Here is a 120,061-nt window from a genome sequence, read left to right on the forward strand (position 1 = left end):
AAATACTCTGTAGTTAGAGCACTAAACTGTGGCTTGATAGTGGTATTTCAGTTTTGCACTTTCACAGTCCTACTCAATTATCCAACAACACGATACAGTCTGTGTGTTTTAGTGCTGTGTATGCGTGTGGAAGGCAATGGCATCTGTCCTGCAGAAGCAGTCCAGGTGAGACAATGTAAGACAGTGTTTCTTGAAATACAGGGGACACTTCAAACCTCATGTTCTTCTCTCTTGATACCTTGCAGAATGAAAGTAGCACCAAGTATGAGGTCATGATAATACAACAAATGAAACTAACAGGCCACTGGCCTCTCTAGAATAGTCTCAGTGTGGAGCAGACTGGATGTAACAGGAGGGTAAAAAAATCCCCGCAAACAACTGAATAGCTCCCTGAGGTACAGGTGATAGGTCAGGATTCTCTGTGTGACAAAGTTCTTCTGAAAAGAGCTCAATTTATAGAAACAGTAGAGAAGTTGTTCAAAAACAAATGGAGTGACTCCCTGGAGATTGGTGGCAGCTAAATGTCCTTATCTATATAGAGATGTATATAGGAACATCCATTCCAGCCTACGAGGCAAATGCTCTTTTGCGATGAACCATAGACGTGCTTATGCGCTACTGCAAGGCAGCTAGTGCTGTGCAGAAATGTGCCTTTCTCACTCTGTATCCACTAACAAAGGATGCCCTAGGTTCATGAGGAATTGTTGATACCAAACTATCAGTATAAAGACAGCCCTGCAAGGCAGGTGTCTTAACAGTCATTTTCAACCTCTGTGACTCAAATTGGGCTGATGAATGCTCAGCAATTAAGATGGGTGTAGAACAGCAAGATGTTGCAGATACTTCATGTTTTAAGCCACCTGAACACTGGAAACACCTTAACCTCTCTTGAGCTAATGGGAATGCTTTACCAATAGAAAATGTTGGATATCTACCACAACTTTACTATACTGTTTGGAAGTTCTAAGTGTCACCCTTAGGTGAAAATGATACTGGGTCAAAACACTGCTATAAACACAGCCACAATTAAATGAGTCTTTAAAAGCTTATGATGGAAGTTTTAGCAACTGGGTGCAGACAGATGTCCCTAACAGCCACAAATCTAGAATGGTGTTGTCCTAACTATTGCATAAACTTGTTACAACTGTTTAGGATTCTGCCTCTGCCCTGCTCAAGCTGCTCTAACAGATTTCCATTTCTTAACTGCCCTCAAAGTAGAGAACTTAAAAAGAATAAGAGTCTAACTGAAAAAAAAGCTGTGTGGAAAGTTCGTAGTACATACCCGTGACCTACAGGACTTGGTAGCAATGCCAATTAAGGCCTGTTTACAGAAGAATAAAACCACAAATAAGTTCTTGTTCCCCAAGATGTGTCCATTACAAGCTGGAAACAGAAGCAGACAGTTGCACTTGTGCATTCTGACACAAGCAGTTAACTCTTACTGATTGTGTAAGAAATAGTGCCAGGTTCCCTGTTACGGCACTTCAGGGAACCTGACAGGTGGTCTGGTGCTGATAAAACAACAGAACTAAATCTTGGCAATTGGCTCTTTCCCCAGGAGAGTGCTGGAAAAAGTCTTTGATGAAGTCATATTGGTAAATGTCTTGGATAGTGGGGATTCAGCACACTTGGCGTTAATGAAAAGACCCGAGCTGGGTGTCACACTAACAAAGCTTCACTGCTGGGAACTGACACAGTTTTCAAAATGTGTTTTCATGGATGCAGACACAATGGTAAGTGGTTGTGTCTCACGGTTCCTCGACCCAATATGGGGGTTGTTGAGTATTTTTTTTTATGGGTTGTTTTTGGTTTGGGGAGGAGGATGGGTTGTTGGCTTTTCTGGTTTTGTTTCTTAAGGGGGGGTAATAGAGGCCTTTTTGCTAATTGGACTAATAACTAAAAACATATGTGTCTTTTTATCTAAGTTATTTGTAATATAGTCTGTGGAGACTATATAAATCCATAAAGTATTGTCTTCTATTAGACAAGAGCATTAATGAGTGAACTTTCTTTCATGTGTTAAGGCGGATGTCAAAAATACATTAAAATGTGAAACCCCAGTTCCTAACCTAAAAAACAGAACAGAACTTTTTACCCCCTTTACAACTAGGTTTTGTCAAATATTGATGAGCTTTTTGAGAGAGAAGAGCTGTCTGCAGCACCAGATCCAGGCTGGCCTGACTGTTTTAATTCTGGAGTTTTTGTTTACCGACCTTCTATTGAAACATACAATCAGCTGTTACAGTTTGCCACAGAGAAAGGCAGCTTTGATGGTACGTATTAATTTGTATTTCAATATAAGTTAGGCCAAAATGGTAGTAGTGGTTGTGATGGCTCAGTAACTACATGTCTTGGGGACTCTGTATGATAGAATTCTGAACTTGGTGTAACTACACACAAATTATATCCTTCTTGCAATAGAGGCTATCATTACAGTATATAGTAAAACTTAGGATTTTTCATCCTTCATTAAGTAGAAAAGCTACAGTGGCCCCCACAAACTAGCAGCTGTAAGCATTAGCAATGTAGAATCACATAACAAGAAGTCTTAAGATGTTGCAAGCACAGTGCATGCATTAGCAAATGAAACTGCAGTACCGTGCTTTGTGCATTCCTAACGCTCAGGTCTTGAATGCTAACTCAGGCAGCTATGGAAAAATAGCACTGATCAACTGAATGCAGCTTCAGAGAAACAAATGTTTGAAGGTGCAGCTGTCTCTTATTTACCATGTGATAGCTACCTGTTGTTATAGGGTGGTCACTGTCTCTTTGTCTGTATCAAGTGCATGTAGCCTTGGCTGTTTCCCACTGTAGGTCACTTGGGATCAGCCACTGTGCCAGATTTAAGCTTGAGAAGCCAAGTTCTGCTGTCCTGTAAGTCTCCTAAATCTACTCCCATTACAGTAAAGGCACACTGGGAAAGACACGGCTATCACTGCCTCCTGTCACTAAATTCTGTTACACAACTACTGTGGTTAAAAAAAAAAAACCCCAAACCAAACACCAAAAAGCTACAGAAAGCTACATAAATAAGACTATAAAATGAAACTCCTTACAGACAGTGATTAGCCAGCCTGTTGGCTTACCCTTCAGTACTACGTGAAAGAGACATCATTCCTCCTGTGCAGAGTGTGATCCTCTGTGGAACAACAGTGCAGTTGGAAACTCAGTGCTACTGTATGAATCAACTAGGGAAAAGGAGCATTGCAGTGTAATAAAGGTCTGTCTGTACCTTGCTACTGACAAGAGAGCTGTTTGTAGCTCTGGGAGTGCTCTCTGGATTTAAGTTTATCACCAGCCACCACTGAAGCTGTGGCATGGTACTGAATTGCTGCATCAAAAAAAAGGGAGAAAACACAGGGGAAACAAAACAAACCACACACCTCCAAAAAACCCCACAAATGCACATACTGTGTAAACTGACTACTGAGTAGCTCCAGGAACATCGGAAAATTGATGATTGTTTCCCCTGAGCTCTGTGCTCAACTCCCGCCAGTCCCCATCGTCTAGGTCTAAGACCCCTGTCCTTTAAAGAATAGAACCGCTTCCTTCCTGACTTGTAGATGAAGCCACACAATGGTGAAACTTCCTCCACGTCCTAAATGTGAAGCAATTGTGGCAGCTCTTAACAGCAAAAATGGTGGGCTAATAGTTTTAGGTACAACATTTTTAAACAGCAATTTGTTACTGCAGCTTTAAAACTTACTCAGCTTTTATGAAATGGTAGCACTGATCAGAGTAGTGAGACCATGAAGACTTAGGCTACCTGCACAAGCTGCTCCTGAGGTTTATGCACTTCCTGGGGAGAAAGGGGATTTCAGCTTTATTGTTTAGGCAGTAAAAAAGTTCCTAGGAAATGTTTTATAAGAAAAACACTTGTGAAGGGTCAATGAACTTAATAGGACACAGGGATGCAAGCTCAACAGGGTAACAAGATATGCATAACTAAGTTAAACTTTAAATACCCCATCTGCAGTAGCAGTAAGTAGGGAATGAAGAGTATTTCATGTTGGTAGCAGCAGACAGATGTCTTCTATATAATGCTGCTGTTCAGAAATGGTAGTGATGGCTACTTATGTGGACAACTACTTTGTCATTTGAACTTCACCTTTTTCAGTAATGAGGAATGTCATGCAATACTTTTAGATACCATATGAAAGTAGAATGTGGGGGAAGCTTGGTTCTAAAAGGAATCTGCAGTACTGATACCTCAAGAATGTTGCTGTTGCTTCATCAATCCTCCGCCTGTTTAGCCTGGGATTTAAAATGGTTGCTTTTACATACAAAGATACCATGCAGTACGACTGCATTTGTAGATACACAGTTAACGTAACTACTGCCTAATTCTTTCACCTTAGATCTGAGGCTGTTTTTATGACACTACTATTGAAGTCTGAACTAGGGCAGCTAAATGCTGCCTTCACTAGCGCTTTGGCACAGATGCATGCCATCTGAAAAAAAGCTGAGTATGTAAAACAATCTGAGAGAGAAAGTCCTGTAGAGAAAGCTAAAGACATTGTTGCTGCCCGTTGAGTTATGGGCTGTCTGTTCTGAGAGGGCATGCCAGACTTTCTTCTTTAAGATGATCTTACTGTTGAGATAATGCATTCTAAACACAGCATTAAGTTAGAGGTTAAACATAGCTGAGTAAAGACCAGGGGACTTGTCTGGTTTCTTTCACTCTCATCTCTTGTAATGGGCACTTAAAAATGCTATCTTTCCTGTATGAGTTGAGAGGGGAAAAGTCAGAGGTTTGAAATTACTGGACTGAGCCTCTAGGCAATTTCTCACTGCACTCTGTGCGTACACTGACAGCTGTAACAGGATACTTAGAATTTATATTTGTCAGTGTACTGTCTGGACATTTCATGTCCAGTGTCTAGATACTTCAGTTACAAAAAGCAAGTTCTACTCAAACATCAGTGAGTGTAAACTTTAGTACTGCCCTGAATCTGATCATAGGACAATAAAAAGCAGTTTCCTGAGTCAGCAGAGACTGGATGCTTTAGAAAACGACAGATTAAAAATAAAACAGTGTCTCAGGCTATTCATCTTTAGCAATGCTACTAGTGAATGCACTGACAGGAGAAAGGAAGGCAGCAGATGGAAGCTGAGAAATTCCCTTCAGTTTCCTTCACAAGAAGAGCTATTTAGCACTGAAAGACTAAGTATACTCACTGCAATGAAGAACTGATACAAGATTTTACTTCTCAGCTGCTTACAGCCTAGTCTGCTTTGGGACAGGCTACCTTTTTTTAGCTGCTCTACTACTGACATATCAAACAACTTAAGCTCAACTTTATTACAACCTCTACTTGCAAATGAGGTGACCCCTCCTAGTACAGTAGGTCTGGTGATAACTGAGTTATCCTCACTTAGAGGTTGTCATCAGCTTTTTAGTACAGAACCAGGAACATCTACTGCCTGTTAAAGGATATGGCAAGGTTTTACAAGAGTGGTCACCAAGACGAAATGTCTTTCCTGTGTCAGATCACAGTGTAGGTAGATGCATCCTGGGCTGCAGGTCTAAAACATCACCACTACTCTAACACTGGCAGTGAGATATTAGTCATGCATCTGTAAGTAAGTAATAAAGCTAACTGTTGGTGCTTCTATCTTCAGAGCTTTAGCTTTCCTGAATCTCAACAGTACCCAATTGTCCAGTCCTGTTTCTTGCTGCCTTATACAGCTTGAACTTCAACTATAAAAGAAACTGAATGGCAGGGCTTGAGAGCCAATGGTTAACTATTAGCAAAAGTAACCCCACACATATTGTCTCTTTCATTCTCTGTGGTTTTTTTTTTAAATCTTTCACAAGCTGCAAGGCTTACATTGTTCAGAAACAGAACTTCAGTGCTCTGTGTCAAACTCCTACACTGCAAACTCTTCATCACTGAAGTGACTGAAAAAGATCCTAAAACAGCTACCTGATGCTTATAGCCTATTAATGGTTTCTCTTTCAGGTGCAGATCAGGGGTTACTAAACACCTTCTTCAGTAGCTGGGCCACAACAGACATGAGCAAGCATCTACCTTTTATTTATAACTTGAGCAGTACTTCTGTATATTCCTACCTTCCAGCATTTAAAGCGTAAGTTTGAAATGCTAAGACTTTCAGAGATTATGTAAACTAATTTATTGTAACAGACACAGTGTGACTTCTCAGGTTTTTTCCAAGGAAGACCATTATTGTTGCTAAAAGGAGATCTAATAGTTTTGTCTAATTAAAAAAAATGTTTAATACTAGTTAAATGATTTGTCTCATGATAAATGTGGAGGGAAAGCTGTACCTGTAGCTTAAACCACCAAAGTTGATTTAGAGTAAGCACATTTGGCAGGCTACCTGGAAAAGGAGGAACCACTACTCCAGTTTGGTATACTGTCTATTACAACTCTAACCAAAGGTAGTAGCTCTTGAATCAACCTGAGCTGAACTTCAGCATGCTGCTGGTGGTATCATTCCCACCTAGATGCTTGCCCTTTCCTCACCTAAAGTTACTTAACAGCCGGTATTTACAGTTCATCTAACGAGCCTAAACCATTCAAATGTTGTGACTAAAGACTTGTACAAATCTAAAATTGTTCAACAGTCTTTCTAGATCTCAGTTCCTTAAGTAATAGCAAGATGGAGCAAAGACTACAGCTAACTACCATACCCTTGCATGTTTTCTGTGTAAGGAAAACTATTATCTTCTCAACTAAGCTAGCAGCATTGGATCTGCTGTGTGAGGGTCACTGTGTTAGAATAAATATAAGGGGAAGATGGGATGGCAAAACATTACACAGAAACTCTTAAGAGCCACAAAAATTGCAGGGGAGGGGGAGGGGATGTGACACATGGACTACCAATTGCATAAAACCAATCTGATCTCTGAATGACATCAGGTTACTAGTGTCTAAAGCAGCAGCTAGCATAAGCAGGACTGCTGCTGGCATAAGATCAAACTATGTCTTGTGATCAGAATACCATTTGAAATTCTGTCATGCTAAAAGGGGAACACTTATTTAAAGAAATATATGCAAGCCCAAGAATGACTAAGTAGTTGGATAGCATTTGATAAGGTAACATCTATTGTGAAGTATGTCCTCTTTCCATGACTGGCTGGTTGTTACTCACAGAACCTTAAATTCACAAATGACCTTACTGCCACAAAAGACTAATTGGATTTGTGGGCTCCTAACAAAAATTCCACGTAACTGACTGAATCAGTTGCCTAACTGAATTGAGCAAGCCTTCTAAAGTGGAATGCTGGAGAAGCGCGGCCCTTTAAGTAAAGTGCCTTGCTTAATAGGTGGAACAGTTTCCCTTGGTTAGATCAGCAGCTGCACTTCTGACAATCAGCAGTTGGAATAAAGTGAAATTTAAACCTACTGACAGCAATAGCTAAGTTTTTTGCAGCTTTGTACAGCGAGACTAGATTTCACAGCAGTCTCAGTAATCCTTTTTCCAAAGGAAAACGCCAATTCATGACAAATGCTCTCTAACTTTCCTGGGAGATGCGGAAAGACAGATTAGTTGCTGAGGCCAGTGTGGACATAAAGCTTCCTAACAGTTGAGCATAAACGTCAAAAGAATGTGTGCCAGGTCTAGAAAACATACTTAAAACATTGTAGAAACTTGGCATCTGTCAACTGTTGTACAGGTCTTGAGTGGCCAGAATATTAAGAATTTATTTCTCTATTTGCAGCAAGTGTGTCCTAACACAGCTTAGGCTTCCTCTAGCTTAAAAAGCCTTGTTTGAGTGGTTTGGGTTTTTTTTCAAAGAAAATATCAAGTTTCCTCAGAACAGCAGCAGCCTAAGATGAAGGAAAGCTTCAGTGCCATGACAGCTAATAAAGTGCAGGTAGTTCTCGTATGCTAAGTACTGAGATACAGAGTTTAACATTAAAGCCCAGGAACTGACCTCTTGAAGATAGATTTTTTTCTTGCAATTAGTGTAAATATTTGACCTTGTTTCATACAAGTATAGGCTTTCACTCTGCAAAAAGATCATTTGTGTTCAAAACATGGAACGTGAATATTGAAATAAAGTCCAGGATCTTACACTACTGTAACACCAGTCCACCCCCAACATGTACTGCCTTGTTTTGAATATTATAAAGTTTCTGAAACACATGAGCAGTCTCTGTATCTGAAACTCCTTTAAACATAGTGAGTCCTGGTCAAAATGACCAGGGTGTGCTGGTTAGACCGAGTAGTTATTATTTGTTAGTAACAAACTAGTTACAGCATTATTGTCCATTGTATTATGTTAAGAGAGCCTAATGTGATGCAGACTGAACTAGGGTGAGACAGCTGCTGTTACTACAGAGAGTGGTACTGCCTGTTCACAAAAATGATTTGAGTTGAACTCCAGTTCTGGAACCACAGAAGAATGGAATGAATACTGTCTCTATGTGCTTTACTTCAAAAGGGGTGCTCTCACCTGCACCATGCAAAAGAATATACAAGCAACACTTGGGACAGAGCTAGAAGCTCCATACGAACAAGGATCTTAAACAGTTTTCAAAAGAAATACAGTCCCTTGCCCCAACAACACTTACCTGTGGCTAAACTAGGGTTATTTAGAAAATAAGCTGGTTGTCAATGCCTAGATTGTACAAAGCTAGTATTTTGCAGGGACAGGCTTCGTGCAGCACAGCCTTCCAATGATGTTTTTCTATAGGGCTGTAAACTGAAAGGGTAACTCTAATGCTTCTCCACCCAATGTTTGTATTGCCTATCTGGATTGCTGACTTTGGAGTAGAATCTCTTTCATTTTTAAAACCAGTTCTGCTTGCAATGGCTCCTTGACACTGCTCTCTCCTGAGCTATGGACATCATTCTACCCAAAGACTTTTACTGGCTGTAAGTACTTAAATAGCCCAGATCATTAGGTTTTGGCTGCGTTCTGACTAGTGTGACGTAGAACTCCATGTGCGTTTTCTGTTATATAGTGAAGCTTTCAGTCCCAGTAGGCATTGGCAGTTTAATCATTTAGTGTTTAGCATCCTAAATATACTCGTATTTGTGTCCTGGATACCTGTGGAAATTGCAGGTAAAAAAAAAGCCTGCCAAAACAGTGGATTCTGACTTTTCTGTCTGACAGGTTTGGTGCAGATACTAAAGTGGTGCATTTCCTGGGAAGCATAAAGCCATGGAACTATACGTATGACTCCAGAACAAAAAGCATAAAAGGCAACATGGATGACCCCAAAATTGTTCACCCAGAATTCCTCAACATGTGGTGGGACAGCTATACAGCTAATGTTTTACCATTACTAGAACAGCATGGAATTGTTAAAGAAACTACTACAGGTGTAAACATGGTATGTGCTTTCATGTTCTTTTAGAAAATACTTAAGTATGGATGACAGGTTCTTTACCCCAATTTCTCTTCCCTTTGTCCAACTCAAAGCATGGGTGTGGTTTAGTTTGTAGGACGTGGGGGTTATGGCTTTGTTCTTTTGATCTTGGAATAAACCGAATATGTAAGAGGAGCATGCTATAGAACGTAGCTCTCTGCTTGCCTAAAAGTGTAACTACTTGTGCACATAAATTATGCTTTAGTAACTTCAGGCTATATGGAGAAGGGCCCTAACTCTTGACTGTGTTGCAGCTAGTAAGGTTCTCAAGCAGAACAACACCAGTTCAGCATGCAATATGTACATACAGATCTTGCATGGTGAAACCAATCTAGGTAAGCCTAGGGCACCTAGAGAATGAATGTTATAGATGGGCAGTGATGAATCCCAATACTTACCAAGCCAAATTAATGCTTCTAACTCTAGTTCTTATTCACAGAATTCAGGAGCCTCTATCCGACTGCAGACTCTATAGCCCTAGCTTAGTAAAAGGGCCAGTTTAAGTTCTCAACCTTTCTAAGACCAAAGTTACTGACCTCTTCAGATGTGCTTTCTCTTGTTTATCTTACATCTTTATAATGAACTATTTGCAGCTATCGGGCTTGATCTATACTCTGGCTTTCTCTTGTGGCTTCTGCAGAGAGGTACGAAGACCTTAAACTTTTCTCTCTCTCTTTTTTTTTTTTTAAAATCCCTGTTAACTTCTGTAACTCTGCTTTGTTGTTTTGCTAGGAAAGCTACATAATCCCTGCCCAATGGCAATGCTTGCTGCTGTGCATGAGAACATCTACTTCATTGTCCCATTTTATGGCCTGTTGCTCACTAGCTATGCAAAGTATTTCTGTATTTTTACTTTGCCTTTCCTTTCAGGCAGAGGTTACAGAGGCAGTGTCCCACATATCAATATCAGCGCCATCACCAGTATTACCAACTGTATCTTCAGAAGAACGCAAGGAACGGTGGGAACAGGGCCAAGCTGACTATATGGGAGTAGATTCCTTTGACAACATCAAGAAGAAACTCGATACCTATCTTCAATAGAAATGCCTGTTTCAAACAGTGGTGATGCAAGGACTTGTTCCAGAACTAACAGCTAGAAAGGTATAGATGGTGGTCAGTTACACTTGCTAGTAGCTTGATGAAAAACTTCTTGGCTGAAGGCCTCTGCAGTGCTACAGATGAAGACTGAGCAAAAGCTAGGAAGCAGAATTCCTTGGGCCACCTATAACTGCCCAATTTCCAAGTCCCCCTACTAGATAAAACCAGGTATTTTTGTGATCAATTGGCTCAACATATTCCTTGAATCTGGGTTTGTTACTTCACCTCATTAAGGTGATTAGCATTGATTCCTTTGCTTGCTGTTTTAGATGTAAAAATCTAATTCATGGGATTGCTCGTACGCTAGAGTGGTAGCCATTCTGCTTTACCTTAAGTGTATTAACGCCACTGGGATACATACAGATGTAACAGTAATAGCACTGCTTTGCTCTTCCAGTCACAATTGCACTGAAGTTTTGACCAGACTCTTACGCACAGTGCCTACAGCATGGCAGAATGCATCTTTCAGTTCTGTATACTACGGGACTAGCAAACTGAGTTTTATCTGTTACCTGCAATGTTGCACTTGATACAAAAATAAAATCTTGTCATGCATTTCTGGCTTCCCTAAACTCTTGAGCAATGAAAAGAAGGGACCTCTAAAGCAGTCATAACTGTAATACTCCACAGGTATCACCTTAAGCTTTGCTAATGCTACTCTAGCTATCACTAGAAGGTGTACAGGTTTTAGCTCTAATTATTTACAGAGTATATATTCACTTGCCTGGGAGCTGTTTAGGGCCACTACCCTTACTAGCTTGCCCTAAGTGTAGGGCAGGGCAATGGAGGAAGTACCTGATGAAGCTACTTACATAAGAAGTGTGGAGCTTGGGACTCTTTCTTTTGGTGACTGAAGAAAGAACATCCCTAACGCAGTGAACTTGTGTTTAAACACAATTATGATGTTGCTTTGGCATGGAAAGACTAAATAGCTGCTTAAGTAGCTGCACACTCTGAGTAGGAAGACTTCTTTACACACGTGCAGAGAATTTAAAAAGCACATTTTTTGCCATGCAGGCCACTGATTCTATCTTAAGATACATAGAAAAGCAGTGTGGTATTTTACTAACAGAAGTATGCAGAAGACAGAGAGCAATGGGCCTTTATCTATACTAAGTTTCACACCCATCCTTTAGCTAAAAGTAAACCCAACCATTGCTTTGTATTTTTGTCTGTGATGCTATACTCTCTACTATTCCAGAAACACTGAGAAAATAGCATTTCATTATTTCCTAGTTAAAGAAGGATTTTGGCAGGAAGCTATTGCTAAGCTTTTAGCCTGGGAGATAAACAATCAACAAGCTCTCACCCTTTGCAGGTAAAGCAGAAGATTAAACTGAGTATGAGAGTTTAACCTGTTTTCACTACTTAATCTACATAATTGTTTTAAGATTCCTTGGTCACCATTTAGCAAAAATAATGGCGCCCGGATCAAAGTAGCTTATAGCTACTGAAAGTACAAAGCATTTGAACTCCCAGTTATAACTAGCCCTTTCCTGTGTGGGTTTTTCTCTTGCTGTGTTCCTGTTGTGTTGGTTTTTTTTTTAAACAGATAAACATGAAGTTGTGTGAAAGCAGGAGGGATTACTAGTTACAATCTGTAGTGACAGAAGTATACTTTATCCAACAAGTATAAACATTGGCATTCTGCATGCTCACAAAATACTCTGAAAATAGTAAGAGGTTTTTAAAAAAAGCTAAAGTCTTAATTTTGCTCCCCTTGTCTCTAATCTTACTAGAGAATAGGCATGTCGTTACTTTCTAAGCTTAGTTGGGAAGAACTGACAGTGTAAAAGTGTGAGACCATACCAAACTGAAATTTTTTTTTAGCATGTCAGTTTTGTAACATTAATTACAAGGTAAGGAGCTGGATAACACAAAGACCTGCATGTCTGGGGTTTAAGAAATATAGTTAGTAAAGAAAGAAAACATAAAAACGTTCTGTGTCCTAGCCTCTGAGACTTGTACTGTGGTCAAGTGTTTACCCACAGCTTCAGGAAAGCAAAAGGCATGATATTTATACCTAACTATGCGGCTTATTTTCAATAAAATGACATAAGAGTCACCTGCCACTGTTTCCTTCGTAATCACTGCAGGCAGCATTTGCAGAAAAACGAGATGACCCTTTATCCCTTGTAATAGTATCATTTGATACATCAAACCATGTTCTGCTCTAAACTGCAGGTACTCAAAACAGTAGCTGAAATAAAGCACTGTACACAAAGCATCACTATCCAAAGGAATTAACCCTGCTTAGATCACAGTTTAAGTACTGGAACTCTAAAAATCGTATTGTCTAAAGTACTCCTTAGATGGTGGCAATTCAGAGCAATGCTTAAAAGTTTAGAAGCTTTTTTTTCCCCCCTTCATTTACATCTTTATGTAGGGAGTAAAAAAAACCCCAGCAAACCTAGAACAACTACTAAGTCTTTGGAATTAAAAATCAACTTCCTAATTCCTAAAATTAATATCTACACTGTGCCATGGCACATACCATTAGAACTCCAAAGAAGAGAATACCAAAAGCCAAAGCCTACTTAAATTGTGGAAAGCAAAAACGAACCCCAAACAACCACAACACTGTGGTTTTTAACCACCCAAGTAACTGAATAGTTCCATCAAATTAGACAGGACTTTTCCCACTATCAGCTTTCACCTTCAACTATCCTCTGGAACACATGAATGGCTTTCTTAGTACTAATCTGTCTGGCTAGTTAAGGTCTCTCCTAACTAACTCAAGCACATTTTTCTTTGGCTTTGGAACATGGAAGACATCATCTAATAGATGAAAAGTTGTATGAGTAATTGTTTTCATAGTTATAACTCAGCCACCCTACAAAATCTCAGCATATTTTAACCCAAGTAATGCTGTGGTTGACTAGCCATTGAAACAGGTCTTTTCCTCATGGAATTCTAACATGGAAAATGGAAAGACACAAAGCCAAACCTGTCATTCATAATAATGAATTACTTCTCCAGATTCTCTCTGAACAGCAGCATCTGAGTCACAACAACCCAAAAACCTTGATTTAAAAAAAATAAAAATACTGGTATAGCTCCGTTTTCTCGTTCCTTTGTCACAGTGACAACCAGCTGCTGCAGTTCACACTGCCTTCTGTCATTCATGTCTTAAGGAAAAAAAAAAAAAAGTCAGCAGACTTAAGCCATACTTTTTTCCATAGCTGAGATGCAGGCTCCACAAACACTGCATGAGCTTGTTACGTTACATATTTTTAATTACTCTCACTCCCTCCCTGGCCTCCCTGTTTTTCCAAATATTAGACATATTCCCTTTATTTCTCAGTCTTTTAAAATTTCTTCTGTTTGCAATTCGTCTTTTAATCAGCCGGCTAGTATTCTAAGACCTTAGGAAAGGTGAAAGTTACATTAGAAGCAAGTCAGATTCCATCTCTTTGCTGCCAAGCATACTTCCTGAATCTAAACATAGAATCTAGACAGGACCTAAACATAGCAATCCCTGTCGCCAATTCTGAGTGTTACAGGGAAGGCAGCACAGTGTTAAGACAACATGTAAGACCAGAATCATGGAAAGAGATACAAGGAACAGACAACTAATATTAGACAACTAATATTCATCTGAGATTCTTCAGTGCTGTTTATTACTTTGCTAAATTCTTCCACTATTAATTCAGATCAGCATTCCATTAAGACGTATGTGTGGGATTGGAAAAGCACTTAGCAGTGCAGGAAAACTGTTAGAGAGCTGGCAGCTATTAAAGTCATTTGCTTTGTTTAGTTGGTTTTGCAAGGGCCAACTGATTCACCGACAAGCAAACAGGTCATATTCCACCTTACACACAGCAGAGTCTTACTGCTCAGTGTGCACAGAGATGATTAGAAAGCACGTTACCCATCCGAGCCTGTGACTGTACCATTTTATCCAAGTCACAAAACCTTTTACAAAAAAAACAGTTACTGTTTAAGGGAAGTAAAATATTGAAATAAAGTGTATTACAAATTTAAGTACCTCATTTTTTCTAGCTTCAGGGAAGTAATCAACACAGGAACTCCCTGATGCACCTGTGTATTATTCAGAAATAGTAAAAAGAACATAATCTGCAAAAGTAAGAATTCCTTATTAAGTGATTGCTGACCACCCATTCTGAGACAATCCAGATGTTCTGTTTGGTTATTGGGAAATAATGAGATTGAAACATGAAGCTAATTCATTTCTTAAGGGTTTTGGCTGAAAGACAAAGCACATTAATTACCTTTTGTTACCTTTTCACTGCTGAAGAGATTTAATTCTTACAAGTTAGAAAACATGAATATGCATTTCGCTTTTGAGAGGTTTTTATGTATTCTTAAGTGTTGTACATAATAGGCAACATCTCAAAGAATGAACACTGGAGAGATTTCTGGGGTCCAAAACAGTTTATCCATTTCTAAATTAAAATTTAAGGGGCAAACTAATTTTTGCAACTTATTTGAAGCATTTATATTTTGACCACAGACAGCAAAACTAAAAGTTTGCATGAGACATGTAAGAGCAGTATTAAGTAGAATATTCAAATATATTACTCAAAATACTACAGTTTCAAGCTATAAATCGATCAGAGCCTTAATTTCATTAATTTTGGTTTGTTTTACTTCACTTGCTGAAGGCTTCTTGGTTGCAAAGGCTCCTGCTGCAAGTTCCCTCTTCTTATTCTGAATTTTCAGCATGTTTTCTTCCACTGAATCCTTCACAATGAACTGAAATTAAAAAAAAAAGCAGCCCACTGCAATGACATGATTAGGAAAAAAAAAGAGAGGCATTAAAAAGCTGAGTCCCCCCGAGGAAAGTTACAATATTTCATTACTACTCTGTGAACACACAAGAGGGAAGGGTTATAAAGCAGTTGAAGGGAAAGGTTGGGCATTTTAAATTTTTGCCTTTTTATTTTTTAAATGCGTAATAGAAGAATATTTATCTCTTGCTACTCTTGTAAAGGAGAGAACCTGTCTTCAGGTTTTCACATCATATTTTTGTGACTGGGTACTTCAGTAAGACAGACCAGCCACTTTTCTGCAACTGAACAAGCTGCTGTGACAAATGTAAAAGCATTCTACATACCTTGAGGACAGTAAACAACCATGCTTGGCAAGAGCAATCCTGTCCCATCTTAGTCACTCCAAATACCTCAACAGGGACAGCTGATTTCCAACATTATTATTTCACAGGGAATAGGTTACATTTAATGAAATCTTACAGTGGGAAGCCCACACTTCAAAAATCACACTGCAATTTAAGTTTACTGGTGAGAGACACGTTGTCACAGTGCTTTTAATAATACACTAAAGCTTTCTGGAAATTTTTTTTTCACTCATTAGCAGAAAACGATGCAACAGATCATCTCTCAACTCACCTTAGTAATCACAACATCATGCTTCTGACCCAGCCTGTGACACCTGTCGAAACACTGGTCTTCTGCAGCAGGATTCCAAGCCTACCAGCAGCAGCAAGGAACAAGTTAAATAACTTGTGTGCAGTTCTGGGCTCCCCACCATAAAAAGGACATTTAGGTCCTTGAGCAAGTGCAGAGAAGGGCAACCAGGCTGGTGAAGGGGCTGGGGGGCAAATCATATGAGGAACGGCTGAGGGAGCTGGGGATGTTTAGCCTGGAGAAGAGGAGGCTGAGGGGAGACCTTATCACCACCTACAACTACCTGAAAGGAGGTTGTAGAGAGGTGGGCGATGGTCTCTTCAGCCAGGTGACAGAAGATAGAACAAGGGGCAATGGCATGAAGCTGTGCCAGGGCAGGTTTAGATTGGATATTAGAAAAAAATTTTTTACTGAAAAGAGTTGTCAGTGCTGGAACAGGCTGCCCAGGGAGGGGCTGAGTCACCTTCCCTGTACGTGTTCAAAACAAGGGTAGATGAGGTACTTAGGGATATGGTTTAGCTTAGGATGGGAATGGTTGCACTCGATGATCTTCAAAGGTTTCTTCCAACCTTGTGATTCTGTAACCTCCCTTCAAAATACATAGTAAGATCCACATGGAATCATAAAGACCTTATTGTACCCTCAGCTCTCTTTCTGCAGATTAATTAACTCCCAACATAATGTCTCACTCTTAAGTACCCTGCTATAAAGCAAGCCTTGTGAACCTCTTGTTACCCACTCATAACAAGCTGGAACTTAAGGTAAATGCTTTAAAAACAAAGTTTGTCAGGTGTTTAGGACATACCAAACCAATCTTGTTATTTTAATTTTGAAATAAACATTGTATTTATTAACTGCCGAGTACCCTTTTTCCTGATAGCAAAATCTAAACCAGCTGAACACAGAAGGTTATTTATCAGCAGACCAACTCCCCTGACAGTGAAGTAAGCCCATACTTCCATTACTATATGCACTAATCACTGAGTTCGGTATATAATGAACTTGCTGAACACAATCATAGCATAGCTGTTCCTACTTCTGCTTACAATGTCACACTAAACAAGGATTTGGAAAATGCCAAGTCTGTGCTCTGCATTTGTCCAGCATGTTTTTACAATCTAAAGGTATAGTACTGCTGGTTCTCACAGGATGGATAGTTAAATGTAATACTGTTGTCTTGTGCAATAGGCTTGCACTGCCATGTCACCCACATACCCAAAGTTACTCAGGTACTCTTCTTAATGATGACTCCTTTCTATAGAACCTGGGAAAAAAACATCACTAGGCTATCACAAAAAGTTCATTTTAGATCCTAAAAATGTCTGATGCCTGAACACACTTAAGATACCAAGTTGCAAGTCTTCTTTCTCCCATCTAAGGTAGCAAACAGCAGGGCAGCAAATTATGTATCTGTGGCTGCAAGATAAATGTTCCTGTACGCTACATACTGCCAACCTTTCTAATTCTAATCTGACTGTATAGACAAGATGATGTCCTGAGGAAAGCCTTAGCCCAAACATGCACAAGCATGTTCCGCTCTGGTTTTGCTCTAGTCAAGCAGGACCAAAGCATACTACTCCCACTCTTTCATCAGTCCAAAGGGAAACTTAACTGAAGTACCTCTGTGCCTTTCTGCAGTATCTCATACAGAGGGAACTGTATCTTACATGGGAAAACATGAAGAAACTTGAGTCTCAGATAAACATCTTTGCACTTGTGATACTCTCACATTAAAGGGTCTCATTTCTTCCTAAAGTTGACCAGTGAGCAGATATGACTGCATATATAAACTAACAAAAAAAATGGGGAGAAAGTAGGTTGTGGTTGGATAAGAGTTCCTTCCTTGCACTGTGGTTTGAGACCTCTCAGAGAAAGAACGTAGGCCTCTAAGCTACAACAAAGCCACATAACTTGAGTAGAAAAACCAGTTACTGCACTAACTCCAGAGGCATTGCTGCTTAAATCCTATTATTGCTGCTAAATCACTTCCAGGAATGCTAATGCATGATCGCATCTCATTTGGCACTGAGCATTCAAAAGTGGTGTCTACTGTAAAGGACCATGTGTTCCCACTGCCTCTTCATCACATACAAGCAGTCAACGACTGCCACCTGGGATGGCTGCCACCACAGGACAGCTACCAGCAGGACTATGGTTGGTGTATAAAGGCTGCAATGATGTTTGTCTCTGGTTTGTGAGGTGTAACTATATACTGTAGATGACTCAGCGTTGGCAATGGTTAGCTTTCTTGGAACTGCTTGCTGCAGGACAGCATGTGCATTACAGCTTATCAACCATCTTCACAAAACGAAAATTCTTTTGGACTTTCCAAAAGTTTTCTTACTCAGAGAACTGGTTTAAAAAAAGAGACATTGGATCAGATGGTGGTGTAGGTCCCTTCCAACTGAACTATTCAATGCCACTTGTGAAGATGTATTACAATTAATGAAAAAGCTTTATCCAAGGAGGCCTCTCCATACTCTCACTCATATATAATTCCTTTAGTTTATTAAGTAAATAGCTTTTGTCTTCATTCTTATCACTAAACTTATGTCCAAGCTAGTACTTTTTCTTTACTATTGGCATTACCAGATGCCCAAGTACTAAGCTATACTATTTAGCTTGCAAGTGGACCAGCTACAGAATTTGTTTCCAACTGTCAAAAACCAGAGCAGAGGAGTAAATAGTAGGGAAGAGAGGAAGAACAAGTGAATTTTGTACAGTGACACAAGACATGAAACGATTCTGTTCAGAATACCATTTTGCTGTCAATAACTGTAATTTACATGTTTATTCCTTACAATTAATTCTGCATTCCTGAGTGCTATAAAGAACAAAAAATTCTTAATTTAAATATCACCATCTCTGTTTCCACAAAAACTACTTATGTCTATTTCTAGATTCACAAAAAAAAATAGAAGAGAGACTAGAGCAAAGATGTGCTGTATCATAACACAGAAAAACATACTGTTTCTGAAATTCCACTTTATGGCTTCTCTAGTTATTAAACAGAAAAACCAGAAAGCTACATTCAAAAGAGAAAGAAAGGAAAAACAACAGGAAAAACAGATATCAAGTGTTACCTTTCTTTCCATTCATGGTAAATAAATGGAGAGCACAAAACTATGGTGTTAAAACAAAACCATGCCAGGGAAACAAATGAACAAAAGCCTCATTTGCCCTTCAACAGACGCTCATCAGTGTCTTCATTCTTAGAGGGGCTTACATTCCTTCTACCTCTTAGGAAAACACCAAAGGAGCTTCACCTCGATGAAGCCAGATCATTATTAACATCCCGGTACTCACAGGATCCATTAAAAACACTCGGGAAGCTGCTGTCAGATTTAATCCAACTCCACCTGCTTTCAGAGACAAAAGCATTACAGTTGGGGATCCTGCCTGGCTGCTTTGGAAGCACTGAATCGCTTCTACTCTTTTCTTCTGTGCCATTGACCCATCCAAACGGGTAAAGGTGAACCCTGATTCTCTGAAGAGAAAGCACAAGTGTTCAATTTAATAATCCATTTTCTCTGACAACAGAAAATAAATACATTAGGGTCATGACTTCTACTTTGAAATGCATGTTTAAAACTCTGCATTTAATGGGTGATACATTTAAAAAATAAAAAGAATTACATTCATGGCTTTATTCCATTAAACAAAGTACTCAAGTAATTTGGTCCTCTTCTGAAGTTCTAAAAATTAAAAGGATACTATATTCTTGGAGAGAACTTTGTAAAGCACTGTAGAATTTATTGTTTATATATTTATTATTATATATTAATAAATATGTACATACATGCATATATTTATTAAAACAAAATTACATTAATACTACTTACTTCAAGGGATTTTCTATCAGTGACAGGAAGGTTGTGAACTGAGAAACAACTAGACATTTAGCAGTTGGATTATCCCTCCGTAGTTCTATCAACGCATGCATGAGAGCGTTTATCTGAAATCAAATGGAGATTTATGCAGTTTATTCTGACCTGGTTAGATTCTGCTCCTACAGGTACTCTGATAGAATCCATCTTAAATTCTGTGGGTAGGGTTTCTTCTAGTTTCCAAAGGAAAATAAGGGTTGAACACATTTAATGATCACAAACTACAGGGTGATTGATAGCGCTCTGGAAAGGGGATTCACAAACCAATTTTCCGAACATACCGACCCTGATAGTGGCCAGTAAGTGCCCTTCCTACCTCGGCACCTGGGAAAAAGGGACAGCGTACTGGAACTCTGAAAAGTAAGGCTTAGGCAGAGGACAGCCACAAGGTTAAGTCTCTACTGTAACAATACTGAAGAAGCAAGAAAAGGCTTGGCTAGGTATGACAGAGGATAAAATGGCACACTTGGGACCGGTATGAGAGCAAAAGGATCAAGGAATTGGATCTGAGACAGAAGGCGGCCATCTTTCTCATGCAAGGTTTGGAAAAGGCCAGTTCTCATGCAAGGTTTAGCTACGATGAGGTAAAGAACCACTACCTAGAGAATGCAAGTAACTGCACCAGGTCAAAAAAAGGAAAAGACCCCAAACCACCACACAAACATTTAAAAAAACAACCATCACCATAATTTATTCTAGAGCACAATGTCCTAAAGTTTAGGTCTCCACATGAAGATTTTTAGGGAATAAATTTATAACCAACTTTTGAAAGAACAGTAACTTCATTACTAATTAAAATTTAGCATTTCAGAAAAGCATTTTCCAAACAAAAAGGTAAAAGTACAAGCAGGAAGACTTAATTTCTGGCAGCATACACATGCAATGAAGGTGAGGCAAAAAAAGATATGGCAGACCTTGAAAACAGGGCTGCAAAGTAAAAGAAGAATATCCGCTATTTTCTCTGAGAAGTTTTATACAGAAGATGTGATGCCCACTTAGCTTTCCTCTCTAGGTCAGAATCTATACCCTTAGACAAGTTTTAGGACTGAAGGATCAATTTAGATTTTTAGTTTCCAAAAGTAAATTAAGAGCTGAATAGTTTCAGTGGTTATAGAACTACCCTATCTGCAGAAAGAAAGGCAAAGCAACAGCTCTTTACCAAAACTTTCATTCACCTAACACGCATCTGTGTACTGCACAATGACCAGCGTAACAATACAACTGGTGCTCCTTTTGTCATGTTTCCCTGCTGCAAAATTTGTGATCAAATTTTACTATGCATTTTCTGCTGTGCTGACAAGAGACACTGTGCAGACTTCTAAATAATAAAGTATGTTATGTACATGTAAAGTATGTTCAGCATATTCAAATAAAGAGACTGCTCTACAAACCGTAAGAAAAACCAAGTAAACCACAATGGAATGTACCTTCGAGCTGGATATCCACTCCTGATCAGACTTCTTTCCATTACTGGAGTCACTTTCCTCTTCTAGGGGGCATTCCACCAAGTGCTCTGCTTTAAGCTCATTCCTACAGAGAGGGCATTTGGCATTTGGCTACAAAAAAGCCCAGATAACATTAGAAGAAACTTCTTAGGTCAATTTATTTATAGTAAGCACTAAAGATCCCCCTTACAAAGGGCCTTTTACGAAATTATTCTATTTGTGTTCATACAAAAAATTCTTCAAGGGGTACATTCATTCCTTGCCATTTCTGACATAACAAAATATTTTGTGGCAACATTAATGTGAAATAAATGCTACAAGTTTATAAACACTCAGCCTTAAAAGCAGTCCTCTTTGTGAGCATATTTGCGCTTGAAATAAGCAGCTCAAGATACAAATACTCGTGCTATGGGAACAAGACTATCTAAAATACCAGAAAAATAAACTGTCTTTCAAAGAGCTTTCTTAGTTACAAACAAAGAGTGACCTTTTGCCCTCTTTCTCAAAGCCTGCACAGAAATAATAGCAGTCTGATGAAATAGGCTTTGTCAGGGCCAGACACAGTGTATCTTCTCTTTTTCCCCAACAGACATGAAAAATTAGACATAACACCAAAAAGCTTTTTCTCTGAACCATACTCTAGATGAGGCAAAGTTCAGTATTTATACAACAGCGCTCCACAGGACTACTCACAAATTTATCAGGAGACCGCATGCACTATACAAACACACAACTTTGTGATGCAAAAATGACAGATGTGAGAAAATTTTCCCTAACAGGGCAACCCTTTAAAATCAGCTACCTCAGTTTATATATCATTATGGCCACAGAAACAAGACACCTTCAGAAAAGCTGCAAAGCAAACCTGGCAAAGCAGATGAACATTGTGGGCTGCTAATCTGGAATAAACCTCTACCCAGTTAAAGAGGCTGGCAGTCATGGTCTGCATACACGAATTCGTTGCAGCAAAAAAGATACCATTAAGAGACAGAATCTTAACACGCACAAATCTGAAGCAAGTCTCCAAAACAGTTACATGTGAACCATTGACAACTTGGCAGCAATCAAAAAAGTCCTCCAATGATGAGACAAAATAAATTAATTGTAATAAATCTGAAACAGTATTCTGGGGAAAAAAAATCCTAACAACAGTCATAAAGACTTTTTTATTAAAAACTCACATCCTTCTGCGTCCCTTGTCCCAATTTAGTACTGTAAGTAAAAGCAACAAAAGTAGCCAAAACACAGCTGAACGATGCCAAGGCAGACACAGATGACTTGCAGTGAAAGCGCATGGACGTGACAAGTGTCTCACAATCCATAACTGGAAGAAAAGCAGTTTTAATGCTTATCTGGCAAGCTTTCTCAAGAATGCAGTTAATACACAAAGACATTAGATTACTGTAGAGATTTTATACCTTTATTAGGACTTCTGCATAGGACCCTGCACAACTCTGAAGCTAGCCTCAATCAAAGACTGTTAACTCTCAAGCTGTTAAGTACTAAAAATATTTCAAATTTCAGTAAATACAGGAAAAATGGTCTCCAACTTTCTAATTCAAAACTGCTGAATTAAAAGTTTGGCCTTTAATTGTAATGGCAACTTCATATCCCATTCCTCATTGACAGCTTAATGCTGTCAGTTGTTTTAAGATTAGAAACCACAGGCATCTTCTTGCCTGGAAGAATCCTGTTTGAACCCATGGTGTTTTGGGACAGGAGGGCATGTGTTTCTTGCTTTGTTTTTATGGTAGTAATTGCAGTACTTTGCTGAGCCATCTACTAGAAGAGAGCTGCACTGTAACCATTCAGGCACAGGAACTACCCGACTGAGATGCAGTACTAGGATAAATACCTATCACGTGGCAACAGTGAATTCCCCAGCTCTGGAATTTAGATGTCAGCCTGTGTTCTGGTTGGAAGCTGCAAAAACTTCCATGGGAACTGATTTAGATCAGGAATAGTTTTGAATACAAGAAAGGCTTGCTTAACTGCATTATAAACTTAGGTCAGTACACATCTAAAGAGCAGAGTCTACACCTACCTGTGTTCAGTCTTCACCGCTCTAAAAATAATCACCAGAACAATGTGGGATTGGACAAAGGCCCTAGTTCTGCAGATTCCAAGGGCCTTTCTAGGCAAAGCACAGTGAATAATTTGACTGTAATACAGGTTCCACCACATCATAACCTAGTTTCTCTGCACACCTAAACCTGACGGTTGAGCAGGGGCGCTGACTCTGCTACAGACACATCAAGAACCTGTGTGATGGAAAAAGGCTTCTGCAAGTGCTCTTTCCTTAGAGAATGATTTCACATCACTATTTTTCCTCAAAATTTTCAGAAACTCTGAAATGCGAAATCTGCATCAAAACCTTGCAAGTCTGGCAATGAAACAAAGAGAATCCACATGCCAGACAGACAACACTTCCTACCTCTGTCCTGTTAGGCTGACTGATTGCGCACAAGCAGGGACTCATTTGTTCCCTTCAGCCTCGTATAAAGAACATCACTTAGGTTTAGCCTGGCACTTGCAGCTCTACTGTGGCTGAGTAGGAGGCAGAACAGTTCCAGAGAGGAAACGCAGCAGCACTGGATACAGACGGTAAGACTACCAAGCTATCAGACTGCCCTAGAAAGAAAAGTGCAAACAAGAAGGGAAAGTACAGCTTAAAAGCACACAAGAAAAATAAATACCGTGCTTTTCAAAAAAGCACCCAGAAGACACTCATTCACAAGCTCACTCTGGAATCCACAGAAGGCCTGTAAAGATGGCCCTCTAGCAAGGCAGCTATTTCACTGTTGAATGTTACCAGCATGAAAGATGGGGAGTAGACGTGACTTTAGCTCAAAAGCCAACTGCCAATACACTTTGATCTTTGGCCTTTTTTAAGCACAGCTACACATACGTGCATCACACCAACAGTGAACAGGCATCCAGCCACATGGAGGTACACAGTGCTCCGCTGCTGCCAAGAATTTTACCCTAAGGATAAAGGTGGAAGGCGGAAAAGGTCTTTGAAAACACTGATGGCATCTTAACGCTGTTCCGTTTGATGGCCTGAAGTCAAACTATAGAGAGAGTAGCTGAGTTTTTATAACCCAGTTGATGATAGCCAGGTTTATATTGCTCACCATTTTTTATTTACAAGAACGGTGGATAGATGGCCTTCTGATGATACCAGTTCATTGCTTTTGAATAATTATTACAATTCATTGTAATTATAATTGTAATTATAGAATAACCAACCCGTTCACTTCTGATGACTTCAAAAATACATGGTTTACAGAACACATGCGCACAGCGTGTGATCACAGGAAGAGTCAGTGATTCCAAGCAAACTGCACATTCTTCATCCGAACCAGAGGCAAGAACCAACTTCATTTTACTCACTAGCATCTCACGCAGTTCTTCAGGAGTTTTATTATCTGCCAAGAGAGAGAGATACTTAAGAAACAGAGAATTCCATATAGGAAGCACTCAGAGCTAGCATACATCAATGCAGTTCCACTGATCAAAACACAATTAGGACATTTTATACACAACTAGCCTACAACATAGGGAAATACAAGCTGCCAAGTACTACAGAAAGTTCTGCCTTATTTCAAAACACATGAAGAGTAATCTCATTTTGAAAAACGGTAATCAGAATTCAAAGAACCTCACCTGCATGCTCAGCATTAAGTACACAACGGGAACAAAAAACTATTCATATGGCAGGTGTTCAAGCAGTAACAGTACTAGAGACACATGTAATATATGGCACTATAGTTAAGAGAAGTTTCTTTTTCAAATATGAAATTAAAATCATACTTATGAGTTCATTTCTGAAAGCTTATTAAACAATTACCCAGTAGTTTTCTCACTGTATTTTTCAGGAAGATAGATTATAATCTTCTAAAAAAAGATGCTGACTGTATATTAATAGTCTTTTGGTTTCCTAACAAAACACAAACAAAAAGTCACACCTACACCAGTGGCATCTTGAATGAGGATTTTTCAAAATATTAAATTTGACAGTTTTCAAATGTAGAGTTTCAAACAGACTGCAGTTTCTTTTGAAAGAAATGCATATCATTTTTAACACTATGCAGCTGTGCAGTTGGCTTGTCAAAACCAAAATGTCATTCTCCTCTCACTCCACTGCGTTCACCCTTCCTTACAGTCATAACAAAGTTGATAGCCTCCTATTCTGCTGAAGAGGCAACAGTTCTGCTGACAGGGCTGCCACCCTATGAGCCATTTCCTCTGCATCTTCTCTCCCGAGGCGCCCCCCAAAAAAATTTGCTGTGAAAGCACTTCTGTAAATTATTACAACAACAGACACATTGCTTTTTAACAGGCCTTCTGCATTTCGCTTTGCTGAAGTCCTCTCTGGTCATTTCTGACCAGGCATTCAAAGCCTATTAAGTCCTGTTGCTGGCCTTCCTGACTATTCATAATTCATTGCTTTTGTTCATATTTCAGTGTGTGCTCAAGTATCCACTTCTCAAACATACACAAACATACAACGACACAAAAAACCCCAAAGCTAACAAAGCTAGAAGTTCAATAATCCAAGCTGTAAAGCGGAGGGCTGAAGCTAGAAGGCCTGGAAAACAGGCCTGTTCTTGAATACAAAGTGCAGGCCCTATTTTTAGAAGCACAAGAAGCACCAAAAGTATTCACTCACCAGCTGAAAAACTGGATGATGTATTTATACAGAGATGAGGATGACAACAAAGCTGTCTCAATCTGAGCAGGACACCAAGGATGTCAGCATAGTGAGCTAGAACAGTCCCTTCACTGAAAAATCTGAACAAGAGTTTTATTAGTAGTATGAAAAACTATACCTTGAAGCAATAGCTGGTATCAAGTGATCAAGTTTAGCTGTTAAATATGATATTCTGATTTTTCACTTTCCTGATTGAATATGTTTTCTCAAATCTTCATCTAAAACAAGATAGAAAATGCCAGCACATGGTGACAGAAATTTTAAGGCCGTACTTTATCTATCTGGTATCCCTTTCTGTTTCTCACAAGACAGAGCTGTAATATGGCTCTGCAGTAGTCTCTACTTCTCTTTGGAGAACTGAACACATGCTATTCTAGTTTTCAATTATTAGTTTACATCATACAAACTGACACACTTTGCTAGCAGAGCTAATATAATTCAAACTTCTGGAACACAAGTGCGTGGCATCAAACTTCAGTCTTCAGGATTAAGAAAGGCTTCTACTTACCTGCTAATAGCAGCTTTGCCCTCCTTCTTCACAGTCTGATAGATTTGTCTCTCCTCCTCTGTAAGTGTAACATGCTGAATGAGTACTTTACGTTCTGGTAACTCCAAAATGGGTTTTCCTCTCACTTTACTTGTTTTAGTTCTTCTAATGGTAATAGTCCTAATCAGAGACTGTAAACGCCTAAAAACAGATATATAGATAATATATTTCCCAGCTGGGGTTGGCTGGTTTGTGTGGGTTTTTTCATTATATTGCATAACTACATGCTCTCTACAGAATCCAAACCCAGTAGCACAATATAATTCATTAATCTAAAATATTAAATAACTCAAATTATTTACAAAGGTTTATTAATGTGAACTAAAAAAAATATTTATGACAAATGCATTTAAATTTTAAATATGAAACATTAATTTGTCACATAACCCAAGTGCTGCCAGTCATACTCATTCACAAACCCTCTGAGAACACTTTGTACCCAAGTCCTCCTGGAGTTCCCATTGTGACTGGACGTTGAATTGTTCTGTGCCACCACTCTCGATCAGTAAAAGGTTTCAGTTTTAAGAAGGAAATGAGAGACCACAAGTCCTTTACAGAATTCTGAATTGGAGTACCTACAGAGAAAACAAACACACACAAAAAGATTGTAAAAACTCAGAGAAACAAAAAAAACTTTAAAAAACCCACAAAAACAAAAAACCAAACCAAACAAAAAAACTCCACCAAAACCAAAGGTATCTCCTCATTAGGCTAACACGTCATTAAGTATAATACATATTATTTGTAAAATTAAAGTATTACAAAAAGCTTAAACATGTGAGAGTGAGAAAACTGCAGCTCTCTGTCCTAGTAAGACTTAGATATCAATCTTTCCATTTCAGCTTCACCAGCAGTGATTACATCATGATCTTTACATTTTAGGTTCATATGCCTGCACGGTCACTGCCAGATTTTAGGATGACTATTACATTTCAAAAAGCTACGGAGTTTCAAGCAAGAAAGGGTGTGACCTTCTAACCAGATGTAGCACGCCAGTTCACAAATACGTCCATTTTCACTTGCATTTCCACCAAAACTGTTTATGAAGTTATTTCAAAGTCATTTGTGTATAGAAACAAAGTAAAAATCTAGTAAAATTCCAAACTCAAACCAAAAAACAAGCCACAAAAACAAGCCAACGAAATAAAACACGCAACGATAAGACAACACCTCTAAATCACTGCTCAAACCAAGTTTAAAGCAATTGAAATTAACCAGGCACAAACATTAACCATCTCCCAGAAAAAGCCAAAGTTGAAACATCACACAGGAAACACAAGATGGTGTTATATTAAGGTCACATGCACTGCACTTCCTCTGTCAAATACTTTTACCTGTAAGTACCCATCTTCTGTGTCCCTCCAGATTTAAGGCAGCTTTAGTTTGCTGAGCGTTTGGATTTCGGATAGTGTGCCCCTCATCCAACACAATTCTCAGCCAGTTGACTTTATGTAGAGGGCTGTCACCTCTGATCTGAAACAAAGTGGTTTTTTACTCTGACTCAAAATTCATTTTCACAATTTGGATTATGCAAGGTATTAATATAACAACTCCACAACTAATAATGGAGAGTATTTATTCGCATCTTGTTTATTTATCAGCACAAAGAGAAAAGCCACCAATGAAGCATTCCTTGTTTTGCATTTAATGATTCCTAGAAAACATTATCAGTTTTCTCATAGTTGAATATAAGGAATAACCTGTAGCAAAAACAAGCTAAACCTGAAAAGAAGAAAGGCTATGAAAGACAGACATATGGAAAATGTAATCAGAGACTAAATTAAAAGTTTATACTATATTTAAAGATTGCAGCTTCAGGCTTTTAAAACGGCTGGAATTTCTATGAACATACCACTTTATAAATGTATCTTATGCAAAGAGATACTTGGTGTGGCCATGTGCAACAGAACTATGGAATTATGTTTTTATATGCTCCACATGCTTTGAATTTGATAGGGGAAGGCAGAGAAGAAAGCCTCGTGCCACTGAGATTTGGGGAGAGTTAGATACTCACTAACATTTTCTACCCTTAAAAAGTCTCGTCCTTAAGCTGTTGTAATTGCAGCCAAATAATTTTCTCTGCTACAGCAATCAGTAAAAACCTCCCTTTGTTACCACAGCAAAACTGTAAGAAAGCATGTAAAGCAAAATTACAGCTGTAACTTTTTGACTGCCTACCAGAGTAGCATTTGAATATACTGCCATCATTAGCCCAGACACTGGGAGTCTTAAACAGCAAGGGATCAAAGAACTGGTTCTCTCATTTACTTACTCCATAATCAGTAGCTAAGATGTTGTATGTTGTCAGCACAATGTCTTGTTCTGAAAGAACTGATGGATCTTTGCTACGGTCAGAACCATAATAAACATAAATATTTACATGAAAGTCTGGGTGGATATGTTGTTCGAATTGATCCTGAAAGAAACATTGTAAATAGTCATCCAAAAGATAATGCATTAGGACAGGACTGTTAGAATAAAATTCCTGAAAGTCGCCTTAACTAAAAACACACCACCTCTATCTCTGTGACTGGCTTTTGTTACACACACTGATGTAGACTTTCTCATTTGGGTTTCATTTACCTCTTTGCCCACGTGAGAAGAGAGACAAAACGTGATCACCCCAGAGCAGCCCTGAGGAGCGCGACTTGGGAGTGCTGACTGATGTAAAGCTCAACATGAGCCGGCCACGCACACTTACAGCCCAGAAAGTGAATCCCATCCCATGCTGCATCAAAAACAGCGTGACCAACAGGTCAAAAGAAGTGATTCTCCCCCTTTTCTCTGGTGAGACCAAGGCACCACCACCCCCACTCAGAGTACTGCATCCAACTCTGGGGTTCCTAGGACAAAACGGACTCAGAATGGTTGGAGTGAGTCCAGAGGAGGCCCAGAGACGAACCAAGGGCTGGAGCATCTCTGCTGTAGAGACAGGCAGAGAGAATTGGGGTGGTTCAGCCTGAAGAAGGCTCTAGGGAGACACTATTACAGCTTTCCAGTACCTAAAAGGGGCTGATAGGAAAGCTGTAGAGGGACAGTGATAAAGGAGTAAAGGGAGCTAAACCAGAATAGAGTAGATTTAGATTAGATATAAGGAAAAAAGCAAAACAAATCTTCCCTGTGAGGGTGCGGAGGCTCTGGCACAGGGTGCCCAGAGAACCCTGGCCAGGTTCAAGGCCAGGTTGGATGGGGTTTTGGGCACCCTGGGCTAGTGGAGGGTGCAATAGACAGTGTGTCACATTCTGATAACTCTAGCTCTATTTTTTACACAGTATTAAATGACATCCTGATGGTATATGCACTTGAAATCCACTGTTCCTCTCAAACTGTAACAGAAGAGCTTTTATGCCTTTTTTCCCCACTGTCTACCTTCACCTTTTATTCTTCCAATGTTCATTTATAGCTTCTTTCCCTTACTGGGTTAACCACCTAAGTTTTAACATAAATGACTGCACAACTGCCGAAGTATTCACTTTAAAACCAGGATTTATATTCTCTACATTTGTTCTGTGAAGCACTCAGCATGCTGCAATTTTGACAGCCAATTAAAAACAAAAATCAGTAATTTGATTTCTAAAGTACCAGACTCACACATTTTTTTCATTACTTAATTCAGTTCTGAATTGACTAAGAGTACTTTTTTTTTTACACTATTTCATGTTTCCCTATTAGATTATTTCAATCTAATTATTTTAATGTTAGCCTATAGCCTAAGATTTAATTGTTTCCTTTTCTTACTAATGTTCTAACCACAGACAGCTAAGACTTCCAAACAAAACGTAACTTAAAAGTTAAAGATACCCCTTCAATATTGGTATTGAAAATGTCACAAAACAAAAATTTAACTAACAGAGACAGACCTGGAAGGTCCCTTCTGCTTGTTCACCCTATAGACCTACTGCTACAAACCACCACCGCACCGCCACATTACTGAACACCTCTAGCAAATGAAACATCCCATACTATGGTACTTTACTGGTAACGTATTTTATTCTGAGCATGAAGGAAGACACACCTGTCTCCTCTACAGGTTTAAGGAATTACATCATATTTAGAAGTGGCAAAGTCAGTCTGCCTAGTCAATACAGGGAACGGAAAGCTAGCTCGCTCTTTCTGCTAGTGGTGAACTCGCCACTCATGGAGCTGCATTCTCATTACAATACTATTCCAGCTTTTAGTTTCTGTCAAATAAACCTCCCTTGTGAAAGCAGTTCCATTTCATAAAAATAGGAAAACCACAACCTTTTAACTAGCATGTGAGACTACACTTACAATCCAGTTGCTTAGGACAGAGAGTGGACATACAACCAGTGTTGCCCTGGGGCTACCATCAGAATATTTCTTCTGAACTGACTGAGTACTTGCAGTCCCTGAGAAAAAAAATAGTCATATTTAGTGACCTTTCTAAATTTCTTTATCTGAACAGCAACAAAGCAATTTACAAAGACATAAGCTTCACTTTTTAAGTATGTATAATGCTTCAACTTCAAAAGCCTCAGAAATTAATATTACTTGTTTATTCCTTCTTTACCTTTCCTCTTTGCTTGTCTTTTTGAACAAGTAGATGAAGGCAGAACAGCAGATGCAAACTCTGTACCTTCTTGGGTAACACAAGATGCTGCTGCAAAAAGCCAAACACATTTTTCACACCATGCAGAGCTCATGCAAGCATTTATTTTCACAACACGTTCCATAGAAGGCAGACCAGTTAATCAAATCAGTTCTCCAATACAATAATGTAGAATATCTTGAGTCCATAATGTTCATCAAGTCCAACTCCCTGCTCATCACAGAACTACCTAAAACTAAGCCTAGGGCTTAGTGCAGCATCCAGATACTCCCTAAACTCTTGACAAGTGTGTGTGCAGAAATACAGTATCTTTCACATCTAATTCAGGTTATGAATCTTCAGAGGAATGCAGCTTACCAGTCATTAAAAAAAACAAGTTTAGCATAGGTTTCACTACAAGCACTTTAACTTTAAACTCATCTGCTTACCTAGAGCACCTGTAGCTCCCCACTGCCTTTTTTTTTTTCTTCCATGCAAGATATTTAGTTCAAATTATACGTGTTCTTGCCTCGCCATGAATCACATTTTAGGTATATACCACAAAAGATGGACTTAGTTTTTTTTAAGGTTTTTCCAACCCTAGGACCCTGACACTCCTTCAGCTAAGGAAACAAACTAGAACATTTATAACTAAAGCACTCTTTCTATTCAGCAGTTACTAAAATTTTCTGCATAAAGTTTTGGTTGAATAAGAAAATTCCCCAAAACCTCAAGTAGCTAATTCCTTTTCCCGTTCATTAGAAATCATTTTTCAGTTTGGCTAAAGAAAGACATCAGGTGTCACAGTAACCAATTAAAAAAAACAAACCCCAAAACCCAAAAACACCCACACAAAAACCCAGCCCCAAAAAAATCCTTCCAACTTACTTTCTGTTTGCTGGAGTAGCCATTCTTCAGACTCTCCCAAGCCACTGCTTTGTGAATACCTGGGTTTCTTGGCTTTATCTCTACCATAGCATAATTAAGGAAAAAACCTCAAATAAGCCAAAACCACACAGCTCCACTACTGCCTGAATACACATATTAAATCTCAATACAATAATCAAATGAACCTGATACTGCAAATTATATACCACTGTGATTTGAGGAGTTTCCCTTTAGAAGGGCTGGAGAAAGGGAAAGCATAGAACACAGAGCTGCAGGGTGAATGCTGCTCAAGTAACTTGCAACAGATCATCACTAAGTTTGTAAGGGGCTAGTGCCATGGGACAGTTCAAACACCTTAGTAAAGCTTCACAACATCAGCTCAAAGCTGCCTGCTAGAAGCATGCCTGCAGGTATTTCTTAAACCAATTAAAAACCCAATACTAGAAGAGAGAGAACTTCCCACTTTTTTTAGATGTCACACACTGTTTAGACCCCTTTACTACTGAAGGAGACATCCAAGCATGCAGTCAGGCAAGCAATGTAGAATGAATTAATGCTTTGAAAAATTATCATAAATACATTTATGATAAATGTAAGCAGAAGTATAACATAGAGAAAAGGTGAGAACAGGATTACATTTTAGGCTAAGGTTAATCACAATCAAGTATCGCTTTTTTACTCAAAATCTACGTAGCAAAACAACAAAAAAATCTATTATTATTACAGCTATCTACCTTTTTGGAAGACAGCTTGAGTATTTCAGCAGAGTATTTTCACACTTTTTTAGGTCAGAAACACCAGGCTCCATCACACTGCTAGAGTCTTCATAAGAAAGAAATTGGTATTTATGAAAAATATGTAGTCTTCAGCTCAGTTATCAAACCAACTTTAACATAACTTGTTCAAGAACAAGTACAAACCTCCTTTAAAACAACCTTAGTTCTGCACAGGAGAATACTACTGATACTGTGATCACAAATTAAAAGTAAAAATACTCTTGCAAATAATTAAGATTGCTTCAAAGTCATAAAAGGTGCACTGAGTTTCCAGGTGGTCAAAACTAATTGCCAAGAAAAAAAAAAAGGAAAAGCTAAATGTAAGCACTGTACTGTTAACTGTAAAGTTTTATAAATAATGCTAAATGGTGAAGGTTTTTATGGGTCAGACCTTGCTAATAAGCCATTTCTTCATTGCCTAAAACTTTTTTTAACTGTAACATCAGGTATGGATGAGGGAGGTTTGCAGGGGGTTGTTTTGTTGGGCATTTAAGGTCTCCTATCAGGTAACGAACAAAACACTGCCTCTGCACTCTCCCAGTGATAGCATACCAGAAGCAAATGCAAAAAAAACACATTAGCATGAGTTGAAATCAAAACTGAAGGCAACAGCACTTGCAGAACTCAGGTAAGTAAACTCATACTTTTTTGTATTAAACAAAAAACCCACAACCCTTAAGACAGCAAAATTTGCACAGACTCAGGAAATAGGTATCAATGTACAGCAGAATGAGAACTGGGGGTGGAGGTGCGTAAGAGTTTGGAAGACATTATCACCACTTTCTCAGGTTAAGTAATAGTAGAAACAGACTTTTCACTCACTGCTATAAAGAGTATCTCATTAAAATCCAGAGCCTGATGCTCAGCAGCAGGGAGAAGGGAGCAGAGGGCAACAAAAAGAGTCCTGGTTGCTGCTAAGCATTTCAGCTTTGGTGAAGGTTCTGATTTTCACTCGTACTGATCCCCAAAGTCTGCATTTTCTCCCTTCCAGAGAAGGGAGAAATTCTGTCTACAAGGAAGGAAAAAAGGAAAGCAAAAGGAACCCAGAATCCCTTTCCTAGATGTGATAACTGCACCCTGCTGGGAAAGTTTTCTCACAGGACACTTGATCTTCTCCTATGTAAACTGAGACATCTTTAAAGGTAAGTTTTTAACACTTCTCTGAGATACTTAGTTTGTCAACAGTTTGTGAAGACTAGCACTGGCCAGACTGTGAGTACCCAGGTAATAACACCATCATGCAAACATTACTGGACTTCTTGTCACCTTTACATAGTCTGAGTCCAACGCTGTTCATGCTCTTAGTACCAGATTCCTATTGAAGAACAGAAACACTTATTCTTTAATGCAGCAACTGGGAAAAAATGCCAACAATGTTATTACACCAATCATGGTGATTAATTACTGCTTTCAAACATGAAAGACCCGCTCAGTAGCGGGTCAGTCAGTCACTTAAGGGTTCTGAAAAAGTACACTTAAAACACACAGTAACATTTCCCATTTAATGCTTTGTCTTCGACCTCAGAATGTTATTTTGTTAAATTTATACAACTACAGTAAAACTGTGAGGGGATATTGCATAATAAACCACCTAATCCTATCATTCAGTTTATTTCATCATCTTGAAAACCGTATCAGAAGGAAAAAGCACTTGAACTATACTACCTAAGAAGAGTTTGCACACCTAGGTTAGTTCACTAACTGTAGCTTCCCCTTCTCTCTTCATTCCAAGCATTTGACAAAAATATAAACCAAGGTCCATTTACATACTTCACACCAAGGATCTCTCTTTGCTGTTTTGGTTGTTTCAGGCACTACCTCCAAACACAGAGGAGCTATGCACGTAAACCCCCAGGAAAAAACACCACTTGTATTTGTGTGGTCATAACTTGACTATAGCAGAAATGTGTAAGAAACTTAAGAATTTATAAAACTTCACATCGAAGGTGTTTGTGCCATCATAAATTCCTCCTTGTAGTATACTTAAATATATGCTTCTAAGACAACAGTTTACACCTCAAATCATGTACTCTGAAGTAATATAGTCCACCTACCTTCAACTAATCTATGGCTATTCTTCCTCTTATTCCATGTACCTGAATAACCTTTTCTACAAAACGTATACAAATGTCATCATACAGAAAGCTGTTAGGCACAGGGGGTTTTCTTTTATTAACCGTTGCTATTCTCTCTCTTATCACTATTTTTTCTTCCATCTCACCTGATGAAACTTCACACTTGTGACCTTTTCAACAGGAAGAGGCTTGCTATCTTGAAAATTTGTGAGAATCAATGCAATGACAGTAAGCGTTTTACCCTGCATAACAGAAGAGAACATTGTATTTTCCACCGAATAGAAGTGAACCAAATTACCAACCAATCAAGAAAAACACACACGTATTTTATATGTAAAAAAAAAAAAACCAAAAAACCACAAACTTGGTAAATACTATTACCAATCCCATATCATCAGCCAGTATTCCTCCATGAACATTTGTAGGTCGTTTCTTTTCCGCAAAATTTGTAAGTATATTGTAATATAAGTCACTTCTCTCCTCCCAAAACGGTGGCAAGTCATTACTGTTCTCACGTGAAACCATCCAAGCCAAAGCCTGCTTCTGATGGGGAAGCAACACTGTGCCAACAGCCTGCAAGTTACAGATATACATTACACACTCTTCACATATAAATATGACATTCCATTTTTGGAAGAATTTTTTTTTTTTAGAGGCCTTTGTATCTACTGATTATTTTTCTGATCCTGCATCCAAAGCAAATACGCATCTAAACATTGCATGTTTAAGTACTGATATTTCTACAGAAAACAATTTCTACTGAGAGGAATACCTCTGCTCCTTCCATTTCGCAAGTTTTATCATCTTCCTTCAGATCCTCAAACAATTTGTCAAATTCACTTTTAAGCTGCATAAATGAAGACGGAAATTGCAATTAAAATCATTGCAATTAGAAGTAAACTCACTAGATAAGCAATGTATTATGTTACAATTACCTGTCATATGGTAATCAGAACAGATAACTCTACCACTTGAGACCTACTTGCTGAAACATGTTTGTCAGCTGCTGCTATATACAATTCAATACAGTTTTTCCAAGACAAATACATGCCAATACAAGTAAGAGCTTGAGAAGGGATGGCTAAATGTCATAGAACGTATTGGGTTGGAAGGGACCTTACAAGGTCGTCTAGTCCAACCCTCCTGCAGTAAGCAAGGACACCTTTACTAGATCAGGTCGCTCACATCCTTTTACAGCACTAACAGAAGTAACCACTTCAGTCTAATTTGAAAGAGCAAACAAAAGGCAAAACCAGAAACAAAGCACCCCCTAATCCTTCAGGAATCACCCTGGGACAAATCTGAAGAGAAAGCCTAGAATTCTGAATTTATTTTCATTCAAGAGCTTTATATGTTTTTCTATTTTTGGTAAAGCAAAAGAAAAGGTAAAGTAAACCCACCACTGCAACAATGTTAAAAAATTACTAAAGAACCAAAACCTCCCAACCAACTTTACAGGAGACTCAAGGCTGTCACAGCTAAAAATGTCTGCTTAAGGTACAAAAAAAGGGAAGAGTTCCAAAGTTCAAGATGTCTTCAGAACAAATCTGTGGTTCAGAGAACAAACAAAAAAAAGCAACAGACTTCACATTCATCGGCATGGTTTTATTCATAACAAAGTTAAAAAGGTCCCCACTTTTAAAATTCCAACTTCCAGGGGTTAAGTATGAAGTGCAAACCTGCTCAGCTGTCAACTGCACCGCAGCGTGAACCGGGGCACTGTAACTTGGACCAGCTCTCCCAGAAATCCACTTGGACCCAACACCACATTCTGAACCTACTTGCCATTAAAAAGAGAGCAATTTGAAACACAACAGTATGGCAGCTTCCCGGTTTCGGTATTTCACTGGCTCATGAGCAACAACGCTGACCAGGCTGTGGGCTATGAAGACCGTATCCTTCACCATTAATTTGTCTTTTAGCATCAGTTTATCCTTTACTTTCAGAGGGCCACAAAGCAATGAGCTACGGGCTGGATCCTTCAAGAGGATAACCATGTTTCTTAAAAAACATGAAATTTGATTTGGTGACAGTGTAACTGGTACCTCAAAATGGTTTTTTAGTCCAAACTTGCTCTGTTAACCGTGCCCAACGGAGCCTATAAAAACTGGAAATCTTGCTTTATATGAAACATCCCTCACCAAGTGTTTATTTCTGCGCACATCCTTACTCCTGTCTACTACTACTGCTCCTCCTCACTGCTTCCACAAAGCCTATGCTCAGAAGCACGGGTGCTTTTTGTGTGAGGCTGGCCCTGCAAAGCATCAGATCTGCTAAGCTTCTACGTTCAGAGACATTTGCTCACACCTCACTAGCAGGATACATGCCCCAGCGCTGCTAAAAAGCAGCACACTGTCCCTGACACTCTCATCCCACAAAAAGGTTCTAACCTGTTTTGTAAAAAATAAAATAACCTTTTAAAAAAAAAAAATCAAGTCTGAAAAAACGCAAGCAATCATTATGGATTTTTAAGGAACTTACAGAATCAAGTTTATTTCTGAGTTTGCTCAGCTTGAACGCCTCTCCAGTTGCTGGCAGGTAACATGAAATACAGGACAAAAGAATACTTCCTAGTAATTTGAAATTAGTATCTGTGGGCTGTGCACTAATTCCCCAACTATATTTAAAAATCTATGGCAAGGATTAAGCCCATAGACTTTTCCTACCAGTGGCAAGTTCCATATGAATATTTTAAAAAGGAATAAACCCCAGAACTTCAACACTTGCCTTTCAGAGGAGGAGCCAACTTGAATCCGTGCCTTTTTAGCAGGTCTAGCACTACTTCCTTGTTCTCCTCTCTTCCCCAGAAGCTCATTTGTACAGGCATGGTAAAGGCATTTTTTGCTCCGTAAGGGACAACCCTGACAAAAAGCAGGAAAAAAATCTCAGAGCAGTGACCTTTTATATGAGGTATAACTACTCAGTCTGTGAAAACCTTTTATACAAACCACCATATGCAGTTAATTTAAAAAAGTTTCACAACAATCTTTAGGCATTTTGCTCTCACTAGTATCTCAACATTTTACGGTATGTGGGAAAGAACAAACTGTATGCAAGTATTTCAACAGAAGAGGAGTGAAGCTCTAGCCATATTACCAACAGCTGTCATTTCTGTCAAAAAAGAAAAAGTTAGAGTTTACAGGATTTCTACTGTAGCAAAAAAGAAAGTTTCCATCATTTACGTTCATGGAATCAAAAGCATGATCTCCACACTTACCCTTCAACTAATGCTAGTTTGCTGTCCATAATGCCTGCCAGTGCTGCCGCCAGTTCTTTCTTGATATGGCCTACCTGCTCTCCGTTCACATTGTTTACTCTCACTGCATTTTTATCATAAGGATTATTGGGCTCCCTCTGAAGCGCAACCATCTCATTGTTATTAACCTAGCAAAGCAAAAGAAATAAATGCACAGCAGAACACATTCATTTAGTTGGAAATCATTTGCAGAAACAGCTAACAGAAGCTTATTTATTTAAATACCATGAACCTTCATTTGGTATAGCATTCTGTTTTGTCAAATAACCTACTACTCGCTTAAAATACCAAACATTACAGAAAAGCTACCTGATAGACGTCAGCTAGTGAGCAAGAAGTACTTTCAACCAGTAACATATTTGGTAAGGGGATAAACATGCCATTCTGTCTGTGTAAAGAGTTCAAAGACCTATCCAATTCCTTGTTTTCATTCACTTCTCTTGCTTTATGTGGGTGAGCAGAGCTACCAAGTAACTAAACCACATTTGAAAACTAGCTACCTTTATTTAAAATTTTAATTTAAAATGTAATTAAGTACTTTCCATGATGAACATTGAATACAGCAAGTTAGGAGGAAAGAAAGCATCTATTAAAATTATACTCGGTCAGAAGTTCTAGAGATCTTTGAAACTAACTACAAGGTGTTTTTACTGAAACCGACACCTTTCTCTTCTGCTTTGCAATGTATCATGCACTTACAACCCCTGTGTAGTATCTCAATCCAACAACGCTTCCTCGCAAAGTTCCGTATAACAGAGCTGAGTCTGTATCTTCCTCTGTTCCAGAAGCACCTCCCACTGAGAGGGAGTCTTCCAACTGAAGACCAGAGTAAAAGTCAGAAGAGGAAAAACGGGATTCACTTCTCTCTCCTCTATGGATGTTCTGTTGAGAATATCCTCTTGCAGAATCTCTGCAGAAAGACAAAGCGTGCAATATCATCATAATAACGAAGCATCCTTGTAATCTAATTTACCCCTTTATACAGGGCTACCTAGAAATCCCAGTTTTACAACTTTATTCCTTGGAAACGTTAAAAAAAGGTTCATACTGGGAGAAGACTTTGCCTTTTTTAATGCCAAATAAAATAGTTTAAGCCCATTACAATAAATAGCTGACAACTGACTAAACTAAAAGTCTCGTGCATTAGAGCCTGCCTTCCCTCACAGGGTTATCTTGGTCAACAACTTTGAAGAATTCTCCAGATTTACTTACATCTTTAACTGTACCTGGGTGTAGCAAAATTTCCATGTATCTTCATATCATAAATCTTTTTCATCTAAGATTAAAAACTGTCAGAACCAGTTAACTCAGAACTTGACACCTGTATCCACACAAGTTGGAATGCTAAAACAACTGTTCCCTATGTAGTCATTAAGCTTACCTTCACACCTTGACATTAATAACATAATAACCTTTAGAGATAATCCAACACAACCCACGCAGTCACACTATGTACCTCCCACAGAGGCTTCATCAGGCAGGTGCCCCTTTTGGCAAAGGGACCACATACCAAGAGACAGAAACAGCTCGGGCCTTGTGTATAATGCGTGCTACAGTTAAGACAGACATGCTAACAAATGCTTTCATCAAGTAACACCTAACAGTATAATCTCAGTACAAGTGTCAGATGAAACGCGACAATCATCACCTGTGGCATGCCCTAAAACTGCCCTACCGCGTGGCTGGTGTAAGAGTGCTGCCAATTAAAATACGTAGTTTCCATAGACCAGTTATTCAGAGCCTGGCGTAACAAGCTTTGGCTGCTATTGCCCGTGACGGCTGAAGGGGCTGTATAATCGGCACTCTCTTTTCTCCGGCAGGAACAGGGAGCGGGGAAGAGACTTTGCTCCGAGCTACCTGCAGGTGAGAGGCAGCGAGGGGGTAACCACAAGCCATTTTGCCGCTGCCCCGCCGAGGGCCTCCCCGGGGGCCTGCCGTAACGCTCAAGCCACGCCAACGGCCTCGGCACCCACCATCGCCAAGGAGAGGGCTGCGGAGGCGGCTCGGTTTCTACCCCAGCCGCCTCGGTTCGCCCCGCCGCCCACCAGCGCCTCGCCGCCCGCAGCTCGCGGGATACGGCGCGAAGCGGCCGAGCGCAGACGGGCCACGCCGCGATGCGGGACGGCTCGGCAGCCCCCCCCCCTCCCCCTCCGCGCCCCCCATCTCACTTGGGCGGCCTCCGCGACATGGCGGCTGCAGGGCTCCCGCGGCCCTCCCGGCTCAGTGAGCGCTGCCCCAGCGCCGCTTCCGGGCCGCGAACCCGCGCTCCGGGCGCGACAGGGCGGCCGCCAACCCCAGCCAACGACGTCCGCCAGCGCGCGCACTACGGACGCGAAGAGGCCGGCTCTTCTCCGCCCCTTCCGGCCGCCCGCCCCCGCTCCCACCTCTGGAAGCCGCGTACGCTGCGCGGCTCGGAGGGCGCTGGGGAACGCGGGCAGCTGGCAGCGAGCTGAGAGACGGGAGCAACTCTTACCAATTGGGAGAGATGCCGAGCAGATGCGCAGGGCAGGGCCGGAGGCTATCAGAACGCGATGCTCTCGGTTCCTCCTGCAGCAGTGGGTTCAGAAAGCAGCCCCTCTAACGCAAGAGCGGACGGGCACTGCCTGAGGCAGGAGCAGCAGGTGCCGACAGTCGCTGTAGTATCGTATTTGTGAAGTTACCGGTCACTGCCACGGTCAGTGAAAACTAGAAGTATTTCTATTATCGCAGGGTAGAGACCGCTGAGAAACAACTTCACGGCACGTCAGAGAAGCCACCCTGAAGTTTCCTACAGCCTCTCCAAAAGCTGCAGCTGAGCGAGCTGTAACTCGAGTGGATTCGCGTGAGCAATGACAGATGAGGAAAACAGAGCTTTTTCTTCTTTGCTGCCCTACTGTTAGGGGGAAAAAAAGAAAAAGGATGAGTTTTAAAAGCTTCCTTTGCTAAAAGCTTAATTACTTTCAACCACCATTTTTGCCTTCCGTTAAATAATTGAAAATAAATAAATACTTTCCCAGAGTCACTCAGGTAGCCGCTGCTATCCACTGCAAGGAATGCCTTCTCAGAGAAAGGCCTTACGCCGCGGTATTCTTGGCTCATCCACCTTCCTGGACGCTAGCTGAGACAAAGTTATCTCGAGATGCAGGTCAATGTGTAAAAGAAAAAAAAAACCCAAACAAAATCAACAATATTAAACCAAATCCCAGCCTTTCAATTACTCACCCTTAGAACTTTGCCAACAAATTTTGTTTAAGGATTATCATCAGAGCAAACAGTCACACCGTTGAAACCTAATGTATCTGATCTATGAACTTGTTGCCCTGTAACGATTCCCTAGACCAACTTTGCCAGAGGTGAAGAGGGCGGCCCCTCCAGAGCCGTTCCTATTCCCGCCCTTTCAGGAGGGCGCCACGTGACAGAAGGGCGACCTCGGCTAATCAGCGGCCCCCGTTAGCCTTTGGACCGCCCAGGCAGCAGCCAACGGGGAGCCAGCACGCGCGGGTGAGGGACGAGGCGGTTAGCCGACGGCGGTTGGACAGCGACGGTTGGTGCGGTCTGTCAGGCAGTGCTGTGGCGCGGCGCAGCCGGAGCTCGTCAGCCAGCAGGGCGTCATGGTGGGGACAGGGTGCCGGCGGCGGGGAGAGGGAGGACGTCTGGGGGTGCTGTCGCAGCCTGGGGGGTTTAAGGCTGCGTGTACGGTGGAAGGGCCTGTGGGTAGTTATAGTCTCTGCGTAGAGGTGAGGCATAAGGCCTGGGCAGAAGGAGAGAAACTCGCATGAGAGTTACAGGATCGCAGAACGGTTTGGGCTGGAAGGGGCCTCAGAGCTCATCTAGTTCCAAGCACCCTGCCACGGGCAGGGACGTCTTCACTAGGCTGGGTTGCCCAAAGCCAAGAGAGGTGAGGTACGGACACGGGCCAGGGGCTGCTAAGATGAGACATGAGGAAAAGCGACAGGTGTCCATTTGTTGCGGGCGCTTCCCATGCAGAGAGCTGAGGAGCTGGCTGAAAGCTGGCCCAGGCAGCAGAGCAGAGGTGGGGAGGGGCATGACGGCCACCAGTTGCATCATTACGCTGTTTCTGGGATGCCTCAGCATGCAAAGCTGTGGCAGCCTGTGTGTAGCTAGTCAGGCGAGAGGCAGGTGAACCACAGCAAGTGGGGTGGCACTATGTGCTCTCTAGTGGGTGCTGGGGAAGCACGGGGCTGCTTGTTGTTGCCAGTGTCCCTGCTCCCTGCCCCCTGCCCGCCGTGGGAGCAGTGCCACAGTCACACTGGGGAACACAAAACAGTGAGGCAGCATGAATCTTGATGCCAACCAAATGGAAGTGGAAATAGCAATGCAGCTTATTTGTCACTTGAGCAACCAGGGAGTACAGTGGAGAAAGACCATGGAAAGACACAGCCCACAGATAGCTAATTATCCTGAGAATAAAATCTAGAAGGTAGCTCCGTATCTCATTATCATTGTTCTGTTTTTAATTTACAGCGTGAGTGCATATCCATCCACGTTGGTCAGGCTGGTGTTCAGATTGGCAATGCATGTTGGGAACTGTATTGTCTTGAACATGGGATCCAACCTGATGGTCAGATGCCTCAGGATAAAACTAGCGGAAGTGCAGATGATTCATTTAACACTTTCTTCAGTGAGACAGGAGCTGGTAAACATGTTCCCAGAGCAGTGTTTGTGGACCTAGAACCAACTGTGGTTGGTATGTACCCAATACTAAAGATCTTCAGTATGGAAGTGAAAAATCCCCTGTGGATTCTCTGTGGCCTTTTTTTGTTTGTTCAGAACACTATAGATTCTAAAAGATGTGTGTCTGGATGCTGTTCTGACATTTGAGGCTGTTATTCAAAGGAAATTAAATAACGGCCTACAGGTAACAACGTTTGGAAGAGAACAGCATTTCTTTTACAGTCTGGATAATCTTCCTAGACTGCTGTACTGCATCCAGAGTTTTTCTAAGTTGCTATCTGGAATCCTGTCTGTACCTGTAATGCAGTTTTCTGAGTAATCTCTGTGTTTGTGAATGCAAGTATTGCTTGCGAGTACCTGATGTTTTCTCCTTTTACAAAGGAGCTGAAGTGATGCCACCCTTTTAGGCGAGTCAGACAAGCTGCGTATATATAGTCTGAGATGCTGTCTACACTCTCTTTTGACATGTACTTAGCGTGTGGTCACTAGGCAGCACGCACAGAACTGGTCAACTTGATGCCTGTGGTATTTTGTTTCTTTGTAGATGAAGTGCGTACAGGCACGTACAGGCAGTTATTCCATCCTGAGCAGCTCATTACCGGCAAAGAAGATGCAGCCAATAATTATGCCAGAGGCCATTATACCATTGGAAAAGAGATTGTTGATCTAGTGCTAGACCGCACTCGCAAACTGGTAAGAATTGAAACCTCAAGTCAGTATTTAAAATAATTGATACAGCTCTATTGCTGTCTATAATGATGGTTGCTATGGCTTTTACAGACGAATTTTGTGCGTAGTTGCACATTAACATCATTGCCTATTAAAAGCAAAACAAAACTTTGGTCTCTTTGTTCCCTCCCCCCAGTTAAATAAAAATTCGGCCAGCGAAACTTAAAATTTTTAGGCTCTGAAGGACCACTTTTTGCAATTATTTTAAGGATACATGAGAAACCTATTATAAAAGCCTTGAACAAGTCTAACAGCATTGTTACAGTTTTCTGTTTGTCGTTTTCAGTTTGAATCATGTCATAATTTTTCACACAAAATACTTCTAGGACCCTGAATCTCAAGTTCTTGTTAAATACGTAGCAGTTTTAATTACTTCTCTAGGGTTTTTTTTTTAATATTGCATTTTGAGAAACTCAGGTAACAATCTAAAACAAATACAAGAAAGAAATGCTTTTGAATTAATTTTTTAGTACTGTGTTCTCCAAAATCATCAATAACATTTTTTTCCTCTCTTTTTTTTTTTTTTTACCCCATTATAGGCTGATCTGTGCTCAGGGCTGCAAGGTTTCCTTATCTTCCATAGTTTTGGAGGAGGCACTGGTTCAGGGTTTGCCTCTCTGCTCATGGAAAGGCTCTCTGTTGACTATGGCAAAAAATCTAAACTAGAGTTTGCGATTTATCCAGCACCACAAGTTTCCACTGCTGTAGTGGAACCTTACAACTCAATTCTAACTACCCACACAACATTAGAGCATTCAGATTGTGCCTTCATGGTAGATAACGAAGCCATTTATGATATATGTCGTCGTAACCTTGACATTGAACGTCCTACTTACACCAATTTAAACCGATTAATTGGGCAAATCGTTTCATCCATCACAGCTTCACTGCGTTTTGATGGGGCCCTCAATGTTGATCTGACAGAATTTCAGACTAACCTTGTTCCATACCCACGAATCCATTTTCCCCTGGTAACATACGCCCCTGTCATCTCCGCTGAAAAAGCCTATCACGAGCAGCTCTCTGTGGCTGAAATCACCAATGCTTGTTTCGAACCAGCCAACCAGATGGTAAAATGTGACCCTCGCCACGGCAAATACATGGCCTGCTGCATGTTATACAGAGGTGACGTCGTTCCTAAAGATGTCAACGCAGCCATTGCCACTATCAAGACTAAACGTACCATTCAGTTCGTGGATTGGTGCCCAACTGGATTCAAGGTACTTGGCATAGCTTTGAAAGTGGCTGATGTTTGAATTACTACGAACTGAGTTACGATTCAGAGCTAACAGTCATTCAACAGTGTTGTAATGTCCCTATTAACTATTTTGATAAATTGCAAAATAACTGTCAGCTATTGCATTTGTTCATAATCACGGTGATTTTTAGTTGTTAACAGGAATTAAGTCTTTAAGGAAGGTTTTCATTTGTTTTCTTGAAGGTGGGCATCAACTACCAGCCTCCAACTGTGGTGCCAGGTGGTGACCTTGCAAAGGTGCAGCGGGCTGTGTGTATGCTGAGCAACACGACTGCTATAGCTGAAGCATGGGCTCGCCTCGACCACAAATTTGATCTCATGTATGCTAAGCGTGCCTTTGTACATTGGTATGTTGGGGAAGGAATGGAGGAAGGAGAGTTTTCTGAAGCTCGGGAAGATCTGGCTGCCCTTGAGAAGGATTATGAAGAAGTTGGTGTAGACTCAGTAGAAGCAGAGGCTGAAGAAGGAGATGAATATTGAGAAAACTGAAGTCTGGAAAAATGTGTTTAAAAAAAAAAAAAAAAGCATTGCAAAACCCTGTTCACTTGTTGATGGTTTTGAAATAAAGTTGTCAAGGTTTTATCTTCCATTTTTTTCCTTCTTTCCTATTTATGTGCCTGCTCAGGATCATTTGAGATTGCAGTTTTTGGTAGCATGTAGTCATGTGAAAATTACAGAAGAAATTGGGAAGTTGTGTGCACTTTCCTGTGATCCAAACATGTTCTGAAACATGCTCTCCTTGATTTTTGATTTTTGGTTTCTCACCAGCAGGGAACTGCTACCACTTCAGGTTATTACAATACTAATAACACTGTTGTTACACCAAGCCAAGTCTACACAACACAAAGAAACCTAACCATTAATAAAGCTATCCTCTCAGGCAGGCTTCACAGAAGATGTGTTAAAATCTCCAAAGGTAGTTAACTGAGTGATACTGTTCTCTAGCAATTTATCTATGCCAAGTGCTATTACACTTTTGAACAGAGCCAGCACTCACTACCAGCTTAATTGCTAGTCTAACGACATAAAATTTGCTTTTTTTTTAAAGGGGGGGGGTGTAAAATCTTCCAACCAGCACTCCCACAATTGATTCAGGTAAAAAAGAGAACAAAAGACCGGATCTGTTACCTGCTTTAAAATAGCATTGTAATTTTTCACACTTTTATATTGGCCGAGTAAAAAAATAATATATAAAAAATTCTACTGTCCCTTAACGGTGTGTTCAAATGGGTACAGCTTTATAGACACTTGGAAACAGTTAAATTCTGGCATACCTGTGGAAAAGCTGCTGAGCCGCTTCCTAAGTCTTTCTAGTCCTGGATCCTGAAAAAAGGAAACCTAAGGACTTGAATTTCTCTTCACGTTCTATAGAACCAGGAGGGAGAATGAGGGCTATGTATGCTAAAGATATCCAGAACTGAATTATTTTCATAAAATAGCTTGGATTGGAAGAGACCTTAAAGCCCATTTAGTTTCAACCCCCTGCCATGGGCAGGCCCCCCCACACACACCAGCCCAGGGTGCCCCCAGCCCCATCCAACCCACCCCTGAACCCTGCCAGGGATCCCAGGGCAGCCCCAGCTTCTCTGGGCACCTTGTGCCAGGGCCTCCCCCCCTCCCTGGGAAGGATTTCTGCCTTCCGGCCCCTCTCCCTCCCCCTCCTGCAGCTGAAGGCAGTTCCTCTGGGCCTGGCCCTCCCTGCCCTGGGCACCAGCCCCTCTCCAGCTCTCCTGGAGCCCCTCAAGGGACAGGAGGGGGCTCGGAGCTCTCCCCAGCAGCAGCCTTGTGTTCTCCAGGCTGAGCCAGCCCAGCTCTGCCAGCCTGGCTCGGGAGCAGAAGGGCTCCAGCCCTCAGATCATCTTTGTGGCCTCCTTGGGACTCACTCCAAGAGCTCCATGACTTTCTTGTCCTGGGGACCCCTGAGCTGGACACGGCGCTGGAGGGGGAGGTCTCTGTCCCAGAGTGGAGCCGAGGGGCAGAATCCCCCTTTCCCAGCCCTGCTGGACCTATTTATGGGGATGTAGCCCAGGACACGGGAGGTTTCTGGGCTGCAAGCACACATTGCTGTGTCATGCTGTGCTGCTCGCCCTCCAGCCCCACCAAGTCCTTCTCCTCAGAGCAGCTCTCAACCCATTCCCCACCCAGCAGGTCTGTGCTGGGGATTGCCCTGACTCATAGGGAGGCCCTTGCCCTTGTTGAATTTCATGAGGTTCAGACAGGCCCACCTCTCCACGCCTGTCAGTGTCATTCAGCATGTCTACCACACCACACAGCTCGGTGTCACTCGTGTTTCACGTACTTGCAACTAACACCTCCAGAGCACGCTGTGAATACACCATTTATGGAGTTGTAAACTAATTCCTGTACTTAAAACATAAGATCCCTTTCTTTTCGCAACCAGGAGACTCAGAGATCCCGGATCACAGCAGCCTGCTGCTCCACTCTGTGCCGTATTCCGAGCCCAAGGAACCAGCTCGGCTTACACACGGCCGACGCACACCACTCAGCAGCAAGTTCCTTTCTTTCTAAGCCGCCATTCCCCGCGCCAGGTCACGCGTATCAGAGATCGGCCCCAGCTCCAGGCCTCTGCTCGGGAGCCCCGCGGCGCTGCCGCCCGCGGACGGTGCCAGACGCTCTGCGGTGCGGCGGGAGCGTTACAGTGCTAACACGGCAAGAAAGTCACGCTGCACAGGAACTCGTAGGGAGCAACCCGCGACAGGGCCAGTCCTGTCCCGCCGTCGGAGGCCGCAGCAGGCGCCCGAGCAGCCCCGCAGGCAGCAGACGGAATTCCGGCGGGTCAGGCCGCGGCGCGCACCGCCCAGCCGGGCCGGGGAGCGCTGGGCGCTGCGGAAGTCTGACTCGCTGCGGCGCCCGCGTCGTCAGGCGCAGCCTCTGCCGGCCTCCGGCGCGCTCTCGGCTGCCGTAGCGGAGGTTTTCGGGGACCATGGTGCAGCTTTACAACCTGCACCCGTTCGGGTCGCAGCGAGTAGTGCCCTGCAAGCAGGAGCCGGCGCACTTCTGCTGCGGCCGCGATGTGCTGTTCGTGGCCAGCACGGCGGCCAGCTGCAGGGTAGAGGTGTTCGCGGTGCGTGATCATGGCCGCTGCGAGCCGCTGGGCTCCTTCGCCACGCTGGGCCCCGTGCTGCGCATGGCGCACAGCCAGGCAGGTCGGTGTCGTTCACCGCTGCGTCCGGGAGCGCTCGGCCGGGACGTGGCCGGCTCGAGTGCGGGGAGCGGCCTGCGGGCTCCGCCGAGCGCGGGAGGGAGAAGGGGGCCTCGGGCCGGGCCGCGGGGGACGACGGCGGCTGGAGGCGCTCGGGCTCCGCCGGGCTGGGCCGAGCCGGGTATGGGGGACGGCTCGGGCTCCGCCGGGGCACGTCGCGGGTTCGCGGTGCCGTGGGAGCAGCGCCTGGTTCTCCCTGCCCGCGGCGGTTCCCCGCGCTGCTGCCTTAGCGCTGAGGTCGGGTTCAGGCGCTTCTCGTTGGAACGGGCCGGGCCGCGCAGGGCCCGACCTGTCTGATGCGCAGACCGGTCTCTGAGCGCCATGAGCGGGGCTGGAAGAGCCCGGGCGAGCAGACGGTGTGGGGCCAGCACGCTGGGGCTTCCGCCGCCTTCCTCGCCCCGGCTGGAGTCTGTTCCTGCGTTGGTTCGGGATGTTCTGTGTTTCAGAGCACGGGTCGGGCGGTCGCTCCAGCCGGTCCCACAGCTCTTTGGGCGCTGACGGGCTTTCAGAGAGCAAAATCCTTATGGATAGTCTGCGGGGCAGGGCGGGGGGCAGGCTGAGAAACGGCTGGTCTGCAGTGACAGCTCGGGAAGTGCATTCACTCAGGAGTTAGTCTGGACCTGGATCTGCAGGTACATATGGTATGTAATGTTCTGCCCAGCAAAGGAACTTCAGCTTTGGATTTCATTAGAGAAGAATTGGAGAGAACTGTCTTTGGAATGTGATGTAACAGATGAGAGTTTAAGATGTTCTTTGCGATGTCCACTACAGCAGGTAAAGAGCTAAAAATCTGTGTCATCTGTTCTTACTGATACATCAGTACTGCTGCTTTCTTTTAAGGAGACTATCTGGTGACAATTGAAGAAAAAAGCAAAGCAACTTTCTTAAGAGCCTATATGAACTGGAGATGCATGTCTGCAGGGAGTTCTCGTGTTTGTGTCCGGATGGTTGGTCACAAGGTGGAAGAGTCATACAGCGAGACCTTAAAAGAACAGATGTCAATTGTGGAAATGCCACTTTCAGATCCTCCGCTGTGCATGTCATGTTGTCCTGTGAATGGAGATCTTATTGTGGGCTGCAAAAACAAACTGGTCCTGTTCTGTTTGAAATACGTGGTGATAAACCAGAATCTGACTGTGTTAGACTTTGAGCGCTCCTTGATTTTACACATTGACAACATCATTCCTGCTGAGGTTGCGTTCTGTGCCCGACATATAGCCGTAACAACAGAGCTGGATGTTCTGATCTTGAAACTGGAACTGGTCCAGCAAAGTGCAGACAGGACAGAGCCATGTGCACATAGTGTCAGTACACTAGAAAAGTCTGTGGATGTAGGTAAGTACAGATTTCTGTGTTTTTAATTTTGTTTCCAAGAATCTGCTAAATGATTCATGTGATTCTCAAAGTAGGCTCAAAGAAGGTCATTGCCCTTCAGAAGATATTTACAGATCATCCTAGGACTGTCAGCTGAATATTCTAGTGCATGAAACGTTGTACCACCCTCAGTTGGAGGTAACACTTAACAAATGTGCCATCATTCGTCAGGCACTTTCAGGATGTCTGTGCCTCTGCAAACACAGAATCAGCTCTCTGTTTTGGAATGCCACCATGTGCCAAATCAAAGCAGTATCAGTACAATGTGCTGTGTTCAGGAGAATTATCCTACCAGCGTCACTGCCCAAATAACTGTCTCTTCTAGGGGGCAAGTGGGAGGCGAAGTGGAAGAAACATCTCATTAACCTTGAAATGGACTGTGCCCATTGGCTTACACATTTAAGAATGCCTCTGTGCACTTTTGTAACTGTCAGTAGGCTCAGAACCCACATAAACAAGCAAATTCTTGTTAGTCCTTTGTCTTATTCAGAGGCTTGTCTTAAACCCTAAAAATCACAAAAATAGATATATTCAGTAAGTTTCATTTCCAACTTTCCAGAAGGGTCAGATGCAGACAAACAAAAATTAATTTATAATTGAAGAAACCTCAACTGGAGAAGGATGGTTTTTAGAAATGAAAGCTGTACCTAGAGAAAATTCAGTGGTAAATAAGGCTTGTTAGATAGGTATTTTCTTCATTGAATGAAGATGGATCCTAACTCAGATAATGGCATCCTGTCCCTAAAAGCTAAATAAAAAAGTTTTAATTACTTTCTGAGTGGTGTTAGAATTTGCTTTCCAGAACTTAAGTGAGCTTAAGATAACTATGACAGCTGTCTTTTCCTTCTTAAGACCTCTTCAAGCAATTGACAACATTTGTTGACAGCCAGCCATTTGCAGCAGAGATTGTTTTGGACTTGCTTTATAATGAATACTTTCCCTGTTCTTTCAGGAATTCTGACTTCTAGCTATTCAGAGTGTTGAGGCTTAAATCAAGGATTGTTCTCATCTTGTAGCATAGCAGTTTGAGGAAGCCAGTGCTGGCTAAGCACCTGTAATTGGAGTATTTGATACTGTGACATAATTTTTTAGTGCTGAATGGAACGGTTTGAACTATTAATGTCCAATTTTTGTTGTTAAGGTGTAAATGATGAAGGCCCTTCAACACATGAATTAGATGAGTTCATCGTATGTCAGAAGCCAGTGGAACTGCTTGGGGAAGAAAGTAAGTTGTGTGAGATACCCATCACACTGGAATCCACAGAGTTACCTACCAAGGACACAAAGCGCTTCCAAGTGCGGTACCTGCTTTTCAGGTATTGCAAACATATTTTCCTATTTATGAGTTAATTTACTAGAAGCAACCAAAATGAGCTGTGGCTCACATCCTGTTGAAAGAAAAATGTTGGTATTTTGATTTCTGGGGGGTTTTAAAAGGTTGGTTTGTGGTTTGGGTTTGGGTGTTTTTGCGCTGAGGAAATAATGTTTCTACCAAAGAAAGCTTATTTTTCAACAGAATAGAGTATTTCAGTTGGCAGGGACCTATAATAATCCTCTAGTCCAACTGCCTGATCGCTTCAGGGCTGGCTGAACATTAAACCCTGTTATTAAGGACATTGTCCAACTGCCTCTTCAGCAGGCATGAGACATTGACCACCTCTGTAGGAAGCCTGTTCCAGTGTTTGACCAGCCTGTCTGTAAAGAAATACTTTCTAATGCCAAGTCTAAACCTTCCTGACATGGCTTTGAGCTGATGACTGGTTCCTGTGCCTTTTGAGCCCTGCAGTCCAGCCAGTTCTTCACCCAGCACAGCATGATCCTGGTCATTAAACTCTTACCCAAAACTGAGGAAGAATTGATGTTGCAGTCCAGTAGTGAATTCCAAAGGAAAGCAGGAAAAAGGATGATGTAATAGGAAAGAAAAGTAGGATTGGAAGTGTCACCATGTTACATACAGCTCAGCTGAATAAAAAGAAGCCAAAAAAAGGTCATAATTGACATTCACATCAATTGCAGTATTCCTTCCAAGGATCCCAGACTTTGGCACATGTGTCTCGTAGACGAGCAAATAAAGAGGATTGTTGTTGCAAGAACTCAGGACAGTTGTGTCTAGCTGTGCTACCTGCTTCTTGGGATAATTGCTAATTATGTTAGGAGGAGGTGTGCATGCTATGCCTGTCACAGCTTGTGTTGTTTACTAGTCCAAAATAGCTCATCATAATTTCTCATGGAGGTTCCATGGTTTTGTTTTGGACTTTTTTCTCCAGATGTTTTACATCTGACCAGTCACCTTTTGGGTTTTGTGAAGAGACAAAGTTGCACTCTGTTCAACTGCTTCCTGTGTACCAGACAGGTATGTGGATGTGCATGGATGCATTATGGCCTGTGTCACAAGAGACATGGGAAAGGAAGGAGCTTCTTTGCAAATTCTGATTCGTACACTCTTGCTGTATGATTTGCTTTTAAGGTTTTTCCTCCCTTTTCACTCATCTGAACTGAGCTTCTAGAAACTAAAAAGTTTCTCAAAGTTCAGCATAGACCTTGAACTAAAATATCAATTCACCACACCAAAAGAGAAAGACTAAATCAGCTGTTACTGGCTCTGTATGGATTGATTTTTAGATCACAAAACAGTCACTGTTTGCACTGTGTTAATAAAATTATCCACAGTGTTACAAGATACTACGCTGCCTCTCATTAGTCGACAGTGGAAGTTAATCAACAGTGGTAAATCTTATTAGTCTTTAACGTAAGGGTTACATTTCTGCCAGGCTTTAATTAAGTTTGCAAGGGGTGAATGCAGATTTTAGGGATTTGCTAATGCTCACAAACGCCAGCAGCTACCCTGTTACTGGTTAGCTTTACTGACCGCTCACCTGGTATATGGTGTTTGCTAAGCAGCAAAGCCCCATTTAAGTTGCAGCTGACTCAAGGATGAGCTACCTGCCAGTGAACTCCAGCTATCTTATGTTCTCTTGCGATTTACAGTCTTTGACAAGAGGGTCTGTAGAACCTGCACGCAGCCTTTACTGGCTCTATAAATAAATTCTGCCGTTCCCAACCTTTCTTTCCCTTTAGCTGCAGCTCGGGATGAGTACTCACCCCAGCTCACAAGTGCTTGTCCAAAATCAGGCTGATCATTCAGTCTGTGGATGGTTAGTTGCGATGAAGCTGCCAGGCCTCTCAGCTGCTGTTACCTGAATAGAATTTCTTCTCAAGGTAGCACATCCATACTTGTGTTAAAAATGCTGCCAAATGAGGTAACATGACACACACATTTTTGACCTATGTGCTGATCTGACCTGTACACTGATCTTCATAGTGTTGGGGTTTCTTTTCCCCCACTAGCTAGTAACAAAACCAGTCTGCAACCTGGGCAGGGTTTGTGGGCATCAGGCTTGCAAAGGAATTGCAAGATTGTGATTTATGAGCTATATAAAACGCCTTTCTCACTGTTACATCTAGGAAGTTCTGTGACAGCCCATGAGGAAACGGAGAACAAGAAAGAACTACTGAGTCTCTTCTGCTTTTTCTCTTTACCTCATGTTGGATATCTCTACTCTGTTGGGAAGTTAGTAGAACTGATTTCTTCTTACCAGTATTCAGAGAAGTCAGAGCAGGCAGTTCTCACTCCGCAGTTCCTGCATGTCATTACAAGGTACTACCTTTATGATTTTGCTTACAGTATTGTGATGTTTTTCTAAGCTGCTGTCATTTTTTGTTTGTTTGTTTTGGTCCTCTCTTATATGTCCTTCATAGCTTCCTGGAATATTCTGGATAGGCCTGTGTGATAGTGCAGCATGCCCTCCTGCTTAGGCTTCAAGGCGCATTTCTAGTAAAGAGAAAGACCTGACTCTCTCTAGTCATTCAAGTCTTGGTTTGTTGGGTTTTTTTCATCCATCATTGTGGTTTCTTCTTTCCCTCTAGTGAGAGCCTGCAGTGTTTCACAGTGCGATGCAGTGCCGCAGCAGCTCGTGATGAGGATCCATATATTGACACGACTGTGAAGGTGCACCTCTCGTTACCTTGCAAAGAGAATGGGGATAGTCGTATGGCAATTCATTTCCTTCTGTTTCCTTCTGAAATTCTGTTAGTTTCTGTTGGCTGATCCAATAGAAGAACATTCAGAATGGCTATTTTACTTCAGTATTTGGCATATCACATTTTAATGGCCTAGAAATGTCTCACTAGAGCAATTTGTTGCTGCAATTTAAGATTCTAAACCATAAGTAGAATGTTTGTGAAAACATCAAAAGCTATAAAATCACACTTGAAACTGAATTCCATGCTTTCCTGTATAAATCTGAATGCAGGATGCAGAGTTTTCCCTTGTCCTTGAAAAAACAGTTTTTGTAAGAGGAGTGTAGACACTTGAACAAGTTTGCCACCAGATACTCAGTGTGTATTTTTTAGGAGGAGGGCTTTTGATCCTTGGAGGTCTAGACTTTTCCCCTCCCTTAAATTGCTTATCAATAAAGATTGTAAAGGCTGGAAAATACGCTAATAAAAATACCAGGAAAGCAGGGTGGATATATGATGCTGTGTAGCCTTGCTTTACTGTGTGTGTTAATTTGTAAATATGGTATTTTTCTTTCCTTAAACCAATACGTGTAGAAGATTCCTGGGCAAATGAGGTTCCAAGTCCAGTATAGACAATATGATAAAATTTAACCAAAAAGTGCATATTGAACAAACTGGGGATGTAATAATGGGTATGTAATGTAACAGTGGGCAAGCAAATGCAATTCCTGTATCTAGAATTACTTTTTATAAACAACGGAAATCAAGACTTTTCTAACCATATCAGGCCATCTTTTATATCTCAGCCAAATTTGGGATTGCATTTTGCATGAGTGTCTTTCTCAGTTATTTTGAGACACACAGCTGAAATACTAGTTGCTTTGAAACTTTTTTGGGGAGTGAAATTATTTATTTATCTATTTATTTATTACCCGTTGTTAAGTGATTTATGTAATAGTATTTTTATTCTTGCTTAAGTAAACCACTCAAAGATAGGAAAGCTGGTAAATGTTTTTAGTGTCAGATCATTGGACAAAGGTTACTATTACTGTTATTGTTGTTGTTGTTGTTATTATTAATAATAATTACTATTATCTAATGACTCAAAGTACATACTAAAATTATAAATACATTTTCCTTTGTAGGCTTGTCCACCGGTTGCACTGGATGTCTGCACATTAAGGATGCAGCTTTTTATTGGACCACGAGCTATCTGTCATTTCAAAAACCACATAATTCTTTTGACTAAGGCAGACACAGAAGATATTACTGAGAGAAGAAAGCCTATGAGAAGGATGCTGTAAGGATTTGTGTCTTTTGGGGAAATGGTCTTTATCAGTGAGTGCTGAATTTGTGGGTGTTGAAGAGAGGTTCCACTCTGGAAAACCTCCTTGGAAATAAATGGTTTAACATGGCAGGCAACTAAACTGATCACAAAGCCTTTCTCTCACTGCCCTCCCCATGCTGGGATTGGGAAGAGAATTGGGGAAGAAAAGTAAAACTAGTGGGTTAAGATGAAAACAGTTTAATGGGACAGAAAAGGAAGAAGATGATGATGATAATAGACTATACACAACAAGCACAGAACAAGCACAGCACAACTGCTCACCATTATCTGACCAACACCCAGCTACTTCCCAAGATGTGGGGCCAGCTACTAGGAAGAAAATTAACTGTGTGCCAGCTGAAATCAGGACACCTGAAAACAAGCTTTTTTAAAAAAATTTTCTTAATTCTGTACTAACAGACATAGAAGAAATGAGGGTAGGGTCACAAATTCTTGAAAAAAAATAAGTTACGCAAACCTTAACTTCCCTAAGTAATGTCAACAATACTAAGAATGTATCTGCTACTGAGAAGAAAAAGTAATTATCTTGAGAAACAAAAATAAGTAGGAGTATCAAATCTACAGACTAACAAAACGTGTTGTAGTATGGAATGAAAAAATCTGAAATTGGCTAAGGGTTCTTTCCATGAAGATTTAAGAACATCACTACAGTAATTGTGACAAAAGAAGAATCAGACTTGGGCCCAAGATACTCCTGTAGAATGTATGTAGCCAGAGGCATTTGTGACTTTCTATTTCTATGAGAACTGCTATTCCCATTCTTTTTTTAAGGGCTTTTCATGAAACTAACCAGCTATTCTAAAACCGCTATTCAGAAATCACATTTCATAGAATCACAGAATATGCTGAATGGGAAGGGACCCCCCTAAGGCCCATCGAGTCCAGCTCCTGGCTCCACACAGCCCAGCCCAGTCAGAGCTGGCACCGAGCGTGTTGTCCAGATGCTTCTTGCAGGGGCAAAGATGCAGTAAGTCCCTGCAGGAAGTTTGTAAACAGCTGCTGTGAATTATTTAACTTGATGTGAGTATCTGATACTGTCTGGTGTTAAGTCTGGGAGAAGATGCAGTAGGTAGTTTTGATTTTGTTCCTGGTGTATGAATATGCCTATCTCTGTTTTGTTATTAGCCATTATGACTTAAACTCACAGCTTAACTCCACAGCATTTGCTAGCCTAAAAAAATAGCTATTTATGCGTTTAAATTACCAAGTGAGTGGGGTTTTTTTGTGTTTATTTAGTGATTTGTTTGGGTTTTTTTAGTGTTTATTTGGACACGTGATGATTGAACCTTTTCCCATCTCGTTCCAGAAAGACTGATAGCATCAAATCGAGGACGAGTCCTGAAACAGAGCCTGGCTGGAATTTGTATATTATAGACACCGTTTCAACCATTCAGCTTTACAGAGAAATGGTACTGCCCAACTCCTGCTTTTGTTTTTTGGTGACTAAAAAGAAGTACTGTTGATTAATCTCTGATGCCTGTCATTGGTGATGTCATGTAATGCATTCCTCATGAATAGCCCATTGTCCTGTTGCACATGGCTGCTGTCCTCATTAGAATTGTTCCTGTATATTCTTAATTTTTGCTTGCAGCCTAAGGATATCCTCTGTCTCTTCTAGGTAGAGTATAGTAAAACTTATGAAAATGTAAAAACTGAGAGTTGCATCCATCTTCTGAGTGAGGCTCACTTACTGGTCAGAGCAGCTGTAATGGACCCCAGTTTCCTTAAATTGGAGGAGAAAGAAGAACTCCTGAGAGCATTCAGAGAAAGTTGTGCCTTCTTAGGAGACTGCTACAGCAGGTATGTCTCAGGTGTCAAACTGACACAGGTGAGCTTTTATTTCCAATGACATAATCTTAAAATCCATCATAATTCTTTTCTGGTTTACCTTAGTATTGCATATGTAATATAAATCTTTTTCCACAAGAAAATCTGGTCGTCTTTGCAGTATCTCATTGTCTTTCTTGCCATTGAACACAGAATACTTTAGGTTGAATATGAGCTGTGTATTTGCAGATACAAAGTCTGCGACTTTGATGTATTATTGTAGTTCTTACAGAGATGACAAAAGTATTGTCCTTTGTTGTTTTTTTCCTTCCTCTCTGTTGCCTTCAGGTTTGACACGAAGGATTACCACCTTGCTCTGCCATACTACAGAATGTCAGGTTTATCCATGACAGAAGTTTTACAGAGGCTAGTTTCAGAAGGCGATGAAATACAGACATACGAGAGAGGATTTATCTTTTACCTAACTCACTCTCTTAATGAAGACTTAAATGAAGAATTAAGTAAGGTAGAAACAAGTTTGTTTGGTTCTTTCTCCGTAATCTTTTGATTTAGGTCTGGTTTTAAGAACAGTGTGCGACATTTTAATTAAATTCCCTTTGAAAATGTTGAACTGCCTATTTAGTTTTATAGTTGTTGGTTTTCACATTTTTTGGTTTTATTTTCCCATTTTTGTTGGCAAAATAGCAAGAGGCACCTGTGGTGCTTTGGGCTGCTTTCACGTAACATATTACGGGTTTGTCTATCATGATGCCTGTTGCTAATGATCTCGGTCCTGCTGGCACAGAGACACTTCCATTTTAGGAAAGCTCTGCCTCAGATTTCTTTCATCCCCTGTAAGAAAACAAACTGTTTCTTTGAATGTTGACAAATTGAATAGGTTGGTAAAACCAGTTCACCGTGGTAGTGGATGTTTGTTTAGCACCCCAGAATACAGGTGGAATCTAGTATGGCTGGTTAGAGATCCTCTACTTTTACCAGTAGGGAGGAAGGGAGCAGGAAAAGCACTGTTGTACTTGTCTGTCTTAAAAACAAACAAAAGCCCCAAACCCCAATACTTTCCTATGCCAGAGAAGACCGTGTATCCAGAAAGGTCTAAACTGTCAAATGGCTTTTATTTTAATAGGACTCAGCAAATAAAGTTCTCCAGATATTCTATCATGCGGACCCTGTGCAGCTGCCTCATATCCTCTGCAGCCCCTGCATGAGGAACGTGTGTCCTTTGACAGCTGTGAAGTATCTTCAGCAAGTAGAGAAGATGATGCCATCGGTGGTTCTGACGCTAACAAAGGCTTTCATGGCTCTGAAAATGCAAGACCTGGCAATGTATGAGCATGAGATGGACTCCTATAAGGAGGTAAAGTATGCTGAAAGCACGAACTACTCACACTTTGCAAAGCTCATGTCAGTAGATTTGACCTGTAGTCCTGTTGTACAGTAGAAGAAACTTCCAGTCACTCCTCTTGATAAGAGAGCACTATTCTATACATTGTAGGAAGGATTTATTTCCTTCCTCTGACCTCCTGCATTTCATCTATCTAAACTTCCCTGTCTGAGGAAGTACCAAGTTGAATCATATGTGGATTGAATTCTTTATCTGATCTGGCTATGTTTGTAGACAACACTGGCTTGTGGCTTCATTGGGCAACCGCAGCTCTTGAGACAGCTTAAGGAAGGAATCATTACTCCAACTGAGTTTGCTGTTCACCTGAAGGAGACACAGCCTGGTTTACTGGTGACTGCCACCGTGGCTTTACATGAGAACAGTAAAATTGAACTGGAAGAAGCAGATACCTTTTTCCAGGTTGGCCTGTGATAATTTTTTGCTTCTATTTTTCTAATAGTGATGTTGATACAGGTAAGCAAAGATTCTTCCATCACATGTCAGCATTTCTTCAGAAAGGAGATGGGGGTTGGATATATTCCAGTTATGATATATGACTATAGAGTCAGAAACTGGACCATCTAGAAATAAATACTGGTTAAATCAAGTAAGTGAATAAATAAAAATAGCCATTAAGTTTTTTGGTTTGACCCTGTCATTTGAATGGAGAATATGCTGGTCTCTCAGCTCTTTCAGTGGCTTCACAGTAATTGGGCTTTTTAGAGCTCCTGAAATTTAACGGAAGTTAGATGAGTCACTTCCATAAGGTCCTTCTGAAGAAATCAGTATAAAAAGTCTTGTTTGCTGACACACCAGAGTTTAAAGCGTCTCCCTTGTGGGTCCTACCATTATACCCAACTGAGATACACAGCATCTCTTATGGCCTTTAGATGCTTCTTTCAGACACCTGCTTGGCTGTTGGCATACATAAAATCCTCCAAATTAGCAGTCTGTAAGTACTTGTTGACAGTGTGCTGACATTTCTGGCAGTGGAGTAAATCTTGAAGAAATCAAATCTATTATTTACAATTACCTTAAAAATAACCCCATGAAGTGTTTACTCTGTCTAGCACTTTGTGCATAATCACACCCATTAGAAATACATCAAGACAAATAAGAACCAAAATTCTGCTTCTAGCAAAAGTGAGAAACTGAAAGTCCTTTCTCCTGTCCATTCTAACTTCTGCTACTAATAATTGTGATAGTCCGTGCTAACTTGCTGCCTTCTAATGTTTTTGTTCTTAGATGTTGTGTGGAAAGAGTGAAAACACTATTCCTCAGCTCTTGGTGGATTTCTGGGAAGCTCTTCTTGTAGTGTGCTCTCAGGAAGAAATACTTCAGGAGCTTTTACTGAGGGTTACTTCTCAGTACGTCTGGAGGATATCGAAGCAGCAGCTTCCTGACACTAAGCCATTGAAAACAGCAGAGGATCTGGTAAGTACACCACTCAGAGGAAGTTCTATGACTGCATCATCCTTCCAAAATCTATGTGAATACTATTCCTGGTATTTTAATGCTGTAGTTTATCTCTCAGAAGCACCAAGACTGAAAGCAAATAAGGTAGTGTGAAGTTACCAGATAGGTATTGCTGGCTCCCAGCTGTCTTTGGGGAGATTTGGGGACATTTGCAAATGTGCTTCCAACAGGACTTTGAGCTCTGGACAGAAATAAGGGCTAAAATGAAAGAATGAGAGATTGTCAGGTGGAGTGTGAGCAGTTCTACAAACCTGACTAATCAGAGTAATATGTGAATGATGAATTTTAAAGGATTCTGAATGAGAAATCTGAAATACAGATTTAAGTAGAAGTTCTGGTTTGTTACTAAATTGTATGAACCAGAAGAGAGAGTAGCTGCTATTCTGAACAATGCTATTTGGAAGTAGAGTTTTCGTTGCCGGTGGCAGGTTTCACATGGGACTGTGACTAACAGAAATAGTTCTTTTCTTGCAACTTCATTCTTTCTTGTATAGATAAACTCCTGTAATCATTTTGGGTTGATTTTCCCGTGGGTCACTTCCATAACGTCAGTGGCATCTCCATCTGATCAAGATTACTGTGAAGATATCTCAAAACTACAGGTATGAAACACATGGATGTTACTGTTTACAGCTTAGATTCATTCTTCATATATTTAAGCATGTATGAACAACTTTTTCTAGTGGACTCCCCTCCTCCTTTTCCCCAGGTTATCCAGGTTGAACTAAGTTCAGAATGATGGAAGAAAAACAAACTGAGATGATCTGTCAATAAAATTATTATTTACATTTGCAGTCTGCTTTAAACTTGCTTTCTTAGCTTTCAGGAACTGTTACTAAAGAAAAAAAAAAATCAGAATTCTTCTGATAAAAGTTATGGTTATGGTTAACATAGTTTTGCAGAGTTTTTCTTCAATCCAAACACTGTTTTTTCTCTTCAGTCTCTTCTATGTAGTCAGTCAATCAATATAGATGCAGCTCTGCCTGTCCTGGAGCCTCTGACAGAGGCTGGTGATGTCGGCCTCACCATCCAGGTTCTCTGCAGTACCCGTGCGGGCAGGTATGAGGAGGCCATCGACCAGCTGCTCAGGCGGCGTCCCGACGCCGCTGTGCTGTACGCTCAGCATGAGCTGAGGGATGACACTCGGGTGAGCTGCTTTTGCCAACCTGGTTCAGTGTTTGCTATTGTGTACAGCTGGACTCTGGATTGATCAAATAGCCTAGCTTTCAGACAAAATAAATGGCGTAGCTTGCTTTGAACCTCTTGCTGGCATTGAAATTCCATAACAGTCCTCACTACTTTAAACAATTGTTTTTTTCCCCAGTTTCTTCTGTGGCTATTTGTATTCATTCTAGTAAATTTGAAGTATAATAATCTTTTCAGATGGCAGACTGCCTCAGAAAAGGGCACTTTCCTGCTGGAAATAAGAAACTAGCTAGTTTCCCTGAGTTAGACAGTGTTGCATGACGTGACCTTTTAGTGGTGAGCTAACTGATAAGAGAGCACGGCCCCTCAAATAAAATCACACTTAATATATTCTTCCTGTGTTCTAGTGACATCTTCTGACCTTGCAACAGCAGAATGGTACTGGTGTACCAGTGGAAAGACGATGTTCCCCTTAGGTCATTATACAGTCTTAATTGTTGAACTGATTTTACTCTGGTGTTCCAGTACAGTTTAGTTCCATGGCCCATCACAGCTACTCAATTAATTGTTCACAGTTTCACTGGCCAGAGTCAGCCAAGCTTCTCTTTTACGAGGTGGATATATTAGAACTCTGCTTTTTATTCAGATCTGAAAATAGTTCTTTTGATTGTTTCCACGATAGTTGGTTGAATGTGAGGTTGCAGTACTGCATCTGAACACGGGAGGAAGAAAAGAGCTACCACGTTTTAAAAAGGAGGCGAGAACTCCCTTCCCTTCTCCAATCTTGTTAACAAAACTGTACCCAAAACATAATTCACTGCCACAGCTGTTGGCAGTGGACAGATCTGGTCAGGAGACAGCAGTGTTTTTCTAGTAATGCCGTTCACCACTTTGTATGGAGCTATTGGCAGGGGACCCCATCATTTTCTGACTACATCAGTCTTGCAATTATGGGACCTTTTTCTCTTACAAACCTTTACAGAGGCACGAGGGGGCACTGTAAAATTTCTGAATATGAAAAGGTCTCAATGAAAACTGAAAATACATGTGCAAAATCACTGCAGGTCAAAGCATTATATAAAGATGGTGCATTTTAGCAGGTCTTTTGTACTCTTAATTGCAGCCTTTGTCGATTGACATGTTGTGGTTTTTTGTGGATTAGGCAGTGTGGTGGAACAAGCTGCTTCCTGACCTTTGCAAGAGAGCCAGACTTAATGGAAATGACTGCCCTGTTCTTATTTCATCACTGAAAGGTAAATCAGTTGCTTTCTACTCAAATCCAGAAGTCTTTGTATGTTATCTGACATTTTCAATACTGTTCGGGGTTAGGACTTCTGGTTTGATAATTTGGAGGGGTAAAAAAAAGGGAGCTTTGTCTATAGTTAAAGCTAATACAGCTCAGCAGGCTTTCCAGGCAGTAGCACAGGATTCTGCAGCATACACTGTGTTGTCTCATACAAAAATCATGGCATTCATTTTGTATAGAAAACAGTTAAATTGTGGGAAACGTGCTGTTGCTATATAGGTCAAAAATAGACACCATTAAAAAACTTGCTAAACAAGACTAATAGATAGTTGGTTTTGTTTTCTAGGCTAAGTGATGCTTTGGTTCTAAACAAGGACAGCTAACAAGCTCCTACTGATAACCCAGTGGGCATCTAATGGATGGTTAGGCCATAGACTGAGAAAACACAATGTATTACTGTTAAAAGTAGAGGAACCAACCCTGGTAGCTGATGTAGTGCTACCCTTACGTGTTTGTAGGAAATCAGTAATGTTGCATGTAGCTGAGGGGGCCAGTGTGTTTGTTTTGACTGAATCAAGCTCATACTTCTAATGCCAGTGTAATGCCTGGGGGCAGAAACCAGCATCATGGGGCTGCACTGTGCAGCACAGGCTGCCATGCTCCTTGAGAAAGTTCTAGTGTCTAATAGTAGAGTTTGTTCCTTTCAGAAATTGCTTTTCAGTAATAACTGTGCTGTAGTCACTTAGGAACAGTGGTGTTCAACAGCTTGGTCTGAGAAGGTGCCCATTTCAGAGACACAGCAGATGTCTCAGCCTTCCTTTGCATTTGTGCAAAATGTGAAGTACTAGATCAGACTTCTGTAAGCATTAGTGCCACATACAGACCTGATGAGTCAGAGAGGTGTGTGGTTTTAATCTAAGATACAATTTCAGCTCACTTTTCAGATTTCATGTAGTTGTATTTGCCCCCCAAGGGGTGTGTGTTGAATTTCATTGTACTTGAGCTGTTTAGATAATTTGATGCCTTCAATTTGTATGGGTTGGTTTTTTTTCATTGTTCTAAAATCAAAATACCTAAGCAAGATTTTCTTCCCTGCTCTAAGCAGAAACTCTATCAGTTGTTGCAATGGAACTGGAACTAAGTGATTTCCTCAGTCTCCTACCAGAGGATGGAACCGCAGCGTTTTTCCTGCCGCATCTTCTCCACTGCAGCCAGAGGAAGGTGCTGACCTGAACCAGTGGAAGTCGACGCTGTACTCAAATACAGAGAATGTGCTGGAAGAACAGAGGAACTGAAACGAAGAGTAGAACTGCATATAAGGTATCATGGGACTCCTCCCCTACCATAAATCACCTTATTTCTCAGTCAGAACCGTATGAGTGACAGCTGATGTCTGAGGCAAAGCATCTGTTTTGAAGCTAATACTATTACACTCTGGCAGAGGTCAGCAAACCCAGATTCCTGCCAGGTAGAACTGAATGGTGGTTGGACTGGTAAAAACACAGCTGTTTGAGCTGTTAGGCTACTTCTTCATCTTCTCAGTGGGCTCAAGGCCAGAGCTGCTAGAAAATCCAGACTGCACAGTACAATTGGATGTAAGTGTTCACTGGAAGTAAAGCAGGGATTTTCTGTGTTACTTGGTTGGATCACTGATCTAGGGAGGAATTTAGGCTCAGGCATATGTCTAACTGTGTGAGGAGAAGTAAGTGCCTTACTCTTCCAAGTGGAATTGGGCCCTACTTTATTGATTTTGCTACATAAATATTCCTTAGAATTTCAGCTGGCAAAACCAGTCAGCTGCTCTGTCATCTTAATTGCACGCCCATGTGTCACAGTTTTTTCATTTAGCAATTCAAAGAGAAAAGCCCACAACTCAAAGAGAATCTGAAGTGTTTGTGAGGGGAGTGGAAGAGAGGAATTACCATGTGCTTGCTGGGTTTTATTTTCTTTTTTCTGTTGTACTCAGGTTCAGTGACAATAGATGTGACATTAAGAAGAGATCATCTGCATTGCAAATCAAACACATTTAAAAAAGAAAAACCAAAAAAACTTAACTTAGCTACATAGTGTTCCTGCTACAGCCATCAGTGATCAATGATCTAACTGACTGGTAGGGGTGATGCTGGTTTCTGGAGAATCCTTCTACCTTAAAGCAGCTTCTGGTACCTGTAAAGCCCAAATGTTTTGCTTTGCCTGCCTGCCCCATACATACTTTCCTCTTGTTTGACACAGTGGAGTTGGACTATTCAAACACAACTGAAAGGCATGACAATACCTGCTCTTGCTGCTTTCATTTTTGACGAGCATCAGTCATGCACTAATCCTGGTGCTTTTATTTGTTGGGAAGTAACAGTAAAATGATTCCATTGCAGGAGTTGTTTAGGATCCATTAGAGGTAGTCACCAGATTTTGTGCTGTCTGACTTTGATCAGGCTTATTTCAGCATAACTTTGTCTTGTAATTATTTTTGTGGTAGAGAAGCAAAACCATCTTGTGCAACCATGATCCCTCAGCCATTGTGCTTTCTAAATTACTACCTTGAACTAACTACTGGATAAAACTGTACAATTCAACAGAAACAATAAAACTATTTTGTTTGCTGTTCAATTACATGATAGTATATCTAGATAGTATATCTAGACAAAGTATATCTTTATCTATCTATGGATAAAGTGATAATCAAATTCCTATCTTCCAAACAATAGCTACTAACATAACCAACTAGTAGAACATGACAGCAGATACCTAACACCAATTTTGCTGTTACACAGGGTTATTTATAGACTTAAAAAAAGGGAAGTACATTTAATTTGGCTCTTCCATGTTCCTCAGCAGTTAAATAACATGCTTAGCTTGCAAGATGCTATATTTATTTAGAGACAAATCTGTGTTAGCCTACAGACCTTTTGTTAGCAGTGGAGATGCTAATCTTCGAAAACACATGTGGAGATGAGTGGTCCAGGAGATAGTATTCCTCAATAAATGCTTCTCTGCAGTAAAATGTTTCATCATTCTAGTGTGCCTGCTGTATCATTGCACTTGAACTGACTGAATAATCTTGTGAATAAAGGCAGCCTGTCTGTAAGGGGGAAAATAGCTTTTGTTACACACATTGAATCGAAGGAGTAGTCTCTGCATGTGGACAAGAGAGTCCAGAATGAGAGCAGTGCAACCCAGTACCTTGTAGACATGGTGAGTTAAGATTTAAAAACAGCTTTAAAATGCACTGATGGGTACATTTTAATGCACTTTATGTGGTTGGATTATGAAAACCCCAACCTAATGCTTCTGTAAGTTAAAGTCCACTTCTGCTTCTTTGTGTACTCTTAAGTCAACCTTTTTACTATCTGTGCAAGTTTGGCACAACGTATTCTGTGTATCAGAATGGGTTATGAAATAGAACTACACTGTGATTAACATTCCAGTCTGTACTGTCAGTATAGGTACATGTGTACATGATGTAGCTGTATGTCTGTGTATGCATATACATGTTTTGAAATACTCCTAGTCCTCCTGTCAATAAAGGATAATGCACACCTGTTATGCCCTGTCTTTGGAGTACAGGATAGTATTGTTTTTAAAGTTGTATTAAGATGCAGAAATAAGAACTTCAAAAATGCTTCAAGATTCAAGTTTTTTCCACAGGTAATATTGCTAAAGCAGGTGGTAGTGTCTGTAAAGCTAAAACATGCCCTGTATAAGCAAGCAGTATTTTAGGCTTTCAGTCATGTAACTGCTAGGGATGATCACTTCAGCTTTATTTACCAACTACTCTTCTTGTTTTAGATGAGAGGGTCTACTGGCATGTCTTGGGTGCAGATATACTCTGGCTCACAAAGAACTCTTTTTAATAAAAAGCTGTCATTTTAAGTTCATAAATGGAAAGCTGAAGCAATAGTCAGTTAACATCCAGTTAACATCTTTAGCTGCTTCTGTTTTCCGAGCAGCAGGGCTGAGGCAAGTACGATCAGGTGGCTTGCAGCATTCTGGCCTCCTGACATCAGTATTAAGCCAAGAAATACTGCTGTATGCCTGCGCTGGTTACAAGTACACTGGCCTGTGAGCCCCATTCCATGTCTTAAACCATAATGAACAGATCATAAACATCATAATAAGCACAACAGACTATTACTGAGATGGATGAGGTCCTACCTTCCTTGGGCAGCACGGTGTAGGTGGCTTCCATGCCGGCGTGGATGTGGTCGGTAACGTGGCAGTGCAGGAGCCAGGTCCCAGCGTTCTGCGGGATCATCTCCACAGTTTGGAACGTCCCAGGGAACAGATCGAAGACATCTGCCCGGTAAAGCCCCGTTTGCTGCAGGGCACAGAGAAGCAGAGGTTACGCAGTGCGACGTTACCAGATGGCAGTGATTTCAGCTGCCTTTTGTGCACACTCCACCAAAGTGTTTAATCACAGTTGAGTGAAAAGACATCTACTGTATGTATGTCATGTCCACAGAGGCATCACTGTGTACATCTGTTTCATGCTTATAACAGACTGGCCTGAGTGGAAATGAAGGCAATCTACAGCTGTTGTCTTACTGCAGCCACGAAGAGTCACAGTTACTTGTCAAAGCCACGAAGAGTCACAGTTACTTGTCAAAGCCACTTGTAAGGTTCCCAGTCAGGAACTTATACTGGCAGGTAACTCTCTCATATGTTGATCAAATACAGGACTGGGGCATAAAATCTTCATGGTCAAATTGTAAGGCATGCCTAATGTTGTAACATCTGACTTCTCACCAGAATTTAGTCCTTGGCATTTATCAACCTTGTTCCTAACAGAGTGAGAGACGAGTGAGAAGGATCTGTTTGTTTACCTTATAGTCAAAGCTGTGGCCGTGGAAGTGTGCTGTGTGCATGTCTACTTCGTTGCCCATGCCCATCAAATACCAGCTTACTTGATCTCCAACATGCATAGTCAGACCGTGTAAATTTCCAAACACTTTGCCATTAATGGCTAAAAAGAGGGAAAGAACAAGACAGGAAGAAAGTAAGACTTTTGTGTAGTGTTGGTCTCTATACTGTAACAGAATTCAAGTTGTGGAAGCCAATGCCAAGCAAAAGTTACAGCTTTGAATGGTACCTAAACCCAAAACATATGGACAGCCTGTTGTGAATAGGTGTGATTATATTCTATATTTAACTAGAAAGTAAGAGGTAGTTTAAAGCTTTTTGTTGTATGCTCTTTTTAGTATTGCAGTTCTTAAAGATCTGCATTCCCTGCAGCTCTGTGAAGGGGAAGCTTTACCAGGCTGTGCTTTCAGAACTTATCCAGAAGAGTTGTTCACTGGCATCAGATCAAAATTTCAAACTTCATCTTTACCCTTTCTCCCCTCACAGTTTCAATGTGGGAACATTTTTTCATAGATTAAAATTTTTTTTAAATAGTGGCATTAACAGTGGTTTCAAATAGTTTGAAGTTTTTCAGGCCTCCTGCTCTGGAACCTTCAGAGGGGAAAAAAAAGTCAAATTTATATACAGTACTTTCAGATACAAAATTTTACAGCATTTCCAGAGCTACATGAATTAAACTGGGATACATACCGTGCATTTTGTTACTTTCAATGAACTCCTCATCCTCTTTGTCAACAAGGTGCGGGTTGGTAGAATAGGTTTTAATATTTTCATCCAAGTACCATGACTCATTTTCATCAAAAACCATAAAAAGAAGAGCAAATTGAACTTTCTTTTTAGGATGAAATGATGGCAAATAGTGTTTATGACACACAGCAAGTGTGCCTATTAATCCACTGTAAGTATCCTGAAATTAAAAAAAAATAAATCATATAATTACAAGATGTGATTAAGCAGAAGCACTTGTAATGCCAGACATGAATCCTGTGTCAGGCAAAGGAAGTTATTTCTTCACTGATACATGCCACCCATGGATCAAGTTCAATGGACTATGAAGAGTAATCGCCTCTTTCTTCATCTCTTGCTAGAAATAAATATAATAAACACTTACTCCATTTTCATTTCTTGCTCATCTTTTTTTTCCAAATCATTTCTATGTTTTAATGTTCTGAGTTTGCTGTCTACTCAAAAGATACTTCTTGGCACTTTTTTATTTGTGTTTGCTAAGACAGGAAGGAGCAAATACATTAGTTACCCTTAGAAATTATTAGTCAGGTTAGGTTGATGGGTGTTTGTACAAAAAAAGGGCAGATTGACTTTCCACAGTCCCATGTTAGTTTTCCCACATGTCTTTTCTCACTGATTATATGCTGAGCAAGCTGTAGAATGAAATCTAAGCAGGGTGATCTATACCCACAGTAGAAGGAGGAGGGAGAAAGAATGGAGAGGGCTGTGACTCAAATTCTGCCCTCACTCTCTTGCATTAAGAGACATTTAAATTCAAAGGTATGGTAATGGAAGGAGCGACAGAAAAAGTGGGATTTCAAACTCGCTTTTGCTCTAAGAATGGCTGTGCTGAAGTCATGAACAACCCCCTCTAGACTGATGTTAAGAATGTACCTTAATGATGTCCACTGTCGAATGGTATGCCCACGCAATGCAAGGTGGATCTCCTCTCTCAGAACTAGATCTCTCTGGAATTTTCCATGTGTACGTCTTTGTTTCACCTGAATTAAGTATCAATGAATTTTAGAAGTTTTCTCTGTGCTGACCTATAAGAGGCCACCCCAAAACATGTTATCTCCATCTACAGCTTACATTTGCCTTGAACGTTCTCTTCCCAACTCCTGCACTGGCTAGCTCTCTGTTATTTCCCCTCTGCAGATCCCTGACTCTTCTTCCCAATGCTTTTTTTGGGTGGTTCTTTTGGTGTAACTGCACTGTTCAGATTACCTTACTTAAAAAAAAACCCCAACTGTATCTTTTGTAAAGATCACAGGGGAAACTCTGAAATAACAGCTAGCATAAGCTCTGCTCTCTCACTGTGCTTATGTGAAATTTGCAGCCATGCTGTGCCAAAACACTACTGATCTGTCAGGGACCAGGACACACAGCAATAACAGGGCACTGGAATTGCAGAAATATTTGTCAGCAGCAGCATCAACACTTTAAGAACCTGAGGTAAAAACAAACCTGAAGTCCTTCCTGCTATACTAAAGTCAAAGCTTGCTAAAACATGCTACAAGGCTCGATGATACCTGCTAGAAATAAATAAGGGTTATGTAATACCTGGGTTAGTTGCAGCAACAACAGAACTGTCTGTTTTCACTCCGTGGGCATGTATAGAATATGGTCTTGATGCTAAGTTCTTGAAAACTATTCTAATTTTATCTCCAATATTTGACATAAGCAGCGGCCCTGTTGCATTGAACAGAAACATTAACTTGGTTTTGGGAAAGATCAAAGCAGAGAGAGAAGAGGGATATTTTTTTGTGTTCAAATACAAAACATTGCCCTATAATCAGCTAAAAACTACACATGGATAATGTCATTCACTATGATATGCCAGTGGAGTGAACGAAGGTAGGCATCTAAGTAGAGGCCCAGGTTCACCAGCTCTGAGCACCCACTGTGTATCTGAAGTTTGGATGTTGCTGCTTTACGCCAACTTTGAGAATACTGACGTGTTATCAAGCAGCAAACCAGAAGGGGGTTGGGTTTTTCTCCTTGTAAAATAAGCAATGTAATCTTGCAAAGAAAGCAAGTAATAAAAGTAACAATTCCATGTAGGTTTAGGCACTTTGTGTGGGTAGGACTGTACTCAGCATTCTTCAAATAGCATTCTCCTTTTCTTCCACTGCATTTTCCCCAGTTTCAACACTGAACTTCATGATGAGTATACCTTGAATTTCCAGGTGCTGTTGTTCCTCTGCTCTGTTTTTGGGAATGCTGAATGTCTGATCAGTGTACTCACGATACACTACCTTTTTGTATTTGGAGCCAATGAATTTGTTGTCTTTATTTAAAAATGTATTGCCTGGGCTAGAGAGAGAAAAAAAAGAAAAGTCTTTACATATTTCCAAACATCTTTTGCAGGTATGTCAATTAGCCATCAAACCACAGTCCATCCCAGTGAAACAGTCATCTCATAGACCACCAGTATCTTCAACATGAAAATATTCTTGTTAAGTTGGGAGGTTCCTCTTACCCTGGACTGTTAACAAACCCCTATAGATAGGCCAAGTCTATATATTATTCCAGACCCCTTCAGATTGCAAGAAGTTATCCAGTAAGCTGCATACTGAAAAACAGTCCCCCCAATGACTTCTGTAGATCTGAAATGAAGCCTGTAACTTTTAAAGCTTAAGTGCCTTGCTGAAATTATATGTGAGGGACCAATTCTGTGCTGAGATCATGGGGGCTGAAGACAGCAGGGGAAAAACGGTCTGGTAACAGCACAGTCTGTATTACTTGTGCTTAGAACTAGGAGAGAGCCAATGTGGTGTGCAGGGCCAGGAAATGTGCTATCAAGCTGAGGAAAAAAAAGAAAATACTATTAAGTCAATTAAAAAAAAAGATTAAAAAGCAATTACTTTAACCTCAAATGAAGTTATACAGATGGAACATGTAGAAATTTGCCATTTTTTTGTTTAGCCTCTTGTGCTACATGGCATGAATTATTTGATCTGGTCAGTTCCCTCTCACAGTATTTGAAGCAACTGAGCTTCAAATACTGGGAATAAACCAGCAAGGCACCAAGCTTCATAGTGAATGGATTTGGTCATGGACTTATTTTCCCAGCAGGTCGAAGCAGGTGATCCTCCCCCTCTACTCTGCCCTGGTCAAGCCCCACCTGGAGTGTTGTGTCCAGTTCTGGGCTCCCTGGTATAAGAAAGCCAAGGATCTCTTGGAAAGAGTCCATAAGAGGCTAGAGAGGTGATGAAGGGCCTGGAGCATCTCCCCTGTGAGGAAAGGCTAAGTGAGCTGGGGCTGTTCAGCCTGAAGAAAAGAAGCCTGAGAGGGGATCTGATCAACGGGTATCAATAGCTGAAGGCTGGGACACAGGGGGACATGGGCAGCCTCTGCTCAGTGTCTGTGGGGACAGGACAAGGGGCGATGGGCTCAAGTTGGAGCACAGGGAGTTCCCCACCAATCTGGGGAAGAACTTCTTCCCAGTGAGTGTGAGGGAGCCCTGGGACAGGCTGCCCAGGGGGTGTGGAGTCTCCTTCTCTGGAGAGATTCCAGCCCTGTCTGGACACCGACCTGTGTGCCCTGTCCTAGGGACCCTGCTTGGGTAGGGGGTTGGACCCCATGGGCTCTGGAGGTCCCTTCCAACCCCTACAGCTCTGTGACTCTGTGAATCTGTGTAAGCTGATGAAACTGACAGGAACAAAGAGGAGCCTTACTCAGAGTAGGGATAAGCATCTGACAAAGACATGTTACATATGGAAGTAATCAGCTATCAGGACAAAGTAGTCACTGTATCTACAACTTAACATTTTAAGCATTCCACATCAAGGGCTGTGCCAACCTCAGTAAATAATAAATGCACATGCACTATCTGGGATTGATCCAAATCTCCAACTGCCCCAAAGCAGATTGATGCTGGGCCATTTCATGAACATCATGCTCTCTGGCCAGAGAAGGACCACAAATTCAACTGAGCCTTGAAAATGCATGTGCAAAGAAAGCGAGTCTAGAAATGCCTGAAGGAGGAAGAGGTTCAGAGAAGGGAATTGCTCCTTTGCTGGTTTGATTTTTTGCCCCTTGTGTATATTCCAAAGTACCTTTCCTCATGGTATTGATGTCGCTCAAATTCCCATGTCCTATTAGGAGAATAGTCCCATTCCACTTCCACTGCAGCAATATAATAAGTCTTTTCATGCAAATACATAGATAGATCCACGTTCCACCAATGGCACTGTTTCACTCTGTAATTCTGTTTCATGCCCCCTGTGTAGTGATCTGTTGTCAGGCAGGACACTTCAAACACTCCTACAGCCACACAAGAAACAAAGACGTGAGGACAAAAACCTGTTACAGGTGGATCTTGAGACTGTGTTGATATAGTGCTCAGAGACCGTGACACAGACTATTGCTCACATAAGATCCGATTCTTTGTGTAGTAGGGCTACTTGTAGTAATAAAATTCAGCATAGATAGAAGCTAGAAAAAACAGGGCTTTGGCATTGATAGCTTACATCCTATGATGGGCTTGCTGCCCTTCAAACACAGCTGTACAGTTTTAGCACCCAAAGGACCAAAATATCAGTAATTTACAGCATAAAATGTTCATAGATAAACAATTCCCAAGCTAGTAACAGGATTTTTAAACACGACCTTTACCTTCAGAATCGGGTCTCATAACAGCTGTAAGGAAGGTGTGTGGAAACAGATTTGCTGTGTCCCTTCTTGTGCCTTTAGTTACAAATGTGTTTCCAGAGAAGTATAGTCCATGGATATCAACTTCTGTCCCCAAGCCCATCAAGTGCCAGGAAACCACACTGCCCTTGCACATCTCAAGACCAGGCTGATTTCCGTACATGTAACCATTGATGGCTGTGGGAAGCAAAACCCACCTTGATGAGTACATGACATAATTCTGTAATAGAGATTAAATAATACACACTACAGACATGATGTGATGCCTCAGACTGGCAGAAATATCAGTAATAAAACACTTTTATCACACCAGCAAAACCAGGGAGTCAATTCAAGCAAAGTGAGTTTTAAAATGCAGTATTTAAGAACAACTTCTATCAGTTCCCCTTTTCGATGTCTAGTGCACCGGTAGCTGACTCGACCAACTGGAACCTTCACTGCTTCATACCCAGCAAGTGAGGAGGATGCATAAAGCATCCTGCTTCCTACCCTGCAAGACCCTCCAGCCGCACAGTGGAGACCATCTGAAGTGTTCTGCAGTTTGAGTTACTGATCCTTTCTGGCTGCTCTTGTGCAAAACCGTCGAAGCCTGTGCCTCACAGGCAGCCTGCAGTGCTCCGGATCAAGGCTCTGGAAATAGCACCGGTGTCCCTCAGGCCAAATGTAACAAAACATCTGCAGGACTCTGTACTGCAGACAAAAATCTCACCTGAAACTTGGAACACCTTTCTACAGGACCAAAACACGATCGCAGCGAACCTCAGCTCTGCCCTGTTAACGCAGCAAAGATTTTCATTCCAAGCTCTTCCCAGGGGTGCCCAGGGACAGGACCAGAGGCCGGGGGCACAGAGGGACAGACAGGAGGTTCCTCTGAACGCCAGGAACACTTTGTCACTGTGAGGGTGGCCGAGCACTGGCACAGGCTGCCCAGGGAGGCGGCGGAGTCTCCATCCTCGGAGACACTCAGGAGCCCCCTGGACATGGTCCTTGCTGGAGCAGGGGCTGGAGATGACGGCCTCCAGAAGCCCCTGCCCACCTCACCAGCCTGCAATTCTGCGAAAATCCTCATTTCAGCTACACCACGTATAGGGAAGAAGCCCCTTTTCTCTTGCTGCTTGGTTGCATTCATTGGGGTTGCACGTGAGCTACAGACTTAATTCCTCCTTCTTTCTGCCCAAAGTGGTACATAATGGTGCTGAATGCTCAACTGCCATGCTGGACACTGAACAGCTGGCATTATGTTTTGAACTACTACATGTGGCTGAAATTGAATTGCAGTCAAAGGTGGGTTTGTTTCCAATGGAAAGGAATGAAATGTCTCTACCACTATACAGTTTGCCAGTCTCCAACATGAAATCACAAAAGTAAACACCTTATTTTAGAAAATAATATTGGGCTAACGAATTATTTCCTTACAATGCATTTTGTTAGACTCTTGGAAGTCCTCATCATCTTTGTCAATTTTACTAGGGTTCAGTGTAAACATCAGAATATTGTCATCCAAGTACCAGCTCAGATTCTCATCAAATACTGTGGCAAGTAGAAAAAACTCCAGGTTCACATTTTTCTGTGAGAAGAAACAGCACAAATAAAAATAAGAGTGATCAGAAAATGTCAATAAAAGTCTATGTGCGTGATAATTTATGAAGTAGGATAGATGCATAGACTGGTTCTCCATTCTGATAAACTCAAAGTTCTCTAATTGCTATATCTGGTGACTAAATCTCTGCTGCCAACACTCCCTCCACCAGCAGGAACCACCTTCAGAAATTAGTATGTATTTTGACCTTTACATTATCTATGCTTTTCTAGTCATTCTCTTCCTACCTAAAACCTGAGTGCTCCCTGTGTCGGTGGTTTTACAATACAGTGTGTCTGCAGCCAGACTGGTTTGGTTTGGTTTGAAAACAACCAAACAAGCAAACCCACTTTCTTCATTCTGTGTGTTCCCCTCAGCACGTGGGTGAGGCTGGGTGTGGAGAGGAGGTGGTGCTGAGCATGCAGCAGGCCCCAAGGCACCATTCGCGGAGAGAGAGCAGAGTCAGCTACATGTTTGTAAGTGCTTCTGTTTTTCTTTGTTGACTGACCTGTTTCCCAGAAGGAAGCAGAGCTCCTTTCCTGCACACCAAGAGAGGCCCCACAAGGCCAGAACTGGGGTCTCTGACCTCATCCACAGCTGAGTAGTAAAGCCAGGTTAGGCAGTCTGGATCTTGGTCTGTGGGGCCCACTTCTTCTGGCACGTTCCACTCATATGTAAACGTGGCACCGGGACTCACACGAGAGGCTGGAGATTCAGTACCTGTTACAGAAGTCAACATTAGGGATTGTGCCTAATGAACCCTGCTCACTGTATCGCCTTTGCTACACGGACACGCAGGACAGCGCGTTCCCGGGTGCTGGCAGGAGCGGGTCTGGAGGCGCACCTCTGGAGGCGGCACCATACCATGCCCCCTCGTCGCTCTTGCGGTAACTCACACCGTGGGGCTGAATGCTAAACGGGCGGCTGGCATTGTTTCGGAAGGTCACCCTGATGCTTTCACCCACTTCAGCCTTGATAACGGGTCCTAGAAAAAAGCACATGGTCTAATTACAACGCGTTTCTATCAAGTGATGTGCAGAGCACTATAAGCTTAGAGCAGTCAAGAACTGGCTGGTTTGCCCTTTGCGTGGGGAACTGTCCCTGGGACCAGGTCCCCTGCATCTGTCCTGAATCACAGGGCAGCCCAGCAGCAACCAGACTGCTCCACTCCCAGTTCCTCCTGGAGGCCCAGTGATATGCAGAACAGATCTTCCCTTTAGAAAGGGACCTACAGACATTAGCACCAACCTCAAACTCAGCCCAGAGCCGTGCCAGAAACAGCTTATAAACAGGGCTCAAGCTGCCTAGACTGGCTTTGTAATTCAGAGCCTGACCTTTGGAGACCAGGGCACATTCCCACAGGCAAGTTGGGGAGTAGCACAGCATTGTCCTCAAGAACTTTCTTACACCCTTCAGTGTGTTTTGGAGGAAGCCACACGCACCAGCATCTCCAGGAGGCAGGGAGAGCCAAGGCCCCCTCCCTTGGAGCTGGAAGGGCACTGTTGGCTAGCCAATGGAAGCAACAGCTTACTCTCATACATCTTTGACATGAAATAATTATAAGTATCTTACCTAAGAGTCCAAGATGTGCTTCCTCTGTGAGCCTTTCTTTATGTTTGGTGAAAGAAGCATCTGTGTATTCTTTGTAAATGGCTTTTTTGTAAGAGCCACCAATTCTTGTCTCACTTTGTTCAAAAAATACATGAGATTCGCTGTGTAAAAGAAATTGCATAGATGCAAACAGTTCAATTTGTAGTGCTTAGTTTTACAAAGGCAGTCAGAACCTCAACACTGTTTTCTGAGGTATGATGCACTCAGTTTGCCCTGTGTCTCTTTTCAGTGATCTGGCCATCACATTTAAATGCAGTCCCATACAAGGATGTGCGGCATCCATTATCCTTCAGTGATAGGATAATGGACAGCAAAATTTATAAGAAGATTGCAAGGAAAACAACTGCTCTGATATATATCCTGGTATAAATATTTAAGCAGAGGGTGGGACAATGAGAAATTCTGCTTAAAAGTCAGTTCTATCACATGGCTTGACTTATTTAGCGTTTTATATCAATTCTACTTGAAAAGTAAAGTTTCTTTAATTACAGGCATTTACCTGTCAGCAGTTAATTCCTGTCCTGTAAAATGGTTTATTGAAGAGGGGCCGTAATTCCAGATGACCTCTTCAGCAGCAATGAAGTACTGTCTTATCTTCCTACTCTCATTGTGATTTATTGTGGACTTCCTACAATCTTTTACTTGAAAAAGGGCCTGCATGCCACCTGGAAAAAAAAACTAGGAGGTAGACAAAACTTGGGAGAAGGAACTACACTTTGTTTTCTCCTTCCCTGCTTCGAGGAGCTCTTCTCTTCCCTGAAGAACTCCCAGCCCACTGATGGATATGCACATCACAAATGGAAAGCAGGATAAATGATATAAGGGAATGCATGCCAGCTGAGTGAGGAGACAGGAACACACCCGTGGTGTTTACAATGGGCAGAGAGGAGTGGAAAAATGTATCCTGCTTGTAAAGCTGCAACTGACACCACAGTTAGAGGGGACATTAGGGTGGGATAGGAACAGTGCTGTCAGCACTTGAGTCAAGGCCAGGTGCTACCAGACTGACCATCTTCTCTCTCAATCTAGTCAACAGCCTCCTTGTGTAACTCCTGGGTCGCTGCATCCTAGGAGGAAGGCCTGTCAGCAGGAGATACAAGTAATGTAATAATGACAGTCCTTTGCAGCTATGGATTAGGCCAATTTGTGGGATTTCTGTCTTGCCCAAGATGTCTCAGCCACATCAGGATGCTGCTTGACATGATAGCTATTTCAAAACTTAGAACCTCTGTGTAGCTGAATCTGTAGGTTAAACACACTGTTCCTTGTATGAGCATTTTCACATCTTGGGAGAATCACAGAATGTGTTGGGTTGGAAGGGACCTTTAAAGGACATCTAGTCCCACCCTCCTGCAGTAAGCAGGGACGTCTTCACTAGACCAGGCTGCTCACGATTATGAGTCCCGTGTTCCTTCCCGCTTCCCACTTATGTGGCAAATTACCCCTCTAGCTCACTTACTGGTATATACAGATCATGGGGAAGGGTGGAAGCAGCTTCTAAGTGTTTCACATGGTTCACAAACTCTGGAAATACGGGAAGATATGGGGAGGAGAAATGCAGATCAGTTCTGCTGGTTAGCCAGTGCATTTCCCAGAACACATCCTTGTCAGCAGGAGATTATTTGCCTGAAGTTGAGGCTTGCTGAAACGTAGCTGTGCCAATTACTGCCAACTGATAATGACCCCATTACAGAGAAGAATTTCCTTGACTTCTGTGGCTAGCTACATGCTCAAGCCTTTCTAATGCCACTTCCAGACATTTCAATTACTATCAGAGCTTTGTTACCTACAGGAGAATATCTTCTGGCATATAAAGCAGGTCAGGAGTACTGCTAAAGTGACTCAGTGAAGTGTTAGCTCAAGATAAAAAGAAAAATAATCCGACAACTGGAATTTATTCTGTACCTTCGATATGGTCGTTCACTTGGCAGCTGAGCAGCCATTCTCCAGGGCTTCTTGGTATCATGACAGCATCAATAAACGTGGCTGGGAAGAGGTTGATGGTGTCAACTCGGTGATGCCTTTCTATTAAGGTCTGTCCATGAAAGTAGGCTGAATGGATATCAGCTTCATTACCCATGCCAAAAAGATGCCATTTTACCTTGTCTTCCACACACATGGTGAGGTTTGGGAGGTGTCCATACATGTACCCATTGATTGCTAGAAGAAATGTTATTTATTACAGCTACCTTCACAGCCCTCAGGATCATTCCTTCAAAAGCAGGTGCTACACAACCATTGCTCTATTCTTCAAGATAGAAAGAACATTGCAAGAACACAGAACACTTCTTCTGCACAACTGCCTGCACGACCAGCAGTTCCTACCATGATTCTGGGATCTATGTCAGAGCCAAAGGTATCTTCTCTGTTCACACTAGCAGTAAAAAATCTTTTTCTAAACATCAATGTTACAGTACAGAGTTGAAGACTAAGAAACAGAAGAAAGTAACACAACTCTATTTAAAGCATCTGGGAAATTATGCTCACAAAGATGCTTTGGCCCTGAAGAATTTTATATCACAACTCCAAAGGTATAATTGTGCAATACTTGCCATCACTTTTTAATTTAATGTGTTTATTTAAAAGGATCTTTTTTAAAAGGATCTTTTTTAAGAAAAAAACCCCACTAAAAAAAATTTAAAATATCTACAGTTCATCTTTAAAAGAGAAAACACATCAAAAAATATTACTTCACCATCTCAATGATAGGCAACATTAATAGGACATTTGCTCACCGTGCATCTTATTGCTTTCCTGGAAGTCCTCATCATCTTTGTCAACTGTGGAAGGCTCAGAACAGTATGTCCTGATATTATCCTCTAGATACCAACTGAGATTTTCATCCATCACAGAGAACATAAGGATAAATTCAGCATCAAATTGTTTATCGCTGCGCTTATTCAGTTTACCTGAAAAAGAAAGCAGTATATTCAAAGTCTTTGGCAACTGACATTACCTTTTTGTTGGTTTTAAGGGGGGGTGGTCACTGTTTACTTCCTATTTTTCCACTTTTCTTGAGTGTGAGTGTACACATAAACTTACAGACTTGAAAAACAAAAATTGGTTTTGATAGATGCTATAAAATAAATTTACTAAGAATAAATATTCCACGTGATAAGACTACAGTAAATCTGTTTCTCATATCAGTATTTACACACCCTTTTTGCATTACTATGATCCACACATCTCACTCATGGATTTGTGGACAAAGTATTCTTCAAATTAGATTTGCTGCCACACACAAAATCAAACTGCTTCCTATACTACTGAAGGGCAGCTGATTGAGAAGATGAAAGGCTGCTATTGCAAAATTAACTGTAATCCTCTTCTCTTCCAGTAATTTCACTGATTTTTATCAGCAAACATTATCAATCACCTTCCATATGTTTACTTATTTATTTATCATTTACCTTTCTTGCAAATTATTAAAGGCCCAACAAGCCCTGACGCAACATCCCTTGGAGCATCTATGTGGGAGTGGTAAACCCTGGTTATGCAGTCTGCATCGTCCTTGGCTGGACCCTGATCTGCTGTCACGTCCCATGTGTAAGTGTACTGGCCTCCAGGCTCCACAGCATCATCTCTCTTTTGCAAATCTTTGGTGTTGTCAGGATAAAAAGCACCTGAAAAAGGCCACACAGCCACCATTAACACAAGAAGGCCACACAGCCACCATTAACAGATCACATTCACAATTTGGTGTCCAGATAGCACCTGCCCTGCTTTAAACTACATGCTGCAGTAATATGGCCTGAACATCTGAATTAAGTTTTTAAAAAAACCCCACAACTTTATAATCAGGTTAGTAGATATTTTCCTTCTCTTTAGGAATCTCTTCATTTGCCTTTAAATTCCATGGGAGTACTTTGATCAATGGCAGATTAATTTAGTCCTTAATTTATTAGAAGGGCACTATGTTCTGCTAAAAAAAGATAACTAATCAAATATTTGTAAAACATTTGTTAAATATTAATCTTGGAAACGGTTCTAAAATATTGCATATGTCCTCAAGGAATATAGGTGTCATAGGGATGAGAGCAATGCAAAAAAGATTTAAAGATTGTTCCCAAAAAGTGCCTGTTCTGCTCCATAACACTGTTCTGCTCCCACAGAACGCATCTTTATTAAGACACATCCCTGCTGTAATGAAAAGCTTCACAAAATATTAGCAGTCAGGCTGATACTTGGCAAATTGTTCTGATGAAACAATTTTAATGACTGCTTTTGAGACAACATCATATTCCCAACAATTTACACGCTGTTTTTAAGGCCCACTGATAAAACTTTCAACATATTCAGCTTTTCAGCCATGTTCTGGAACAGAAAATCCTCCATTGCCCGAGTGTGACAAGAGCAGCTGTTGTAGGGGCAAGTCCCCACTAGTCCAAACAAACACCTCTACACTATACCTTAGTGTATGTCATTTCTATCTGATTAATTTATTACTAAGGAGTAGCAGTTTCTCCATTTTGAGAGTCTTGTGTATCTTATACAATACACACAAATGTGGTGCTAAGGATCTGGATTTGTAAGTTAGCCATGCTAACAGTATCTTCTTCACAATAGCATTGTTTTTCCTTTAGATATCCCCAATACATGCATCTCATATACAGTTATACCCTTATTTCAGGTGAAATATAAATACACTTATTTTAGGTGAAATATTGATCTAAAAGTCACCTATTTATGAATTCCAATTTGGCTTTGTATTTTGCCCTTGAAAAAAAAAACAAACTTCTTAGCTCATATTTTAAATCGATTGTATCTTGTTTTAAGTCTTTATTTACCTGGCCACTCTTTTATGGGAGATTATCCCTTACACTGAGAGGAATGATTAACTTTTGGTGGCTTCTGGCACAGAATGGACTCAAGCTTACCTTCATTTTCCTTTGTGTATCTTACACCATGTGGATGCAGTGTGTAGCTTCTGGAAGCAAAGTTTTTCAAGTGGATAATAATAGAATCTCCAACTTCTCCCTTAATGATAGGGCCTAAAAAACCCAGCCAGGAAGGTTTTTCAACTATCACATCATATAAATGATTGGTGTACTGAGTGTAGACAGCCTTCTTGTATGTGCTGCCTATCCTATTTGGTCCCCTTTTGAGAAAGACTCCAGCTTGCCTGTAAAGAAAATACACAAACACATCAGCAGTGTCAGAAGCTAATATTATATTTGAATGGTTTTAATTAGTAGGGTCTCAAATAAAGACCTCTCACTGTGGAGAAATAAATCTGTGTTTAGGAGCAACCATGTCTTTTACTGTAAAAAGTTAGGCACCTATACAGAGATGAAACATCACACACCAAACTGTTCTGTTTTTTTTCCCTGCCTGTTTTCTAGCCTGAAGATGAAGTTATTTGATACAATTTCAGACAAATTTGAGACCATGTGGGCAAGGCAAACAACAGTTCTTACTTCTCAAAACTTCTGTACTTGCCTGCTTGAATTGGTGTATCATTTCCAATGCCTGTTAAAAAAAAAAATCCCCATCATCATGATATTGTGTTGCCCTGCACAGTCCCTGCTCTGCTGCAACGAGGACCAGACTTTTCAGCTGTCAAATACATTTGAGATGTCTGGACAGGAACACAACTACAAGGTGCTGCTAACACTGAGCGTGTGCATGGGGGGTGAGGGGCATGCACTGTGCTGCAACTAGTAAGACCAAGTCCTCAGCATGCTCACCAGTCACAGGTGAGTGAGAGTCACAGCCTCAGAGCCTGATAGAGAGTTACCCTAATAAAGTCTCATTTTTTACAGATTCAGCCCAAGGACATGCAAACAGGTTACATGAGAGCAGGGAATTAGCGACGATCTCCTCAGTCACTAAGTGCTTTAGCTACTGGGCCATTGCTCCTCTCACTTAATGAAACACATTAAAACCAAGAGCTTGGTTGGTGAGGGAATAGCCTAACCCATGACATAGAGTGAGACTGATGGAGATGGTGTTTACTTGTGGTATCAATACCTGTGAGTCCCACAGTTACTGTGGATATGCTGCCCAAGCACCACCAGCTGCAGGCAAGGTGTCACCGTGTGTCTCTGACAGCCATCAACTGCAAGCAGCTTTGGAGCCAACCTTTGACTGTACTGAGGGTCAGGGCCCTTTCATTACTTGGTCTCTGAGAAGAGTTATCTTTGTGGGAAACATGTTTATATTCACTAAGGAGAATGGGAAGAGAAACAGCACTGGCTGTTCACACCTGCAGAGCCGCTGTTGGCTGATGCTGTTACCTAAACTGTACCCAGAGCCCTGTTAACAAGCCCTCCTGCAGATTTCCCTGTCCGTTTCAGGAGGACTGACATGGAAGTGCACCCACTCCAGGAGGAGGGAAGCCCTGAAGACAGGGAACATTACTTGAACTTCAGCAGCCTCCTGATTTCTCATCTTAGCATGATGAGAAACCAAGACAACTTGGTTCTGTACTCCCAGCAGACCATATTGAGAAGGACATTAATGCTGCCCAAAAATGCCAAGTATTTCCTACAGGGCTGAGCATTGTTTGAGCATGTAGGGAAGGGATTGTTTGTACCTTGGCAAGCACCAATCTGAAGTGTAATTAAAATGCCAATTCAGAGCTCCATGCAACTTGGAGAGCATAAACTTAATCTCAAAGGCTTAGTTACTGGAAACTTGAGTACATGAAGCTTCTGGCCATAAACTAAATGAAGCAATTATACTATGTCTCTTCTTGGGCTGTTTAAACAGCTACCATTTAAGGGCAGAGTACTCCTAGCAACTTCACCACACTCTTCCCTTCCTCTACCAATATCAATCTCTATACAAGCACAGCCTTACAGTTGAAGGGTTCAGGAGGAGAAGAATCCAAGAAGCTGAAAATGAGAAGTACAATAGAAGGGACCAGCTCCATTGCAGACATACAGCCCCAGAAGTCTGGAATTAATTTAGCATGCTGCAGGTTGTCACACAGCAGAGGAAAGCAGTGAAAAGCGCGGTAAACAGTGGTGGCTTCTTATACTACAACTCTGCTCTCCAATTTTCAGACAAGATGCCCTGCTTCCACAGTTCACCAGAATTACTAGCCTGTGGAATCACTGGCAGTGTCTTACACATTGCTCAGTTTGTGAGTGGAAAAGAAAAAAAGTTTACTGCTCCACCTGATGAAGTGGCAGATTATGGCTGAGACATTGCCAACTCTCATGAGAGAAAACAAGCTACAGGAAGTCTTCTCGTCCCTCCTTTACAGGCTGAAGAAGAACTAGTTTTCAAGATTTTTCTAATTTCTCACTTGCTTTAGTCTCAGTATAGTCCTGCTGCATTTTAAAGGTACTAGGGGTAAAAAAAGGCCTGGAAGGAATGATGCCTTTTGTATCCAGGTATCCTTTATGGATTATTTCTGTCCTCACCCTACTTCATGTGCTCGCTCTGCACAGGACTGTCCCTGCCTTGTAACCAGCAAACCAGCTCCTGCACTGTGGGTGAAGGACCCAGCTGTGCTGCTGCACCTCCAACACATGAATGTTACCACTGCCAATGATGAGGATCTCAAGAGGAAAGCTGTGCCCAAGAGGAAAGGTCTAAATTTGTCAAACTTCTGCATTTAAAAATGCAACAGCCAAAACCTCCTCTTCAGCATCGGCACATCAGTCTCCATCAGACATGCAGGGTCTTTTTCTAGCCTCTATGTAGTAAACATTCATTCAGAAAAATACACAAACCCCCCTGCTTCCTCCAACGTGTTTAGTTAGCAGAGCACCCCAGCTTGATCCTCAAGCCAGCGAGGAAAAAAATCAACATTCCCTTCTGTGTCTGACAGACAATCCGATGGTTCATTTCTCTGCCTTCACCAGGCGTCCAGCCAGTCCCAGTGCCTGCAGCAGGCACCTCACCCTGTGTGAACTGTGTTACTTACTCTTCCTCTGCAAACAGCTGTCCCGACACCAGGTTGGAGGGGCCAGGCGCGTAGTTCCAGGCTGTCTCTAGGATGCCGATGTAGTACTCCCTGGTCACTGCCCCGGCGCCGCCACAGCAAGAGAGGAGCAGGCAGCTCAGGCAGAGCAGCTGCATGGTGCCTTCGCCAGCCTTGTGGGAAGAGTGGAACAGGAGCAGAGGACGGGCACAGGCAGTTTCCCTTTATATGCTCCGGTCTCTGCAGGCTCCCGACCTCTCCCCACTCCCGTTTGCTTTGGTGCACACAATGAAACGTTGCACAATGTCGCTGTGTGACAAGAGTAAACAAGAGATTCTGGTAACCTCATCAGTTCAGATAATCTTCAAAGAAAGTTTTTCAATTTCTGCCAACCCTCTATCACACCAATTACCATTCGGATCGTGATCGACCGGTGGATTCTGTAGGTAAACTGGAAGTACTGTGGATGTAAGTGGATTCACAGACTTCAGCTCAATTACCTTCATCACTTTCTTTTTCAGTCTACAACCTGCATACTACTGAGAAAGTGAGTTCTGTGACTCTTTGGGGGGGTGTGTGGTTTGCAGCCCGTTCCCCAGCTGTTCCAGCATTCCCCAAATGGAAATGAGGGTCAGAAATTCCACAGCATCACTCCCTGTGTTATCTTCCTCCTAGGCTGTCACCAGGCAGGATAAGCCACATTCTTCAATAATTAAAAGCAAAACAGAAGTATAAAGCTCAGATAACCTCAACTGCTGCTGATATCCACTGCAGAAGGCTGCAGCTTTTCTTTATTCAAGTTCTGTAAACATTTTGCATCTGCTGGTCTCCCTGAACAGCAAGAACAAAACTGGTCGTTAAACATGGGCTGTTTAAAAGCACCAACTGAAGTTTGCAACTGCTCTTTTTTCTTCAAGTATATACCCATTACATCAAGGCTGAGTCTGAGCCTTTAGACATCGATAAACTTGCAAGTTATAAAGACTGCTATTAAAAATATATATGCTCAGTCACTGGGGAGTTCTGAAAGAAATCTCTCCTGCACTCTGGGTGCTGACACACACTCCTTCTAAATGACATTTTTAACTGTATGGCAACTTAAAAAATGTCTGTAACAATCACAATATTCTTTGATGCTATTCTCTTAATGCTCAGAAAAATGATGATTATTTTGGATAGAAGACTAAGATTCAGACCGTAACTAAAGTAGAACAGGTTTTATTCAATTACATACAAATCTAAACTTTATTTACCAAGCCTGTGGCATACAGAAAATGTATCACTTTTAATGACTAATAATATAAACAATTTCAGGCACTGTCAGAATATGGAAGTTTGCAATTTCACCTTTTGGAACCTTCTACATACCTACATTAAATGGAGGATTCTGCTTCTGCCTGAATGCCTGTGACCAAAGCCAAGGTTTTGAAACCTGGCTGAATCTGTGATGAAATTCTGGAGTTTCCCAGACTGGTGTCACATGTTGAGAACTATTTCTGTAGATTTTTTTCTTTGCTACGGATGAAGGTCAGTGATTCAGTGGAAAGATCAGCTTGTGCTGGCTGCATATGCCCTGTCTGCAAATTGACTGAAGTTAAAAAAGAAAAAAGATAAAATGTTTTACCTCCTCTTACAGTACCTAAATGCAGTCATTCCTTCATACTCACCCAAGGCTTCTTCATGTGTATTGTGCCTGTCTGGCCTATTTTTGTTGCAATTTCCATCAGACTGGGGAAGAGGAAAAAAACCACAGAAGTAATGTCCTTAAAATCTCCACAGTTACTTGAGGGTAAAAACATGAGCGTTTCTTTGCCTTGGTCCCTTGGCTTCTCTGAATAAAGAGTTAAGAGTTTCCAGGTGTAACTTTAAGGTATCAAAGCACAGCAAAAATCTATCTCAATAGACCCTGTTTGCCTGAAGATAAGCCTGTATTTTCCCCATGGCTGAGCTGGAGTCTGAATAGAATACCCTGCTTGTTTGCTTACATCAGTGAAATGGCACCATTTACTTTAGGATATTTAACAGTTCTAGGTTTTTTCTGCTTTTAGTGTCTACCTCACACACTAGTTTACACCCAACCAACCAACATTTCTTTTTCAAATCTTTGCATCATTTTAAAATAAACAGCTCCTGGGTTTGCAGACATGAAATCACAAGACTCTCAAAGATGCTTGGTAGGAGTATAGGTTGATTGTTAAGTTTTCTTTTCCTTCTGTCTGCAAACACTGTCCCTAAGTGCATAAGAATGTGGGATCATCATTTCAGTAGATCTATGGTATGATGTACATTTAAGCCCAGGGAAAAGCAGGTGTGCAGTTCCAAACAGCTGTCATTTTCCAACCGTGTTTTTTGTCATGCATCTCTGACCATCCATGCCACCTTGAACCACCTTCCAAAAGACTAGTCCCATTCTTAAACATCATTAATTTCCTTATTACTCCTTGCAACCTAATAGAAACAAAGCAATTAAAGCCTAGACATATTCTTTAAATCCTAGAGGAAGAAATCAGCTTTTTGAGACAGTCTAATAATGGAATATCAGGCAAAATCTTGATATTGTCTTGAAACAGAATTAAATTACTGATATACTCCTTTTTTTTCCCTGAATAACCTCACCCACAGCTGCCACACCTTGTGTGGTTTGCAGTTCCAACAGTGTTTAATTTTACATGTTGATACAGCTGAATCCCCCCGGTCTGATGTAACAGGGATACCTGCATTGCTACAAGTCTGCTTTGCTCTCCTCTGGGTGCTCATTCTCTCAAAACCAGAGTGCTGAATGCAGCCAGATGTTGCCCATGCAGCTGCAAGCGAGCCATATGCCCACTTTACTGTGAATCCTTGTATTTCCACTGAAAATGAAATAATAAAGTCTTTGATAGATGAAAAAGACTTTTTAGCTGCTAGTTTAAATGAGGCTATTCTTTTTCATCTGATTGTTATTGTCAATAACCTTAACTTTCTGTTGTAGCAAGGCCAGGGAACTTAGAGAGCATTATAAACACCTATTAATACCCACCTAGCACTGGCTGGTCACAAGGTTCCCTCACATATTCCCTCAAGTCACATAATGCTCCATTAAAAAAAGCCTGCCTCAGACTACAAAACGAAAAGAACCCCAGTGTAGCCATTAATGCATACTAATTAGCACAGCTGATTTAAGAGCTGTCTTAGTATTTCAATCAGGCCCAGATGCCTTTCTGAAAGCCTTACTGCAGAAAGACTTGGCAGAGTTTTTCCAGTAACTGCTTTGAGCAGTTCAGACCTTCCAAGACAGGACAAGCAGCACAGGCTGCTGACTTTCCTGACCATCATGGTCTGTCCGTAAGTAAAACTCAGTCATGTAGAGATAGTGGCTTCATCCACTGCACTAATTCTCAGGGGAACAACCCCTCCTGACATACTGGGCTTTGACTCAGGCCCTTCTGGAAAAAACAAATAATCCCAGGTTCTAAACAAAGGCTGGGGAATATGAAAACAGTTCTGTAGCAGTTTTACATTGGTTTATTCAAATAAAGGAGATTTCAATACAAAGCGGTTCTATGGTATTCAAACCTCCCCATGGTCAGAACAAGCTGGAGGTTACAAAAATGAAGAGTCACGGCCAAGGACCACCGGACGCATGTGGAACTGTAGAGGTCCAACAGTGTAAATAACTTCATCCGAAACAGAGAGGCTTCAGAGGAAGAGAGTCAAGACAAGGGTTTCATTTGTCTTTGTTGCACCCCAATCTACCATTGCACATGCTGGAGAAGTCATTGCTGGCTTTTTTGGAGGGCAGGGTAGCCGCAGTGAAGATTTCCCTCCCATCTTCACAGATGCCTGGCCTGCAAACAAAAAAGGAAGGAAGCAATTGTCTTCTTTTTTTCAACTCCAGTTTATATGGAAGTTGTTAGCTGTTCAACATCCACATGCAGTATAAATCCAAGGCACGCTCGGGGCTGCAGCGGGGCCCCGCTCTGTGCCCTGGCATGAGCTGACAGTACTGCTTCTGACTCCAGGGGAGGCTGGTGAGATGCTCTGAGAGAAATCGACCGCATCGTGGTCTGCAGGTCGGGAACCTCTGACAAGAAGCTCTGCATTGCCCACTCACCCAAGGCCCTCGTGGCACGCGAAGCTCCCCTACCTGGCTGGCCAGCACTATGGGGAGAGTTCTGCTGCGAGGCACTGCCATCCTACCTGCACTTCCCAGGCCTGTGACAGAAGTAACCCACTCTGCATGCGCACACGTGCACAGGTACAGGCGCACACGTGCACAGGTACAGGCGCACACGTGCACAGGTACAGGCGCACACGTGCACAGGTACGTACACAGATACATGTGTGTATGTGCAGGGGGCACATGCATGTTTCTGTGAGCTGCTGCTTTTCCCAATTAAGAATCTTTCCAAAACGTGCTGTCATCATTGCTATCATCAGCTACATAAACTCCTGAGGGCTCCTTGATCCCAGTGCAGAAGGGCAGGGAGGGGTCTGCATGCCTAATTTCACCCTGCCTCTGAAGCAAACACACTAAATCACACTACTACAGACCAGCATGTGAAAGTGGGCTCGCAGCATCCGTCACCTGAGCTCTGTGGCTCCAGCTAATTCTTCTGCCCAAGGCAGAGCTCTCCCAGTTGCTGTTTCAATAGCCTACTGGAAACACAGTAAGAAATGATGCCTAGATCATGACTGCTGCATATTGCCTCTTGCATCTTCTTCTGTTTGCTGTGAAACTCTCACCTGAGTAAGAACGACTTTAAATTGTACACTAGAAGGTAGGTGCTCAGAACCCTCTGCTGACATGGGAATAATGGACTTAGCATTGGTGCTGAATTCCCAGCCACATTTTTTTTCTTCTCAGTGTTAGCCTTACAAGTAAGAGTGAGCAGTGACTGATCCCTGTACACCACAGGAAATTAGTGGAGGAATCATAGACAATATATTTCTTACCAGTACATATCCTCTGGTAATAGAAATGCAGTAGCATAGCGAATGCATGAACCTGAAGGGTAGGGCCTCAACTGAAATACATTGCTGAAGATAAACTGACTCAGAGATGCTGAAGACATGACTTCAGCTATCTTATCTGGACAAAAACAGAATAAGTCCCACAGAGGGTCCGTTTCAACTCAGCCACCACTTTGAGTGAGCAGATGATGAGCTGCAGTCCACTGAGAGCTATCAGAACAGAGAGTAAAATGGTGTTCCACTCCACTATGTTAGCAGGTTCGGTGCACCGAGACCAAGCCGAGTAATCTGTGCGGTATCTGTTAGAGAAACAGTGACACAAACAAGTAAATGTGGCAGGTGACATTCAACTCGTGGGGTTTTTTTAACCTACAATATACAGAAAAAACATTTTGAGCTTTATATGCTTCAAGTTTAGGAGCCAGGCTCTAGTCCTTCTTTACACCAGCATAACTCCTGCATAGGTTTGCCAGCCTCAGCTGAAAAGATTTGCTTTCCTCAAATACATCTGCCTTCCTGGTTTCCCTTCAGTCGACACCACGGCCATTTTTTCAAATAGCAGAAGCCAAGTTTACAATGGGAATTCTGCTTTTGTTGATTTTATTTCAGCTTTAGGTTAAGTCCAGCTGATAACAGTACCGTGCAGAGCACGGACACCCCAACACCATCATTCTAACCAGTGCACACAGACTAAACAGCAGAACTGACCTCAGTGTCCCTACACCCAAGTTCCTGCTGCTCTAGAGCTATGCTCTGCATCCTCAGGGAGCATCCTGTGCTCAACCAACATGCACCATCTGTGCCCTTTTAACTGTGAGACACATCACAGCCTGGAGGTTAACTGCAAGAACCTTCATTAGACTCATTTACTGTGTGTCAGTAACTTTCTTCACAGACATTCGTAAACGAAATGCTTTGAGCCAAATCTGGAGTGCATTATTCAGCACCTGGCCCTTTACATTGCATGCAAACTCTCATTTTTGTGTTTCAAAATGGGATGGCAACACTGCTGATACACAGCAGAGCTTGCAGGATGCGCCTTGGTGTTTTAAAATAAAGCTTACTTCTCAGGGGAAGTCACAGTTTATCAACTACTCCAGCTGGATGCTGAAGGAACTTGGTTGTGATCCTCTGACAAATTTACTCCTTAGTGCCTTCAAATGCAGCTGAAGAGCCTGGCATTATATGATTTAAATATTTGTCTTGTGAAACTTTGATCTTTTAAAGGGAGGATACAGAGCCTTGTGAAAACGGCCTCAGGTTACAGATCTGAATCAAACCTTTCGTGCCTCTGGGAGGCTGGGACACAGACACCACTTTCCCTGCCTCACTGATGTGTTATGAAACATGCAAAAACTACCAGTGATCAAACCCCAGCCTTCAGTGAGCTTTAGGAGATAAAGAGAAACTTACTGAGTTATTACATATAAAAATGCCATCTATAATCTTTGAACAAAAAAGGTGAGGAATTTGAGGGAATATTTGGGGAAAAGAGCCATCTACACTCCCTCTCATCTTACATCCTGTACTGCATGTGATGGCAGATTGCAGCCTGTGCCACCAGGTAACGGGCACTCAGCAGGGTAGACCTCCAGGTCTGATCAGTACAAAGATTCTGTCATTTACTCTTTACTTAAATAGAGGCAAATACCTTTCTTTGAGGCTTCTGGTGCTCATTTAAGAAGCTGCAAAACCTCACTCTCCAATACAGGTCTTATGTTCAAGGGACACTGCCATTCTGTGTAAAGCTCTCAGAGGATTTATCTGACCATTGTTTCAACAAACAGTTTCTTACCCTCCAGCAGTGTCTCTGAAGATATAATCCCATCCACCTGACGAATTGCAGAAGGGACCCTGGATCAACCCCAAGGTAAAAGTGATGCAACTATATCCAGAGAAAGCGACTCCAAGCAGGGCTAGGACAATTGAAATAAAACTCTGAAGTAAAGAGAAAAAAATATTACTGTGTGGGGACAGTGTTTGCAGCAAATACAGTCTTTCAGCCTGCCTAGCTACTGCCTAGGGGTTGAATTTCACACTCGATTGTCCCAAACTTCATTATTCAGAAAGGAAAATACCAGGCAAAGAATAGTAAGCATACACATTATTACAAAATAAAGAGTGAGACAGAGTTCAAGTCAGTTTCACAACTCTCAGGTAAATGTTGTTTGAGGAGTTTGAATTTTATATTTTTTTAACTTGCAGTTTTACAAAGTTGTGTCCCAAAATGCTGGAGGAACACAACCACTCATTAGACGTGTTTACATCGCAAACAGCATATATAGGGTTGTTACTGGGAAAAATCAATTCCAAGTAATACAAGAAAAGGGATGAAGCTACCACGGTGGGGCACTTTGTTGAAACTCTCAGGCCTCCTATGCTCTCATTTTATTTCACAAGGATTTTTTGGTGGGGTTTTTATATTGTTTATTTTTCTCAGCTACACTTTCTGTGACTTCTCAACCGGCCTGACAACCCTGTTCTGTGTGAGGAAGCAGAAACAGCAGCGGAGAGGGCAGAAGGATGTGCTGGAAACGTGTGAGCAGGAAGGCACAGGGAACAAACACTTGGAGAGAAGGCAGAGAAACAGGCCAGAGACTCACCCTGTAGGTTTTGTTGCAGCTCTCACTCTGGCAGCACCGATAGAACACGCTACACTCCAGCATCACCAGAATTACTGCCAACAGCAGGATCTACAAGGGGACATCATAATGTCAGTGAAAGATAATAAGCCACAGTTTCCTTGGGGCAGGGACCGTCCCCGTTACGCCCTGTCGCGATTTTAAAGCGGGTCGGTAAGAAGGCACCCCCATGCCCAGCGCCCCTGGGACTGGGCTCGCTGCGTTTGCTTCTTGGCCTTGTCTCCACCGCAGCACAGCGTCACCAGCACGGGCAGAGCTGCACGGTACAGCCGAAAGGATACCGAGCTCACCACTAGAAGGATCCATACTGAGGAAATAGATGTTGCTGGTGCACCCACACCAGCTGAACGGCTGCTTGCTGAGGATCAGGGTGGCACCTTCCTCACCAGCACAGTGATGCTGGACAAAGTCAGCAGCAGAAGCTAGTCTGGAGGCCTCCCTGTGTGCCCCATCCTAAGGGACCCTGCTTTGGCAGGGAGTTGGACCCGATGGGCTCTGGAGATCCCTTCCAACCCCAACAGTTCCATGAAAATTCTGTGAACCTGTGTTAAATCCACCTGAAAATCCATTTGCTCTCTCTGCCAAGTATCCATACTGTTTTTGACTAGGGATCACAGCAGAGTCCTCTCACATGCTGCTGCGCCGTTTCTAACAGGATAACATACACATTTTTAATAAACTGGTAATGTTCCTAATGCTAAAAATGCTTAGAGAAAAGAATGTCATTGCTGCAGTTAACTTTTTCCCAGATTTCCAGCTATGCTTTTCTGTCCAAATTCTCTGCCTCATAGTTTTCACCTCCACTAGAAAAGGTTAGGATTTTTGGCTTTAGGAAGAACACTCAATTTCAAAAGATTGTCTCATGTTTTAATAACTCCCAGATTGGCACCATCATAAAAACACCCTACTTACTTATGCAGATGAGATCTTTTTAAATACTGATGCTGTGCATGCACTGTTATTGCCTAACTGCTTTCTGTGCCTGAGGCTACAGCTCTTTATGAATGCAGCAAACTGTATGAGCAGAGGGCAGCTCTGTGCTAGCTTATTACTGCAGATGAGCACATTACAAATGTAATGGAGAAAATACTGCTACATCAATCACAGTGAGACAATCTTCTTTATTTAGCCTAACAGCAGTGGCACTGTGAACCGTATCCAGTCCTCTAACTGCACACAGCTGTCAAAAACATCAGAACAGTTATGAGACATATTTTAAGGTTTTGTTTCATTTTCTTTTGCTGAGAGCTCTAATTCAACCTCCACAGAAGATTAAATCAACAAGGTGCCTGCATCCATAATACCAGTGTAAACTGCACATAAACAAAAAGCTGTGGGCAAGGAATGGGGGGTGGAATCAACCCTGCAAAGTCACTTACATGAAATTAAAAAATACACAAGCATGTCATTCAGATAATTTACTTTTTTTCAGTTTAATTGGGTTTTCCTGCCTGTAGTGGCTTTGCCAAAGTAACGCATGTTCACTTTAAAAGCACAGTTAGCAGATTACCTTGCTGTGCAGGGACCCAATGTTATTTGCAGAAGAATGCAATTCATTGAAAATCCATAGAATCAACACTTACCATCACGCCTGAGAAACAGATCCCTTCAAAATACCACACATAGTTGGGAAGCTGGTAACTGGCAGCATGAGAAGCCTTCCCATTAGGGAAGTATAACAGGATGTTAACCACAATGCTCCAGAGCGCAAGAGGTATCAGCAGGCAACTCAGACAGCTTCCACATGCTTCTAATGCCATCTCTCAAGAACTTGAGGTGTTCTGCTCTTCTAAGACAGCAAGAGATGACAAGGTTTTAAATATGAAGAGTATTTTGGCCTCCTCAGTTTCATTCAGTCATTTCACATTCACAGGAACCAGGTGACTGGGGTTTGACTCCAGATACAGCTCGCTGCCTAACAATTAGCAGAACAATAGATGAATATTGCTGTCTAAATCATTGTCCTGTCTAAGCATTTGTCTTGAAATAGCAGTTTCCCTTCTAAAACATCCTCCTTTGTGATCTTCCAACTGAAATATGTCTGGAAGTCAGACTCAGGAAGGAACTTCACAAATCTAATTTCCTAGTGACCGCGTAGCAACGCGCTCCTCCCGAGAGCAGGGGTGGCCACGCAGACACCCTGGGACACCAGGCAGGCTGCTCAGAACTTTCTCCACCACACACAGGGAAGGGGCTGGCAGATGACAAGAGGGCTGTCCAGTCCCTCTACAGAAGGCCACACGTTCCCTCACGGTGCACAGTTAATACCAGAACTTGGCAGATAACGGGCCCTAAGGGTGAACCAACGCTTGCTGCTAACTTGGAGCAGTCTCACAAAGCCACCAAACCGAGTCTCAGCCACCTCGCAGAGCACAGAAGCCCAGATACCACTAGCTAGAACCTGCCATGGAGACTTACTGTCACGTTAATTACTCTCCTGCAGCAGTACAGAGCACAGCTGTTACAAAGATTAAATCCTGCCAGAGAAATAGCAGGTTTCTCCACTTGCTTTATTCTCTGCTCACCACTGAGCACACACAGCTACAATATTCCTCAAGTACACGTGACTTCTTGTACAGGACAAAAGGTCTGGCTGTGTTTTGGAACGTCTGCTGTTCTGCACTGTGCAAAGCCAAAGCCAGCCAGTTTCCCCATTTCTGTGTGTCATCATTCCCTGAGCAATTGCATGTCTGTCCCAGTAACACAGAGCAGACTGAACGCTCACAGCACGGCCCAAGCCACTCTTCCAAGCTGCTGTGAGTCAGCAGAAAAGTGACAACAATGAGTTTAGGGTTTACTCAATAGGAAAGTCCCAGTCAAATAACAAAAATATTTGGGCTCTACCAAAAGTAAGGGAGATGATTTTAGAAGCAATAAAGTCATGGTGTATTTTCCTTCTGTTTCCTCACAGGCTGTTTTAGGCCCTGCACACACCTCATTACCTCATAAAAGCTGTTTGGGTTGCATGAACTAATGCTTTCCCATTGCTGTGAATGGCACCACCCAAGGAAACAGGCACGATGGGACTCATGCCCTTACGCCCTTTTCTGGCCATTCTCTGCCATGACTCTCTTATTTACTTCTCCCCTTCTGTTTCTCTGAGGTTCATTTTCAAGTCATCAGACTTTACCCTGAGGTCTTCCCATATTTCTTGTTTCCCTCCCTAATCAGCACAGACACTTTTTCCAGGCCTCTAACTGCAAACCCATCTTTGCGGCTCAGGGGCACAACATCAACACTGCACCATACAGACCTAAGAAAAAGCTGACAGGTAGGCACATCACCTCCTCAGGACTCATTTTTTATTTCAAACCTTGGAGATCATTAAAAAGACTGAAATCTTTTTTCTCTAAAAGCAAAAGACAAAATTACCAGCAAGCAGCTTAGCTTGCAATCCCATTCGCTGCCACTCATAGTGATCTGTTCTGATGGTAAGAAACTGGCTTGGGATCTGACACCTGAAGCAGCATTCATTCTGCAGTGCAGCAGACTGATTCATACCTCTTTTTGTATTTAAACTTACCTCTGCAAATACCAAATCAAGGACTTTTTTTTCCCTGGCACACCGTACTGCTGGAACAGGAAGAAACCATTTTATTCTAAGCATTCAGAAAACCTGGCAGCGAGTTTCCCAAATAAATACCTTACCAAGTGTTGCAAGAACTGCTTTCCTGTTGGTGTCAATATCCATGCCAAACCCATTACCGAAAAGCCGTGTTTACTCTGGGTGACTTCTCTGACTGAAATGAATTTAACCTAAAACAACCACTCCTCCACAGAGTAATTATAAAGCTCCCCAAATACTGTCTTACACACACCAGCAACAAAGGAATTTAACTGACCTTAAGTGACAATACTGAGTAGTAACGCTGAGCATCAGACAATACTGAGTAGTAACGTTAAATGGATCAGAGCTAAAGTTTCAATTCTAAGCTCTCTCCTAATAATTTTGTCCATTGGAATTTCTATAATCATTTCAGTTCTTTAATTAGTTGTAACAGAAAGGCAAGCATCAATTATACAAACACAAAGGCAAAAATCTGTAAGTTGTGTGGGAATTATACCCCGTTTCAAGACCCCTTCTTCCTCCTCTCATGCCACACTTGACATACATTTGGTATCATGTCTCCATGATACCGTACAGCAGCAAGGAATTTTGTGTGTGTATATGCACACACACATTCTCCTCCCTCCCATAGCAGGGCAAGACAGGGATGAACACAAGCAGAAATGGTATTAAAGGCTGCCCTCAACCCCTTCTGGGTATTTCTGCATGAATAAATGGTATGTCAAGAAGCAGGTATCCTGAGATGCTAAAAGCAAACCTTTCCCATCTGTGAGTACTTTTTATTGCTGTGGATGGGTGTGGGCAACTTTTATTTTTCACAGGTTTTTTTGGTGGGGTTTTTTTTTTCCAGACAGGTATTTGTACTGGGCAGATGTAGCTGTGAGGACAGCCTGAAATACACCTCAAGGTTCTGCCTGCCTTTAAAGGCCACTCTTCTGATGACAAATAGTGCTACGCATGCACTGACACCCATGGGAAATGCTTTTTCCTGCATAAACAGTCACTGACTTGCTTGTTTTCTAAGAGGACATCAACTGCTGTATTCCAAACCTGAGCAGAATGGAAGTCAGCCCCATTCCTTTGAAATAAACATGTCACATTTTAGTGGTCACTTGTCAAGCGCCATTGCCAGCAGCATAGGGACCCTGACAGCAACGCTGCTGGCAGCATGTGATTCCTTTACTCACCTTGTGATAGAATGTGTCCTGTGAAAGCTGCAAGCCACACTCCAGAGGTTCCTGCACGGGATCTCAGACCTGCTGCCAGCTGCCTACCAGCAGAGTCAAGTATTTCCCATTAATCTATTGCTGCCACCTGTGTTCTGAGCAGTGCTGCACCCCGGGCTGTGCTGAGTAAGCGAAGGAACAGGACCCAGCCCCACATTTTATGGTGGCTCAAGACTCTGACTAAGCAGTCTGGAGGTAAGCAGCAGGATGGGCTCAGCTGCCTCCAGTCCTGGGAACGGCCACCAGCAGTGAAGGGCTAGCCCTGGCTCAGGAACAAGGCTCTGCCTCTACAGTTTTGTCACAGAGCTGTTGCTCAGCTATCATGTCCTTCTGATGCACAATTGCCTGGCTCACCTAAGTGATCTAAACCAAAGAGTGAAGCAGTTCCCACCCTGACAGAGTCTGCTGGAGAGGAAGAGTAGGTTATAACCAGGCTGCTTTATATCCATGTGTGCATGCCACTGCAGCCCGTTGCTCTAAGACCAGGACAGCAGTGATGCAGCATGGGCAGGCAACAAATGACTGACACCTGCCAGGTATTTTTAATAAAAATCTTTATTTGTGAAATTTAGGAGAAGTTCAGACAAATCCTGAAGAGGTGAAGTGTGTGTACCCACCCTCTATCATCCACATTTTACTGCTGCTTTGTTTCTGCTCCAGCTGAGCATTCGTTTATATTGAGGCCAGAGCAGACTGGTTTTGTGTTCATTCCAACATCAGAGTAAAAGTGCAACTTTACTGGGACAGCAGCATGAAGTACAGAGCTGTTGTGTTGGTAGGGAGGAAAAAAATGGAAAAAAAAGTACAGGCAACTGCCTGCAAATGTGTTTGGGCAGCTGCCTGTACTAAGATGAACCAAACCAAAGAAATTCAGGATACATTTTGTCTTCAGATGCAGGCAGGTTAGTGGAGAACCTGCACAGGACTCCAACAACAGAGGCTGGCCTTAAGTCAGTTAAATTGATGACAACAGCACAGATTGACAACAATGTGCATTTTAGTATGTGTGGAACATTAAAAAAACCCACAGAACCAACAACCAAACACAGAACACTCCATACACCATACACATACACCGGCGTCAACGCACTGTCAGGTTTCTAGCAAGCGTATGTCTGTGGTGGGAACAAAAAGAAACATACAGATATTAAGGGGAAGAATGCTAATATCGTATCCAACTATAAAAGCTAAATCACATTTAGATAACCATGGCCTGGCTCTTTTATACTGCAGCAGTTACAGCATGGACGACAGGACTGAGAAGACAGTAACAGCTTTGAAAGAGCCCCAGCGTACAAATACATCAGTTAAAAAAAACTAAACACATTCTTAGACATAACGTGTGTGATACGATTTCTATCTGATTCATACCTTAAGCCACTGCAATTCCAATATCACCACTACAATACTGATTTAACATGCTCAAACTGTCCATCAAGACTAAAGGAATTTGGAGGAAATTCCCCTTCCACACAAAAAAAAACTCAACTCTCAGCAACCCCTCCAGATCCATCTTCAGGCTTTGTTGGCTACGTACAGTTTAATTCCTTCTCTTATCCCACTCGTGCTGTGCTAGGCCAGGATGCTGCAGCTTTCGTTACATGCAGCATGTTCTCAGTAATCTATCAGCTGCTGTGAGCAAAACACAAGTCTGAATCAGTGTGCTTAGAGCCAACAGACAGCCACAAAACCACATCACACTATGCAACAGTGGCTCCAGCTATGGCAAAGACCACCACAGCATGAGACGTGTATTTCGTTGTGTCACCTATAGAGTGCTGATGACCTCATGTGCCGTAGCAGCCCCTGTGCAGTCTAACTGCAGTGACAGCTGAGGAGTCAGCTGGAAGCACAGGGGCAGACTGCGCTACAATGTGGGACCCAACTGGGCTTTGAAAAGATGATGTGCACCAAATTGCTGCTTAACTGCTTTGTGTTGGTCTGGGAAGCAGGGTTATACCTTCCAATGGCTTACCTCCTCGTGACTGCAGCACAGCCCACACAGGCCCCCAAGAATGCCATTGATTATCTGTATGAGGCACAGAATGAACTCTACTCCTCCCAAGACAAGCAGGATGGAAAAGAGGGTGGTGTTCCACTGAACAATGTTTTGAGGTTCCTGACACCGAGACCACTTGTTATACTCGAACAGGTACCTGCAGACAGCAAGTAAAAACAAGTTCACATTGGTCCCTTCCAAACCCCAACACTCAGTAATTGTGACAACAGGATGCCTACCATGAACTACAATCAAGTTATGTCTTGTCTGTAACTACTGCATCCTTAACTACTAGGATAATAACCCTAAGTGTGAATAGAAAATGCAATTGTTTGTTCCATGCAAAGTTTGGCCTAAGAATGTGTAGAACTGACTGTACAATTTTGTTAAGTTTTAATTTCTTTTAGAAAAACATCTAAGCTATGAAGACAGAATCTTCTGTTACTGATTAAAGCAAGTCACAAGCTCAACAAAGCGGAAAGAGCAGAGCTATTTCTCAAAAGAACCACAAAGCTTTTCAGGACATGCCCTTAAAGTCAGCAATTACTGATCTGAGGTGAAGGGATCACTTCCTCCCTTGTGCTGCTGTCCTTGAGCCCTCACATGCCTACTCTGGATGAGCTGAACACAGAACAGGTTTAAAGGGATGCTGCAGTATTCCAGCTGCTACTCCTCACCCATGTCTTCAGAACATCAGCACCAATGAGCCTTCAGCAAGGAGTGAGCTCAGTTCTATGTCCAGTCATAGCTGGGGAGGATGGGGGAGGAAGGATGCTCCTCTCATGGGAGAGATGCAGTGGAAATGTAGAATTCAAACTCTCCGCTGCAAAGGCTTATGTGGCTTCTTAGTACTCAAATTGTCTTTAGTCTGGCATAAATGTTACTAGAAACAGCTTCAAGGTTGCCAACCATACAGGCACTGTGAAAGCACAGTATGAGCCAAAACACAACCTCTTCCAACCTGCAGGATTTGTGGGGATTAATGAGGAATAGCATACCACTCAGCTACATAGGCTTGGTTTGCTGGAGAAACCTAATTAGGGATAATTAAGAGCTTCTGGCCCTGCCCACCCTATAGTGTGCAGAGATTCCCATAAACCTTTTCTAGTTCCACTGACACCAATGAAGGAATGCCTGTTACACCGATGCAAAGCGACTTCAGAGCAAGACTCACAAAGCAGGTTCTCCCACAAATAAGACAAATTTCTAACAACTGCTGTTCATAGTCTGTAAATGTCTCCAAGTTCTAAAACGTTATTTTAAAGATGTTCATGGACATGGGCAGTATGTGGTAGGTAGGCATTATTACATATATTATCTATCTGTATATTATTTTTTTAGTATCTTCAGATGCCTTTTGGTAGGACAGAGGATCTATATTGCTTTGGCATTAAACTATAGCAGCATGGGTAACTGATGCCGTCTGCAAGTGGGAAGCATAAAGTTCCAAATGGATCTTGCCATATGGTTACTGGACATCGCTGAAGGTACTGGAATAAAGAGCAGGTGTGCACGGGTGACCAGACAGCTTACCCTCCAGAGGAGTCCGTGAAAGGATAGATCCAGTTCCTTTCCAAGTGAGTAAGACAGTACGGTCCGTGAGACAAGCCCAGTGCTGAAATGATTACACAGTATCCGGAACCAATGATCCCAATGAAGGCTGCCAGAACTGAGGACAGCATCTGCACAGAAACACAGAGATGAGCTTCCAGCACAGCCCTCACCGTGCCTTCGGGATCGGCTGCGATGGGGGCTCACTTACCGCACAGCTCTTCCCACAGCCCTCATGGCCAAAGCACCCACAACAGTCGTCGTTGTGAAGCCCGATGAACACTGCAGCTGGAATGAGCACCTAGGCACAGAGAAAACAAGCCACACTGTTCTGCTTTGTAGCACAGGCAGGGAAGCGTGGTCCTCATTGCATTAATTCATACTGCTGCTTGGCAGGGGAGCTGGGTGCAGCCTGTGCAGATGATTCAGTGCACATAAGTGCACACAGGGCCTGTCAATAAGGCCTGTGGTATTGCTGCAATTTAAAGTACTTCAACTCTAAAAGTTTTTGTTCACATTACAGATTGTATCCAGCAAATAAAACACTTTGAAAAAAAAATGCATTCACTGCCAAATGAGGACCAGATAAATCATAATTATTTTGTTAAAAAACCAACCTACTGCTAACACATTAGTTACTGAAGAGCAGTCATCACTGTCTGCGTGGCAAACGAGTCTGGCTAGAGTAGAAAGCAGAAGGATATTTTCCCCAATTCAGGCAAACATCTCATTACAGACATCCATATTTTTCTAGGTTCTCACAACCAGATTCTGGGGGCAGAAATGCCAAGTAACAAAGCAGAAGCTATCTGTAAGAAGTAGAAATCATCCATACCAGAGCTTCTAGCACGAAGTCAAGAAGGACCAGAGTTGATTAAGAAGAGTTTCCTCCCCACCAGCACTAACAGGACTTGATGATAGTTTGTAATTTGTAAGGACTCTACACTCAGGAGTACCTCCAAAACCCACAGAGAACGAACAAAGTGCTATCTGCAAACTGCACAGCTTCACTGAATAAAATAAAAGCTTTCAGCTGAACAGTCACCGGCTTGTCACCCTCACTAAGCCTCACTGAGCCCCAATCCTGCAAATCCAGAAGAGGCAGTTCCACTGATCCCACTTGCATTATTCTGTGTGTAAAGCCCAGTCTTGGCAAATCCCAGCCCAGGTCCAGTGGGGCTGCCACACAGCTGGAAGTGCCTCTCACAAGACCGAGGGCTTATCCTGCAACCATTTCCAACCTGTGATTTGCAGACACCTCCAGATCCATCGTTTGTATCTAAGAGGACTTTTAAAAGCAAATGAAAAAGGAAGCCTGGAGTCAGGGAACTGAAATACATTAATGGCAAAGGTAGAAAATAATAGCTTCAGATTAGCAATGTCTTACAACAAACACTCTGTGCTTCATCCTTTGCTGGTACTCAAATACAAAGCCTCGATAACTGCCACTTGATTCCTCTGAATAAAGAGCTAAGGCAGAGAAATAACCCTCAAGATCTCAGATAACAGCAAGTAAGGAACTGTAGCTAAATCCAGGGACATTTAAATGGAGAATAGTTCAATCATTTAACACAAGTGTAAGATGTCAGCCTTTACTCAAACTGTGACCTGCTGAGAGGCTCAGTTCCAATTTTTCCAAAATTCAATTCCATTTGAATTCTGTGACCTACAACCCAGCTCTGAAGTGGCATAACATTGCAACAAATAATAACCAATAAAACTTATGGGTAACATAGCTAATTTCTTTTGATACAAGTCCAGAGCTTCCTGCTGATGAGACATCTGACGGATAAATTAATGCATCTGATAAAGAAACAATAATACCAAGCACTCTAGAATAAACTTGAAAGAAAACACTAGCTCATGACTTACCAAAAGGCCTCCACCTAGAATGCCATGAAGGCACTCCACGTATTTGCCAAGATGATGCTCTGAAGCAAATCTTGTTTCACCATTCGGAAAATAGAGTAGAATGTTGGCCACGATGCTGAGCACGGCCAGGACGAGCAACTTATAACCGATGCATCGAGCACACCTTCCAAAACACATGGCCGCAGCTTCACGAGTCTCTCCCTTCACGAGTCCAGCCCAACCTCTCTCATCCCTGTCCTCACCTAAAAGAAGGTCAGCCTTTATTCTCACCTCCTTAAATACCCAGGATTACCTAGCTACCTGGATGACGTTTACACCTCTTCCTAACTACCATTCCCAACTCGGAGAGGGAACAGGGATGGCACAACGCCGCCCCCTTTTCAAATGCAGTAATTGTTGCCCAACCAAAGGCCATCAAGGAAAACTGAGTAACAGGTAATTTCGCTCTAGCGTATGATGCTGGAAGGAATGATCACCAGTGGACATGATTAGACATGAACAGGCTTAAACCACAACACAAGTGCTATTAGGAACTGGAGGAAGAAGATTTTGTTTTCTTTGTTAGAAGCAGCTTTGACTTTTAGGTTTATAGACTTATTCAGAACAACCTGAAGCCAGGGAAAGACTCAGATGACTTCACCAGTATTGAGTCAGAGTTCTGGGGATAAATAAATAAGGTCTATAAGCAATGAGGAGTATGTAGAGCAACCTCTCACTGACTGTCCTGTTGATGGAATAAGAGCAAACCTCATCAAGAGGCTGGAAAACAAATAAAATGGACAGGTAGGCTTCTAAGGAGTGTCCTTGTTCGTGCTGTCGCAAGACAGGCTGAATTTAGATTGACAGCCATCTGTTACATCTCAACCAAAGAAACACTGGTGAAAAGTACTGCTTTGACAAGAGGATCATACAATACAGTCCTTGCACTGCAATTCCATGTACAGAAACACACACAAAAAAGAAAAAACCCAGAGAAATGCGTTGTATCAGGGGTTTCCAAACTGTGTTATATCTACCAGTAAAATTAATTTGTAGACTAAACTAAGATAGAAAGTGACCTGGGAAAATTGAGATCTGTGTTTTCCCTTATGCAAATGCTGCCAAAATATCTAGAAGGTTCCTTTGTCACATACAGCTCAACACAGAGGCATGAGCTGTCATGCCCACTCCTACACAGGAGAGAAGGTAAGAGAGAAAGGCAGAGGCCCAGACCAGATTTGGGAGGTGCTGCTGCCACCATCATAACACAATGCAACTTTCATAGCAAAAACAGTAGCTGCACAAACGGAGTTTGGGAACATACAGGATATTAGGAGACTAATGAGACCTTTTCACTTATTTAGGGTGAAAAATAGGGGGGGTTTGAGTGTGTTTTTTAACAACTAAATAGCACTGTGCACACAAGTCCAAATCAAAGCCATAGTACTTGTGCAAACGATGTGAGCAACACTTCAGCTGACAGAGAGCAAGCGTGCACGTGCAAGAATCAAAGGGGGGGCATGGGGAAGGAGCAGTCTTGTGCAGATGTGGTTTAGTGATGTAACTTCTCCGGGTATTGTAGCTATTGACCTTGGAGTCTTCCTTCATTATGACAAATATCCTCCAATTGTGGAAACACAGGCTTACCATTATTGTGCACTTCACCTCTGATGACTAAACCAAGCATAAACAGCATCCTGCAAGTTTCCTCTGCAGGAGGAGATGGCTGCTCAACTGAAAACTCCCTTTACTGTGTTATGTCAAAACACCCAAACCACTCCCCCTGACAAAATACCCCGCTCCCCACAACCACCACACCATACGTACGGCCACTGGGGAGCAGATTTAAGATCTGCTGTATTTCTAACCCATATAATGTTTTTTCTAAACACTTGATCTGAAATAAAAGTCCACATAATTAAGAGCTTCCTGTATTTAACATCAATTCCATTCCCTATCAGCCATGCAGGGCATCTCACGGTCATTGCCAGCTGCAGTCACTACCAAACACCTGCCCCCACAATGCAGCAGCAGTTCAGACCCCTCTCCGGTATATTCACACAGGTTACAACAATCCTGAGCCCATTCCTCTCTCATGCCCAGGTGCTGATGCAGCTGACCTGAACAGGAGCCACACATGAGCTTCCCATCAGCCTGAGGAACAGCAGGGCCCGAGCTGCAGCTTGTGACATGCTCCAGCCCCATGAGATGGCAGAGTTTACACCAGTGCAAACAAAACCAGAGCTGGGTTTTCCACCTTTTACAGGAGAATCCCCGTGTTTGCACTGACAGAGGTTTGCTTACGTGCTCACAGGTGCTTCCCTGCTGCCCACAGGAAGCTCCACTATTTACTCCTGAAGCTCTGGTACCTATCCAGACAAAGAACACCTTAAAAGGCAATCAGTGACCAAGAAATGTTATTAGAGACAGTAAAAGGCTAATTCTAGGCTAAAGCATAACTTCAGATTGTAGGTCTTTTCCTCAGCTCTGGTTGAAAAACAGCTGCTGCAGGCTGGTACAGGAGGACAAGACAATGAAGGGGGCAGTGAAGCAATCTTGATAGCACACTCAAGTCCAGCAGGTAAGCCCATTGTGAGGGACTTCCATAACTTCTCCTGGTTTATAAACAACTACAGCAACTGGCTTGCACCCCCAAATCATCAGCACTGCAGGATAAAGTCTGTCAGCAGAATGTGCTATGTGGAGCAGAACACTGACCCTTCATGCCAGAGAAGTGACTAACATTAGATACCGTGTCCAATGAGTGAGGTGTCTAATACAAGCCTAATTTCAGATGGAGTCCAAAGATCCAGCAGCCTATACAAAACAAAAAACCCCACCTCAACAGTCATTGTTGCTTTGGTTTTTCTATTGCAGCAGGAGCTCAGACGCCTGCTTCTTTAGCAAATTAAAGACATCAGGAAGAGAGTAGTATTTCATGATGCCATAATAAAGGAGAACTCATGACTACAAGAGCTCTCTACGCTCAACCTCTGAAAAGCTGAGCATCCTCCTGCTCCTCAACCAACACAATAGGAGTAATAGAAATTACTTTCTCCAGCTGAGTGGTGCACTGAAAACCCTTACTATATTTTTGGACAAGTTCTAAGTTTACCTACTGTAAAGAGAAGTTTATCAAAGACTGTCAGAGTTACCAAATATTTGCAGAGAGGCAACCAAAAAAACCAGAAAGCCACAGAATTTTGTCAAGAAAAAGAAAAACATTAAGTATCACCTTCCTCCTACACCAGTAGATCGCTTCAGCTACAACCACATCTATCACCCCTGCCTCAAGCCAGGTTCCCAGAGTGGTTCATCAGAACCAACAGGACATAATAACCAGAGGATAAAACACTTGCAGTGTATGTTTCTGCCATCAGTGTTTCTGAACAAATGCAAGCAATCTCCTGACACCAGAAAGATGGAAAGAAAGGTGTTGCTCTACTGGAAAGCATAATACATATTTTCTAATGCTCCACAGGGTCAGTCCTATGCTTTACTCTGCCTCACAGCCACCCCTGGACACGTCTTGCCAGAAGACGCAGACGTGATCGAGAGATGCAGCTTGAACAGATAGATGACAAATGTCTTCCAATTGTCTTGAAAATAATCCAGAGAAAAAAAGCCAAAAACTCTTGAAGCAAACTGGGGTTTTGGGTTTGGTTTTTATACATTGTTGAAACTGCTCAGATGTGAATCACATGGGCTGTACTGGTATCACTGCCATTTGCACACCCAATGCCACAACTCCTACCAGAGACTGTCTCATTAAAACTTTTTTCCAGAGCTTGTGGTCCCACCCACCATCAGCAGAAGGTTACTGGGAGGGAAGTGCCTCCCATGGCAGTGCTGGCAGGGTGTGGTGGCTGTGTGGCATCTAGAGATGAGACACAGACAGCCGGGGAAATAATACCACAGGCTTCACAGAGATGGAAAGTCTGGCCAACACACCTTGTGTATTGACACAGGTTGTCAAGGCACATCTGTGCTCCCTTATAAGCCATTCTCATTTGTTCTTACTGTTCAGCAGGTTACTGCTCACAGGGGCAAACACTAGCCAGGACAACTGCCAGGACAGTACGATGACTATGCAGTCATCTGCTAGCTAAACCAAGGGAAGCCTCTTAGAGCGCCCAGTGACCTCAGGAACACCAGCGACTTCCTCTAATCAAATGGAAAACCACCCATCCATGCCAATATCCATTTCTCAATGTCCAGGTGATGCATTTGACATGTTTTCTAACCATCATCCAGAAATCACTGTGCCACAGCTGTAATTGTCCTCAGACAGGCCCCTGCACAAGGGCACATCAGTCAGCAAACTCCACCTGGGCAATGGCAAGAGAAAACTGCTCCCCTCGGTGTCTAAGGCCTCCCAGCCACAGGCAGAAGAAAGTTTCCAGATTACCTTTATTAATTACGTGACACCTCCTCAGGGGAGCTAATGAGCTTCCACCAAGGAGCAGCAGCCATGTGTTGCTGTGGCACGTCACTGAGCAGAGCAGCAACCGCTCCTTGCAGAGCTGCAGCATGCACACACGTGCTCACCTGCTATCTCTGCCATGCTTTGAGACAGAAACCCATCTGAGCCATGGAGCTCAGGCTGAAGCAAGCGCTCACACTTCTGTGCAACACCACACACTGACACATGCAGAGACTGAATCTATTAGTAACCATGCTGACCTACAGAGGAGTCAGCAATGAGGTATCAAGAGTAGCTTTGACGCTTAACCAACCTGCTAGGAGATTCAAAAGCTTACAATCAGGGCAGAGCTACCACTAAGTGAGTGTATAGAAACTCCTCTCTCTGAAGAATGGCCCATAAACCTGACTTAAGAACAACTATTACTGACCCTGGACTCGCAACGCTACTGTAACGTCATTCCACAATCCAGGAAACCACTTCAAAAAACCCTGTTTTCTGGTGACATATAAACCCATTGTGTACCCTGCACTCATTACTTCTTGCAGCAATGTTATTAAGGTAAAAGTAGGGCACAATACAAATTCTGCTTCTGTGTCTGCCACAGCCTGTGAGCGAAATCTTGGCCAAGAAAGGTGACTTACAAAAGTCTGTGTCCCTTGGACTGTGGTATTTACACACAGGTTTGCATTCTGTACTTCTAGCTCTCCCTAAAATTGTGACATTCTTGCAAAAGTTAAACAAGCACGAAGCATTATCACCTCTGTACTCTAAGTATACTCTGTTCTACACTGCATGGACATAAAGGCTGCACAAATGAGAAGATCTGGGTTAGCTCAGCACACGTGTCTCTGCACAGCACAGCACGAGCAGTCCTCCAGATGTGAAGTGTGCCACTTCCGTGGCTCCCCTCCTCTGCAGCATAAACCACATCCAGTAAAAGACACCCAGTTCTGACACTTCAGAGAACAGGGAACAAAAAGCCACCACTGTTATGTTTTTGGATCTTGGGGTGCAAACACAATCATTAAGCACCATTGTTTCTCATAGTGATCTTGTGAACAGTTTTCTACTTACCAAAAAAAGAATAGCTCTATCAGACCATGTATCCTACCTGTAGGCTCAAAAAGAGCAAAGAACCTCCCTGGCAGTGCTCGAGGAGAGGCTGGATGGGGCTTTGGGCACCCTGGGCTGGTGGAGGGTGTCCCTGCCCATGGCAGGGGGGCACTGGGGGTGCTGAGTCCAGTGATTCTATGAAAACAGAAAATTAAATTTCATGGCCTGTTTTGCTTCACTAGCATATGTTTCATGCACTGTTCACGCAGCCTTTGGCATTAGCCACTAGTAAGTTCATGCCAGTTAAAAGCTTTTAAAACTATTCTTGCTGAATATCCCACAACCTCTGCTGGGCTAGGAGCACTCTGTGTATTGGTTCCCCAGCAGTACAGGGTGACATTTATTGTTTAACATTTCTTTCACGTTACAATGACTGATACTGGAGCATGCTGTTACTTACTTACGCATCTGTCAGCATCAGTAGTAAGTAATCAGATCACATCACAAATGGAAAAGCAAATCAGACTCCTGAAAGATGATTTCCTAAGCTGCACTCCCACCCTTCTATCCACCTTTGCCATCACAATTTAAACGGCAACTCTGAAGTTCATTCAACAACACATACTCTGCACTAAGTTTTTCAACCAGCTTGTCCTTAAAATGTCTGCCAGTCATATACCCAACTATGACACAGCCATGTTCCTCCACTGGGCGCACCAAGGCCTCACAAATACTATACAAATGTAGCCCTTTTAATAGCAAAATGCTAATCAAAAAACTCCAAACAACTAAAGACTACATTTAAAGAGTAAATCAGAGTACAGAAGATCCCTTTTAATCTGAGCCACATTTAGTGGAGAAATGCAGAAGAAAATAACTGACATTTTGATTAATTCTTAAGTCTTTTTTTCATGGAAACATACAGGAATAATATAACTGAGCATGTATTCTTTGTAGATATACCAAATATCCATCTGCCATACAATGCCTGTACTACATAAAATGCTTTGCTGAGTCAGCTCCTTTCAGAAGGCCCTTTTAACTTGTGTATGTGGTGCCATTCTAATGAACTGCCATTTGGTTTCTTGGGTGTGGAGAGACTGAGTTTCTAAATTAGGATTTTCATATTCCTTTGAACTATAATTACAGCTAAAACTATTCATGTCACAAGTGCACCAAACATGTAAGTTACTGCTGCAGAATTACGCACACGTTCATTCTGGAGTAGCACTTCATTGCATACCCATCTCCTCAGGGGTCAGATCCTGCCTACAGGCCCTTCCACGAGAGCTTGGGAGAGGCTTCCACCAGCTCCCCCTAGTGATAAGCTGGCTGTGACCAAAGAGACTGTTGTGTGGCTCCTGGCCGCTGTGACCTCTGGCTCTGAGCCTTCTACAACAGCTCAACTACTGTCTTCAAGCGACAGATGCCACTTGCCTTCTGCGTGAGATGACCATGCTCGTGGCAACAGCTCGTGGTGGTACAGGACGTCAGGCACAGGGCATTCCGCAACAAGATCTGAACAATCCTGTGACAAGATCTGAATAATCATGCCCACCAAGCCCGATCCTAAAGACTTCAGCAGGGCTGGATTTGGTTCAGATACTAGTTCCAAGAGAGCTCTTCCAGGAGAAGCACCACTGCATGGTAAGTCAAAAAGGAAACTAAACAATCTTCCTTCTCTTACAAATCACAGCCAAGGGAAGTCCCACTCTTTGCTCTCTGGAAACAAAAATACCCAATGTTTCCTCTAAAGGGATGTGTGTAATAAAAGTAAACAAACAAACACATCCCCCCAGCTCTTCCCTAGTACCTAAGCTAGACAGGCCACACATTCCTCCAAAAAGGCAGAGACTCGCCGAGACCACTGCAGCCACACCAAGAGCAACGCCTGCCTTCATGCCAAACACCCCCGGTGTTCCGTGTGTTTCTCACCATCAGCTCACAAGATTTGGATCTGTTGCACTCTGCCCTAAGTTGAAGGCATGGGGCTTGCTAATTGATGCCTCCTCAAGGGCATGCAAAAGGCTGAAGGAAGATTACGACCTGGCCTGGGCAACCATTACAATTATAAAGCCATTACACAGTAATGCAACCCATCGCTGAAAACCTCTTCTGACACATCATAGGCAGCCTGCTGTTTTGCACATAAGCTGTCTCTGTGGAAATGATTTTACATCCAACTTCAGAGGGCTCGTCATTTATCCTGGTAGAAGTTTAGTGCAGACACCTTCATGCTAGAAAAATCAAGAGCCTGGCAATAACTGGAAGCAGAGGCTGAAGGAGCAGGAATTTCCTTTTGTGCCCTATGTTGTCCTGTTCCTGACCTTCTGTGTTCTAATGAAAACAGACCTCTCGACTCTACAGGAAAGGTGTTCGAGTATGACACAACAGGAGCTGTAGAAGAAAAGAGTCTTCCTGCAGCCCTTAAGAGCATCCACAAAGGGAAGGAAAAAGGAAGAGTTCTGTGGTAGTGAATAAAATCTGCACAAAGAGCAGACTAAACTTTATCCAGCTCCTTCACCAAATCCACTTTGGTCGTGTATTTTTAAACTGCTTGCAAGCATGTGTTAGCTGAGCCAGCAGTGTGCTCTGGCAGCTCGCAAGGCCAAGGGTATCCTGGGCTCCATCAGCAGAGGGTTGGCAGCAGGGACAGGGAGGGGATTGTCCCTCTCTGCTCTGCCCTCAGGAGGCCCCAGCTGGAGTCCTGTGTCCAGAGCTGGGGTCCCAGTACAAAAAAGATGTGGGGCTGTTGGAGAGGGGTCAGAGGAGCCATGAAGATGCTCAGAGGGCTGGAGCAGCTCCCCTATGGAGAGAGGCTGAGGGAGCTGGGCTGGGTCAGCCTGGAGAAGAGAAGGCTGTGGGGGGACCTCATTGCAGCCTTCCCGTCCCTGAGGGGAGCAGAGGAACAGGAGGGGAATGGGCTTGTTAAAGGGCAGAGACTGGCAGGACAAGGGGGATGGAGTGAAGCTGAAGGAGGGAAGGTTTAAATTAGATACTAGGGGGAAGTTCTTTCCAGAGAGAGTGGTGAGGGGCTGGAACGGGCTGCCCAGAGAGGGGTGGGTGCCCCATCCCTGGGGGTGTTCAAGGCCAGGTTGGATGGGGCCCTGGGCAACCTTGTGTAGCTCCAGGCCTGGAGGTTGGTGTCCCTGCCTGTGGCAGGGGGTTGGAGCTCTGTGATCCTTGGGGTCCCTTCCAACCCAGACCAGTCTGTGACTCTGTGATTCTATGATCATCCATCTGCAGGGACTACCAACAGCCATACTAAGTTAAAAAGTGATGCGCAACACCTAAGGAAAGCAGAAGATCAGTGGCACAAGTGGTTACAGACTCCATCTGGCAGCCTAACCCAGGAGGAAACAGTTCTTCAGACAGCCCCACGTCATCGTCCTCTCATCCCTCCCACACTTTCTACTTATCACTAGCAAATTCCAGAGCAGTAACCAAATAGAATAGAAACATGACGAGATTACTAGAAAGGACTTTCCTCCTCACATTTCCTTCGGGAAAGCACAGCTCAGAGTTCCATATATGAAATCTTGCACCTTGTCACAGCATTTGTCATTAGAAGGCACAGAAGCTCTTCTTTTAACACCAGAAAATAAGGAAACCACCAGCAAACGTGGGTCAGTGGGCTCTGTGATAATACTATAAAGATCAAGATAGGCAGGCCTGGTGTGACTGCGGGTTTCTAGATCCTGCTAGAGAGTCCAGAGCAAAAAGCAGCGAAACCTTCCACCTGTCAGCACACTGGCACAATGCTCAGCAACATGCCAGCAGGTACTGATGGTTAGAAGGGACTACCAAGGCAGACATGCCAGTGAATAGCTGTGGCCTCTTGCAGCACTGAAGGAGCCCATTTCCTCCTGGCATGCCTCTCTGTTGAAATCAGGAGGAAAAAGGAATCCCAGAAAATTAAGTCCTGCTCACAGCAGTTACAGAGTTAGGTGCTTATACGTATATAATACATACATTTTCATTTAAACTGTGCAGAAACTCTTTGGGAAATAAGAAAAATTCTGTGGCCTATAGAATACGATGGCTTTTACAAGCATCAACAGGAATCAGTTATCTAATAGACACATTACACACAGCAGGTCTGTAGGGATGGGTTACAGTAGGTGACCTCATCGGGGTGACACAACCATGCACTGCTAGAGGAGACACCTTTAAGTACCTCAGATGTCACAAAAGACATTTCTATCTTTCCTTGCCTTAAAGAATAAAGGCTCAACTATGGCCATGGCACCCCAAATGTATCTTCACCACACTTTATTTGCACAGCTCTGCACAGACACAAGGCTGACCTGCTGCGCTAGGGAAGGTGTGTGACAACCTCACCCCCTGCACTCGGCCAACGTGTCAGGCTGGCTTCTCACATCTTCTCACATCTTCTCACATCTGCCATGCATAATGAGAACACAGGCAGAAGAGGCTGGAACTCCATCCGTGTTCTCCTGATACACAAAGAAGGTTTTGTGTAAAACAGAAATTAGTTCCTTTAGTCTGACAGAGCTTAACCAGAATGGAAAATGTGTGAGAAGAGCACCAAAGCTGGTGAAGTGTCTAGAGCAGAAGTCTTATGAGGAACAGCTGAGGGAACTGGGGTTATTTTGCCTGGAGAAGAGGAGGCTGAGGGTAGACCCAGTCATGCTCTACAACTCCCCGCATGGAGGTTGTAGCCAGGTGGGTGTTGGTCACTTCTCCCACATAACAAGTGATAGGACAAGAGGAAATGACACAGAGTTGCACCAGGGGAGATTTAGATTGGAGATTAGGAAAAAATACTTCATTGAAAGCATTAACAAAACACTGGAATAGGATCAGGGAAGTGGTGGAATCACCATCCCTGGAGGTATTTAAAAGGTGTGTAGATGTGGCACTTCGGGACATGGCTTAGTGGTAGACCTGGTAGTGCTACATGGCTGGACTCAAAGGTCTTTTCCAACCTGAACAACCCTATCTTACACTAAGCTTCAGATGGACACTTTTAAATGACTGGTGTTATCAAGTGAAATACAAAGTACTGGATGGAGCCAAAGTCCTTTTATAGCCACGTAATGCTTATATCAATAAGGCATTTCAACTTTATAACTAATATTTGGTTAAGTTCAAACAGAAATCTGCCAATAAATTAGAGTAAACACACCTATCTAAAGTACACAAAGCCAGACTAACACAGCCTGGTACTTAAACACATGGGAATGTCTACCTGTGCATGAGCAATCACTGTGCGTAAGGACTCTTCGTTTTCCTTCAGCAAGGCTGGCACTGCACAAAACCTTTTTGCTACAAGGTCATGCTAAGCACAGACCTTGCTGGATGTGACCAGACTGCGAACCCCATCTACCTCCAGTGTTTAACGTCCACCTTTCAAACACAGTAGCGAAACAAAATCATTACAGAGAATTCTGCTGGAGGCTGGCTGGTAGGTAAGCAGAACCACGTGGAGTGTGTTTGGAGAGCTTTACTGCGGCATCCGCCTGCTCCTGCGCTCACTTTCTACCCTGCACATGCGTGTGCAGGCACAGCCCCTGCCTCACGGAACTCCTGGTCAGGGGCAGGAATCCAGGGTCTGGACACTTGCTACAGAAAGCACCAGAGCTCTTAGGAGAGCTGCAGCCATCTTCGACTGGAGGTAGATCCTCTTCCCTTCTCCTCCGCCTCAGAGATGCTGACACTGCATTTACTGCGCCTGCATGACAGAAGTCAGCACTGAAGGAACCAGCTGCCAGACACCCACAGATACACAAAGGTGTAGTAACTCTGGGGTGTGCCTTCGCATCCGCACGATTCCCTGGTCACACTGACTGAGATTCAGTCCGAGTCCAGTTTTTCTTCAATTTTTCCGCTCCCTGACTGTCCAAGTAAAACTGTTATTGTCATTCTTGGGTAAGAGGAAAATATCATATACTTGTTATGGAGTAATTTTTTAAATTGAAAATATTAAACTATTTTGTTTGAAATTAGGCTAGGAAATCAGTGCACCTCTTTCATTTCCATACTTTTTAGTTTATTTAAAGTCTGCAGACTGATCGTTTCTAATCAGTCTTTACTGAACTTATCAGTTATTTGCTCTCTCTCTGCTGCCTTTCATTTTTTATTTAGTACAACGGTATGGGGACTAATGTTATAAAAACAACAGTTTGAGCCAAATTGTTTAACAGACAGAAGCAGATTAAAATAGCCAGTAACAGAGTGCCTCCTCACACTGGAGTGTACTCACATGCCTAAGCTATAGATGCAAGGGAGAAGAAGAGACTTTAATTAGTGGAGAATGCTCCTTAGCGTAGGATCTGGACAGGCTGGTTTCCTAGGTACCTGAGCTCTGTCAGGGTCAGCACAGACTGGGAATGCATAGGTGAGCTGAGCTCCATGGCCTCAGTCAGCTGCATCATGACCCAGGTCTGAAAGCAGCAGCAATGACTGAACAGCTACATGAGGTCTGCCACCCGTTTTAAACTATCCAGTGTTTCTGCAAAAAGAGCCCTGTGTGTCCAGGTGTTATTAACATAAATTAAGGTATGAATTAAACCACATTGTGTACAACATTGCACAGTAGCTTGCTATCAGCAATTCTGAAATGGTATAGAGTTGTTTATAAAAATCAGTTAAATCATACTGGAGATTTTCTTTGAAGTTCATACTGTAGCTTGCAAAACACAGGACTTTGAACATAAAAATGAAAAGAGTTTCATACTAAAAACCCTCTCCAGTAAAATCACGTTTTATTTTGTTGTAGAAAACTATTAATTGAACCGTTTACTTGAACTGAACTCATGCCTTCTGACCTGGCTTCAATAAAGACTTTCTTTGGACTGTCAATGGCTGAGAATTTCAACAGATTCATTCTTCTGTGTCTGAGTCATTCTTTCAGAGTTGCCCAGACTTGAAAAGCAAACATATGCCTCTAAAATCCCCTACTCAATATAAAAGTCATACCTTTAACATCAGAATCCTCAAAAAAGCTTAGGGTCAAAGCTGCCATTCTTTCTCCACTTGAAGTTATTTCCCAAACATTCACATACTACAGGGAAAGAACAAAAAAACCAAACAAAAAAACCCCAAGAACAGAAAGAGCATTAGTAGAAATTTGTATTAAAACCAGCACAGGGTGAAGGTATTTCTTTGTAACACAAGCTCCCAACAGCAAGGCAGCAGCTTTCCCTGCTTCTCTAACCCAACCTTTCAGAGTAAGATACACACATTACCACATAGCACAGTGTTCTGCAGCAGTAACCTAATCTGCTGTCCAACCCACTGTAAAAACGTGCTGCTGCCACCATTGCTGCTGCAGAGCGGGAGTGCTGAGCCTGTGCACAGAACAGGGTTCAACCACAGAGTAGTTACAGACACGAATTTCTCTTAATACTCCTGAAGGTCACTCAGTACTCAGCACATTCAGAGTCAGACTGTGGCTGTTGTTTTTGCCTGTCATTCCCAAGAACCTGAAAGGCTCAGACCTCTCTGCAGCAGAAACATGCCAGTGAAAATGTGAGCAGCACAAAGTTAAGAAAAGCCCTCTGCTCCACAGGGCACACGTACAAACACACCCAATGTGTCAGGTGCCTCACACACAAACCCGCTGAGCATTAACACAAAAACCTCCTTTAACACTGAGCTAACCCAGCTTCTCTTGCCAAGTCTTCAAAAGAATCGCCAAGGTTTGTGTCTGCTTCCAAAGCTGCTATGTGTCTGGATGTTTTGGTTTCAGAATTACTCAGCACATGGATTTTCCTGCTTTGAAAATAGGGAATTCAGCTTGCCCATTACCCCTAAGAGTCTGTCCTCTGTTGCTCAATGTGGATGCAACTCCCATTGATGTAATTAAAAGGCTTCCTCAAGTAAAGGCTACAGGCATGGGTGTGCACGTTCCCAGGTATTTCCAAATAGGCTGTGAGCCATGCACTGGACTTGAGCTTCTTCCTAAAAATATTTCTCAACAGGCAATGGGTGTGCCACTGAATGAATTACTAATAACTCTTTCCTGCAAGCCTGGGATTAGAAGGAAAGCTTGCTCTTGGGAGTAAGCAGCATTATGGTATTACAGGGTACTGTGCCTAACAGGTGGGTGTGAGGAGTATGCTGACCTACCTGCTGAGACAAAACAAGCAGTAACTCCTTCTATGGCAAGAACACAAACCTTCCCTTTTCATCATATTTTGAGACCCAGCTATCATTTTACTGTATAGCCTCAGTATAACACAGAGCTACACAAGTTTTTGGAAGTATGAGGAATATTGGCAAGTATAATAAGGCAAACCTCAAAAATCTACACAGCAAATTAAAAATGCAACTCTCCTTTTTGACACGCAATACTTATGGGGTATACTAAGAGTCATATCACTCTGAGTAGAAGCACTCAGACTGAAACATACCTCAGGATCAAGTCCTTTGTATCACATACTCTAAACCATTATGCAGGGCCAAGCATACTATTGTCATACTTTCCTTTTTGTTCCTTTTCTGTTACTACGTTGTAACAATTGTCATACGTGTGGCAGAAATGAAGACTGTCAGGGATAACAATGGGGACAACCAAGAAAAGGGAGATGACTTTAAAAAGTCTTTGCCTTAAATCTTCCATGCTAGTTACTATTTAAAGACTAAAGACAGTTCTGAAAACACCCATCTCTACACCACAGCAGATGTCACCGAACCATGCCACCACTGCGCAGCACTGCTTCCCCTCAGCAGGATGCCTTGTTTCGAGGGGATCAGTCGGAAAATGACCACCGAGTACAGAGCACCAAGGCTGGCAGGAGGTTGCTCAGCATTTGGGTATAAACCAAAGCCCTGCCCATTGCCAGTGACTGCTGTCAGCACAACAGGGCTGAACATGGGCAGGAATCCCTCCGTAAATCCCGTGGCCTCTGCAACATGAAAGTCAGAGCTGAAATGCAATGTTATCTGGAGGTGAAGGCTTCAGGTGGGAGGTCATCACCTGAGCTTGCCCTGAAGAGCAGCTGGCTTCCTCAGAGCTGGATGAGCTGCACATAACATCCCCCTTAGATTTGGAAAGGTGGCTCTTTACCATCAGGTGAAAACATCAGTGTTTCCAGAAAGCAGCAGAATCACAGGTTAGTGATTGCACAAGGACAGCGAAGGAATACGGAGCCAGACTATGTACCAAGAGGTTATAACAACTACAGAGGGAAAGAAAGATTTCCACTTGCAGGCTGCAAGTGTTCTTGAAAGCTGTGTAACCACTTCAGCTGCTGTTCATACTGAATGTTGGTTGCAGTTCACACATCAAATCCCACAGTCTAATTAGTGCACTGGGAAATTCAGCACCTTGAAATTCAGGTCACTTTGTTGCCTGAACAGAAGTTATAGGTGACTAATTTTAGAAGTCCCAGATTGTCAGCACTGTCTTTAAATTGCACCCTGTTATAAAGAAGGAAGGCAGCCTCTATCATGGGAAGGTGGAGATGTAATGTTTATGCTAGTTTATGATGCTTTGACAAACAGCAGTCCCTGAAGTGCACCGGTTTATGAAAACACTAAGGAAGAACACATGCACATCAGTGAATTCCATTTAAATACAGATGAAAACCTAAGAAAAGCATAGCATTAAACCAGGAGTCTTCACAAAGTCACAGTGTGGACCTGCTGTGCCTGGGAGCAGCCAGTCCTATCTGTGAGCCAAAGTGCATCTCTGGCCAAGTGAGCTCCTCCTGCTCTTCAATTCTAGGGGGGGGGGGGGGAAGGAAAAAAAAAAAAAAAATCAATGCTATCCCATGTACACATAAAATGGGTTAACACATTTCACTGCTGTTGAATTTACAGGATGAAGTCTACACTCAAATAAAAACCTAGTAAGTCAGTAAAAATGGCAGAATACAAAGATGAAGCTAAGTATAAAGACCTCATTGTATTAAGATGACACTTCACAGAGCAGGTCAGGTAGCTGTGAGTTACAGATAATTATATTGCAAAAATATACAGTGCTTTTACTCAAAAGTCTGGGGTGTGACAGCAGCTGAAGCACTTGCAGGAGGCCACACAATAATGGGAGTCAGAGGAACCAGTTAAACACAGCCTGGCAGGGTATAATGACAGGGGATGATCTAAAAGAACCTAGTTTGCTAAAACCAAGCCATAAGGTTTACTGAGGTTTTGAAACTTATTCACCATTTTTAAAATATTTTAACCCCTCAAAGAAGAGTAAGATAACTGGCTGCATTTGAAAACGGTTTTCCCCAACTGCTCTAAATGATGTAGGGACCAGCACAGTAATAAATAAATATACAGCAATGACGTCACTTCACACACACAGAACTTCAAACCATTAAAATAGACCCTTAATAGCAAATATGTAAGCCCACTTTTGGTTCCTAAAAATCACCCCAGACTCCTAGTAGTACAAGAAGGAAATCAGAAAAAGAGCGGTACCTCTGAAAGATCCAAACAGGCACCTCTGCACTGGGCAGCCCAAGACAGGAGACCCCCACCACAGCAAGCTTTTGCCATGTCCAAAGCAGCACCCTGCAGTTAACCCACATCTAACACGGCCTGATTAAACCCAATACAATACATCTTTGAACCATAAGCAATTCGGAGGAAGGAACCCAAGACAAGGTACAATCCATCCAAACTGCAGCTTGAGGTTGTCCCTTCACAGGGCAGGGAACATCAGACAGCACTTTGGCAAGACCCACAGCCGGGCATCACACCACACACCCACTGCCATTCCTCTGGCAAGGAGAAAGGGAAAAGCCTGCAGTGCCTCACCAGCCCTGCAACTGCCTACCAGCCAAGCAGGAGAATCACAGACTGGTCTGGGTTGGAAAGGACCCCAAGGGTCCACAGAGCTCCAACCCCCTGCCACAGGCAGGGACACCAACCTCCAGGCCTGGAGCTACACAAGGTTGCCCAGGGCCCCATCCAACCTGGCCTTGAACACCCCCAGGGACAGGGCATCCACTACTTCTCTGGGCAGTCCCACACCTTTCTTGTATTGGTGGCCCAGCTCTGGACACAGGAATCCAGCTGGGGCCTCCTGAGAGCAGAGTAGAGAGGAACAATCACCTCCCTGTCCCTGCTGCCACCCCTCTGCTGATGAAGCCCAGGATACCCTTTGGCCTTCCGAGCGATAAGGGCACTCTGTCAGCTCACGTTAAGTTTCTCATCCCCTAGAACCCCCAGGTCCTTCTCAGCAGGGCTGCTCTCCAGGAGTTATTCTCCCAGTCTGTATCTATGTCTGGGATTCCTCCAGCCTAAGAGCAAGTCCCTACACTTGGCTGTGTTGAACCTCATTAGGTTCACCCAGCCCCACCTTACCAGCCTGTCAAGATCCCTCTGGATGGCTCCTTTCCTTCTGTCGTGTCGACTACACCACTCAGCCAGCTCATGGATTTTCACCCCAGGCACGCCACATGCCACACAGGAATATGCAGAACCATACAGAACAGACAGAGCATCTTGGGGACACCACAACTGATTCATTTTCACCACCAACACAAAGACCTTCCAGAAGAGCAGTACAAACAACTCGCACCAAACTTGCCCAGAAATCACTCTTGTTAAGCAAGGGATAGGACCACCACAGCACCCCACTGCAACCCCAAAGACAGACAGACCCCAACCACACTCACTTTAAAGGAGCAAAACTCCACCAAGACCACCAACAGCCTCCTAAAGAAGCACCTTAATAATTAGGTCAGATTGGCACCTCCTGTAAGGAGCAAGTTGCAGCCAGCATTGCCTCCCTTTATCTTAAGCTCATAAAGACTAAAGGAATGTGAGTGGAAAAAGCTATCTTCATGAAAACAGCCATCCATAATACTTCAGTGTTACTGACTGATGTTCCTGCATAAGCACTCTAATACCACCGTTGTTACCTTCAGAGTCTCACAGTGCAACCTAACAGTTAGCTTAAACTGCTCTAACTGCAAGCTGTTGCTGGAGATTCTGTCCCTTTCTGTTCTTGCAGCTATATATTCCCATTTGTGCCCCAGTACTGATCCTGGCATTCCTCTGGCCCTGCCTGGACCAGATCAGAGAACAAGACCAGATGAAAACTAGCCTGGTAGTAGAAGTTAAAATTGGTGAAAACAACTGGTTTTCAGCCAGATCAGTTCCTTGGTCCTCTGCACAGATGAGCGAGCACTGCTGCCAACACGCCAGCACCGTGCCCCCTACTCCTCCTCCCTGGGTGGTGGAAGCCAGGGTGGACACGAGCCAGCTGCCACGCTGCGTTCCAGCCACAGCCCGAGCCATGCGCCCTGCACACAGAAACGTCAGCTGGCAGCCATGTGGCTCCTCTCTACAGGGAACACACGGTCTGTCCTCTTGTTAGAGGTGTGGAAAACCTAAGGAACGGAGAAGGGGGCGAGACCGACGATGCTTAGCTAACTGCCAGAGAGGGTGATGGTCTATAAACTACGTGGTGTTGCTACAGAGCCCTCTTTCTGCCGCACAGAAGTGCCTCTGAAGCATTTAGTTTACTGGTCTCTCTCGCTCGCAGAATAATCATAGTGCTGGGCAAGCACAGGCGACAGCGACTGTGAGCAGAGCAGTGACTGGGGCTGGGGAAGTGGCAGCAGAAAGCTGCCCAGCTCAGCTGACCTGAAGGAGAAGGACAGAAGGAGATCTGTGAAAAAGGCAGTATAAAATCTGGGTATGAATCTGGAATACAAAATCTAAGGGCTGCTACAGTCCCTGGACCTCAGGGCAGCTTCAAAAGGGTCAGTGTAATTTTCATGAGATACAGATAACGAAGTAGAATTATTTCTAATTTATTTATATTTTTTCTTGATCTAATTTATTTCTAACTTTTCTCTAGTCCTGATGAGCCAGACCAGATTAGGCTCTCAGAATGTTAACATTTGTGCTGTTAGGCCCTACCACAGCCCTTACACAAAGACAGTCCAAGAGAAGCACTAGGCCTTTGGGGCCACACAGTGTGCTCCATCCCGGAGAGCTGGTACAAAGACAGGAGATGCACTATCTCCCAGAATAATATGGGAGTGTTCCGAAAGTTCCAGGGTACAGCCTGGTACCATACCATTAAATATTAACACAAGTGATAGCTAATCTACTCGAGGTGAGTCAACTCTGACACGGGTTTTAACCATTTACAAAGAAAGAAGTTTGACAAATCAAGTCTAAGCACATGAATTACTGCAAGACATGCTAGGTTACAGGTTTGAGAGGGGAGCCACTGTGATAAAGATCAGAATTTTATTTTGCTGTTTGAAAAAAAAAGTTTTGTAACCAACCCTGAGCTTGCAGTTCTCAGAGTTTCATGGAACGAGGCAGTCTTCTGCATTCGAGCTGGGTTACTGCCATGCCTTCAGAAAAACAAACCCAAACCCTACGACCAATACACCAAGTGTCTCTGCAATACATGCTGTCCCAGTAAACTTCTCTCTTGCTCTTCGAACTGCATGGTAGCCAGCTCCAAAATGGAAGCAGCACCAGGAGCAAGAGGGATTTTTATAGAACAGATCACGCTCATAAGCACAGTAAAATTTCACAGCAGAAAGGAAGAAAACAAAGAAGTGGCGCATTATGTTTCCTACAGCTGAGGTCCTGCGTGTGCTTTCAGCATGGATGAACTGGCACTATCAATAGGCTCTCACTCTCAATTACCCATTTATTTCTGCTGACATTTGGTTCTCAGCAACCTGTGCCATTACATTCCCCACACAACAAAGTTAAGTGCCCACATTTACCTGTTGGAGACACGGAAATTTATTGCAGTTGCCCACTTACTGCCACAGAGAACAGCCTATCTCCCCTCACTTCAGTCCTGCGTTTACCGAAACAAAGTTACTCAGGAAGCAGAAAGAGTCACCATGGAAATAAAACCAATTTAACAGAGGCTGCTGCAAAACCTCCGTTAATTAACCTATTT

The 120,061-nt window shown here is 42.5% G+C and overlaps 7 protein-coding genes across 7 annotated transcripts in view; 3 read left to right on the plus strand and 4 right to left on the minus strand.

Moving 5' to 3' along the window:
* Window positions 1-10,997, plus strand: part of GYG1 (glycogenin 1) — a gene marked incomplete at its 5' end in the record, with an annotated part of 14,597 nt that extends 3,600 nt beyond the window's left edge. The window contains 5 exon segments of the mRNA XM_084267299.1: window positions 1,559-1,733; window positions 2,111-2,273; window positions 5,964-6,090; window positions 9,089-9,308; window positions 10,215-10,997. Coding sequence (XP_084123425.1) covers window positions 1,559-1,733; window positions 2,111-2,273; window positions 5,964-6,090; window positions 9,089-9,308; window positions 10,215-10,385 — 856 coding nt within the window. The 3' untranslated portion in view covers window positions 10,386-10,997.
* A 3,093-nt stretch (window positions 10,998-14,090) lies between these two features.
* On the minus strand, window positions 14,091-39,242 carry HLTF (helicase like transcription factor; the record flags this gene model as incomplete). Its single annotated transcript, XM_084267161.1, has 24 exons — window positions 14,091-15,158; window positions 15,812-15,892; window positions 19,136-19,316; window positions 19,672-19,784; window positions 21,144-21,272; window positions 24,411-24,589; window positions 25,834-25,955; window positions 26,384-26,563; window positions 26,862-26,997; window positions 27,757-27,895; window positions 28,695-28,838; window positions 30,695-30,792; window positions 30,954-31,043; window positions 31,860-31,939; window positions 32,594-32,681; window positions 33,902-33,950; window positions 34,857-34,952; window positions 35,092-35,283; window positions 35,483-35,557; window positions 36,390-36,490; window positions 37,438-37,571; window positions 37,928-38,094; window positions 38,666-38,876; window positions 39,193-39,242. The coding sequence occupies 24 exons, from the start codon at window positions 39,240-39,242 to the stop codon at window positions 15,006-15,008; spliced, it is 2,988 nt and encodes a 995-aa protein (XP_084123287.1). The 3' UTR covers window positions 14,091-15,005.
* Window positions 39,243-42,445: 3,203 nt separating this feature from the next.
* LOC311194400 (tubulin alpha-3 chain-like) lies at window positions 42,446-45,214 on the plus strand. Its single transcript, XM_084267498.1, has 4 exons — window positions 42,446-42,653; window positions 43,185-43,333; window positions 43,909-44,589; window positions 44,811-45,214. Exons 1-4 carry the CDS (start codon window positions 42,533-42,535, stop codon window positions 45,105-45,107), a joined length of 1,248 nt encoding a protein of 415 aa, XP_084123624.1. The 5' UTR covers window positions 42,446-42,532; the 3' UTR covers window positions 45,108-45,214.
* Window positions 45,215-46,305: 1,091 nt separating this feature from the next.
* Window positions 46,306-62,911, plus strand: HPS3 (HPS3 biogenesis of lysosomal organelles complex 2 subunit 1). Its single transcript, XM_084267687.1, has 17 exons — window positions 46,306-47,794; window positions 48,691-49,185; window positions 50,366-50,540; window positions 51,492-51,577; window positions 52,690-52,882; window positions 53,152-53,233; window positions 54,390-54,544; window positions 55,899-56,001; window positions 56,211-56,392; window positions 56,708-56,885; window positions 57,504-57,734; window positions 57,996-58,181; window positions 59,007-59,195; window positions 59,732-59,839; window positions 60,178-60,384; window positions 61,546-61,636; window positions 62,735-62,911. Exons 1-17 carry the CDS (start codon window positions 47,572-47,574, stop codon window positions 62,860-62,862), a joined length of 3,012 nt encoding a protein of 1,003 aa, XP_084123813.1. The 5' UTR covers window positions 46,306-47,571; the 3' UTR covers window positions 62,863-62,911.
* Window positions 62,912-63,547: 636 nt separating this feature from the next.
* On the minus strand, window positions 63,548-83,089 carry CP (ceruloplasmin; the record flags this gene model as incomplete). The annotated part of the gene is made up of 19 exons (XM_084267162.1): window positions 63,548-64,708; window positions 65,782-65,944; window positions 66,450-66,589; window positions 67,177-67,393; window positions 68,107-68,213; window positions 68,776-68,904; window positions 69,389-69,528; window positions 71,274-71,481; window positions 71,833-72,045; window positions 73,285-73,435; window positions 73,956-74,167; window positions 74,292-74,432; window positions 75,020-75,159; window positions 75,558-75,723; window positions 76,964-77,218; window positions 77,794-77,967; window positions 78,469-78,681; window positions 79,936-80,180; window positions 82,935-83,089. 19 exons carry the CDS (start codon window positions 83,087-83,089, stop codon window positions 64,638-64,640), a joined length of 3,240 nt encoding a protein of 1,079 aa, XP_084123288.1. The 3' UTR covers window positions 63,548-64,637.
* A 3,329-nt stretch (window positions 83,090-86,418) lies between these two features.
* On the minus strand, window positions 86,419-92,286 carry TM4SF18 (transmembrane 4 L six family member 18; the record flags this gene model as incomplete). The annotated part of the gene is made up of 5 exons (XM_084267376.1): window positions 86,419-86,758; window positions 87,867-88,183; window positions 89,680-89,822; window positions 90,488-90,577; window positions 92,110-92,286. 4 exons carry the CDS (start codon window positions 92,284-92,286, stop codon window positions 87,994-87,996), a joined length of 600 nt encoding a protein of 199 aa, XP_084123502.1. The 3' UTR covers window positions 86,419-86,758; window positions 87,867-87,993.
* Window positions 92,287-95,876: 3,590 nt separating this feature from the next.
* On the minus strand, window positions 95,877-100,919 carry TM4SF1 (transmembrane 4 L six family member 1; the record flags this gene model as incomplete). The annotated part of the gene is made up of 5 exons (XM_084267126.1): window positions 95,877-96,435; window positions 97,296-97,476; window positions 98,853-99,001; window positions 99,082-99,171; window positions 100,743-100,919. 5 exons carry the CDS (start codon window positions 100,917-100,919, stop codon window positions 96,421-96,423), a joined length of 612 nt encoding a protein of 203 aa, XP_084123252.1. The 3' UTR covers window positions 95,877-96,420.
* Window positions 100,920-120,061: the final 19,142 nt, after the last annotated feature.

The sequence above is a fragment of the Gallinula chloropus genome (assembly GCF_964237585.1).
Source record: "Gallinula chloropus genome assembly, chromosome: 8".
In the NCBI taxonomy this organism is placed as follows: Eukaryota; Metazoa; Chordata; class Aves; order Gruiformes; family Rallidae; genus Gallinula; species Gallinula chloropus.

What these genes read in the sequence shown, in the direction of transcription:
- LOC311194400 (XM_084267498.1), top strand. Translation starts at nt 42,533, where the DNA reads ATGCCTCAGGATAAAACTAGCGGAAGTGCAGATGATTCATTTAACACT. An exon ending in CCTAGAACCAACTGTGGTTG is followed by an intron (nt 42,654 to 43,184) that starts GTATGTACCCAA and finishes GTTTCTTTGTAG; the next exon opens with ATGAAGTGCGTACAGGCACG. An exon ending in GGTGCCCAACTGGATTCAAG is followed by an intron (nt 44,590 to 44,810) that starts GTACTTGGCATA and finishes GTTTTCTTGAAG; the next exon opens with GTGGGCATCAACTACCAGCC.
- HPS3 (XM_084267687.1), top strand. Translation starts at nt 47,572, where the DNA reads ATGGTGCAGCTTTACAACCTGCACCCGTTCGGGTCGCAGCGAGTAGTG. An exon ending in CATGGCGCACAGCCAGGCAG is followed by an intron (nt 47,795 to 48,690) that starts GTCGGTGTCGTT and finishes CTTTCTTTTAAG; the next exon opens with GAGACTATCTGGTGACAATT. An exon ending in TTCCTGCATGTCATTACAAG is followed by an intron (nt 52,883 to 53,151) that starts GTACTACCTTTA and finishes CTTTCCCTCTAG; the next exon opens with TGAGAGCCTGCAGTGTTTCA.